Here is a 120,000-nt window from a genome sequence, read left to right as displayed (position 1 = left end):
CAATATGTCGATGGATCGGGTAATATACCGAAGGAAAGAACAATGCGCCGAAGATTCGGACGAAGCATCGGATGAACAGATGACAAGTCGGATAACGTGCTGAAGGCTTCATGATAGTAATTAGAGTTTTTGAGTCTTGGTGGAAGTCATTTAGAGTCTAATTGACTTGATTTTAAGACATAACTATGCCAACTCGATTATGAGTCCTTTGGGTTTGAACCAAGGCTAAATTGGACATGTTGAAAGGCCAATTCAATGACCTGGGGTTGGGCTGGGTAGTGGTATTGTTACAGCCCAGGTTCTCAGACTTTCAAGTGGTAGTATTGGCCAAGCAAGCGATGGTACCGCTAGAGCCTGGGTTCTCAAGCTATCATCCGGTACTACCACCTAGGTAGGTGGTGGTACCACCAAAGCCTAGGTTCCCGGGCTTTGTATGGCAATAGTATCGCCCAACGCAGGTAGTAGTACCACCGATGCCCCAAAAACCTAAGGATTTAAAATTTTAGCTTTATTTTTTAAGTCATTTGGGTTTTATAAATACCTTATTCATGTTTGCTCAGTAAAAACATGAAAACTTAAGATTTAAAGTGTGTAAACTCTCTTGAAAAGTGTTGAGTCTTTTTCTCCTTAAATTTAGAGGTCATTCTACGAGAGTTATGAGGTTTTCTTGTAAAAGAGAGGTGTGAAGGTTCTCTCTTAAGCCTATGAAAAGGAGAAAGAGTTATAGCAAGGCTAGTTGATCTTCATCCATTAAAATAAGATTAGTAGCAAAAGCCAATGGTCTTAAGGAAAGAGGAATAATGAGTGGACGTAGGTCAAGACGATTGAACTATTATAAATCTGGTTTGTATTTCTCTTTATACTATTTTTTGCCATTACTAACCGATTTAGTTGCTCACTACCCTTACTCACATTCTAAGTTAAATATATTTTCGATACATATTTTTCGATTGAAATTTTTTAAATCAAAATTTTTTTCCGAAAGCACTAATTCACCCTTGCTCTTAGTGCCTTTAAGATCCTAACACATATAAGATCTTCTATATTTTGTCTACTAGGAAACTGATTTCTAAAGTATTTCTCAAGCACGTAATCTGAAGCTACTGTTTTAATATTTATGACTTTCTCACAATTGGAAACCTCTTAAATTAGAGAAATATATAGTAAAAGTAGATCGCTCGATCCAATGATCCAAGATATTATATAAAGTAGATCGATACATAGGAATATTTAGTAGGAAAAATTGATATCATGTACCTTCACTGTTGGGCTGACAGCCCATATTCAGCCCACAGCTCACCCCCTCTTAACCTAACCCTAATTTATATTAGGGGGGTGTGGTGGCTATAAAAAGAGGCAAAAAAAGGTAACAAAAAGGTAGTTTTTGACAGCCATAAGATTCCAAAGGAAAGGAGGAGAACAAGGTAGAAAAGGAAGAGAAAGAAAGGGAAGAAGACAAAGACAACACAGAGAGACTGTTCTCAATCATCTAATAGTGCTTTCATCTCAGGTTAGATTAGATCTATAATAAATTCTTACTATAATTACTCGAGGAGAATTAGGGAAGATTTAAATATTATGCATAGTGACATGATCCTTGTATCCCAGTTATTCTCTTATGATTGTTGCTAGAATTTTGAGCAAGAGATTGAGATTTATATATTCATTATTCTTATAGTGGATTATCTCTAGTTTGCCCCATGATTTTTACCCTTCACATTGGAGAGATTTTTCACGTATATCTTGGTGTTCTATTTTATTGTGGTTCCATTTAATTTCGTTGTGTGTTATGGTATTTGTTCATATACAAAAGTTATTTCTCTTTATATCCCATCAATTGGTATCAGAGCAGGGTTGTAGTGATTTAATTTTGTATTAAAACATGGGGGCCAGTAATGTTTCTCGTATGATTAGTTTGAATGGAAACAATTGGATAATATGAAAACCAAGAAAGGAAGATCTCTTGTATTGCAAAGATTTGTATGGACCTTTGCAGGAGAATAGTGCAAAACTCATAACTATGACAGATGATGAGTGGAAGAGGTTAGATAAAAAAATAGTTAGGTTTATTCAACAATGGTTTGATAATAGTATCTTTCACTATGTTTCTACTGAAAATTTTTCATATTCTCTTTGGAAAAAGTTGAAAAGTCTCTATAAAAGAAAAATAGCTGGCAACAAAGCTTTTTTTATCAAAAAACTTGTGAACCTAAAATATAGAGAGGGTGCTTCTATTGTTGAGCATTTGAATGAAATGCAGAGTATCACTAATCAGTTATTCTCTATAAAAATGTCTCTTGATGATGAGTTGTAGGCATTGTTACTTCTCAGTTCATTACTAGAAAGTTGGGAGACACTAGTGGTTTCCCTTAGTAATTATACGCCAGATGGTATTATCACCATGAGTCAAGTAATAAGCAGTTTGTTAAATGAGGAGTTAAGAAGTTGAGAAGAAAAAATTCAGCAACATCTCAGAATGATTCACAGGCACTTATCTCAGAGAATAGAGGAAGGTCAAAGTCTAGAAGCAGTTCATGCATGGATAGGAGCAAGTCAAGATCAATAAAAAATATTGTTTACTATAACTATAGTGAGAAAGGACATTACAAGAACCAATGTAAGCAACCTAAGAAGAACAAGAAAAAGGGAAAAGAAGTGGAGTCTACAAAGTCAAAAGATAATATCACAGCTATAGTGCAGGGTGGTGATTATTTGATTTTGTCTCCTTTTGATGATATTTTTTCTTGTGTGTGTCAGGATCTTGAGTGGGTAATTGACACAGATGCTTCTTATCATGCTACACCACGGAGAGAGTTTTTTGCTACCTATAGGTCTGAAAATTTTGGTATTGTCAAGATGGGCAACTATGGCACAACAGACATCATTGGCATGGGTGATATCCATTTAAAGACTAACCTTGGCTGTAAGTTGGTGCTTAAGCATGTGAGGCATATGGTTGACTTGAGGCTGAATTTAATTTCAGTTGGAAGGCTAGATGATGAAGACTATGATAGCAAATTTTACAAAGGACAATGGAAGCTTAGTAAGGGTTCTCTTGTTATAGCTAGTGGAAAGAAATATCACACCTTATACAGGTTGTAGGATAAAGCTTGTGGTGAGCAGTTAAATGCTACAGAGAAAGACTTCAGCATGAAGTTGTGGCATAGGCGACTGGGACACATGAGCGAGAAGGGGCTACAAGCTCTTTTCAAGATAGAGGTATTGCCAAACCTCAAAGGTACACATCTGAACCCTTGTATTGATTGTTTGGTTGGTAAACAACATAGAGTTTCATTTGCTAGTTCTATTATGTCTAGAAAAACGCATACCTTAGAGCATGTTTATATAGAAGTATGTGGTCCTTTAAGGACAAAAACTCCTAGTGGATCTGTTGATGTTCCTAGTATAAGTGGTGCACTTTATTTTGTCACTTTTATAGATGACTTTTCCAGGAAAGTTTGGGCCTATGCTTTAAAAACCAAAGATCATGTGATTAATGTCTTCAAAGAGTTTCATGCTAAAGTTGAAAAGGAGATAAAAAGGCAATTAAAATACATAAGATCATATAATGGTGGTGAAAACACAGGATTATTTAATGATTATTGTAGGTCACATAGGATCCAACATGAGATGACAATTCCTGGTACACCTCAGCATAATGCAATTGCAAAGAGGATGAACTGTATCATCATGGAAAAGATCAAATGTATGCTTTCACAGGCCAAGCTACCCAAAAGGTTTTGGGATAAGGCTTTGAGGACTACAGTTGATGTGATCAACTTATCACCATGTACAGCCCTAAATGGTGATGTCGCAGAGCATGTATGGTCAGGAAAAGATGTTTCCTACAAGCATTTGAGAGTGTTTGTTTGTCGTGCATTTGCATATGTTTCAGACAATGAGAGATCCAAGTTAGATGGTAAGACTAAAAAATGTATTTTTCTTGGTTACTCATATGATTAGTTTGGTTACAGGCTTTGGGATCCAAAAAAGTAGAAGGTGTTTAGAAGTAGAGATGTAGTCTTCTTTGAGGATCAAACCATTGAGGATTTGAAGAAGAAGGCACTAGCCAAGACTTCTACAGAAGGATTAGCAAATTGTAACCTAGTTACTCCTCTAGTATATCAAGGTGATGGGGAAGATATATAGGAAGTTGGTGTAGAGCCTGATGTTGATATATCTGTATGACATATTAAGCTTGGAGAGCAACTTCCTACAAAACCTCAGTTGAGAAGATCTTCTAGATAACGTCAACCTTCCAAAAGATACTCTACAGATGAGTATGTGATGCTTACTGATGCAGGTGTACTAGAGAGTTACCAGGAAGCAGTTGAAAGTGAGCAGAAGGAGAAGTGGTTAGTTGCTATACAGGAAGAGATGAATGCTCTTTAGAAGAACCACACTTATGATTTGGTACTACTACCAAATGGAATAAAGGCCTTGAAGAACAAGTGAGTTTTTAAATTGAAGACTCAAGAATATTGTTCTCAACCAAAATATAAAGCTAGATTGGTTGTGAAAGACTTTGGTCAAAAGAAAGGTATTGACTTTGAAGAGATATTTTCTCATGTTGTTAAAATATCTTCTATTCATGTTGCCCTTGGTATTACTGATAGCCAGGACTTGGAGGTTGAGCAGTTAGATGTGAAGATAGCTTTCCTTCATGGTGATTTGGAGGAAGAAATTTATATGGAGCAACCAGAAGGCTTCAAAGTTAAAGGTAAAGAGAAGTTTGTCTGCAAGTTGAAGAAGAGCTTGTATGAGCTAAAGCAAGCTTCAAGATAGTGGTACAAAAAGTTTGATTCATTTATGATAGAAAATAGATATAAAAGAATGGCTTCAGATTATTATATATATATCAAATGGTTTGGTGAGAATTTTATTATTCTCTTACTTTATGTTGATGACATGCTTATTCTTAGAAAAGATATGTCTAAAATTGATAGGTTGAAGAAGGAATTAAGTGAGTCTTTTGCAATGAAGGACATGGGGCCAACAAAGCAAATACTGGGTATATAGATTTCTCATGACAGAAAAAATAAGAAGATTTGGTTGTCACAAGAGAAGTACATCGAGAAGGTATTGGAAATATTCAGTATGAGCAATGTAAAACCAGTTGGCTCTCCTCTTGCAGAGTCCATCAAGTGATGAGGAGAAGGAGAAGATGCAAAAGGTTCCTTATGCTTTAGTAGTTAAAAGTTTAATGTATACAATGGTATGTACGAGGCCAAACATCGCATATACAATTAGTGTTACTAGTAAATTTGTTGCAAATCCATGTAAAGAGCATTGGACAATAGTGAAGTGGATTTTTAGATATCTTAAAAGGAGCTCTAAGGTTTATTTAAGCTTTGGAGGTGGACCACCTATGTTGACAGGTTATACAGATGTAGATATGCAAGAGATATAGATATGAGAAAGTCCACATCAAGTTATGTACTTACTTTTGTAGGGGGGCTGTGTCATAACAATCCAGATTGCAAAGGTGTATTGCTCTCTCCACCATAGAAGCAGAATATATTGCTGCTATAGAGGTATGCAAAGAAATATTATGGATGAAAGAATTCTTATAAGAATTGGGGCTAAAACAGAAAAAATTATATAGTGTATTGTGATAGTCAGAGTGTCATCCATTTATGTTAAAACTCAATGTTTCATTCTAAGTCAAAGTATAAAGATGTCAGATATCACTGGATTCGAAATGTATTTGAAGAGAAGCAGTTGCAGCTTCAGAAAATTCACACAGATGACAATGGAGCAAACATGTTGACAAAGACTTTACTAAAAGAAAGACAAGAGATATACCGACAGCTGGTCGGCATGGCTTCACATTGAGGAGTCATAGGACAGCCTCCCTTATGGGCTAAAGGGGGAGGTTGTTGGGCTGATAGCCTATATTTAGCCCAAGGTGGGCTTTATCAACCCATAGCTCACCCCCTCTTAATCTAACCCTAATTTATATTAGGTGGGGTGTGGTGGCTATAAAAAGAGGTAGAAAAAGGTAACAAAAAGGTAGTTTTTGGCGAGATTCCAAAGGAAAGGCGTACAAGGCAAAAAAGGAAAAGAAAGAAAGGGAAGAAAACAAGGACAACACAGAGATATTGTTCTCAATCATCTAGTAGTGCTTTCATCTCAAGTTAGATCAGAACTATAGTAGATTCTTACTGTGATTACTTGGGGAGAATTAGGGAGGATTTAGATATTATGCACAGTGACGTGATCCTTGTATCCCAATTATTCTCTTATGATTGTTGCTAGGGTTTTGGGCAAGAGATTGAGATTTGTATATTTATTATTCTTATAGTGGATTATCTCTAGTTTGCTCCGTGATTTTTACCCTTCACATTGGAGGGGTTTTCCACGTATATTTTGGTGTTCTATTTTATTATAGTTCCATTTAATTTCGTTGTGTATTATGGCCTGCTAGTATTTATTCATATACAAAAGTTATTTCTCTTTGTATCCTAAAGAAAGGGGTGACAAAGAAGGAGATGATACAGCAGAAAGGAGGAATAAGTGATTCACGCCTCTTCGACTTTGCACCTAAAAATAAATTAATTAGTTATATATAAATTAATGATAATTAATATAAATCTTTAAGTTATGATATATATTCCCTACACTAATTGCTTCATCTATCTTTTTTTTTCTCCTAAATTGAAAGGGTCTATATAATGATGTCATTTTGTATATACCTGCAAAAATAAAGGTTATAAATATGAAACATTATATTTAAAGTTTAAGAGATAAAAAATAAAAAATATATTTGAATAGGTAGATCTCAGTTCAGCATCCTTATATTTCAATCAAACAATATGTCTAACTAAATAAATTAAAATCAAGTCTATTTAATAAATATAAACTATATGTAGGTTATTAATAAAGTATAATGATTTAAGCCTGGATAATAAAAAAACAAGTCTGGGTGTAAATCAAGCATAAACTCAAGTATAAATTATTGATTATCCTTAAATTTATCCAATTTTTTTTAAAACTATGATATTATAATCCTAACATGTTTAGTATCATTTTTTTTCTTAATTTTAGTATTATTAATGATCAAAATATAAGAATTCTACATTAAAATCTACGATCAAATGTAACCCACGTAGAACACAAGTATAAATAAGAGAATTATACTCAAAGTTATCTAAATTTCTCCAAAAATATCATAACATGATTCTAACATGTTTAGTATCATTTTTTTATTTTAAAAATATTAATTATTGAAATAGGAGATTTCTATATTGAATATATATAATCGAATGTAATATGAGTGTAATGGTTACAATCGATATCAAAGAAGTTGGAAACGATAAGACCCGAGTATTATCATCGTCGAGAAGCTAGAGTGGGTAAAAATCGAAAGCAATTGTTAAAGATGAGAGAAGTTATTTGTTAAGATTGTTTACACTAGGGTTACACTCAATTGATATAGCTTATGAGTGTAAATCTTGTGTTTTAAGTGGAAGACCAAATCTATAATCGACCACACTTGACTCACAACCAATCTGACTTGATCCGAAATAATTGATTTAAACTAAATTGAGAACCCGATAGGATCAAACCAGCCCATGGATTGGTCCAACTTCAATCGGATTGGTTGAAGGGTATGAATGGATTTTTCATATAAAATAGCATCTCAGGTAAAATTCAAATATGAGAGCGTCATCTAATAAAATCCTATGATTAAAGATTTTTTAAAGTAAATTACTCTTTTGTTTTAATCTTTTGGTTGTTATTTTCACTCTATAAATAGGGTTACATACAAAGTTCCTCCTTCTAACTTCATATTCTCAAAATCTCCTTCCAATCTTCTTGAAATTATTTTTTTTTCAAACAAAAATCTTTGAAACCTAAACTTCTTTTCTAGATTAAGTTCTCCTCTATATAACCTGTTTTTAGTTAAAGAATCTAAAAAATAATTGCCAAGTTTCTTCTCCCATTTGTTCATGTTAATTATTACATATCATCACCTTTCATCTCAAACGTCCGTCCATCGCTATCTCATATCTCGATCTTCCTCTCATACGTCACATAACTGGATGATCGAGAAAAAGGAAATGAGGTTCATGCTGGCAATTAAGAAAGGAGAATTGCATCTGTGGCATTTGGAGAGAATAACCTATCCAAAGAAGAATATGAGACGCTCTTATCAAGACACAGTAGCGGTCAATATCTTCTTATTTTTCTTCTTTGAATCAATGTGAGCTCGGACAGACTGCCGTTTGGTCTCAGCCACATCAGCTGAACCCTCTTAATTCACCTTCTAGAACATCCATACCTTCTCTAGAATGGCAACCTGATAAGAAATTTGACTTCCGCTGTACCTGTCATCCTCACCTCACGACTCAAAGTCACGACTTGGTATCCTACGAAGGACAAGTGTGCCAGCCCAGACCCGGATTGTAATCCAAGTCGTGAGTTGAGTCGGGTGTTGAAGGCGTACTGTTTGGCTTACGTGTCCTTCCTTCCTAAAGATAATTCTCGGAATTTGTAAGGCGCACGGCAGTTCGCGAGCCGCCATCAGATTCTTCCTCCGCTTTGTGGACCCAATCAAGCGTAGACTTCTTCTTTCGTTCTTTAATCTTCCGTCCACATGCGAAAGTCCACATCACCCTCCTTCTCGCGAGAGCTCACCTCGCCTCGGCTCTCTCTATCGATCCAGGGTTCAGTAGAAAACCCAGCCAAAATATTCTCCATCAATGGGTTCCACAGCAAAAGCACAGAAGCACGTATTGGTTCTCTGTACGTGTCATTGGCTGGCCAGCTGAGCCTTCCCAACGGCTACGCACACGTCCCCCACTCCCCCCCACACTCAAAGTTAACGATTGACTTCCCCGCTGCAAACTCGACGGCGACGCAGACCGCCGCCCTATAACTATTGCGACGCTCCATCTGCGTTACCGATCGATTACCTGCCTTATGCCACCACCTATGGCGACGTCTAGCCGCCGTGCGACCCCTGCCACCATCCATCGGACGGCCTCGCTTCTTCTAATAGTGCTTGCGCTACTTCTCGTCACACCTCGCCGTGTCAGCGCCCAATCCACCGCCACACCCTCCGGCGACGGCCCCTCCGGTTACTCCGTCAGAATCAAACCCGGCGTCGCCGCCCTCGTGATCGGTCTCATCTGCGGCTTCTTCTTCCTCGGCTTCTTCGCCGTATACATTCACCAATGCAGCTCGGGTAGCTCCGGTGGGACCCGACCCTCAGGGGCAGTGGAGTCGCGGGCCGCCGCCAGTCGAGCGGCGCGGCGAGGGCTCGACCCCGAGGTGCTCGCTTCGTTCCCCACCATGGCGTATGCGGAGGCAAAGGAGCACAAGAAAGGGAAGGGCGCGCTGGAATGCGCCGTCTGCCTCTCCGAGTTCGCCCACGACGACACCCTCCGGTTGCTCCCTAGATGCTGCCACGTGTTCCACGTCGACTGTATCGACGTCTGGCTAGGCACCCACGTCACCTGTCCCGTCTGCCGGGCCAACCTCGCGGAGCCGGAGCCTGCGGACGCCGCCGACGCAGCCTGCGAATCCACGCCTACGGAGGACGTCGGAGCGACGGTGGAAGGAGATCTCGAGGGGGGGCGGCTGCCGGCGGTGGGGTACCGGAGATGGCACTCAACGGGGCACAAGGGTGAGGAGGTGGACCGGTACACGCTGCGGCTCCCGGGGCACGTAAGGCAGGAAATCTTCACGGCAGCGGGGCTCCGGCGGGCGGCGAGCGTGGCGGAAGCGCGAGCCCGCGGGGAGGCGAGCGGGAGCAGGGGGTACCGAGGGGGGCGGAGCGGTCGGTGGGGGTTCCTGCTGCGGACGTTCTCGGTGAGGCGGCGGGCCGATGGGACAGCGACGGAGGGGTCGAGCAAACGGGTATACCCGTCTGCGGGAGCTCCGCTCAACCTTGCTCTCGAAATAGGAGGGGGTGGAGCAGCAAATTCCGAGCCCGCAAAGGAGGAGGAGGCGGAGGCGTCGTCGTCTGCTACCCTCGCAGCAACGGAGCGCGTTTAATGTTCATAGACCAAGCGCCAACATGGCAAGTTGTCGGCGACAGGATCCTTCCGCAAGATTTATTCTGTACATGGACCAAGTTGTTTCGTGCATCCAAAACATGCAAGATCGTTAATTAGAAGGGAGATATGGAAATTCTGTTTAGGTTTTGAGTGCTTGCAGTATCTCTGTTCTTGGATTTATCATCTATGATGAATCTTTTCTTCGCAGAAAACACATGCTTTTCTTCTATATATATAAGCATGAGATGGTAGTACGAAGGAAAACTAAGAAGAAACACTGTGGTCTTGAATCAAAAAGGCAAAGATTACAAGAACTGTAGATAGAATCTGCAGATTGAATGCAAACTTATTTAGAGATTTTAAGCTAGAATTCAGCTGACAAAAGGAAAAGGCTGAACTCATTCGTCCAATGGCAACTATGCAATGACTTATTTAGAGTATTTAAGCTAAGAATTCAGCTCACAAAAGGAAAAGGCTGAACTCGTTCTTCCAATGGCAACCATGCAATGTTCGTTGACGATGAAGAGGGTTGAGTGGCGGCAGCAAAGAAAGGAAAGGTTCGCTAAACTTTTAATCATCCATACCCATTTTTCAAATTTATAAATGGATAATCTTTATTTAATTTTAATTAATATATCATATATTATATTTTTAGGTAATTAAATTTTATTTCTATTGTTAACATGGTATGATTTGTTTTCATGTTTGTTAAAATAGTAAGATAATTTTTAGGATATAATAATATTTGTTATCTCATTTTGTTTAAATAAAAAAGGCTTTTATTTCGATGGTTTGATCTAATCGCTTCTTCCGATCTTGCTCGTCGAGATCGCAATCACAAATCTCACGGCATATGTATTCTTGATACAGCCATTAATTGCAGCGCCGTCGCTTCGGCTAAACCATCCTGGCCGTTAGATTCAACATCCAACGATTCAGATCTTTCCTTTCACGAATATTTAGACCCCTCTGCCCCCTCCTTTCAAAACCGGCTCAAGAAACCCTACCAACGGCTTCGTGAACCCTCCTGCTACGGTCTCGAGCTCGGTCATGGCGAACGCCGTCCCGATCCTCTCAGAAAACCCTGGCACCAGTAAGCGGAAACGGTCTCACGTCCATCCCCCAGAACCCCAGGAGCAAGATGGAGGAGGAGGAGGAGGAGAAGCGAGTACCGAGCTCAGAAAGAAGAAGAAGATAACAGATCAGAGAGGAGCCTGGGCGAATCTCGATCTCATCCTTTCCCTCCAGATTAAAGATATCCCTATTCAAAGGTCCCTTCTTTACACCAAGAAATTGCATATTTGTTTTCCCTTTCAGTTTCGTTGAATCCGATAAGGGTTGCGTTTTGTGCAGGAAGATCGAGATTGCTTTTGATTACGTGAGCTTGATTGGTGATGGTGATGATCAAGGCGCGGAGGTCGTTGGGATCCCCCGTCTTGTGTCCTTTCTGATTGATTGGATTCAGCTCCATTTGATCTCTTTTGAGAGTAGTAAACGAAACGCGGAATTTTGTGACTCATGTTTGGATTACAGATGTTGGGCTGTTCTCAGATTCTGCTTACAGAAGCCGTCCGTTGGCGTTTCCTCGAATCTACTGCGAGCCGTTACCCGTGTCTTGCACCATGCGTTGCTTCTGTTTGATGGTGATAGCTCATTGCTCAAGGAAGAGTCTGATAGGTTATTCAAGCATGTTTTTGAGTGCCTTTCTTTGCTTCTTTTAGCCAATTCCAGAGCTTTCTACAATGCTGGTGTTGAACTCTGGGTTTCATGTGCTGCTGAGGCTGTTAGCCTTGTTCTTAAGGTTTTCATGAATGATGAGCTTGGTTCTTCCAGTGGTGGAGTCTTGACAAGTCTTTCAAGTCTTCTTCTTGAGGACTTTGTTGGTTTTCTAAGGTTTCACCCGAATCCTAGAAATGTCTTTGGTGCTTTTGTGGATAGGTTGCTCGAGCCATTGCTTGAATTGCTAGTTTTATTGCAGTTACGAGTGAATGAAGGGAAATGCCAAGAAGCGCATAACCTGTTGAGGATTGTCAAAGAAGTTTTGTCTAATGGGGTATTTCATCCAGCACATATTAACGGGCTTTTATGCTTGAAGAGTTCAAATGCAGAGGAGGGCAGACGATTGAAGGGCATTAATGAGAGCTATCACAGACACTTTTTTCGGAGATTAGAGAAGATGATTGCAGAGAAGAAGGCAGTTTCACTTGGTGGCTTTGGGTACCTTCTTTGTTTGTTCATCAATGAAGTTAGGAGTAAAAAAAATGCTAGTTTGGCATCAAAAGTCAACAATGCTTCAGGAAGGCATACTGAGATTCCTGAAAAAGCTGAAGAAACTAGCAAACCACTATTTGGAGTATTCACACAGTTCTTAGAGCCTCTAGTGCTTGAGTGTAAAAGGTGCGCAGAGCTTGACCTCTCACAGGATAAAGAGCTCCTAGAAATCAGGTTGGTGGAGGGTCATTGCATGCTCAAGTCCGTGAATGAGACTCTTACAAGTTTTATTGATGAGAAGATATATATGCCCACAGAAGACACATCTGAAGAGTCTTATTTTAACTTTTTGAAACACATCTATGACATAATTGTTTATATTTCTGGGAAAATTTATCTATTTTGGTTGTCAGTGTTACATGTGGACAATGTAAGAATTAAAAGAATCTTGCCTCTACTTGCAAAGGAGATTTTTGTTTCAGTTGGATATTTTTTGGACATCGAGTATAAGGCTGTTGGGAATGACCTAGTGGAACTATGGTTAATGATATTCGCGTACTTGAATGTTCAGATGCCTTTGGCTGATACAAAGCCATGTTCTTTGTTAGTTTCTGGGATTTTGAAACTCAGTTGTCAAGTAATTAACATATATGGTGAGCTTCGACAGGTTAGTGGGATACCATGGTCATCATTTTCTACCATAAGTTTTGGAACTTCCAAATAAAAAAAGAACTTTCCTCTGCTATAGGAAGTATTACAAAATTATATTGTGTAGTTTATTTATCTTGCATTTATGCTCAATGGCAAAAGCAACCATGTCAATTCATTCCTACCAATTGTTTGCAAAAATGTTACTAAACTTTTGTCAGATTGCATCGATAACATGCCCTAATGTTTGGCCGAAGTGCTCAAATGTTGATTGTGTTGATGTCATGCAATTATCATCTTGATGTATAAAATAATCTGAATGTAAATTTTATCAGGGGAGTTGCTGGTAAATGAAGTTGGCCTCACTACTAGTTTATTTACATTTTGTTGCCTGACCTTGAAGTTTTTTGAAATGGATTTGAGTTTCTCTGCAGTTTCTTCTCCAGTGATCTATGAGTTGCTTGACATTTGTTTCCTTTCCAAGCAAAACCTGACGTTTGATGCATCTGGTTTTTGAGTGATTCATTGTTCTTAACTAATCCCATGGATGTATAAGGAGATGTGGAGTTATCAAATTAAAGCTTTGCCAATCAATCTCTTCTAGATAATATATTTACTTGGAGTTTGAGGCTATTTGTCATCACTTATATATACCCCCTATATTGTAGAACAATGCTATTATTTTAATTGCTTTCTTTTGGCTTAAGATTATTACCGGTTACCGGTATTTGTTTGAAGATATACTTTCTAAGTTCTAAGTGACAAGTTCTTCTCCTGATAACTCAGTCTCTTCTTTTCTTTTTCCTTTCTGCATATTTGAGTCTTTTTCATTTTTGAGGCTACTGATGTCCTGGATACTCCTTGTTATATTGTAATCCCAGGTCCATGGATTTAATGTGTTCAAAATGTAATAAGTTCATGAATAAGAAAGCAGGATGTTTGAACTGGATGGCATATGCAGTATAGCAATTAGTAACTCATTTTTTGTGCATACTGTAGGACAGTGGTGAGGAAATTCACTGTGAAGTACGAAGGGGCACATCTTTTGCATGTCAGATAATAATCTCTCGTAAATTGTCATCAAACTGGTGTAATCGGTTGTGCTTGATGACTTCCTTAATATTTTTGTTAGATAATGTAGAGGGAGGGGATCACTAACTAGTAAAGCACTGACAGCAGTATTTAAAGTTAATGTTGGTCATAAAATATAACCATTTTATGGAAAGCAACACTTTTCTTTTAGGAATAGATCCACGATAATTATCCAGCTGGTTACCTTTCTCGGCTCTTGTTATGCTACCTAATTTCATGTCTAATTTTGTGGACCACTTATTCACTCCCAAAGCAGATCTTTCAATGAGCCATTGAGAAACGAGGTAGAAGTCATTTGACTAATATTGTTCTTACATGGTTTCTTTCTTGCTAGCAATTTTTGTTTCTTGGTTATCTTTACCTGCCTTTGGTCTTATAAAATGCTTGTTGATAGTCATGTTATCATTGTAGGTTAATAGTCCCATTTTTGCACTCTGTAGAGCTGTGAGACTCTTTGCAGTTGCTAGTGATGCTGAATCAACTGGTAAATCTGTGTTCGTTGCTTCTTCACCTCTGTCTGCGGAGATATGTTTAAAATCAATGACAGCCCTATTAATGTCAGACTCATTTCGACTTGCGATTTCTAATTCTATCAAGTCAATACCAGAACGACAAGCTAATGGATGTATACTGCAGCTGAATACAGATATTACAAATTCACTAGAATGGATCAAACATGGTTCTGTACGTAATGGTATATTTTTAGGTGAAACAAGTACCTTAAATAGCTGCATGTTGCATTTAGGTATGCAAGCAGAACTTTTGGGAAAAGTTCTATCTGAGATATACACGATTGTACTGGATTCACTAACGATTACTTCAACAAACAGTGTTCTAGTAGGAAATTCTGTTGATAATTTAATGAAATCAATAAGGCCAAGCTTCAGTTGTTTGGTTCAAAATCCATTGGATGGCGTCAGTAGTTCTATTCACTATATTTCAGGGCGAAAATTGTCTAACCATGAGTTACCTGAACACCAAAATGAGTCACAGAGCATACCAATTAGCATCTCCTGGTTTTTTGTGTTCCTTTTTCGTATGTACACGTCCTGTAGAAGTTTATACCGGCAATCAATTAGCCTAATGCCACCTAATTCAGCAAAAAAGGCATCAGAAGCCATTGGGAACATATTTTATGTATGTAGTGGAATAGAATGGAGGAATAATTGGAAGTCTCTGGATGATGGTTATTTCTCCTGGATAGTTAGACCTTCCATTTCCCTCCTGGATGTTATTCAATCTCTATCTGACGTTTTTTTTTCAAACAGTTCCCCAGTTTATGCTCCTCTTGTTTATGTATTTCATGCCATGGCCATACAAAGGCTTAATGATTTGGATAGGATGCTTAAAGCATATGAATTCTTGCAAGAGGACTCACAATTAAGCCAAGTGCCACTTGAGAATCTTGATATGCAAAAATTAAGCAAGCAACTGAATCGGCTCATTGCTACGTCCAGGAAGGAGGCAGTAAAAGTAACCAAATTCTTAAGTGGTTATCTGCCATTGTTGGCTTCAGAGGGAAAATGTATATGCAGCCAGAGCTTTAAAACTGGTGAGGTAAAAAGTTTGCCTCCAGATGAAGGCACCTTGGATGAGAATTCTTTGCCTTCTCAAATTTGGAGGTTTCTCTGCCAGAATATTAATATTTGGTGCTCTCATGCTTCTAACAAGTATCTGAAAATGTTTTTATCTCATTTGCTACTGTATTCATTGCCTTGCGGAGGTCCTGTTAGGGAGCCATGCATAGGTGAAACTTTATGCAACAAAGTTGATATGCACCAAATTGCATTGGAGCTCATCAGCGACAGTGCTCTATATGAACAAGCTGTAAGTAAATGCATTTGACTATAATGTCTAGGAGAAAAGATTGTTCTTTAATTCTGGACTCTTACATATAAGAAGAGAGACAAATTCACACATTTGTGCTTGATTTTAAATGATCGAGTTGGTTTCTTTTTTTGAACTTAATAAAATAATCACTTTCTTTTCTCACTAAATTTTTTTCGCTTCCAATGGCACAGAATACCTGTCTTGTGTTAATTTGAGAGGCATCAGGAGATCTTACCCTTTTCTCTTGTGTCTAGGTTCTGTCCAAGCATTTAACATCAAAGTTATGCCAAGTTCTGAAGAAATCATTCACTTTTCTGATAAATCATGATAGCACAAGCTGTAAGGATATGTATTCATTATCAGAATGGTCGGAGATCTTGACCACATTAATTCAAGGGCCAGCAGTTGATATGGGTGGCAGACATGCTTTACCTACTTCACTGTCAGCATCTAATTTGGTCCATTCAGACATCTCTTGTACAATACCTTCTGGGAGGCAATCAGGTCTTTCGTTCCATATGCAACTCAAAGTTTGTGAAGATTTACTATATCTATTCTGTAAGATGCCCGGAGTTCATGTAACTGCTACTTCTTTTGTAGATTATGCAACATATATACTGAATCTTGAAAGGTAGATATTCTCTTAATTTTGTTTCCTTATATACGTTTTTGTATCTGCTTAGTTGTTGCATCGTGAAGGAAAAGTATGCATTGTCTCTTTTTGGATAATGTTCTTTTTATCCATGTGTTAAACATGACAAATAATTCTGAATGTTTTCTTTTAGAAAGTTGTGACTTTCCTCTCCTAGTAGTAGCAATTCTTGTCTACTTTTTGGTGTCATGTGTGAGAAGGATGACTAGACAAGACCCATTAACAGCATTAAGGAAGAATGTGGTGGCCCTTATGCTAACGACAAGACATCAGCCTTGTTAGAGTTTAAATGGTGGGAGAGGATTCATGCTGGTAAACACAAACAGTTAGATTTTTAACTTTGAATTGTCAGTTAGATAGTCTTAATGATAATTAGCATCATAATGCCTTAGAGGGATATCTGATCAATTTGTAATGAAGATTACCAGGTCATGTGCGAGCAAGACTTTGGCAAGTGATCGTACATTGTGCATGCTTGTGTTAGTCATGTCACAAGTTACTCTGTCGTGCAAATCATGTATCAAAGACATGTCTGATTTAGGATCGATATGAGAAAGTTTCTGCCCTGGTATATATGCTAACCAGCATTTATTTGCATGCTTTGATAGAACAAACCTTGATTTGATACTCACTGCAATTGTTACCACCGATACAACATAAGTAGGAGTCTGTGATTTGGATGTAGTGACACGCATGCATGATTTTGATCCTACTTTATCTAATGCAACTTTTGTATGTAATGCCATTCATAGCAAGGAATCCCAAACTGGATACCTGTATCCTACTGTCCTTGGATAGAATGGTATGTACTGTTGCCACACTGCATCAATTCATGGTAAGGCTGACAAGTTCAACACAATTAAGAATCACAAAAAACAGCCAAAAGAACTAGAAAAGTCTGATCATTCATCTTGTCATTTTGCATCAGGAAACATAAAAAACAAACAAAAATGAGGATCACAACATGCCATAGCATTTTCAAAGAGATGATCTACCCATATTCAGGTTGAGATGCTCACCTACAACTTAACAAACTTAAATTACTACAAAAACAAAAAAAAGTAAAAGAAGTTCCTTTACTGTGTCGAAGGGCTCCAGTGGGGTGCTAAACTACTGATCAGCTGACATAAAATCCATATTAGATGATCCTAGATGATAAATTGGGCTAAGGGAAGCTATCATATACTAAGTCCTGATATAAATTCACAATATCATCTGAAATGGTATTAAGATCCATCTTCCCAAATCATATACTAATTCTTATTGAGGAAAATAATTTGACATGGTTCAATTTATACTCAAGTGAGGCATGCTAAAATAGGCTAGTGCTGCAAGGAACGATAGATTAAAAGAATTATGTTAGAAACCACAGAAGAACAGAGTTTATAGCCTAATTAGTTAGTGATGATGCCTTGATAGAAATAGATGGCAGAAAAGATCCATATATCAGATAGCAAGTTTGTTTGGAATTTGCTTATTGATTATCAATAAACCCTTAATGAACTAGAATTTGGTTGATAATATTTATTTGTTAATTCGTCTACTTGGTCTTTAAAATTTTTTGTACTAATGTTTCTGTCATTGGTTTAGGTTAGTCATATCAAACTTATTGACAAGTCGTGAATCTTTGGTCAATGGCGATAACCTCTTTGAGCTTTGGAGATTGTTTATTTCATGTCGACGGGCCATGAAACATCTTGTGGTAGCATCTGTTGAAAATGCAGAAATCCCAGAGGCCTCATATTTGTTGACTGTATTTAATCATTCAACTATCTTGTGGTTATTGAAGACAGCTGATGAATTGGTTGGACTGCCACATGCATTTTTTGGAGAGAAGTATTTCAGTCAGATGAAAACTATGACATTTTCCTTGGTGGATCACACAGCCTATATATTTTTGACAGTAGGCAAACAACTGATGAGTACTGCATTACAATCTATAATAAATAATGAGAAGCTTCATATGAAGCTCCCTTTACATTATGACAAAACTAGAAAAGATGCTTATAATGTAATTGATCAGCACATTGTAACTTCAGAAAATGTTGAACCCTGGAAATATTTGGAACTTTTGGCTGAGATATTGGCAGATCAGATAAGAGATTCAACTGTTATATTGAAGGATATGGGACATGCACTCAAAGAAGAAATTGATCATAACATTTTGAGCCTCAATAAATTATCGTGTGTTATATCTTGCCTACAAGGGTTTCTATGGGGCCTGGCATCTACGTCAGATAGCATAGGTATTGACCACGTTACTGACAAACAACAATCACAATCACTGAGGTTCAACCATTCCTGTCTTTCTAGATTGAGCAATTATATTGTTCTATTTGAGAATTTTGTTTATTCGTGTATTAGTATATTTATTGTTGATGATGGACAAGACAGTGAAACCCATCCTACACATAATCTCCCATACAATAATAGTTTGTATAGAAATGTACTCATCGAAAGTGCTTCTGGATGTTCACATCACGAAAGTGCTTCTGGATGTTCACATCATCATGAGCCATTTTCTGTTGGAGAGCAAGGAGCAAGATCCAAATGCTCGGCTTGTTATAGGATTGACATCAAAGACTCGTCAGATGAGGAACACACTAAGAATTCCAGTGTAAAGAAGGAAAGATCATCAGATAGCCACAAGAAGTGGGTAATTAATGCTTTTAGAGCAGTTCAGAATGTTGATTTGTCTAATCTGCAGAATTTGAGAGGGTCTTTCTTACAAAATTTATTAGAGGGTGAAAGTCCCCATTTAGCATTCATGGTTAGACAACTATTTTTGGCTTCTGCAGCTATCCTTAAGCTAAAGTGTACGCTTTTATTTTCCAACAGTCTGAAACCACATGGCAATTTTTATTACTTGTCATCAAAGTCGATGGGTCTTCTTGTTCAAACTTCTCATATTATTCTACAGGGAATAGCAGAAATGGTTGGCAGACCAAATCCATTTACCTTTGTTTGGGTAGATGGTCCATTGAAATATCTTGAAGTTGTTGGGAATTACATCAGCTTGTCTGATCCTACCTTGACAAAAGATGTGTATGCACAGTTACTAGACATTCATTTGAGAGTAATAGGGAAATGCATTTCTCTACAAGGAAAGTCTGCAACTCTTTCATCTCATGAGACAGGATCAAATACAAAAATGCTCCAGAGAGAAACTCATGTGAGTGTTCATAAGAAGCAATCACTTGTTGGAGAATACAGCATCAATGAATTCAAAAGTCAACTTCGGTTGTCATTCAGAAAATTCATTGGAAGACCGGTGAAATTGCAGTTGAGGACAGCTGTGCAAGCAATAGAGAGGGCCCTGATTGGAACACTGCAAGGTTGCCATATGGTGTATGAAGTAAGAACTGGAAATTTTGATGGAGGGACAGTCTCCCCAAATGTGGCAGGTGGGATTGACTGCTTGGATATGGTTCTTGAATATGTTTCAGGTACTTTGCAATAGTCTCATGTTTTTTTTTTCCCTTCTTTTTCCTGAATGAGTTCCCTATGAATACAAGTGTCTGCAGTCAATGCAAAATGAATATTTAATTTTTCGAACAGATGGATTGATTTCCTAGTTAACCTAGAATGGAAATCATCATTTGGCAGTCAACAAGTATTTGCGGTTGCATTCACATGAAGTACCCTGCTTGAAAATGTATTCATATTATAATAAGTTGCTTATCGATAAACATGCTATTGAATAAAAATATTTATCATATATGAAATTATTCATAATTCATTTTTTTCCGGTATGGGCTGCAGAACAAAAGCAAGTCATAAAGGAAAATATCTCAAGTTTATTGGGTTGTTTATTCAATATAGTTTTGCACCTCCAGCAGCCAAAAATATTTTACATAGAGAAGTTACCTTATAACAAAACTGAGATTAATCCAGATTCCGGTTCAGTTGTTCTTATGTGTGTTGAGGTTCTTACAACAATTGCTGGGAAGCATTCATTTCAAATGGACACATTCCATGCTAGCCAGTGTTTGCAGATACCAATGGTACTTTTCAGGGACTTCAGTCACCTCAAAGATTCTCATGACTGTTCATTATCTACTAGTATTCCAGAGGCAGGACCCTTCCATGATGTTCATGATTGTAATGTTGATCGTCAGTTCTCTATCGATTTATACACTTCATGCTGCAAACTTTTATACACAACTCTTAAGCACCGGACACGGTACGTGCTACTTTTTTGGTGCTTCTATACTTATGAAATCTTTTGGTTGAAGCTTGATCTAAAATTTTGGAATAGTTTCCATTAAGTTGCCAATCAGGGCAAAGTAAGTACATGATGTTCACTTGGTTAGACTTGGATATGCATGCTTGAAAACTGTTTTTAATAATATTCATGTTATTTTGTGTCTTTCTGAGGAAGCGGTAATCATGGAAGATTATTTTCATACATTTATGTATTTTTGTTAAAACAAGACTTATTGATAGTTTATTTATCCAGTTTGTACTAAGTGTATTTGTTTAGTTTAATCTATACAGATTTAGTTGACATGGATTTCTTGTTCATCAAATAAATTACAAATGACACATTTGAATGGACTGCTTCTGAAACTTGTTAATCCTTGTAAGTATCAGGAACCTCAACACTTTCTGATGTATTGGATGTGGGCCATTAAACTTGATATACTGTGTCTGGGGATGACTAGAGTTTTGTGTAAATATGCAACCGAGACTATCTAAAAGTAATATTGGCTCTTAGGCAGATAAGAACTTTGATAGTACTGTCATACCTTGTAACAGTGGACAATATATAAATTAGTTACTGAAGTTTAAGCCGGATCGTGATAGTCAACATAAATTTTTGTGGGACATGTTAGAATTACTGATAATATTGGCATTTAACTTTTATATGTGTCAGGTGTAAGATTGTTGATATAAAATGATATAAACTTCTTAGAATTAAATGGTTTCGGTTGAGGTGAACATTGCAGCATGATTGTTCACATCATCCTGTATCCTCCCTTTATGGTCTTGGACTTATTGGTTGTCAGCTTGTCAATTGCCCAAGCTCCTAATTGGTGTCCAAGCTAGCTTTGTTTGGCATGTTACACTTAAGTGTTGGATTACACCTTTTCGTACTAGTGTTGATAACTAGCTTGAAAAATAAAGTCCAAAAGTGCAAAAATTTACTAAGTGTTGAATCCTTCCATAAATGAGGAGTCCTATACTTTAAAGGCTTTGTCAACTAGCATTAAAACTCTAGCCAAATTTCTAATAGCATCCATTTATTATCCAAAAGTTTCCTTCTCTTTTCAACATGCAAAGATGAAGGTTGGCAAAAATTTGTTAAATCTTCTTATTTCTTTAGGATGACCTCTTGTAGCTATTATCATGCTTCTAGAATAAATACTTCAGTCTTCAATATCCCTTTTACGTTGACACTATTAATGGATGAAATTGAGCTCTAAGCTGACACATTTTCTATTTGATGAAAGAATGTTCATGGTTTATTTATCTGACATTAAACTTGCATTGTGTAGGACTATCTCATATTCCTAAGTTAGTAATTTAATGAGACTAAGATAACTAAAAATCTCAATCCATATTGGTGTACCAACCAAGCATCGATACTGTATGTACCGAGGCATACCAATGTACCAGATATCGGTACACCGAGGTGTACCAACTGTACACCCAAAATCATCGAAAATAGCTCCAAAATACCTAAAAAATAAAAAAAAGTTAGATCAGGGTTTTTAAGTTGAAAATAAATATAAATTTAGTATAATTTTAGCAAAATAATGGAAATTAGGATAGAGTAGTGACATATCTTTTTTGGACTTTGAGGAATAGCTTTGTGATATGTTTTGGATCGTCCTTCCGTTAATATTGAATTATCTACAAAGAAATGATTTGAATTATTAGATTATTTTTTAAACAACTTGAGCTTTAAGATTCAAATGAATTAAGTAATCGATTGATAAATATACCTGGTCTTACCATAAAAAAGAACGACAGAATTCCACAAGCGATGGATTAGAATCCTCGATCCTATGTATTTGTATATCAATATGATATGTTTGTTGGACCCAATCATGAAATTGATCCCATGACATAATATGCTGATACATCATATGCTATTGGTGCATCAATGTGGTGGTGGTTATAGTTTGATCATCGTGAACCACGTGTCCAAGGTGGCTCCTGAGGCAAGGACGAATGTGGCATGTATTGATGCAGAACATAGAGAATAACAAAACTTCTACTTTGGCTACTGATCTATTGCTCCGTATCGTAAGATCGATTATCGTACTGTTGCTCGAAGAAGTATGACCAACTATCATCGTACTGCTGTTAGCCATAAGATTCCCCATAATACGATGATTGTGAACACAATGAGCTTCGCTCTGTGTTTACGTCGTGTAGGCTCTATGACATTTGCTCAAGATTATCCATTGTCTTTCCCTTCCTCTTCCCTTTTCGTGCATAAACTTGATCAGTACCTCGTCAAGCTCCATGATTTGAATCTTGGGTGGCATGTGTAAAATACTGCTCCTCGGTCCATGTGCCTCCCTCAAATTGTGTAGATGAGACCATTGACTCCCTAGTGTTGCCACTATCATCGGTCGAGGCATTGCTATCCACATCACTACCATGTCTCTAGACCAAGCAGGTTGTTGAATGCTATTGCGAAGGTGTCTCGTTACCCGACTTGATTCTTTCCAACGAGTGAAAAAAAGTTCGAGTGAAATGAGTTAAGAGCATTGTGAAAATGTGAGAATGAGAGAGAGACACGAGTAAAAAAGAGTTTGAGAGAATTGAAAAGATTGAGAGAGTGAAATGAGTTGAAAGAGGTGAGAGGAAAGGATTTAAAAACCCTTTTTCTAAGCCTCAAACGGTCAATTTGACCATTTGAAATAGGACAATCTCAACCCTTGATCGGCAACGGTCGAAATCCGACCATTACCAACATGTACTGACCATTTGAAATAGGGAAATCTCAGCCCTTGATCGATAACGGTCGAAATCCGATTGTTGTTGATCGGTATAAGTTGGTAACCGTCGGATATCGATTGTTACCGTTCGGTACAGACCCCATCATGTGATAGTATCGCCCGGTAGAGGGCGATCCACATACTAGTATCCTGTTGGACCAGTATGTACCGCCCATACCGGGCGGTACAGGTCGGCACAGCAATCCTTGGCTAAAATATTTGCATTTATTAGCAATTTACTTCCTTTTGTTTTAGACAATATTGTGCAGATGTATCCTTTGTTATACTCTTTATACAATAATTAGTGATTGCATGGGGTAGTTTATACTCTTTAGCAACATTATGCCCATGATAGTTTGATTGCTACTGCTGCAGCTTGGTGAGGATTCCATCTGGTGACTTTATAATCCGGACCAGTCATTTTGTCATCGGGGTTACAAAATACTAGTTTTCTTATTGGGCATGCTCCAAGACTAGGATGTAATTTTGATAAGATGGTTGGGCTTTGTCTTAGTAGATGACTTGTACAAATGCATACAAATACTTATGTTATTCTCTTTTCATATGAAATGTTGAACATAGTTTATTTCTGCTGTTTCACATTGGATATATGTGATTCACATATATTTCAATTTCCATATACTTTTGTTTACTTGATGAGTAAGCCTTTTTTCTTTCTCCTGTTTGCTCTGTAGCAAGGTTGAACAATGTGTTGCCGTACTTCAAGATTCAGTTATCACTTTGCTTAACTGTCTGGAGAATTTTGACACAAATTCACATAGCAGAAAAGGTTATTTTACCTGGGAAGTGCAGGAGGCGGTAAAATGTGCTAGCTTTTTGAGGAGGATCTATGAAGAGGTTTGTGAGGATTTTTTTTTTAATGAAATATTTTCATATACATCATGAAATTGATTGCTAATTTGTTTTGACTCATTGAACATTCAGTAGCAATATCCAGTAAACCAATTTTGCTACATAGCTAGCTAGATCTATTGATCTCCAGTTCTAAAACTTGATTTTCCATTTAATGTTTGGGATTCTTGATGATGAATAAAGAGGACAACAAACAGATCAGACACCAAATATAATAGTCGGAGCTGAGGATTGTATTTTGAGGTCTAAAAGCTGGTGTCACCAAGGATTACTTTTTGGCATGGACATGCAGTTGAGATGACATTTTGTTCATCTCAAATTGGTGTGTAGATTAGGACAAGCCAGTTGGTCTCTGTATATGCCATTCAAATGGAACCTGGATGAACAGATGCACCAATCAGCACGTACGGCATAGGCTATCATCCTTTGGCCGATGTAATAGTCGATGACAAAGGTCAAACTAAGTCGTGGCATCAATTTTTTATTGCAAAACTAAAATATCAACTTGATGACTTTCCTTTTAGATTTATGTTGACAAAGTGAATTGTCTGTGGAAAATATATATAGAGATGTTATACATGGAAATTTAGAATTGGTTGCTTACGGCTAAAGTGCGTTGGGGTTCTTACAAGTGAATATTTTAAGTTCTAGGTTGATCCTATCTGGGTCATGTCCCTTAGTTCCATCCTATTCTCCATTAGGTAATAACCCCCCTTTCACGGGTGTGGCTTCTGTAGGAATTTATTTTTATTTTCTTATTTTGTGGATATGCTATGTAATCAACCTATTAGAAATTGTCATACCTTAGCCACAATTCTTGGTGAAACAGCCACATTAAGCTGTGTAAACTTCCTACATACATCAACCTTTGTAGGAAGTTTCAGCGATTTAAAAAGGCGCTCGGGCGCTCGCCTAGGCGTTCGGGCGAGGCCCGAGCGCCTCGCGAATATCCCAGGCGGTGCGCTACAAACAGGCGTCGCCTGGGCGCTCGCCCGAGCCCAGGCGCTGGGCACTTCGGGCAAGCACCTGGGTTAACCAAGGCGACCGAACCAAGTTTTTAGGTCTGGTTCGATCCTGGTTCGGTCTATGATGGTTAGTTGGTTCAATCGAACCAACTAAAACTGATATAAGTGACAAACGAACCCTAACCCTCGCCGCTGTCGATCCCAATCCCGATCCCGTTGCTTGCCGCTCACAAACGCTGCCGCTGTCACCGCTCGCGCCTCTCGCGCAAACGCTACCGCTGTCGCCGCTCGTGCCTCCCGCTGCCGCTAACGCTGCTCGCAAACGCTGTTGCAGTCGTCGCTCGCGCCTCCCGCTACTCCCCGCTCCCACTCCGGCTCCCGCTGCTCGCCGCTGTCGCCGCTCGCCGCTGTCGCTTCCTCTTTTCTCAATCAACAAGCTCAGCACCCCCTTACACTTCCTTCTTCTCCTTCTGTTAACAGTATACAGTATACTGTTAATATTGTTAGGTTTATTTGAAATTATTAATTTTCAATACTGTTAATAGATTTTCTTAATTTAATAGTATATTTTAATTTAAAATTTAAAATAATTATATTTATTAATTATATTATATATTTTTATATTTTAGCGCTTCGTTTCGCTCGGGCGAGTGCCTAGCGCCTCGGGCATTTTTGGACCTTGGCGCCTAGCGCTTTTTAAATCACTGGGAAGTTTACATCATTTTTTTTTCTCTTTCTGATGGACTCCAAGGAGTGAAAAATTGGGTGGATATACTAGTTTACATGTTTCTCTTATGTATCTGAAGAGCTTTCTCGAGACACTATATTCCTTTTCTATTTATGATAAAATTTAGTAGCAAAAATTGTCGACTTAAATTACGTCTCAGCTTGAGAAGGGCATTTCTTTGATGCATACTGGTGCATTGTGTGTTCATATGATTAGGATTCCATGGTATTTAGTTTATGGGATCAAAGATCTTCATCACATGGTACCTTGGAGCTATGGCACAAATTTTATAACTTGATATTTAGACCAAGCCAAATAGTAGAAAAGCAGATTGCATAAAGGATGTTCAAATTCTACTGATAAATGGCAGGAACCACAATGACTTGCCCAATGCCATCCAAATTAGTGACAAGAGGAAAAGGGTTCAGACTGTGGTTATGATTAAACATGTATGTCAGTTTTAAAAGATCTGCGGTCAAGTACTGAAATAAAGGTGTCTTCATTTCTCAATTTCTTGTACTAAGAGAGGGTGTCTATACCCACAAGGCAATGCTTGCTTGTAGTTGGACTACATAGAGGTTGGGTTAAAGACTTTTATCATGAACAGCATGCATTTTTTGATGCCTTTGTTGTGTACATTTCCGGTAGTCCCTAGTGACTTATTGGAGCAAAGAAGTCACAACATCGGATCCTATGTGCCTTGGTGTTAGCGTTCAAAACGTATATATGTGTCCATGGCACAGGGGATTATCATTGTTCAAGTTGCTCAAATGAAGGGTTGGTTCTATGGTGATCAAGGATTTTGCAAAGGTGTATAATGTATATCACAGATCTTGAGGATACATCATGGTTGTTGACCAATGCTTATTCTTTTTTATCCAGCTTTGTAGCTCCAAAAATTATCCAAAGATGATTGGAAAAAGAAATGCTATAAGAACTGGTAATATATATGATATCTGATAAGCCATGATGTGGTCAAATTGGTTAAATTATCAAGCAATTTTCTACCAACTTCGGAAGTTATGAAGATTCAAGTGAATCGGAGAACGTGCACGGTGATTGTGGTTCTAAATAAATGGAGAGTGAATCACAACATGACAGGAGACAAACTGGATGCAGAAGTGACATGGGAAGGACATTCCATAGAAAATCAATTTTTCACTCAAGATCTGATCTTTTTACTAATGTTCTTATCCTTGTAACAATGTTAATAAGGTATGAAGATTACACTCTTTGTAAAAAGGTGATAACATTTTTATGATTTGCGCTTTGAGGAAGAATCTTGTCAACTGTCATCAAAGCGCCTACATAAACTATGCAATGTCGTAGATCTAACCTAAGAGACTTCAGTTTCCGGAAGCCTGAAGGAAGCTGTCTCAGAAAATCACATTCGTTCCTCCTATGTGCTTTGCAGATTATATAAAGCAACCACTCGCATGCCATTCTTTCCATTATTTCATATTTCTTAGTGCATGCTACAGATTATTTCCTTTTTGGTTTGTTGTATTTACAGATAAGACAGCAAAAGGATGCTCTTGGAAGGCACTCGATTTACTTCCTTTCTAGTTACATCAATGTATATTCAGGATATGGCCCCTTCCAAACAGGCATCAAAAGGTAAGTTCCTTGTTCTAGGCATGTGCCTTATACGAGTCATCACTTTAGCGAAGTAACTACTACCGCACATGATAGGTTAACCTCCATCAACAAAGATTTACTAGTTGCTTTTCGTTTGCTTTGTGTTTGCAGGGAGATCGATGAAGCATTGAGACCTGGCATATATTCCTTGATTGATATATGCACAGCAAGTGATATTCAACAGCTTCATACTGTACTTGATGGTTAGTAATTGCGAAGCGGTCCTCATCAGATTGAGCAGGTTAGATAAATGAATGTTTCCGAGCAGTAACTAATTATTTGTGTCATTTCGCTTGCAGAGAGTTCGTGCAGAAGTACTCTTTCAACTTTACTGCACGACTACCAATTGGATTTCCAGTACGAAGGGAAAGTGTGATCTGAAACCAGGTTCTTCCTGTAATGAGTTTCAAGTTGGTTCTGTTCAAAATTGAGGGAGGCTATGGGTTCATCTTCTTGTTCTTTGGGAACATCGCATGAGCATGCCTCAGTTTGTGGAAAACTCTTCCTGCAGTGGCTACTGTATCTGTACAGTTTTTTAAAGATGGATCAAAGACTGATGCTTTCAGAATTTTTCGGATGGTTCGATGCAACAAGAGGATTTAGCAGCGGTGGTAGAACCAGCTGATGACCAAGGTTGCTACTTGTTATTTATGATCAGTGAGTTGGCACGGCAGTTGAGCTACATGTGCAGCTAAGAGTGGGTATCGCGGATCCACCGTAAAGAAGAAGAGAGTGACTGCTTCTTTAGTTGTCATTAGGAAGCAAAGTCGTGTGAGGGTTTAACCAACTGCAGAGTCCAGACTTCATGCTTTTTAACAACTTAGTGTACCTGAACTCGAAGGAATTTAGCACTTGGCCGATGATGACGGGAGACGAACATTATCCAACGGCTGCAGATCATTTCACATATGTTTTAACTCTAATTATTAACCCAAAAAATAGATGGTGTTCATTTTGATCTTTATATTTCATACTAGACAGCATCGAGATCAATTTGTATGATTACGTTATGTCATTGCATCTGAAAAGCAAATGACACAATCTTAATTTATATTTGTAACACCGTTGGTGTGTTGATAGATGGCTCGATTTAATACTTGAAATATTAATGTGATTTTTATTAGCACGATCTGATGAAAATTTGAACTTATGTACTTTTTAATTTGAGACGTAGATGATCTTATGAAAATGTGAACTTACGATCTTGATAGTCCGATTCAAATACTTTGGATAGCGGCTCAAGAGGCTATCTAATATTGCATCTAAAAGCTGAAGCCGGTAGATGAAGATGTGATCTTAGTTTATATTTGTAATTAAAACAAGAAACTATAACTCGAACATCGGCCGCTCGCTAGCAACAAAGAGTCATGAAGTTCTAATTCTTCCTATAAACTTAATATGATCAATAATCCCCACATGAACAAAACAATCGGGGAGCAGTTGTCTTTTTGATCAACGATAAATCAAGGTTGAAAGGATGATGGAGATTCAATATATATATATGAATATTATGCAGCAATACATAACTGAAGATTGCAACAAAAACACCCAAGACATTTTTTTCGCAAAAATTATGGTCGAGTATTATTAACTAAAAGTTGAAATGACATTTTTTTTCCCATAATTTTTTCCCAAAAATTATGGTCCGTCGACATGACAATAAGACGACCTCATTCGATGGACAAAAGAATCCTACGATGAGCTCCTTCGAAAGAAAATTGAGGTGGTGGTTAATTAATCATGGCTGCATGGTTCCATACTTGGATCACAACCAACCTACCTAATTTAGTGCACTGAATGAAGAAGTAGAACTTGTATTTGAATGGTGCAGATGCTAATCTAAAATTGCATATGCAGTTATTCAAATCACCTCATAATTTTTCTATAAGCAGCTCTTCATGGAATTACCATCCTCATGTTAGCGTAAATCAAGATGGGTTAGACCACAAATTTGTCCCAGTAATATTAAACAAGAAAAAGTTGTCGAATATTACTGGGACAAAGACTCCCAAACCTAAAAACATGACCTTGTGCACCCTTATCTCTACAAATAAAATCAATATATGCAACATTATCTCTACAAATAAAGTAGTTTCTCCGAATCGAACAAATCTCGATACTCTAAACTAAAATGACAAGAACAATGTATGTTTATATCAAAATTGTATCTTCCAAGAGCGTAATCTAGACGATCATTGAGAAAATATGCTTTTTACCCAAAAGTATGTTTGTGGACTACTTCTAAAGTTCATCAAGGCAGAGAGAGAGGTAAATGCTATTGGTTCCAGCCTTCTAGGCAAAAAGAGCATACTTATGGCGAGGTCTCTAATAAACTTATCTAGTAAATGTTACCAAAGCAGTCAGTCACATGAAACTGTTTTAAGAAAATGATATAAAAAATAAAAAAGGATGCCTACTCGATAGCAGTAGCACTCCAAGAAGCAACATTGTAAATAACTTTGCTTCCATCCCATGCCTTTCGAAGCTGGCTCCTCTTCTTCACAGAAAATGTTTTGCATAGGGCTAACGATCCACAGAAACAGGCAACAAGCATCTTAAGCGACGGTTCATTAATGCCAAGCAGTCAACAATAATATAAAGAGAGAGGCATAATAATACAAATGACTCACCATCTTGAAGCTGATTTGGAGTAAATTCCTGCAAAAGTAAGCAGATAGCAATAAGTAAACAGACAATAATGAAGACCATTATGTTGACAAACCCAATAAAGGCAAACGGTTAAGAAAAACAAGACCAGCTAAAACTTTTCTTAAGCAAATTGAATTTCACTCACAAACAAACACCTTATTGGCCAATGCATAACGAAATGTCATATGTAAAACCTATGCAATTTCTATAAGAGATATCTCCAACACTGCAGTAAGTACAACCACAAGTATTCATAGAACAAAGCAGACTATCTTGGAGCAATTTCTTTAACCAATGCAATTATCTCTGCGTCCATGAAAAGTGTTTTCCCTAGAGACTACACACAATAAATCTCCGTAGGCGAAATCTATATTATTGGGAAAGTAAAGTGCCTTTCACATTAATATAAAGATCTCCAAACAGAAAAAAGCGCAAATAAGTAACACTTGTTATGTTTTTGGTAAGATGGCACTTGACATACTTTCATTTGCTGTAATGATAATAGGTAATCAGCCATGAAGCATGCTATTCCATCCACAATATCCTCTTGCCTAATGAGAATAAAACCATCTTGTTCTGAGTCATTCTCCCCATCGACAAGTCTGTCTTCCCACAAGTCTCTAGCAGTAACCATGTCCCAAGATGCATTATCATCTGCAACCAAGAGAAATGCATCCACCGGCATCATTCATAGATAATTTTGGTTTTTTAGGAGAATTCAGACATTTCAAACAACAAGAAGTAGTTCATAAGACGAATTTTTATTAAAGATACAAAGAGATATATATATATATAAGTTGGCTCGCCATGAATATTTTGATGAACAGATGTCTGCATACTCCAAAGTTTTTCAAGGAAGTATGACAATTCAACTCTTGACTTCAAAAGTGTACATAGCTGCAAAATAAAAGACATGGTACTAAAATTATACTCGTCAAAAAACAACAACATAAATCTATGAGATTGTACTTTGCAGTAAAAAAATGCTGAAAGAGTAGGGAAAAAATTAACATCAAGCACACTCATACAAAGAACAAAACCATTTTTATTTACATGCAACATTAGAAACAACAAGCTCGAAAAGAACAAATGTTCCTCACGTGGCAAGAATTTCTAAACAAGAGTTTGTTGAATCTCGAATTTTGATGATGAAACCAATTGATAATGTTATGATCTAATATGCATTTTGAGTGACGCGGGACTAGCTTCCATCAGGAGAGGCAAATTGATTAAAGCAGGAGGAATCGGATGTTGGGCCGGAGTCGAACATGTCAGAAGATTGGACGTCGGATCGAAGGATCGGTCGACGTGTCGGCAAAAGACTTTATGTCGTGAATTCGGGCATCGGGCCGAAGGATTGGACATTGCGTCAAGGAGATCAGAAGTTGCGGGTGTCAACATGCCGATTGGGCAATACACCGAAGGAGAGGACGATGAGCCGAAGGATCGGATGAAGCGCCGGAAGAACCAATGATATGCTGGACAACAGATGATTCATGCTTTGTAATAATTTGTCTAGATCGAGTTAGTTTAGGTCGTAATTGGATTGGTTTAGAATATAATTAAGCCAACTCAATTAAGGGCCAACTGGGCCCCAAGTGGGGCTATTTTGGGCTAAGAGAAAAGCTCATTCAGTGGCACCGTCGGCCCAGGCGGTGGCACCGCTAGTGGCTCAGTCTCCGAGACACAGTCTCCAAGATTGTATCAAGCGGTAGTACCGCCAAACTGGACGATGGTACCGCTAAACTGGGCGGTGGTACCGCCCAGACAGTCTCCCAAACTGTGTCAGGCGGTGGTACTGCCCAGTGTCAGTGCTGCAGGCGGTAGTACCGACCAGCATAGGAGGTGGTACCGCTAGTACCTCGAAAACCGGGGATGAGACACTTTTAGGCTCCAAGTTTGAATCAATTTGAGGCCTATAAATACCCCTCTCATCCCTGCTCAAATTACATAAGAACTGAGAACAAAAACAAGGGAAAATTCTGTTGTAATCTTGTGAGAGTTCTCCTCGTCTAGTCTAAGTATGATTTCTATTTAGAGAGGAGTAAGGTGGGGTAAATGTTCTCTCCTGAGCCTATCAAAAGAAGAATAGAGTTGTAAGGATAGTTGGTCTTCGCCCATTGAAGGAAGACCGTTAATAGATGTCGGTGGCCTCGACAGAAGAGTAATCGGGAGTGGACATAGGTCACGACGACCGAACCACTATAAACTCGGCTTGCATTTCTATTGTTGTCATTTATTTACTTTGCAACTGCTTTACTTCCTCATTACTTTAGTTGCACACTCTTACGAACATTTTCAAAGTTAAACATTATCGAAATGAATTTTATCGTACGAAGATTTCTGACTCAACGTAACTTTTATCGCTGTACTAATTCACCCCCCTCCCCCCTCTTAGTGCCGACTCGATCCTAATAGTTGGTATCAGAACTACGTTTTTTCTCGTTTGATTTAACACCCAAGAGAAATGGCTCTTTTCAGCTTTCAAGATGGTCACTCTATCATTCGTCCTCCTATGTTCAATGGGATGGACTACACTTATTGGAAAACTCGGATGAGAGTTTTCTTGCTTTCGTTGAATCTTGATTTATGGAATATTGTTGAAAACGGATTTCAAAAGTCTTCTCTTCCAATGAACGATCGAAATAATTTGGAGAAAAAGACTTTATCCGCCAAAGCTATGAATGCTTTATTTTATGCTTTGGATAAAACTGAATTCAATCGAGTTTCTATTTGCGAAACGGCTTATGAGATTTGGCACACACTTGAAATCACACACGAAGGTACTAGTAAAGTTAAAGATTCGAAAATTAATTTTTTGATGCATGATTTTGAATTATTTCAAATGAAGCCAAGCGAAACTAGCATTGACATGTACACCCATTTTACGGATGTCATCAATAGTTTAAAAAGTTTTGGTAAATGTTTTTCTAATTTTGAACTTGTTAACAAAATACTAAGATCACTTCCAAAAAGTTGGGATCCGAAAGTGACGGCAATACAAGAGGCTAAAGACTTAAACAAGTTTCCACTTGAACTTATCGGGTCTTTAATGACCAATAAAATGAGTTATATGATACAAAATGAATATGAGAACTACCTTCCAAAAAATAAGAAGGATTTGGCACTTAGAACTCAAGAAGACCACTCGAGCGAAAGCTCAAGTGATGATGACTTTGAACTCTTAACAATAAAGTTTAAAAAGTTCATGAAACATGAATCAAAGAATAAAAACAAACTTAAAAAGGACATAACTACTTGTTATGAACGCAAAAAACCGGGGCACTCCAAAGATGAGTATATAAAACTGAAGAAGAAGTTATCAAAGAAGAAGGAAGCACTCAAGGACGAATCAAGCAGAAGACGAGGAGCAAACCAACAAAAATGAGGTGGCCTTTCACAATGAGGTATGTAACTCACCCGAAATGTATTTACTTTACCATGAAATTACTTAGTGCTTTCATTCTTTGATGAATTAGTTTTAAAAATATATATATTTTATCATGACAATTACATGTTTTATGATAAAGGAATAAAAATATTAAAATTAAATGTAATGCTTGTACACCAAATAAGATTAATTCTATACATATTTTAAGAAGCAATAATGTGTATCTTGATGATTTCCATATTGCTTTTCGATTATAAATGATGATGCATGGCTTTTGTATTGAAAACTAAGAATGAAGAGTTAGATTCACTTAATAATTTTGATTGAAAATGTTTTATGATTAATGAAATCATGCTTGATGATTTAATTATGCATGATGATTTGAAGTAATAATGTTTTTTGTGATTTATTGATCTTGATGATTTCTATGATGAGATTTGCTCCTTCGATTTTAAACGATGATACATGTTTTGATTTGGCGTAAAAAACTTGGGCATGCTTATATGAAATCAAATCACTTAAATTGAAACAAAAATTGGAGAATACATATTTCTTGAAAATATCTTAAAGCTTTTCAATTTTTCAATAAATAATTCTTAGTTATGAATCTATTTTATGTTATCTCTTGAATTAAGAAAAGTGATTTTGATGATAAGTTTGGAGTTAACAAATTGAATTTGAATAAAAATTTTTCAACCGAATCATGAACTTTCTTTTGATTTCTCTACTTGAGCTATTTTTTATAAGAATCAAAATATTTTCTATCTTTGATGATTCCTTCTTACCATTTACTAAAGAAGAGACTTATGCAAACAAACTATGACCTTGATAATGGTTTGAAATTATGCATATTATATGTTGAAGACTTGAAACCATGTTTTGGTATCATGCATACTTAAGTAATATTGATTTGAAAATTTATTAATTTGGTATCATGCCCAAAGTGATAATGATGATGACTTTGCATTTCTTACAAGAAAATTTTATGGATTGAGATTTATTTTTTTATCTTGATTTCTCGATATTTGATACTTAAGATCTTTCTATGAATTAATATCTTATTTTTGAACTCTCATAATTCTTTTTGCTATTTACTAAAAAGAAGAATTATTTAAATGAATAATGATTTTTCTTATAAATTCTTGTAATTATAACATGAGATTTTTTATGAATCAAGATCATTTACTATGATTCTTCTTTTCGCTATTTGAGTCATCCAAAAAGAACCATAATTTTTCTCTTGATTTTTCGATATTCACAATTTGAAATTTGGTTCGTGACTCCCTTGTATTCATGAAGTGTATATCTTATTACCCAATTAATTTTTCTTGATATTTTTCATGTGATGATATGAAATTATATATGAAATACTCATGATATTATGTTGATACATAAAAATGAGAAGTTATGATCATGCATGATATGATGTAATGTAATTTGACATTTTGATACAATCATGATTGAAATATTTATGATTTAGAATGATGCATGCAATACTTATGATTTTTTGATGAAATAATGTGAAAGTCAACTATCATTTTCTGAAATGATACCTTATTTCAATATGTCATATTGAAATAAGATTGATACTTTATCTTTGTTATGATTTGGAAATTGATGTAAAGGGAAAAGAATTACAATATTATATTCTTTCCTTCTTTTTAACAATGACAAAGGGGGAGAAAATTTGCTAGCTTACACATTTCAAGGAAACAAACTTGCTAGAAAGTAAAATTACTAGCTTGCACTTCTCAAAAGAGAAGAAAGAACTTGCTATCTTGAACATCACTAAGAATTGCTAGCTTGCAATCTCAAGAGAAGCAAAAGTGCTATATTGCATATCTCAAGAAGCAAAACTTGCAAACTTGCATATCTCAAAAAAAGAAGCTAAATTTACAAACTTGTACAACTCAAAATTGTTGCTAGCTTGTATGTTGTAAAACTTGCATATCTCAAAAACTTGCTAAATGCATTTCTCCTTTTTGTCGATGACAAAAGAGGAGAAGTAATGATGATGATTTAAATCATGTGTAGTATGATGCATTTTTATATTTTGAAACATTGCATGATTTTATTGTATGAATTTAAAGGTTCTATCAATATGGCATATTGATAGGGTGGGGTTAACGTTAACTCCGTCATCAATTGATTGTCATCATAAAAAATGGGGAGATTGTTGAATCTCGGATTTTGATGATGAAACCAATTGATAATGTTATGATCTAATTTGCGTTTTGAGTGACGCAAGACTCGCTTCGATCAGGAGAGGTAGATTGATTAAAGCAGGAGAAATAGAATGTTGGGCCGGAGTTGAACATGTCAGAAGATTAGACGTCGGGCCGGAAGATCAGCCGACGTGTCAGTAGAAAGCTTCATGCCATGAATTCGAGCATCGGGTCGAAGGATCAGACATTGCGCTAAGGAAATCAGAAGTTGTGGGTGTCAACATGCCGATTGGGCAATATGCCGAAGGAGAGGACGATGCGCCGAAGGATCGGACGAAGCGCCGAAAAAACCAATGATATGTCGGACAACAGATGATTCGTGCTTTGCAATAATTTGTCTAGATCGAGTTAGTTTATGTTGTAATTAGGTTGGTTTAGAATGTAATTAAGCCAACTCAATTAGGGGCCAACTGGGCGCAAAGTGGGGCTATTTTGAGCCAAGAGAAAGGCTCATTTAGTGACCCAAAAGTTGGGTCAGGCGGTGGCACCGCTAGTGGCTCAATCTCCGAGACACAGTCTCCAAGACTGTATGAGGCAATAGTACCGCCAGACTGGGCGGTGGTATCGCTAGTCTCGACGGTAGTACCGCCCAGACATAGTCTCCTAAACTGTGTTTAGCGGTGGTACTGCCAGACTGGGTGGTGGTACCGCCCAGTGTCATGCGGTGGTATCGTCAGTCTCAACGGTGGTATCGCCCAGACATAGTCTCCCAAACTGTGTTTAGCGGTGGAACCGCCAGACTGAGTGGTGGTACCGTCCAGTGTCAGTGCTACAGGCGATAGTACCGTCCAGCACATGCGATGGTACCACCAGTACCTCAAAAACCAGAGATGAGACACTTTTAGACTCCAAGTTTAAATATATTTGGGACCTATAAATACCCCTCTCATCCCTGTTCAGATTACACAAGAACTGAGAACAAAACAAGGAAAAATTATGTTGTAATTTGTGAGAGTTCTCTTCCTCTAGTGTAAGTGTGATTTCTGTTTAGAGATGAGTGGTGGTGTAAAGGTTCTCTCCTAAGCCTATCAAAAGAAAAATAGAGTTGTAAGGGTAGTTGGTCTTCGCCCATTGAAGGAAGACCGTTAGTGGATACCGATGGCCTCGGCGGAAGAGGAATTGGGAGTGGACGTAGATCACGACGATCGAACCACTATAAACTCGATTTGCATTTCTATTACAGTCATTTACTTACTTTGCAACTGCTTTACTTCCTCATTACTTTAGCTACACACTCTTACGAACATTTTCAAAGTTAAAACATTATCGAAACGAATTTTATCGTACGAAGATTTCCGACTCAACGTAACTTTTATCGCTGCACTAATTCACCCACCCCCCCTCCCCCCCTCTTAGTGTCGACTCAATCCTAATAGAGTTGGACCAACTAAACTTAGCGAAGCTTCAAATCATGATTTCCACTTCCATTTGGCATGATACTGTGATAAAGTCAAATAGCTCATCATATGAAATCTGCAGGATAGCTTATATTTTTCTCCTCTATTAACAGAATTGGATGGTCTCCTATTGTACATCTGATCTTATTTCTTTGCATGGAGTTGCCTCTTGAATTTACAACGGTAGTAAGCTTTACATGCATTGTGAAACAGATCAGCCTTTTAGTTCTATTTATCATATTGTTCAACAGATCATTTCACACTGGAAAGTGGAAACCATTGCATTCTACGTGTTATTCCCAATTTCTGATGTCATTTATAATACCAATGACGTAATAATAACATAAGCAACAATAAATCATTTAAAGACCATAATCCTTTCAAGTCCTTATGAGTTTGTCTTTCCAAGCTGTAATGCAGTAACAATCTTATAATTCAACTACAGAAATCAATAAGCTTCTTTCAATATATCACAAATACCTATTCTTCGACATTGTCAAATATGAGAATGGATTTATCCAAGGATGCCATTTCTAGACAAAGACGATGAAAGAATAAAAAATTTGTCCTTAGAGTACCATACAAATCACATGAACCATATGGTGTGAAAAGATGAGTCAAAATACTTTGACATTTGCTGTACTAGTGAAAATTTCTCCCTTTTTTCCTCCAATTGTGCAACAGATTACTGCTGACCAACTGCAGAAACCAACTAAATTGGCATGGAGCACATGTGAAATAGAATATCACAAATAAGTGCAGTATACTACAAACTGGTATCTGCAATGCATGTATTAGCAAATGAGAATTTAAAGAGTTATCTTCTCATAGTTTATTACTTGTTTGTCCATCCGTTTATAAATGCAAGCATTGGGATGCATTTACAAGCTTATAACACCTTGTTGTCATTTATTCTTGCTGTACAAGGCATCAGGGAAGGAAACGTATGACTCTCCAATATGATGGAGTTAAGAAACTACCAAAAAAAAAGTTATCAAACTAAAAAATGGACTGACTATGTGTCACCATGTAATCATGTAAAAATGGTATCGAAATGGATATTGAGATTTTTATCAGAAATAAACTAACACAACTTTTGGAGATCATACTAGGTTTTCATTAATAGAATAATCCACCACTATAAATAAACCTAGTTTGTCATGTCATACCACCCCCATCGAAGACATGTAAAGAACACAAAGATCTAACGTATGCTATTTTTCCCTTTAAAAAAACACTTATGTTTATAGGTAATTTCGTAAGCTGCAGTGCATGTATCTACTAAGAACAACGGGAGAAGATTGTGGATTGACATTGTCTCATCTGCTTTTTAAAGTTTAACTAGGCTACACAGGCGTAATCTACTATGAGTCTCCAACTTAAATTCCCAGTAAGATCTTTCTACCATTATCACAACTCACAAGCACATACCTGACCTATAAGAACACATTGATTTTAAGCGAAAAAACTCTTAAACCACTATCGACATTAACATGTGTCTGCATGGTATATAATCAATCCTCCCCCTTACGCAGGGCCAAGACAACGATACCACATTGAAATTAATATATTCCACATGCAAAGAAGATGGATACACATTTCCCCCGTAAGTAGCTGAGGATTTGTGAAGTCACATGAGATATATCACGAGCTCTGATCAATAGGCTGCAAGACTACCCAAACTGTATCTACGTTCTGTGATGAATATATTTCCAGCACTACTACGGTCTTCCAGTTTGTTTCCTGGTAACTCGTAAACATCGATCACCGGACCCACAAAATAACCAACTGCAGCACACTAATTCTATGCACGCAAAGAACAATACACATCTGAGATCGAGTCCACAAACCGTTCTAATTAAGGAACTGATCGGAGTAACTTAATCTACACAAAATCATAAAGAAATATCTCTATCAAGGTGCAAATTCCACAACTAGAAATAAGAGGATCCGATAATAGACCCTAGCCGTACCTCATCGGCATCGGTATCCGACCGCAGCGGTGATCCCTCCTCCCCTCTCGCCGTCGCTAGTGGCGCATCCTTCGCCACATCCAGCAATTCTAGGGCTTTCCTGCAGTTCTCGAGGGCCCGCCGCCTTATGCGGACCTGCTCTTCCTCCGCGCGTGTACGGCGCGGCCTCGCCGGAGGGTTCTCCGGTACGGGAGAGATCAGTGGATGAGCCTCCTCGATCGCACGGCGGGGTGGCGTAGCCGGAGGGGAGCCACCCATCCCCGACGAACCTAGGAAAGTTTGATTCGAGAAGAATTTCATGTCCCGTTTGCGCCCGAGGATATTTATCATTATAGATAGTACGGCTCTCTTAGTCTAACGGGAATGGACCCGCGCGGGCCCCACACATATCGTCCAACGATCACGCGGGCGAGTGTCTGGAAGGAGTAATGCAATTTTTCCACCTGTCAGTTGATCGAGTGAAGCAATGGTCCGTCGATGGGTCCCAACGTCGCAGTAGGTAGGTGGGCGGGTCGAGTAGAGATGAACGTCTTGAAGGATTGGACACGTGCTTGTGTGCACGACACAGACAGACTCCTCGGTCTGTGTGGCACGCATCTTTCGTGGATGGTTCAGTCAAACAGTCACGAGTGAAGAGGATGTCTGAAGTATCTATCGTTCCAAATTTTGTAATGTTTATATATATTTCCTCCGGTGATTAATATTTTTCATATACATATTACCAAAAAAAATCAGATTAACCATGACTAGCAAATGCCAGCTAATTTAAGTTTACAAGTATCTGAATATTGATATGATTAATCTTGGTGGTCAACCCAATTTTGCATAATGTGCATTTTTTATGTCAATTCAAGTTGATACAAATAAACTAAGCCTCTGTAAGCTCCTTCAAGTCATCATTCTTTCCCACTCAAACCTTCATCATACAACATCCATACTTAATTAAATATATGACTCATTAGCTAATTTATTGAGCCTATCTAAAAGTTTAAACTCGATTTTACAAAAATATATTTATCAAAATTATAATCATAATTTCTATTAATATCTCAGCGATCATATTAGCTCCAGTTCTACATACTTGACAAACATGCAAAATCCTCGTAACCACAATATTCCCATCGTTTTATAAATTTCATGACCGAAGATAATTTCGTTTCTAGTGTCCTCATAGATAACTCTTGCAATGGGCCGTACCCACCCTATAATAGCATTTGGCGACGTCTATCCCATATATACATATATATATTTGGGAAACATTTTGTTAGTTAGTCTTCCGAAACATAAATTATTCAAATTTGAAAAAAGTAAAACGTAATAGATCAACTAGAGGTTTGGACATGAATTCAACATGCAAAATCTTCTTGAACAAAATATTCCTATTGTCTTTTTCATAAATTTCATGATCAAATGTTATTATTCACTATATTTTGTAGATGGGAATTTTACTTTGTAGATTATTAATGATTTTTGTGCTTGGAAACAATATGTTTGGGAAACATTTTTTTACTTAATATTTTCAGAAACATACACACAAAAAAAAATTAATTGTAAAAACCATATTAGACACGCATTCTACGTTTTTATTTATTTTGTTATTGTCCAGCTGGTTTACCACGATCCACGGTCCTTCTTTCGTGCTCCCTCTTCCAAAAATAATCTCCCAATATCACCCTTTTCCTATATCTATGAGAACGAATTTATTGATCTCCTAAAAATAATCTTTCATTATTATCTAATTTCTATATATATGACAACCGATTTATTATCCTCTTCCACTATATTAAGCACTCCTCCCTCTCATTTCCACTCTTGTCTCCACCTTTCCTCCTTCCCCTTCTATCAATCTTTCCTTTCCGAGTTCTCAGTTGATCTCTTGCCCAATTCATAAGATAAAAGAAAAAAAAAAAAGAGGGTTTTGTGTTGGAAAATATTACCTTCTGGGATTCGCTGCGGAGGCCGAGATGTTGCGCTGATCGCCCACATCTCCACCGTCCATCATCCCAAGCAGTGCATGATGGAATCGCGGCGCTCCATGAACCTATTGCTCCTCTGCCTCCGATCTCAAAGCACGCGTGTAGCCCTTGTGGGTGGTAACCACACCGCTGCCCGCTTCTGTACCCGCTAATCCGACCCCCGCCTCTCCCCTCCCTCCCTCCCTCCCTCCTCTCTCTCTCTCTCTCTCTCTCTCTCTCTCTCTCGCCGCTGCAACCTACTTCTCGGTGCGTCCGTCTTCCCGGAAATGTCTACGATGAAGAAGACTGGTGTAATCCAGCGCCTCGGCTTTGGAGGCGCCGTCGAATTCGGAGGCGGGCGCCTCGTGATCCGCCTGCCGGACCGCCGCCTACTCCGCCTCGTCGCCCGATCAGTGCTCCTGGCCGCCGTCATCTTGTCCTTACCCTGGCTACACGCCGACATATTCTTCCGCGGCGGCGACGTCGGCGGGATTGCCGAACGCCAGGGAGCCATCTACGGCGACGCTACCTTCCTCCCGAGTCTCCTCCACGATATGAGCCGCCGCGGCCTGCTTCGCCCCGGGGACAACGCTGTCTTCCTCAACGACCCGATCGCAGGCGATCGCAGCACCGCGGTGCCCGATGGCTCCGCTGACTTCGTCTTCTCCGCCTCCGCCGGCGATTTCGAACACATCGACCGGATCCTCAAGATCGGCGGCGTCGCTGCCGTGCGATGGAGCCGAAATCCATCGGAAACCTTTACCCCGCCGGCGAACTACCGCACGGCCTACGTCGGACGAGTCGGCTCCGTTACCGTGTTGGCGATGAGGAAGTCCTTCGCGAACGGCCGAGGGCTGAGGCTGCGGCGGCTGCTGTCGATGCCGGTGGCGAAGAAGGAAGCCCTGAGCGGGCTGGAAGGCGCCCTGCTGGAGCCACCGGAACCCGGGCGACGGGGCTGGCAGCGGAGGGCCAGGTACCTGCCGGAGCTGACGAGGGACGAGCTGGACGGGTACCCACGGCGGGTGTTCGTGGAGGTCGCAGGGGCGGGAGAGGCGGGCAGCGGAGCGGCGTGGTTCGAGCAGAACTACCCGCGAAAGGGCCGGGCCTTCGACGTCATCCGGGTGGAGGTTATGGAGAAAGAAAATAAGGATACAGACGAGGCGGAGAAGGGGGCGTCGCCGTCGCTGGCGGAGTGGCTGGAGAGGAACGTGAAGGAGGAGGAGTACGTGGTAGTGAAGGCGGAGGCATCGGCGGTGGAGGAGGCGGTGGCGGAGGGCGCGATCGGTCTCGTCGATGAACTCTTCCTGGAGTGCGACCACCAATTGTGGGAGGACGACGACGCGAAGAAGGGGGAGACGCGGGGCGGGCGGCGGGCCTATTGGGAGTGCCTTGCGCTTTACGGGAAGCTGAGGGACGCGGGCGTGGCGGTTCACCAGTGGTGGAGCTTCTAATACAAGATGAAGTGGAGAGAGGGAAAGGAGAGTGTGAGAGCGGAAGAGAAAGGAAAGAGAAGGAGAGGAGAGGAGGGGTCCGATGGTGCGGGGGATGAAATGGATCTGACGGTTTGGATTTGGGGGTTGGTGTGAGATTGGAATTTAAATAATTTGAACTCTTTTGAAGGGGAAAGAGTTATCTTCTTTTACATTGTCATGTTTTAAGCTGACTTATATGTATATATATATATATATATATATATATGCATATCATGTGAATGTATTTTCTTGTTGAATGGGATGTTACTAAATAGTATCCGTTTGTATGAATTGATCATGTCAGGATCAATGATGATGGGTATGTTCAAAATCGGTTCGAATCAAACGTTCAAGGGGTCAAATCAATTTTTTTTAAATTTAGGTTAATTAGAATAAGATAGTTTAAATTAAAATCCATTCGAATTTATCTAATCGGATCAATTCATAATCAATTAATCTAATTCGATATTATATGATAATAATTATTAAATTAAATATTTAGACCATGATTTATCTTATTGATTTATATCGATATTACGAACAACTATCGATACAATATGTATCGAGTTATATCAATAGTGTCAATATATTATGTATTGATTCATATGTACTTCTCATCCATGTGTTATAGTATGATGAATCTTGATTTGGACCCATCTGATTAATGTGTTTCGATCAATTAAATGTTTAGAATAGTAGAATTAATTAGATTAATATATTTTTAATTAAAAATCGATTTGAATTGGTAAATCAAACAAAAATAATACCTTAGAATCGTAAGTATTTATAATTCTTAAAACTAAATTATCGATAAATCGGATCGAATCTTGAACAAGTTGATGCAGGATCGATTCCAATTGGATTTAATTTTTCGATTCAACATCCAATCCCTTCGCGTCTCGTAAGCTCGGTGATAGACCACAAACCAAAAGAGAGTCACAAATCACATCCTGACACAGAACGCGTGACAATTCACATCCAAACACCACCTTTTTTTGACCCATGCAACAGAGAAGCAGACACACCGATTCTTCCCACAAACTCTGCTACTAAAACATAAAACAACAACATAACGTACTGAAAACAACGTCAGATGGGGGTTTTAATTGCACACCTCCCGTGCGAAGCCCACCCGGGCGTTGGCCGCGTCCACCACCACCCTCAAGTTCTGCTGCTGGAGGCTGGCGATGACGTTGACCACAGCGTTGACGTTGTCCGGCGCGGCGGCCATGGCGAGGCAGGCCAGCGGCGTCGCGCTGCTGTGGATCAGCGTGTTCTCCATGCGCAGCACCAGGTCGAGGCCCTCCATGCGCAGCGTCACCGCCGGCGCCGAAGCCACCTCGTCGGTGCTGAAGCAGGTGTCGAAGGCGCCCAGCGAGGTGTAGCCGCCGGAGGCGTTCACCTGGCGCCGGAACTCGTCGCGGATGGCGGCGTAGACGGGGGTCACGAACCGGGTGATCACCGTGCCCGAGTCGACCACGGTGCCGGCGCCGGTCGCCGGGTCGAACTCGAACGAGCCGGGCGGGACCGGCACCTCGAACCGTCCAACCCGGACAGCCGTCAGGTTCACGTAGTACAACGAGGGCCGGTGCGGGTTCTTCAACAGGGGGGTGAACCGGATGTTCTTGGGCTGGCCTAACGGGCCGAGCCGGAGCGATCCCGAGAAATAGTAGGACTTGTAGCTGGGGAGGCAGTAGGAGAAGACGCCCTGGTAAAGGGGGCCTGTCTGAGCCAAGAGAGACATGGGCCCTCGGCCCAACCCTAGCAGGCCCTGCTTCGGCAGGTTCGCCGAGCTGCCGTTGACGGCGGTGACGCAGCCGAAGAGGTAGTTGGGAATGACGTCGGAGGCGAGGGTGAGGGAGTCCTGCGAGAGAGTGGCGGTGAAGGCAGCGTCGCCGCCGTAGGGCTGGTAGTAGGTGCATGGGGAAGGGGCGGAGTCGGCGGCGCAGGACTGGCCCTTGAACTGGGGGCACCAGGAGGAGGAGCAGGGGAGGGGGGAGTAGGTGGAGGAGTTAGCAGGGAGGAAGAGGGCGGAGGAGGAGGGGCAGGTGGAGCAAGGGGAGCAGGAGGTCCAGGCGGCATCGGCGCTGGTGTCGAGGGCGAGAAGGAGGAGCTGCCCGGGGGAGCCGAGCTTAGCGCGGAGGACGTAGGAGGAGGACTGCAGCACCTGCTGGCCGGAGGCGACGGGGACGGAGGTGACTTTCCGGGAGAGGAAGGCGAGGCGGGTGAGGTCGTTGCGCGCGAGCGAAAGGACTGAATCGAGAGGCGTCGGGGAGTGGCGCTCCGCGTGGAAGATGCGGAGGTCGGCGGCGTTGGAGGTGGAAAAGAAGAGGAGGAAGAGGAGGAAGAGGGAGTGGGGAGTGGCCATGGCTCCAGGTGGCGTTGGGATGGGAGGGATGGTGATAAGGTGGTGGGTTTTCATGGGCGGGCGCATTTAAAGACACTAACTCACTCTCGTCTTGGATATTTGCTCTAATACTTATTATATATTATATACGTATGCATGTGTGGTATATCAAATAATACTGCTTGCATAATTGCAAAATATGGGAGTGATGGACATACATAATTGTATATAACTGTGAGGTGAAGTCTCATTCTATCCTACAAAATCAAATTTCACCATGAGTTCATCTTCTTCACAACGTGAGAAAGTTACCTATGGAACCCGTGATTGAGGGATAGATCAGCTGCTCCATAGGGGTGGGAACGGTCACTCACATGTTGAGTGGCCACACTTGTCCTCTTCCTTCTCTTCTTCGGCCTCGTTCATTCATATATATATATATATATATATATATATATATTCTTTGTTTATTATCTTCTTCACTGTGTCTCCGACCTGTCTTCGCATCACTCTCTGATCTCTTTTGTTCGCTTCGCTGCAGCTTCTCTCGTGTTCACGGGCGCATTGAGCTCACAGAACACCACCTCATGTGCTTGCTGATGGCCTGCATCTCTACAAATAAGAGAAGGAACACTGGAAAGAAATATAAGGTGAATCAAACAAGTAAAAGATACTAAAAGCATGAAACGGACCTCGTGGATCCACAGTGCACAAATAATTGAGAGAGTCTTATATTTTCTTCCAGAACCAGAACATGAAAAGAACGCTTCAAATAAATTATTGGTGGATGAAAAGAATACGATCATGGAATCCATTTGCTTTTCCCGAAAGAAAAAACGCCATGTCGGTAATACAGATGGCTACCTGATTCCATGAGAGAGGACAAGTCTTCAGTTCAACGAAGAGAACAGTCGCACGATCCACCAATAATGCCAGCAGACTGCTTTTGAATAAGCTCATTGTCCTCTTCCCACCAAAGAATCCAAATCATTGCCAATATAAGTAGAGAAGATGTAATAGAAAACATGTATTCTAAGTAGTATAAATCTTTAAACTAACATAATCATCTGTAAGTTTTTTCCCAGGACTGGGGTGGCATAATAACCATCTTGTACAACATCAACAAGGTGATGTTCTCCATTGTACATTACATTATGCAGAACCTCGTGGTTAGCATTCTCGTTCCTGTGAAGACTCTATCGATTGATATATTGAGAAGATGGTAAGGAGAGGAGGACAGATGCATACATCATGAGGACGATTCCATCTTCCTTGTTGGCTTCAGACAGGGAGTCACGGGAGCGACGGATATATCTTCTGGTCTTGTGAAAGAAAATTCCCCAGCCTGAGCTGAGCTCTATCGCCAATCTAGTGGTCAGCAGCGGTATGAAGAAAGGACAAAGAACACGGGTTGTGACTGTCGGGTTGATTCTGCTCAGGTTCGGGCGACGCCTGAATACAAGGATCGGATGTTTCTCTTTTACAGCTACCAGTGTTAATAACTCTTGCGGCTCCCCGCGGAGGAGGTGGTGGTGGTAAAAGCCAGCCTCGCTCTTTCTCCAGACGAGCCAAGCGAGAAGAATTGATATTTTCTCGAGAGCATCATTCTCTGCCGATATGCTACCGTTGGAGCCTTTTTGTTAACCCTGCAAAGAGAAGGAAGAGAATAATAAGTAATCGAAGGGAGGCCCGAGAAAGTTGCGTGTGTCACGCACCCAAAGCAGCATAGCATCTCCCTCTCGCATATTTTATGTGGCCCACGGTGGGATTTGTTTAAAGCGAAGCAGCTGTCTTGCTTTAAGCTTCGCGGAAGATTGAATGTACCGTAGGGAAAACTCAATTGGTTGGGCGTCCTGACAGCTTAATGCGAGAAAAAGCGATACACGTGGTTGTCAACTGGATAGAAAAAGATAAAATGTTATGAAACTAATTCCTCATGACGACAAGTGAATCATAACAAATATTCTCCGAATTTTTTTCCTCAAAAAATATATTGTTTTTATAATCCCTCGTGGTTATCACTGTGGGCGGTGATCCAGCTGTAGAACGGGTCCATCAACACAATGTGTTAGGTTATATTCGCTCTACTAAACACTGATTCACATTGGGCCTTTCTAATTTAAGGCTGAAGGGATCTTGCCATGTCAGGAGATGCACCCCTTCTTATATCAGAGTTCTTCACATTTCATCAAGGGTCCAACCATGAACCACCACGCCGGGTCGACCATCCTCCACCTCAGTATAGGACCGACCTCCCTAGAATAGGCCACCGACACCAAGAGCTAACACAATACGAAGAAGAGAAGATGTTCCTATGACATTATCTAGTATACTTATCAAATTTTAATTTGTATATAATCATATTTCTAAACTGCATCAAACCAATTCAGGCCGGTTTAATCCGCATATGATAACAGCTTCAACTGGATTATTGCAATGCCCATGGCTGATGCCCGTCAGCTTTCTTTTGTCTCTTATTACACATTAGAGCGTCCATTATAACTCCGGGTTGTAGTCATTGATGCGTCCCGATTCAGCGCCTCACTGGAATGCAGGTAACTTAAACAACAGAAGGTAATATTATTAGTTCGCAAAACGATATCACAGCGAGTCTTCCATATTTTCCACCTCTCTTGTGTCCGAAACGCCGAATAAGAGAAGAGGTCAAAGCTCGCTCAGCAAGTAACCAATCACTAGTACCCTTTCAAACAACTACGTATACAAAACTTCATGCGAGGAAACATGAAATGAACAGAACCTAGCGCATGATGATTGGCAAATTTCATAATCTGTAAAACAACATCTTAGCTACGTGATTAAGACATTGAAGCAGCAATATCCCCATGGCGTAAAGGCAGTGCAACCAATCATTCAGATCGCTCAAGCACAAGCGCCCAAGATGATCCAACTAAAGTAGCCAAGCCAGATGATGTTATCGAGGAAATATACTCATCAAGTAAGTATACTACCAAAAGTCCTCAATTATGAAGAAAATTTGAAATTCTAACTAGATCCTGGATCAAAAGTATTACATCCATATCAATATAAACACAGATGACTACTATGACCGTCATTTAGATGTTAGTCCCCCAGTAAGTTCTACTTGCTTTCTACAAGACTACTATCCCGAGCATGAGTTTCTTTCTACTTTGGGTCGGCCATCACATAATGATACGCAATTACCAAAACAAGTATAAATATGCCAAGAAAATTAGCAAAAAATCCCAAATCTTGATCATCGATCATCGATCATCTGCAAAATAGAAATCTTAAAAAAAAGTTATATCATTGCCCAGTTCATAAACATGATGCAAATAAAATTACAGAAAGGTATGACACGATCAGTGAGCTTTAGCCAGAATAATGCATGCTAACTTCAGCAATCTGCAATTGCGATCACACTTTGAACAAATGACCAAGGGAAACCAAAAAATTAATATGCTTAAATAAGCAACTCGAAAGAGTATTCAGAAGTTTCATTTAATGAGAATTAATTATAACATATTCTATTTGTGTGAGGTTAGTATCATCCTCGACAGTTGAAACACCTTGCAACCTTCCTTTAGGGTGACTCACTTTTATCTAAACTATTTGGTTTCTTAGTAACAACCGAAGGTGGCAGCAGCATAAGTTTTGTCTACCAATAGGTAATGACAAATGCATACCAGTCGCTGTAATAAACATTGAACGGTAACCACTGCATATATCAAGTAACCATGTAAATAGCACATGCCAGAATATATGCAACCAGTAAGGATTCCACTTGAAACAAAAGCTGCAACATAAGATAAAGTTTAGGCAATCCATCTTAATTACTTACAATATTCTACTTGGAAAAGCCAAAAGATAAAACAGCAAGCCATTGCAAGAGACGGCTCTGGAGTTGGTCATATGTAAAGAGTTTTAGCATCCACAAGTAGAAAGACCTCTCATGTACCACCCAAGAGTTCAGGTCCAATCAAAGAGAATGGTAAAAAATAACCTAACATTAAAAGAATTGGTCAAATAATGATTCTCTTTCAACCAAAAATGAGCAATTAAAAAGAATAGTGACTGTTTCAACCAAGGTCTGTCATACCGAAGCATACCGCTCGTACCGGGCGGTACGTACCGATCCGATAGGTTACCGGTACACAGACCGTCCGGTACCGCTACAGTGTTACAGTAATTTTTTACTGTAGCACTGTAGCACTGCTACAGTAATATACTATAGTACTGCTACAGTATAAGAATATAAAATTGTTCGGTACACCCTGATGTACCGTCCGGTACACCGGTACCATACCGTACCGAGCTCGGGTCGAAACGTCAGTACGGTACGATACGACGAACCTTGGTTTCAACTTTGAAGGATAAAAAATATTATGTTCCCTTCTTACCACTCGAATCCTCCACCTTCCCTCAATCCTTGCTCCCCTTACCGTCAAGGATATTTCCAAAAGCAATCATCTTTGGGGCCATTTTCTCTTGTGAGAAAAAGGATCACTACTTATTTCAAATTTTCTTTTTTGATTAAACATTTTAGTGACTAAGATTGCCCATGCTTCCCTTCAATTGAAAACACAGGAAGGACGAAGAACATCGTCCACAAATATCAGGCTTCCTTTTAAGGCCTAATCAAGTAGTTACTCTTGATAGAGCAGCATATTTAGACTTCACATCTTCCCATAGGTTGTCCATGTATAATAATAGGAACTTTTTGAATCTTAATCAAATAGCTAATATCTACTCTGTGGACATATCGGATTCAAGAATCACTTTTACATCCAAAGGACAGCAGCATATGACTTAAACAAGTCCCAGTTTTAAAAACCATGCTACAGTAAGAAATTGACTTGAAAAAAAATCATATTGCACCATCCTCCCTTCAGTGTAACAGTCAAATGAGGGATGAGAGATAGCCATCTACATAGTGGATATGATATAATTATATTGACCAAATAACTTTACACTTCCATATATAATTCCTAATCCAAGTACTAGCTCAAACATGACAACTAAATCAATTTTAAGGTCCCAAATATTGGCTTCAGTTCATAGTTGATGATGATGGTCTTCATAGCTTCAAAAACCCAATCCAAATATTCAAGGAAGTCTCTTGCTATTGTAATAAAGCAAACTTTTAAAACTGAGTTGACAGAGACAAAATGTTGAACAATGAGTCCAATGTTAACCACCTACAAGAGAAAATTTTCATCTAGCAGTGTGCAAAATTGGTTGTGGCCGATGCTACAAATATTTAGTGAATAATTTACTTAGATCAGATTACAATTAGTCTTATGAATAATGGCTATGGTATCAAGATTAAATGATCCACTCAGATCTACTTGGACAAGCAGCTGGCCTCATAGCCGAGGCCAATTTGATCATTTCACTGAGTCTAGTATGTCTAATGGTTTTTGTTATCTCGTTACTTTGGTCTCTTTCCTCTTCCTTTATTGTGGTCTACGGGTCAGATTTAGTGAGATGGTACTCTTCAGGGCAACATTAGCTAGGTTGGGCAGTGGACTGGAAACCCTTCTATAAACTTGATAGAGCTCTATGTTATGTGATGAAAAAAATTGTCTACAATCCCCTGTGTGCCAGCACCTTAAAATGAACCCAAAAGTTGTTGACTGACAAAATCTAGAAAGTGCAAAATGGGATGATTTAGACTCACCATTGCAGTAAAATATTTCAATTCAAATGTAATAAGTTGCAAACTGTTTTACAAGGAGAGTGCGAAATATCATTAGCTGCATTAGCAACCTCTTACTGGGACATCTTTCATATTTTTCTTTTTCATCTTCCCCTGGGTTCGCATTATCTACTTTTAGATGCTTCTCAATGAAAAAGCTTTGTGATGTCTAATTCTTCTAGTTACGGTAGCAGAAATCCTATTGTTGTCGGATAAAAATCAGACCAATCAACCAACCGAATTTCCATTTGGATCTGATCACAAGTTCTTCCATTCTCCGCTGAAATCTAGTAAACATCATCTTTAATAGGTTTACTGAAAACAAGTTTAATAATCAGAGTGTTTCAACTTAGATCATTGACAGGCAGGCATCAGAATTTGCCGTGAACACAAAAGAGATATTGATGAATGGCCAAGCATCAAGGCATCTCTTCCTATAAATTTTTTGGTACCTTTCTACCCTTCCACAGCACAATTTATATTCAAACTACCATTCTTTAGGTTTTTGGAAAAAGCAAGGTACAAATGAACCTAGTGCAGACTTCCCGGTGAACACAATTCAATTCATGCCCAGAAGTCTAATTGCTCCTAGAGGTAAGATGTTCCTGATGTTTAGAATGACTTCTTCTGTTCCTTCATGTCAATCACCTATTCATTCGCTTGACTTGCTAAATTTGAACAAAATACATGCAACAAGGCAAGATAAGCATAAAATAGTCTAAGAGAAGATCTTTGGCTTTGACTACTCAAAATTTATCTTCTAGTTACACCGATCAACAGGAATACGCAGCTTTAAGCAACAATGTTTACTAAAAATTTGAGTGTGTTCCCTATTCGAGGGCACAATCTTGCTATCCGTACTTATCGTCTTCTTTCACTTTCATGATGCTCTTTCACTAGCATTACTAAAAGCTCTTCATGGTTTGCGGCTTGTAGATTCCTTGGATAGGTTGACAAACATAGTAAAATGCTCACATGGATAAACAGCCGCGGAGATACCGTCACCGGATATAAATATTACACAATACGGGTACGGCAATCTGAAGTATATGTATTATCTAGAATTATCTATGTAAAACAAGAGATGAGAAGAAATGATAGTACAAAAATATCTATAAAAAATGGTTAAAATTCGCAAGGGGAAAAAACTGCAGAAAGTATCCATGAGATCCCAGAAACATATGGCGGACCTATGGAATTCACGTTAATTACAATAGACTAGAGGATGCTTGAACGAAGTATCTGGCCACTAATCATGGAGCATTTAGCAAAACTTGGTAACGAGTGCAGACAAGCGATACTTGTTTTGCCAGATCCGATCCAGCTCATCTGGACCGGGATCGGCAGGGGTGACCTGATTCCATGGGATTCGTGGCTAGATTATCAAATCACAAGCGAAATCTTAGGTACGAGAGGCAGAAACCCACGGTTTACTTGAGGCAAGCAGAGATGAAGAACAAGAGAAGGGAGAGAGCTAAGAGAATGGATAAACCAGACCAGAGATGGAACGTACATAAAAGCTTAGATCTTACGCAGATGAAAACATCATATATTCTAAACCGAAAGACTGCATCTAGAGATCAGATCAAAGAGATGGCAGAACTAAGCGATCTTGCGAAACGAAACATAATCGAAGTGAGGTTACGAAAGCAGACGATCCAACACATCAAAGACACCCTTAAGGTCTCACCTTCGCCTCCTCCCCTCGAACCCTAGAGCTCCTGTCTCGCGCCTCGACTTCCCCTGCTGGATCATGAAACACGTTGGGGTCTGTGATTTGGATCCGAAACTGCGATTTCGATTCGTAATATTTGAATAAAGGGATCCACACCATTTTTATATGACTTTTTATGCCTTTATCAATCACCCCAAGCCGCCTTGTTAGTTTCTCTTCTTTCGAAGAAAGCGAAACCGTCTAACAACTTTTTCTCTGCTGCGTACAATGACCGAACATCTCATGTTGGAGAAAAAGAATAATACTAAGTAGTGACATAAAATAAGATGAATGACCTCTTTGAATTCAAACTTTTGTCATCTCGAAGGGTAATAATATGTACCTAAGGTTAGATCTCATCTCATGCACGAGATATATATTGCACTCAAAACACGATGGATGGCAAATAACTTAATTTGGCAATCATATTTGATCTTCATATAAAAAAAAAAAAGAAAAAAAAAGTAAAACAATCCTCAAAAACACAATGTCAAGTCAGTTACATCTCGAGATCTTAGAGATGTTGACCAAAAATATCCAAGACTTACTACAAACTATTGATGAGTAATTCATCGTTATAATGATTTAGAAACATATTTTGATATCAAAGATTTCTTACACAAGATAGTCACACCATCATATCATATAAATCGTATTGCAAAGACAACTATCGGTCCTACATTCAAGTTCATCACTTTGTCATGATGGTCATGCCCTCGAGTCGGTCACATCATTTAAACCATCGAATCATCAAAATGATCCATCCTCAAGTTGGTTTTTCTTGCTTAAGTTGATATTATCTTCAAATTGTAAGAAATTTTAATGAAGCCAACTTGTGTTTCTAAATCATTGTAATAAAAACACAATAAAACTAATGCGGAAACGAAATAGCGTACCTCCAGCCATTGTCGCCAAGAATTTCTGCAGAGGTTTCTTCTTGAACTTTGGTTCTTCTCGGCTCAGAACTCTCGCTTTAGATGGTGTAGGAAAGTCTTTCGCTTCAAAGAGATGATTGAGCCAAGGGACCAAAATCCTTATGTATATATAGATGTTCTCCCATCAAGAACATTTATCATCACCAACTCATAACGTTCAAGAATTAATTCAAATTTGTAACGTTTGGACCATAATGAAGAACTTAATGATATTAAATATTTAATTTAATAATAACGGTTTCATGCATAAAGAATAAGAAACTGAAATCATTTAAACCATAATAAATGAAGAAATTCATGATAATGAATTATGAATCTTAATAAGAACAGTTACGTTATTATTAAATAAGATATTTAATAATAACCGTTACATTCTCCCACTTGGTCCATACGTTTATCTTAATAATTTGAATTAATCTTTCTCGAACAACTTTCTTAAGAAATAAATACATGAATCATAGCGATAAGTCCTCTAAGAGCGAGTATTATCATCCATGTATCACGATGTATTTAGTTTCTTAATCTTAATGTGGTAATATTACTTTATGAATAAACCTTATGTTTATTCTTGGTCCAACAACAATATATTTTCTCAAAATAATGTGCACATAAATGAGAAAATTTCACAATATATAAGAGTTTCAATATCATTACAAAGTGGAACTAAGTCCCATTTTCTTTACATGATCCTTGAATTTTAGAGGTGGCATGCCTTTAGTCAAAGGATCAGCAATCATCAATTCAGTGCTAATGTGCTCAATGACCACTTTCTTTTCTTTTACATGTTCTCTTATGGCTAAATACTTAATGTCGATGTGTTTACTTCGACTTCCACTTTTATTATTTTTAGCCATAAAGACAGCAGCTGAATTGTTACAGAAAATTTTTAATGGCCTAGAAATAGAATCCATGATTCTAAGCCCAAAAATGAAACTCTTAAGCCATACACCATTTGAAGTAGCCTCAAAGTAGGAGACAAACTCAGCTTCCATGGTAGAAGTAGCAGTCAAGGTCTGCTTAGCGCTTCTCCAAGAAATAGCTCCACCGGCCATCATAAAAATATATCCTGATGTTGATTTACGAGAATCAACACAACCGGCGAAGTCTGAATCTGAGTAACCAATCACATCCAGATTGTCTGTATGTCTATACATAAGCATGTAATCTTTGGTTCCTTGTAGATACCTCATCACTTTCTTTGCAGCTCTCCAGTGGTCCATACCTGGATTACTCTGATATCGACCTAGCATCCCCACAATAAATGCAATATCAGGTCTAGTACAGACCTGAGCATACATAAGGCTTCCTACGACAGAAGCATATGGGATGTTTTTCATTGATTCCCTTTCAAAATTGTTCTTTGGGCATTGGTTCAAATTGAACCTATCACCTTTCACAATGGGAGCAACACTTGGTGAACAATCCTTCATCCGAAATCTTTCTAAAAGTTTATCAATATAGGTTTCTTGTGATAGACCTAAAATGCCTCGAGGTTTATCTCTATAGATCTTAATGCCAATGACATAAGATGCTTCACCCATATCCTTCATGTCAAAATTTTTAGAAAGAAATTGTTTCACCTCATGCAGCAAATCCTTATAATTGGTTGCAAGCAAAATATCATATACGTATAAAACAAGGAAACATATTTTACTCCCACTAACCTTCTGGTATATGCATTGATTCATGAGATTTTCAACAAATCCGAATGAAGAAATCACTTCATGAAATTTAAAATACCATTGGTGGGAGGCTTGTTTTAAGCCGTATATAGACTTCCTAAGCTTGCAAACCAAGTGCTCACCAACACTAGAGGAGAAACCTTCAGGTTGTTTCATATAAACCTCTTCCTCTAGATCTCCATTAAGAAATGCTGTTTTCACATCCATTTGTTGCAACTCAAGGTCAAAATGAGCAACTAATGCTAAAATAATACGTAGAGAATCTTTCTTAGATACAGGAGAAAATGTCTCCGTATAATCGATTCCCTCTTTTTGAGTAAATCCCTTTGCAACAAGTCTTGCCTTGTATCTCTCAATGTTGCCTAACGAATCTTTCTTAGTTTTAAAGACCCATTTGCAACCAATGGCCTTTGCTTCATTAGGCAACTCTACAAGATCCCAGACTCCATTGCTCATCATGGAATTCATCTCTTCTTTCATAGCATCATGCCACAAATTTGACTTTTTGCAACTCATGGCTTGTGAAAATGTTTCAGGATCATTTTTGGCTCCAATATTATAGTCAGATTCTTGTAAATATACAACATAATCACTAGGAATTGCTGATCTTTTATTTCTAGTAGATCTTCTTAATGTTGTACCAATGGTTCCTTGAGGAACTTGTGGTTCAACTAGTTGTTCAGGAGCTTGTTGTAATTCCTGAACTGCTTGATCTATTAGAATATTATCAACAACTTGTGGAATTTCAATGATTGGTTGTTCAGCACTAGTTTGTACTTGAGGAGTGCTATGAACTATAACCAATCTATCATTTGATGTGGAAGGTTGAGATTCTATATGATCATGTGCGGAAACTATGTTCCTGAAATGATCGCTCCCACTAATCACATCATCCTCAAGAAATTTAGCGTTTATTGATTCCACAATCCTAGTTGTGTGAGATGGACAATAGAACCTGTAACCTTTGGACTTTTCGGCATATCCAATGAAATACCCACTAACAGTCCTCGGGTCCAGTTTCTTCTCCTGTGGATTATATATCCTGACTTCAGACGGACATCCCCAAATGCGCATATGTCGCAAACTCGGTTTCCAACCTTTCCATAGTTCAAATGGTGTCTTTTGGACAGCCTTGGTTGGAACTCGGTTTAATATATACACAGCCGTCTTTAGTGCTTCAGTCCACAAGAACTTAGGAAGATTGGAGTTGCTAAGCATACTCCGCACCATGTCCAATAATGTTCGGTTTCTTCTTTCTGCAACACCATTCTGGTCTGGAGAACCAGGCATAGTGTATTGGGCAATAATCCCATGTTCTTGAAGAAACTTAGCAAAAGGACCAGGTGCTTGTCCATTTTCAGTATATCTACCATAATATTCTCCACCCCTATCTGATCTCACAATTTTAATTTACTTACCACATTAGTTCTCAACTTTAGCCTTAAAGACTTTGAAGGCATCCAATGCTTCATTTTTATTATAAAGCAAATATATATACATATATCGTGAGTAATCATCTATAAAGGAGATGAAGTATTTCTGACCATGTATGTCCATGTCTGGACAACATATATCAGTATGAATTATTTCTAATAAGTCTGAACTCCTATTAGCACCCCTTTTGGACTTATTGGTCTGTTTTCCTTTAATACAGTCCACACAAGTCTTAAAATTAGTAAAATCAAGAGTACTAAGTACCCCATCTTTAACTAATCTTTTAATTCTCTCTATGGAGATATGTCCTAATCTCCGATGCCATAATATAGAGGAGTCCTCATTAATATTACACCTCTTAATGCCAGTGTGAACATGCATTGAACCTTGAGTATTATCATTTTGTAATAAAATACAGTAAAGACCGTCAGACAAAATACCATTCCCAACACAATCAGATTTATATAATAAACGAAATGATGTGTCTTTAAAATTAAAGGAATATCCAAATGGTACGAGTCTGGAAACAGACATTAAGTTTCGTGAGAAACTTGGTACATAAAAGGTTCTTTCCAATTTTAAAACAAAACCAGTACTTAAAGTTAAAATGCATGTTCCAATTGCTTCCACATGTGAGCCCATCTTATTTCCTGATAAGATGCTTTGCTCACTTCCCACTGGCTTCCTTAGGTTTTGCATACCCTGCAAAGAGTTTGCAATATGGATTGTTGATCCAGAGTCAATCCACCAGGTGTTAATATTAACATTGACCATATTAGATTCATAACATACATATGAGGTTGGTTTACCTTTCATTTCAAGCCATTGTTGGAATTTCGTACATTCCTTTTTCATGTGTCCCTTTCTTTTACAAAAGAAACACCTTGCTTCTTTCTTGATATCAGCTTGGGGTGGTATTTTACCTTTTCCCTGCTGATAAGCTTTTTTGATTGGCTTGATGTTTGTTAGTTTTGTTCTTCCCTCGAGTGGTTACCATCAATGCACTCTCACCCAATTCCATTACTAGCCTCTCTTCTTCTTGAACACACATGGTCATTAATTCATTAATTGACCATTTGTCCTTATGTGTATTGTATGAAATTTTAAAAGGGCTATATTGAGGTGGAAGGGTGTTCAGAATATAGTGCACCAGGAAGGATTCTGACATATTAACCTCAAGTTTCTTAAGTTGAGCCGCAATATCTCGCATTTGCATTATGTGCTCACGCACACCCTTTATGTTGGTGAGTCTAAGGGATGAAAATTTCATTATAAGGGTGCTTGCTAGTGCCTTATCCGAAGTGATGAATTGTTCATCGATAGCCTTTAGCAAGTCAACAGAACCACGTATGCCAGCAGTTATCTTAGTTTTGATAAACATCACGCTGAGCCGATTGGATCGCTCCCATCGCTCATATAACGCGATCTCAGTTAGAGTGCTGGTATCAGTGACTATAGGTGGTTCGTCTTTTCTAATAGCATAATCAATATCCATCCACCCTAAATGGAGGAGAACCATCTCCTTCCATATCTTATAGTTATCACCACTAAGTTCGGGAATATCACATCGAATATCAGAGAAATTAACAGTTTGAGAAACTACATAAAATCAAACATGCTTATGTCAAAATTTGAAGCTTAATAGACTAAATTACATGTTTTACCAATGTGAAACATGCCAAAAATATGAATCTCATGACATAAAAATTGCCTGTGGGCTAAATTCTTAATTCAAATAGATTCAAATGATCTTTATGATAAAACTATCAAATTATATTCCAATTCATAATCCCTGTGGGTAAATTATGAAAATAATCTGATATTTTATCCTGATTAATTATATTAAATATAATAAAAGATCCTGTGGGATAACAATTATTATAGGAAATATAATCAATCACAATATGATGTCTAATTACTTATGTGATCCTTATTTTAACTTTATATATAATTTTAATTAATTAAGGATGCTGTGGCTAATTCTTAATTAATTAAGATTATATGGATCACTAGACATTTTAAACATAAAAAATTTGCTCATAAACATAATTTAATATAACTAAATATGCATACATAATATGAGCATTTTACCGACTAAAAATGTTGAAAATGATATTTCCTCATGATTTTCAACAAAATATATCAACAAGTTTCCAAGAAGAAACCAAAATCAAATCATTTTCATGGCATAAAAATGAAAACTTTTTCATATCAAGGCAGAGGTCATTCGGCTCTGATACCAAATGTAAGAAATTTTAATGAAGCCAACTTGTGTTTCTAAATCATTGTAATAAAAACACAATAAAACTAATGCGGAAACGAAATAGCGTACCTCCAGCCATTGTCGCCAAGAATTTCTGCAGAGGTTTCTTCTTGAACTTTAGTTCTTCTCGGCTCAGAACTCTCGCTTTAGATGGTGTAGGAAAGTCTTTCGCTTCAAAGAGATGATTGAGCCAAGGGACCAAAATCCTTATGTATATATAGATGTTCTCCCATCAAGAACATTTATCATCACCAACTCATAACGTTCAAGAATTAATTCAAATTTATAACGTTTGGACCATAATGAAGAACTTAATGATATTAAATATTTAATTTAATAATAACGGTTTCATGCATAAAGAATAAGAAACTAAAATCATTTAAACCATAATAAATGAAGAAATTCATGATAATGAATTATGAATCTTAATAAGAACCGTTACGTTATTATTAAATAAGATATTTAATAATAACCGTTACACAAATAAGTCGTGAGTTGACCATAATCAAGTCGGTGCTGCAATAAGATAACTGTAACTTAGTAGCAGGTGAAGCTCAACTTGGTCTTAAAACCAAATAGTTTTTTGTTTTTCTTTCCTTAGAGAGGAGGAGGAACTCTGTACCACCCAACTATCGAGGCTTTGATATTAATAGTCAAATAAATCTATGATGAGTCCACGTCCACTAGTCAGTCATCTTGATCTCTTAGCCTGCACACGACCCATGTCGGGTCAATGAACACCGAGTCTTATTGGCCTACGTCAGAACCGACCACAACAAGTCAACTTGGGCTAGTCTGCGCTCAATTCATTAGACTACGTTTAACTTACAATAGACCATCTACGAGATTGGCTCCAGCTCAACCAATCCAGCAAACATATAAGCATTAAGGTGCCAAGTGTTCGGACATTATGTTTCGAGACAAACCCTTATCTCAAATCATAATGAGGGGCAAATGATATAACAATGATTTATAATTTATCAAGAATCGAATTAGCTTTAAAATGATGACATGTCAACTACGTGTAACACAACAGAATCAATGTCAATTACGTGTAACTACAATCAAGATAATTGAACCTATATTTAACCTCAAAAAGAATTTATTCTTCAACTACATAATTCAATATATGAAAGTATTAGAAAACACAATATCACGTAAGATTCAATATGTTGAATCTCAGATTTTGATGATGAAATGAATTGATTTTGTTTAGATGTTTAACTGCATTTTGAGTGATGCAGGTCTACTCGATCAAGATTAGACAGTTGACGCAGGAGGAATTAACGTTGCACCGGAGGAGATCACGTTAGGATATTGGACGGCAGAAGGCTTCGAACGTCGGGCATCGGGCCAAGAGCGAAATTGCGCTAAGGATATCGGGGTTGCGAAGGTCAACCGCCAATTGGGCAACAAGCCGTAAGAGAGGACGATGCGCTGAAGAATCAGACGAAGCGCCAACCAATGATGTGCCGAGCAACAGAATGTCAATTCGCATTGTAATAATTATCTAGATTGGAGTAGAGTTTTGGCTTGTGTGTGCAGGATTAACTACGATAACGACGAAGACATAAAGCGTAACAAAATGTCGGAGTCAAGCACGAAGGATTCGTTGCGAGTTCGAGAGTTTGACGGAAGTCCGAAGGTTCGTCGGGAATGCTACTAGAACTAGCCGAGAATGAGTAGGGAGCTTGCCGAAGGGTTTTTCGGAAGCTCGTCGGAAGGTTTGTTGGAAGTTCGCGGAGCTCGCCGAGAAAGATCGAAGCTTGCCGAAGAAGCTCATTGGAACTCGCCAAGATCAAATCATGAAGTCTAGGAGCTTGCCGGGAGTCCGCATAATGGTTTCCGAGAGTTTATCGGAAGACCGCCGGAAGTTCGCCGGAAGAAGTCTTGACTTGCGGACTTTGTAATAGCTTAGGAAATATCTTTATATTCGTAGTTAACACGTTAATTAGGGTTAGGATTAGGTGTTAATCTTATAACCCAAGTAGGGGTCAATTGGGCCCGAGTTCGGACAGGTTTGGGCCAAGTTTGGAGCCCAATCAGTGACCTGAAATAGTGTAGGCGGTGGCATCGCCCAGAACCCGAGAACCAAGCGGTGGCACTGCCGGACTGAGCGGTGGAACTGCCAGCCTCGGAAACTAAAGAAAATTCAAAATTTTGAGCCCAAATTTGAATCATCTTGGGGCCTATAAATACCCCTCAATTCTCAACAAAGAAAACAACCTTTGGAAAGTTATAAATTGAGAAAAGCTTTAGCAAAAGTCTTGTTTTCAATAGCTTAAGTGTTCACCTCCTTCTTTCTCTTTGAAAAATTTGTAAGAGAGTGAACCACTTGTAAAATGTTATAAGAGGGGTATTTGTCCTTCCCTTTCAAAGCGATTTGCTAGTGGAAGTTGGGAGCCTCATCGAAAAAGGCTTCGCAAGTGGATGTATGTCACATGACCGAACTACTATAAATCGGTTTACGTTTATATTACATCTTCTTTGTCATTTATATTACTGCAAACAATCCGAGAGTGTTTAAATCGTCGAATTCAACCCCCCCCCCCCCCCCCCTCCCCTCTCTTAGTCTAACAGCCTACAATTTAAATACTGTTTTAGGTGGACTTGGTCAACCCACAAAGCTGATGTGATGGTGTCTTACACATTCAATACGATCTCACGGGTACGAGATTGTGCACATCAAATGTGTTTGGCCAAGTCAACTATTTGTTATGCTTTCACGCATCATGGGTTTGGCCAGAGCCTATTACATATTAGTTACATATTTCTCACGAATTTACAAGATTCTTAGGGAAAAAAAAAACTCAATATAGCCTAATGTTTTGCGGTGTAAAATTTTGGGAATATTTTATTTATTAAACTTTTTTCTTTTTCATTTTGTATCTTGATTGCATGTCTTGGCAAAAAAAAAAAATAATAATAATTAAGTTTTTTTTTTTCTTTTAGAGTACTTGTATCTTTTGAAAAAGTTCCATTTTGTTTGTGTGCTCCTCCTCCATCTAAATAAGTTATTACGACAGTTAAGGGATTAGTTAGTATTGGCCTAATTCATATGATACACCTATTCATATTTATATTTAGTGCTAATATTTCATGCTTCAATATGATAAATTAGTTATTTGCTTGTTTGTATCCCTATAAGATGTCTAATTATAAGTGCACTATAATACCAAGGTGATTAGACCCAACTAAAGTATCACAACTTATTTATCATCGTAGATTTACCTAATCATATTTGTTGAAAGGAGAAAGCCTTAATGTCAAAATACAAATTCACATATCCAATAAGAGTACAAACTAGAAAATCAACATGTGCTCTAATACTTTTGGTCTACTTTATTGTATACAATCGACCAATAGTAGTCCAAGCTGAGTTAACTCAAATCCTATTATAGATGCTTTCATAAACTCCAGAAAGAAATTTATGATAATTTTATTTAATTTCTCTATATCCATTATAGGAAAGGATTTAAAATGATACTAAATCGGTCTCTCACGTGTTGAGTTTAACTTAAATCAAATGTATAAGATAATTTAAGAGCATGAGCATTTGCATGATTTCTCAATGCAATGGGTGTGGTGTGTGTGGTTATTGTTGAGTACTCAAACCCGGTGTTGATCTCTAAAATGCATATTGCCAAATTCATCAAATGGGGTTCCAAATCTGGCTACGCCAGAGTGGTTGGGTTTGAACATAAATTTCCTATTGAGATCTAACCTAAGCATGAAGTCAACACTAAAAACATGCATGACGGTGACAAGCATGCAAAAGATAAAAACATTGCTCTCTTTCATCTAATCACCCCGTCAATTATTTGATCCAACCAATTTCAAGTCTCAATAATAGCGTCTCGGACAACGACGACCGAGTATTCGGAATACTCAATATAGTATCAACTCGGAGGTCTTTACTATTAGATGAAAATACTATATGATTATTAGACTGATGTATTTTTTGAAAATCTCTTATCATCGTTGAAAAATTATGATATTTTACCTATATATATATATATATATTTTTTTTTTTTCTTTTTCTAATTATTATTTTTCTTTATATCCATCATTCTTTGCTAGCACAAAGCTAAAGTCCAAGCGAACATTTGTGAGCTGATTTCACTTTGGTGTCATATAATATATAATATACATAATTCTAACTAAGTCTGTGATGATGTTGTTAATACTATAACTCATTATTTATTCATAATATGATATTATTATTTATTAGTTTAATAATTTGATATTATTATATTTATTTCATAAAAAGGTCTATATAGTTAATTAAATCAAAATTTTTTTTTTTCATTTATTAGAAGATTTAATTTATCTTCAATTGAAAAAGGAGGACTGGTACGAAAAATAGCCTTTGGAATACTAACATTTATGATCTTTTGTCTCTTCCACGTAACATCATGTCATCTACCATATCAAGCTTGACCCTCTGTACAGTACCAAAGATTCCAAGCGATATTACCCGATCATCAAGTTTACTCGATCGCATACTGACCGGCTTTCCATCATCACCCCTTCTTTCCGAAACTATTATTGTACTACTGTTTGTCGTCACAACTTTACTTTGTATATTGGACTGGTGGCTTCACTCGTTGGCTTCTTCCTCTGCGGCCGCCAAGTAACGAGCGACCATCTTCATCTCATCATCGGCGTCATCAACGCGTAGGGGCGGCGTCGGATTGGGAGCAGCGTGTGAAGGAGGAGGAGTCGGGCGGTCCGGTCACGGCCTCGAGCGAGCGAGCGAGCGAGCGAGCGACCGATCGAGCGCGTGCGAGCATTTTGATCTCGTAGTTGGCGTCAGCATCGCAAGGAGGCGGAGTCGAATCAGGAGCAGCGTGTGAGAGGAAGGATTGGGGACGATCCCCTGTGACCGCACCGGGAATCTATGCGCGCGCCGGCGGGGGAGCGCCGGACGACGGGCGGTGGTGTGGGGGCAGGATGCCCCCCCTAGGGTTTGCCCTGGTGGCGCTTGTCCTCGGCCCGCTGCTCGCGCTGGTGGCCCGGCGGAGGTGGAGGCGGGCTGCGGCGAGGCGGGCAGAGGTCATGCGTCTCGCGCTCCTCGCGGCGGAGGAGGCCGCGCGGGCGGAGGAGGCCTTGTGGCTCGGGTGCCGGAGTCCCCTCCCAGTCGTAGGCGGTGGTGGGCCCAAGATGGCGGTGTGTGCCGTGTGCCGCAGCCCTACTACCACGAGGTGCTCCCGGTGCAAAGCCGTGAGATACTGGTATGTGGTCTTCGACTTTATGACTTCTGTAAATTGTCGGCATCTTGTAGAATTTTTTATGAATTCTACCTCCTTTGATGTTTGATTCTGGGGAATCGGGTAGAATTAGGGTTCTGATTTCGGTCTTGAGCTATATGGCCTGTGGATCTCATGTAATCTTAATGCATGAATTTGAATTTTTGACCCTATAGAAATGTAATTAGTCGCTAGAGAAATGAAGTGTTGCAACTGTTTAAATTGGAAGTAGATTGCACTGTGATTAATTGTTACTCTGATTTCTTCTGGTAATTGAGGTTAGAAGATATGGGAATTGATCGTCTTTTATGTGGATCGTTTCCTCATCGATAACACAAGAAACGTACTAGTCTAAACCCTATTTATTGTGGCGCTGATGGATAGAAATAGGAGGGGAGAAAATGATTGTTTTTAATATGTAAAAGAAGATACACTTCAACGACTTTCTTTTGCAAATTCCACACATTACTTGTGTCTTCTTCCTGGATACTCCATAAGCCAGGACATTGGACGTGTGCAAATTCATTGCTAGGAACTTGTTATCATGAAGGTGTACTTCCAGAAACTCTGCCCGCGTTGTCACGCACTTAGTTGGTTTTGCATAAGTCGTGCAGCATCCTTGTGTGTCCGTTCGCAAAGGTCAATCTCCCCGAAGCCTTTTATTGTCCTTTAGGACCTACAAAAGAGAAAACGGGTTAGAGAAAGCATCTTACTTGAGATCCACAAACAATCATTTCAGTAAATACTTTATAGTCAATGCAAATTACAAACAGACTTTATAAGTTCTGAACGATCGCACAACAAAGGGTCTAAAACGGTCCACTATAAATCAAAATCTCCACAAGTGCCCACATGACACAACTTTTGTTTGCAAGCCTAGGACGGTTACCAAAACCAAAGAAAATGGGGCTGCTAAGCCTACTGCCAGCTCTTTATATGTTGTGCAAAGCATAAACAAAACTGAAAAATACGAACATACACAAGCATTATATCGAACACCCCGTTTACAATTTTATCCCTGACATTCTTCCCCACTTATTCCTTCGACATCCTCGTTGAAGCCCTTGCTGACGTTGCAACTCCTCGCCTGAATCTTTAATATTCTGGTCCAATTGCAATACGCTTTTTAACTCCCAGCTGCTCTCCGTTGTTGTTGTTGAGTGGTCGAACTTTTAATCCGTCATGTTGCTTCAGCTCTCCAATGACTCTGACTTTAGTGTGGGGTTGGCTGAGTTGTTTTGATCACTATTGGTTCCTGCGGATCCTTCAGACGAAGAAAAAGACGAGCATCGTCTCGCAAACATTTAAAGTTTTTGGGTCATTCCTCCACAAAATTTGCCTATCGACTCTTCTTTCACTTAATTGTCACTTTCAAATAGGTTTGTATCACTTTCGCTTTTGTTTGACATTATGTTGGGAAATGAAGCGGATAATCTACTCTCAGTAGCACTAATCACCATTGGTGAGGATTTGACAATTATCGTCTTCCATTTGGTTTCTTCGAAGGGTCTTTGAACATGTGTAGAGCTCCTCTGTTGGATATATAAGAGAATTGAGATACTCGGTTTCGCCCATTCTCTTAAGAGTTGAGAAGACAAAGGTTACTTGACTTCGCCTGCCTCCTCGAGGGTTGTACTCCATGCATCGAGCTGGTTATTAGCCTTCGCCTGCTCTTTGCTCACACTTCTAAAGCACTTGAAGTGTTTGCACTCCTTGTGTTAAGTTAGCTACTGTAATTCACCTTCTCAATGCTATCGAACTTCTGGAATACAAGAAGTTTTTACCCTAACTTGGAGTAAGTCTCTAATAGTTTTGGTCGCCTCTGGGATTGTACCGTCTTCTCCATCATCTATGTCGCCTACTTCACTGAGTAACAAAAGTTCAACACCGCGTACTGCATGCTTCGTTCCTTGGTCGTGCACTATTGCATTGATTTGAAGTCCTCCACTTTCGGCTATCTTGATGAGAAGTTCGTTGACACCGGTCTTACGAAGTTCTCTGGCCTCTACCCTTCAGCATTGTCTCGGTACTTGGAGTTTGCCTCCATATTCTCCACCTTCTCGGCCCCTTTTACGATCAAGCGCTCTCCCTCCATGAGAGTAAGGGATCGATGACTTCACGAAAGTCCCGCCTCTGCGGTATTATGGTACTGCCATGCCCATGACCCTACTATCCGTCACCTCGCATCTGCATCCCTTTCTTCACGATCGGTAGATCTGCCTCTATGACACTCCTCCGAGTCCACCTTTATTCTAACCAATGCTTGGTTTTGGGTAGCTAAGCCCCTTTGGACTCGTCGTCGCTTTCTCGCCCCTTTCGATCCCCTGCTTCAACACCTCTGTGTTCTCCAAGCAGTTCTCCTTGATTGATGGAAAGATAGATTGCAACTCCCATGCATGACCTCTGTCATCATGTTGTAGGGCTCGCACCGATTATGTTCTTCTTAGCTTCCTTGGTAGCAATGTTCACTTACTCGACCTTGTCCTCCGACTTGTCGGGCTCCCTTAAGCGAGTATGAGCTCTGAAGTAGTCCAACTCTCCAGCCGCTTTGATTATACCTCTGCATGATCAAGTCCCTCCCATGGGACTCACTATTACTTGCATTCGGTATACTCCCTCGGTGGTACATAGTCCCCATATGCTAATGACCAAGGCTTTTATCTGATGCAAAATTCGATGTACGTATAGAAGACTCACCTCTACGGTACCAAGACATTTACTCCTTGAATCCATAGCCTTTCTTGTCGTTGTGTTGTTCACTAAAGTGGAGATCCCAGTAGCTCCCGATCATACCTTTGTATGATCTAGTCTCTCGCGGGATTAGATTCGTGTGTATCGCATTGCCACGAACTGTTTCACCACGATCCGCTGCACCATGTCGCCTCCTGGTGACATCTTCATTGCATTCTGATCCTTGTGGGATGAACTCGGATTGTGATCCCTTCATGTGTGGCCTTTGCCAACACATCATAGGGCCTCTTCTACCTTCGATTGTGTTCGCTCATTTGGCAATCGACATTCGTCCACCCGCTCTCGGGTCTCACACCCAGATGAAGCACATCTCTAGGATAGTCCGTCACCTAGTAGCTCCCGAAGTCCATCGACTTCGCTGAAATTGGTGCACCATTGTTTGGATCCTGGGCCTCTGCCCCTACCAGCACAATCTTCGTTATGTACCGCTTTGTTCATAACAACTTGAATGGCAGCACTGTGACATATTCTTCAAGAGTACTCGCTTTCACGTCCTCTTGCCCTGTGCCAAGGCTTTCTGAACCCAACTTCGCCTTCGCAAGTTGAGTCGCCTTAGTTCTTCCGTCAAATGCTTCTCCGAAATAAGGTGCATGTGCAAGAGTTCATGTCCTTGACTTATGTCCAAGGAAAACTTCGTGTCTCTGCTCCATGTTTCATCTTCTATGTCGACTCCTTTCATGTGACTTGGGTACTTCGCCAAGTTACACTCAAGTTGCTCCGCTCCTCGATTACATTGAGTTAATGGTGGTCCTTGCGCCCACCGTTCCATGGGTCAGCCCTCCATTGAGTCCGATCTCTATATCGGCTTCAAGTGTGCTTCCATTTTGTGTTGTCTTAGGTCGTTCCCCTACTTGATCTCGCAATGCATCCCCCAATGCATTATCTCATGCGAGATCATGTGACGACTCATCGCCACTCGCTCGGTCCGTTGAGCTTTGTGGGGTTGTTGTCTTGAGGTACTCTTCCTCAACATGTGCGGTCCGTTGCACATGATTCTCCTTCCGGAGAATCGGGACTTATCCCTCCAAGGTATTTGTCTCGTTGGAGCAACTTCTCTCTTCACATCCTTCCCTTTGAAAGTTTCAGAAACCACCATCTCCTTGGACTATTCCGTATTGCTGAACAAACTATGTATTGTTCTATCCCCATAAATGCACTTGCTAGATTGAGACTCCTCGCCGATACAGCCCTTGCTGCACCCCTCAAGGACTAGCAACATGTTGAACTTGCTGCACACTTCAACATCTTATGAATGTATCATTCTCATGTCGAAGAGAAAGTTTCAATGTTACATGGCGTCGAGTTTCGGTCGCCTTGGGATGACCACGAATATTCCATCATCCGCATACAAGCCTTTCCATGAGTACCGAATTCTTCGAGTTAGAAATTCCCCTCACCTCTGTGAGCTTTGCACAACTCTTTCGGTCGCTGAACAACCTATTTCACCTTGCATGGTCTCGTCCTTTACCAAGCGCCTCGCTTGCCTTGAGCACCATCAAGTATGGTTGCCAACGTCGAGCCGTAGCTCTAACTCAGCCATCCCAACCTTTGTGCGCTACGTATTTTTCTTAGCTTGTTTGTCCTCGTGGTGCCTCTTGCGCGAAGGGTTGTCCATTCCTCTAAATGCCAATCTCAGATGTCCGCTCCTTTGAGCGACTCCTTTTCCCTATATCTTCATGCCCGTTTCCCTCAAATGGTCGCGCGTGTTGGCTGCCCTCAACGTAGCCCTGCTAGGTCCCCCACGTTTGTATGCCAAATGTTTCTATGAGTGCTTGTCCCGCTCTGATACCATATGCCACACACTTAGCTGGTTTTGCATAAGCCGTGCAGCACCCTTGCATGTCCATCCGCAAAGGTCAGCCTCCCCGAAACCTCCTATGGTCCCTTGGACCTATAAAAGAGAAAACGGGTTAGAGAAAACGTCTCACTCGGGATCCACGAGAAATCATTTCAGTAAACACTTCATAGCCAATGCAAATTACAAATATACTTTACAAGCTCTGAACGGTCGCACAACAAAGGGTCCAAAATAGTCCACTACAGACCGAAATCCCCACAAGTGTCCACATGATATAACATTTGTTTGCAAGCCTAAGATGACCACTAAAACCAAATAAAATGGGACTGCTAAACCTACTGCCAACCCTTTATATGCTGTGCAAAGCATAAATAAAATCGAAAGACACAAACATACATAACCATTACATCGAACACCCCATTTACAATTTTGTCCGTGACAGCGTGATGATCCTTTTGCAATGGCTCGCCACATCCAGTAGTCCTTTTGTTCCTTGGATTTTTATTGATTCTCCATGTGCGGGTATCTCTCGTTGAGTTAGGTGCACAAGGCACACAATGAGGCAAACTGTGTTCCATCAGATGTGGTATGTTTGCCGATTTGTTAGGGTGACTGGTCCAAAATGTGTGCTGTGCAACTATGAATAGAGCATTTTCTTTTTTTGCATTAATATTTATCTGCCTATTACCATGATTATTATAGAAGAGGAAGTACAGAAAATATGCTGAAATAAGTTGGTAAGGAAATAAGGACTCAATTACATGTTTCCTTATTTCACAGGGAGTACTATTTAGATCATGCAGATATTGAATTTTTGTTAAACTATACGTGATCATCTGGAAAGTTTATTGTTTGGCCTTTTAAAGATATTTCTTATGGTATTTATTGTTGTACTTGTACTGTTGATGAGTATTTCATTTCCATCATTTTAAAGCATATATTCACATGGTTATAGCTGTTATGTGCTGCATCTAACTTCTGATTTAACTCATTCAGTACTCAGCATTTACCTGTTTCTGCATGGAACTTGCAGCTCAAGGACATGCCAGATAATCCATTGGAGACAAGGACACAAGAACATTTGTTGTTCTCCTTCAGTTGATGATCATTATGATGGTCAAGATGGTGTTACAAGACCGAAGGAGCTACCAGCTGAAAGATCCAAAATATGCAATGGCAGTCTGCGTACTGGAGGAACGTCACAGGAGGCTGTCATGTCATTCTCCAAGAAACTATCATCTGAATCAAGCTATTCATCTGAAGCTTTTAGTGATGATGAATTTATGGACTCATCAGGAACAGAAAGCACTTCTGATTCTTCCTCTAACTCTTCATCCTCAAGTTGCTCAATGTTCGCTGTCCCTGTTGGATCATTTGTTGACTCTTCTTCTACAGCTCACCCTACTTTACTCCACAAAACTGGAATCAGAGAACATTCTTCTTCTGATGTTTCTGCTAAGAAATTAAGTACAAAAGTTGATCAGAGAACATCCTCCTTTGCATCTGGAGATGTCGAGTGTAGTCGTGGCTCAAACCTCATTGGTTCTGAAAGTTGTTCAAATATTAAATCCTCTAAAGATGGTGGTCAATGTGAGAATGGAACTTTTGGACCCAGTGTGTCTCAAAGCAATAGGACTGTTGAATCGACAGAATTTGAAGTTTACCAAGAAATCCATCACAATCACTCAGATGTCACACCCCAGTTGCAGTCCTCCAACCTTTCTGATGAGACTATACGCTCTCAAACTAAGTCTAGAAATGAAATACTTTCTTCAAGAACTTCTATGTTGGGAGCAATTGATCGCACAAGCTCATCAGCTTCTATCACTGAATCGGAGGGTCTTGATAGTTTAAGAAGTTATGGTGTACAGCTAGTGCAGTCTAAAAGTCTGATGTCTTTGTCATCTGCTATTGCTGATCAAGTATCTCTTGTGGGGAATTCTATGTCAAATGATGCCTCTAAAAAAGTAGAGAATGCTCCTAAAGCTCCCATGAAATTGTACCAAAATGCAGGTTCCCATTCCAGTGACATAAAAACATCTGTACAAAGAGTTGTTCAGCAGCTAAAGCTTTCAAAAGTCTCAAGGCAGCATAGGTCTAGTTCTGGATATGATTTTTCCAAAAAAATTAAGGTTTGAATTATTTAGCTTCTTATTTTGATACTCCCAAGTTATACCATCACTTTTTCCTTATTGGGTATTGTTAATACATGGCTCTTCCTGCTTTTTCAGATGCTCTTTCCATATGATTACTTTGTCAAACTTTACAACTTTGACAAAGTGGTGTTACGTCCTAGTGGTTTAATAAACTGCCACAATAGGTAAAGTATTTGTTAGAATGCACCTTGATACCTGAAAATTTTCCGTTCAGTTCATAAGCTCGAAACTATGTGTCTTATGAATTTTACAATACTTGTGCGATCTTTGCATGAGATAACCTTGGCCAATATGGTTCTCTTGATTTTTCTCTGTATTTATTTTCCATACTAGTTAACAATCATATTTGTTATGTCATAAGCATGAGATTCTCATTATCAACTATTGGTCATTAATTTCATTTGCTTGCACATTATACAGGCAGTTTTTGATGAATTTCATTGTTATTACTCTTTGAGTTTGATGACCTTTTTTTTCCCTCTTACATTCTTTTTAAGCATCTGGTCAAGCTTTGTGCTTTTAGGTTTCCACTTAAATATACTTTTTTTCCCATAATATAAATATACGTAGTTTATGTTTACTGTTGGTCATATGATTTGTTGTCATTACAAACTACATAGCATTGGAACTTCTATGCTATGCCATGAGTTTTACTCTATTTTGGTGAACTAAAAATTCATTCCACCAAATTTACTGTTGAGAATAATGCTGAAACATGAATTCTTTTTGAAAACACTAATGAAAATATGAAGCCAATCAAGTTGTTGCAGATTGTTACTGCCGTCTCTGAGGAACCTTTCATTAATATGCATGTTTTTATTTTTTTTTCTGCAGCTGTTATGCAAATGCTGTGCTCCAGTGTTTGGCATTTACTCCGCCGCTGACTGCTTATCTTCTTCAAGGGCTTCATTCAAAAACATGCATGTTCCTCCACTGAACATTCCCATTCTCTTTGCTTTTGTCAATTAAAAGAATGTGTCTCTTATTTGTGTTTCAAAACTTTTCATAACAGGTCCAAAGAGAGAATGGTGTTTCACATGTGAACTAGAAAATCTCCTTATGAAGGCAAAACTAGGAGAATCCCCCTTATCACCTGCTGGCATACTTTCCCACATGCATGAAATTGGAAGTCATCTTGGTCATGGGAGAGAAGAAGATGCCCATGAGTTTTTAAGGTGATACAAGTATTATATAGTGATGTGAAATGAATTCTAATTAGACAATCTTATAAGATGCCTTTGCTAAGATAGTAGCTTCATTGCTTTTTGTAGTTGTACAATTAAAGTTAGATGAATACCTAGCCCATGTCTATGCTTGACTGAGATTTGTTGGCGCATCTGAGTTCTAGAGCAATTTTATTAGTAAAGTTTCATAACAGGTTGTGTCTAAGCAGGTCCCATTAGTTTGTTGTAGTACTTATATGGAGTTTGGTAATGTTAAATTTCAGGATCATGGAGCTGGAGAACATGTCTCTCAGTCTGATGAAAAATGCTCTTATAACTATAGTTAGATAGCATGTAATATCTATCATTCATCCATTGAAAGTACTTTTGTCTGTTTGGGGGTTGTTTATAAATCCTGCTCTTATGATAATTTTCAACAAGTGGCTAACCAGTAGTCACAACACTTGGTTTTTTTTATCAGGATATAACTGCGTAAAAGGCAGCTTCATTTAGAGAAAAAAAGAAATTGTACTAGCTGTATGGAGTGCTTGCTACTGAATACTATTTTCAAGTACAAGATCCACTATTCTGGCCATGTGAGCAGCTGAGACAATCATCACATTCTCGAATACTAACTAAACAACCTTTGATATTAGATAGTGTACATCTTTGCTTGTTCAAGTTTGTCTATTGACTTTGTTTATGAATTTATTGCCTAACACAGCATGCTTACGTGCAAGAATTGAAATATCATACCGTACCAGAGTTTCGGCCTTCTCTCGGTACGGTATGATACTTTATACCGAGCGGTATACCGTTCGGTATATATATGTATATATATATATATGTATATGTATATATAATAGTAAAAAAAATTTCGGCGACATCGCCTCCCTTTCCCCCACACGAGGCTACGTTGCCTCTATATATATATAATCTTTTATTTATATATATATATATATTTTAAAAACAATGACGACGTCGCCTCTCTCTCTCTCTCTCTCTATATATATATATATATATATAATCTTTTATTTATATATCTATTTATTTATATATTTATATATATTATATATAAATAATTTTTAAAAAATGTTCGACATTGCCTTTATATATATATATATATATATATATATTTTAAATAAAAAATACCGATGGGTAGCGAGCGGTACGTGTACCGGTTTCTTGTCGGATCAATATGTACCGCCCGTACCGGGTGGTATTATTCGAAACTGTATACCTTGCTTACGTGTGCCTTTGTTGGATGACCTCTCCTTTCCCGAGTTTTGGTCAATGATTCTAGTATCGTGTATGTAGGTATCATGAACATTGCTCATATTGACTAAAAACCTAATATGTGGAATTTGTTAGTATTTTTTTGCATGTATGGTGCTCCAAATAGCTAGATGATGGAATTCAAATGAAGATACTTTTGCATGTATGGACTTCAACAAGTTCTCTGTTTGTCACATTGAAAAGGTTTGGCATGGTAGATTATCTGATGTATCAAGAGACTTACCAAGTTACTCCAATCTAGAAAGTTTAGGATCCTCATAGGTTGTGTTTAAGGATGTAATCATTGATTGGTGCATTGTTGACTGATCAAGTCTGTAAGATTTATGTGCTGATGGTGGAAATAATTTACTATTCACTTTCAAAGGCATTTGATTTTCGTTTTTCTTTGACAGATATGCCATTGATGCAATGCAATCTGTTTGCCTCAAGGAAGCTGGGGCTCATGCAGTTGATCATTATTGGGCTGAAGAAACTACTCTTATACAACTGACCTTTGGTGGTTATCTTCAGTCAAAGGTTTTGCTTTTTGTCGTTTAATTGATTTTTTTAAAATTATTTTATTATCTTTTGGCGATAAACTATTTTGAGTCATTGTTCTGAAAATGGTTAATGCTAACTCAAAATTCTTGGAAAATTTAGATAAAATGTATGAAGTGCCACAGCAGATCTGAGAGATATGAGCGTCTGATGGATCTTACGGTAGAAATAGAAGGGCACGTTGGAACCCTTGAAGAAGCACTGCGACGATTTACAACTACTGAGATTTTGGATGGAGAGAACAAATACCATTGCCTTAGGTGAGTCTTCAGAACCATTTTCAATGGCAGCAAGATGGTATGCTTGTTAGTCATTGAAGCCCTTATTATTTTAATGATTCATGTCGAAGCATTAGATGATTCAACCTCTAGTGCACAAACAGATAGACTATGTTGAACTTTTATTGTCCCATCTTCTGGAAAAATGATGGATTGTCTGATTCATGTTTACCTGTCAATAGCAAATTTGTCAATAAACCCAAAGTACTGATATAAAAATTTTAAGGTGTTAGTTTCTTTTCCATCTTAGTCAAGGATTTGAAGTATTTTCTCCTGTACCATGTTTTTCTTCTATAATGCAGTTCCTTGATGATTCAAGGTGTCATATGGCTTTAGGGAAACATTAACATTCTGATAAATTATTTGGCACTATTTTGCCATACAATTTAGCATTCCAAAGCATTCTTGACTTTACAAAGTAAAAGAATGTGGCTATTACCATCTGCCAGAGGCATTGATATTATGAACTGCAGAAATGATGAAAATTTGATTTACTTTTACAAGACCTCATGTTCCATGAATGCGATTGCCACCTTTGGGTGGTTGGTGGCTATCTAAAAACATGAGCTTTCCATGGATAACTATGGTGCTAGTGAAGATATAATTCAGAATTAAAACCACGATGACATTTTAGATAAAAGGAACTTAAAAAGATAAAGGTTTCTGTTTAGAGAATTATGCACATAAATTGGTATTAAGTTTGGATAATGCAAATCCTCTTAGTATCTTTAATATTTAGGCAACAAATGACAACTGATGTTGGATTTTGCAGACTTATGAAACAAAATAAGAAAACCAGAGAGAAGCTAGAGAGGGATTAGAGCGCTAAAATAATCCTCAATCATCTGCAGATACTATTTATAACCCTTAATGAATTATAAATATGATAGTAAAGAGAGTGAAGCTAGAGAGGGATGCTATGCTCCCAAGAAACTTGTCAGTGCCTAAAATATCTGTAGGTGGCCATCCCTTCTCTTATTTCGTAAGGTTAGTTCGCAGGTCTGATTAACATGAGATGCTTACATGGCAAGCAGTTTCACCGCGTAAGATTGGTTATCTTTGAAGGGATGACTAATTAACCTTTTAATTGGTTATGTCTGTTTAAGTCTCAGTCTCATATCATCTGTATGCAAAAGACTAGCAAATATTTAGCCAAAAACTGACAAATGAAGAGCAGGTAAACTGCATTATAGGCTCGCACAATAATTTTGGAATAAATTTCATCAAGTTATTTATCTTATGGAAGATTTTGAACTTGCACATTTTTATATACATGAAACCAAAACCTTTGGACGGAAAAATTTAACTAGAACAAGAACTAATTATCTGATGTTATCAAAAGAAAAGTTGTAGATCTTTGAGAAAGTGTTATGGACCTTATCGGTGCATAAATCAGTATGTATTCCAAAGGCCAACAGTATTTCCATTATGAATTTCAAGATATACCAAGAGTTCTACTCTAGACCCGAATTGATTTCATGGGAGTTTCTTCTTCAAAATGAATCCTGCCTCATATCTTAACTGAAGTTTGCAGTTTTATTTTCTGCAGTCTTATTATGTAAAAACTTGAGGACATCAAGATTAAGGTCCGCCATACCGTACCGTACCGGAGTTTCGACCCGGGCTCGGTACGGTACGGTACGGGTGTACCGACCGGTATACCGAGGTGTACCGAGCGGTACACCCGATTTTACCGATTTATCCCTCCAAAATACCTGAAAATTAGAAAAAAAAAGTTAGGATAGGGTTTTCAAGTTACAAATAAATATAGTAATTGTATAAGTTTAGCAAAATCAATGTAAATTAGGTAAAAATAGTATCACATATCTTTTTCAGGCTTTGAGGTAGTCTTGTTCGAGGTTCGTATTTCAGCCCGTTATAGATTGAAATATCTACAGAAAAATCAGTTGAATTGTTAGACTATTTTGTTACAATATAAACTCTAAAATTCAAATGAAATAAATTATCACATATCTAGATATACCTGATTGTTGTTCTACCACCAAAACGAACAACGGGCTTCCACGGGTGGTGGATCGGGGTCCTCGATCCGATACATATCAATATGATACGTTTGTTGGACCCAATCATGAAATTGATCCCATGACATAGTGTATTGATACACCGTGTGCCATTGATGCATCAATGTGGTGCTGATCGTAGATTGATCGTCATGAATCATATTTGTCCGAGGCAACTCTTGAGGCATATATTGGTGCTGTTCTGTATAATGTTGTTGCTCAGAGAAGGATGACCAATTATCACCATATTGTTGTTGCCCGTATGATTCTCCATAATACGATGAGCCTCTTTCTGTGTCTATATCATGTATGCTCTGTCGTATTTGTTCATATTTATCCACTGTCTTCCCCTTCCCCTTCCGCACATAAACTTGACCGTTGGAACACTGTAGCACTGCTACAGTGCGGTAACGGTCGATTTCGACCGTTACCGAGTGGTACCGGGCGGTACCGAGTGGTGCCGGACGGTAATGGTCGAAATTTCGACCGTTACCGCCCGATTTTGCCCCGTATCGCCCGATACGGGGATTTTTGGGGCGTACCGCCCGGTAGCGGGCGGTCCGCGTACCGAAAACCCATCGGACCGGTACGTACCGCCCGGTATGGGCGGTACGCTTCGGTATGGCAGACCATGATCAAGATACTTCTTACCAACTAGATCCATATCATGTGTATTTACAGTTTTGATTTCGTATGTTATTGGTAAATATGTCTTTAGTGGAGTCCTAGTGTGTGTTTGTTGCACTAATTGATTTTTTCCCTTTTTGTCTGGTATGTATAATGTGGAAGATGTTGGTTCCCGATAGTCACAAACCCCTAGCCCTCTTGTATCTTTTACATTTTGAAGCAAAGATGATATTGACAATTTTGATAATCTCCTTGCGCTGCAGGCATCATTATTGAAAATATTTTAATGGGCAAATCACTGGGCAAAAGTGCATTGCATAGGATAGCTAACTCAACAATTTTTTCCAAAGCCATTTCATCTTTTTGTGTTTGTGTGCATCATATGCAGTGCATGTGCTCAAACCTATTTACAAATGTTCATATGCTCTTTTGCTACATATTGTCCTATCTTCTCTGCACATTTATTATTGTAGACTATTCCTATTTTGCCATGAGGTACTTGTATCTCATTTGACACCCTGGCAGATGCAAATCATATGAGCGTGCAAAAAAGAAGTTGACAATAGTAGATGCTCCTAATATCCTTACGATCGCCTTAAAACGCTTTCAGGTAACTCTTAGCTGAACAAATTTAGTCACTAATTTGTTCAATATAGAAACAATTCTTTGCTACTGCAATTGATTTTGTTTTGACATGTTTTTAACTATGCCCTGCAGTCTGGAAAATTTGGCAAACTCAACAAGGCAGTTTGTTTTCCAGAGTACCTTGATTTAGCTCCTTACATGCATGGATCCAATGACAAATCTCCAATGTACAAGCTTTATGCAGTGGTGGTTCACTTGGATGTCATGAATGCTTCTTTTTCTGGTCACTATGTGTGTTACGTCAAGAATAGACAAGGAAAATGGTACAAGACTGATGACAGCACGGTATGATTATTTTTTTGACATGTGTTTTTTTTTTTTTTTGCTGTAGGAAATCGTCCATAAACTTTTGTCGCATGTTAATTCAGTTGAGTATTAACCAAGTCACACAACTGACATTTACATTTCCAACAATTTAATACTGAAACCCATGTTAATGACAAATGCAGGTAAAACCAGTGGATCTTGAAACAGTATTATCAAAAAATGCATATATGCTTCTTTATGCTAGGTAAGTGTTAGGTGATATTGCTTCCCATATATTATTTTTAGCCATAATCGAGGCTACTAACTTGAACTCTTTTTTTTCCCCATCAGATGCTCACCACATCCCCCAAGCTTGATAAGTAGCACCTTGTCCCCAGACCAAATAGTGAGTAAGAGAAGCAGGTCAAAGGAAGTGTTTTGTTCTGGTTCTGACAGAGAGAAAGCGAGCTCGAATGCTGTAACTGCAATGTCTGATTTACCATCTGCCCACCATAGAAACCAAGCTGAACCCAACTGGACAACCGGATACCATTTCAGTTACGAACCTAATAATTTCCTCAATGGAATATTTTGTGTCCCCAAGTCGGATTCTTCGAGTGATAGTTCTTCCCTCATCAGCTGCTCAGACGAAGCTTCCTGCAGCACCGAAAGCACAAGGAACTCTACAAGCACTGATGAGTACTCGGAGTACATATTCGGCGACTTGGATCGTCAGAGTTGGAATGGCAGTTTAAGATTATCGAATGATGTGGATGGTTCCTTGAGCCCCTCTTTGTACTCGAATCATTCCTCTGAAGCTGCAAGCTATAAGGCAGATGGTGTTGTGGATGACAGGGTTTGGGGTTTGCAGGATGGAGGATCTCCCATTTTGTTTTCTGACACAACTAACCAGTGTAGGAAACTAACAGACTGCGGTAGGAGTAGAGATACCGGCTGGGTTACCCCATCTAAGCTTAAGCCTAGTGTGTTGAGGAGAAGTTGTACCACCAGCAAAAGAACAGCTGAAACCTTTTACTGACAGATGTCAGTTGTAAATTGTATATCAGAATAGGTTGTAGTAATGTATTATTATTGTACTTGTTTTGACAGAGGAAATCCATATTTTCTGTGCAAATTGTATGTAATCCTTATACAAACTGGATGTTGTAAGAACAAAAGGCTCTGTTGGGTTTTCAACTAATTTGTTAGAGAAATACTTATTCACATGATTGTAATATATAGAACAATGAGCAAAAGAGTAAGAACAAGAGATTATTATTCTTCTCCCTCCCTTGTGCTGCTGCTGCTTCCTTAGTTCAGTGGACCAGCGATTCTAACACAACACAAGTGCGATGATTGAGATATAAGCCCATCATTCGATTTAATGTGACTTTTTAACTTGTAATAAAGCTAATATAGATAGATCCCTAGTTAATATTGAAATGCATGAAAAATTCAAGACGTCATCAAGCCTGGATTAATATCTCAATACTAAGGGATAAAATAAAAGAAAGGCGAGTACACAATATTATGCCATCATCTTCCGTGTAACTTACAAACTCGTTTCACAGGAAATGGGACCATATTAATATTCCTCTCAAGAGATCCAGATCATGATTCACGCACAACGTGCACCCATGCTTAGCGTCTTCTGCGGTCCGTACTTATGCGAACTGTCTTGATAACGTATTCTAAGCCTTGCAGCACTTGCTCTAAAGAGTGTCAACTGGCCAAAAAGGTTTCACACAGCGTAAGGCTGAGCTTGAGCATCCAACAAAGCACCTTAAACATTTAGGAGCATATAGAATCCTTTGTTTATGCATACAGATCTCAAGGTATACAGCACAATCTCGAATCTAATATAGTCCATAAAAGTACAGCCACCAGTTGCCACTATAAAGTTCCAATGCACGTTACTATGAGCCTACGCCAACTTGGGAACATAGTTTATATTTGCACAGTTTCTCTTCGAGGGAGGGGAGATGAACACTCATCGAGAAAAGAGAAGGTAGAAACACGTGGCAACCGCCAACCCCAACTCAAGTTTGTCTTGCAGAAGATGGCGTCCTATAAATTCCAAAGAACAAAACTGAGACAGAATGCAGATTAATCTAAGCAGTGGGAAGACCGCAAATCATAAATTAATTTGGAACCACGTGAGATCAAACCGAAGGTTTCTGTCAGCTGTGTTGGTTCCTCAGGTCCAGGAACTGCATACTTGTCATAAAAGAAAAGAGAACTTAGCTTTGCAGTCATTAGCTGTCTTGCTTTCTGCATCAACATTACTCGAATGGCAGATGTGTGCAGCTTGATCTGGCATGGCCACTGGTGTTGATCATGCCATTCACTTGAATAGCATTACATTTTATGTTATGTCTGATTGGAATAAGCATCATCAAGTTTAAGCATTCAGCATCGATTTACGTACGTGAGAAATACCACCCAAGTCTGCTGCCATGCATGCTTACAGAGTGCATGAGAACTAATACCTGGGAAGTTTAAACAGGACCATTAATCACAAGCATTGAAGCCCTTTCTTCAAACAACCAACGAAAAGATAGAATGAAATAGCCATGATGAAGAAACAACACAATGCAGATAAAGAAAAGGCAAACCTAGAAGAAGAAGAAGAAGAAGAAGAAGAATAGAAATGACAAAACTTATGTACAGATATCGCAAACGAATCAGGTTTCGGTCACACGTTCTTGTCCACGCCCTTGTTGCCGATAGAGTGGCCAACACCGGGACTGTGACCTGGGTTCGTTGGTCGAACATCTTCCCTGCCCACCAACAGCCCTGGGCTGTTGCCCTTCTCCGCAGAGGGTGCAATGGTGCCCTCTACCTTCCCTTCACCGCTAGCGTCAATTTGCGTCAAGCATCTGTAGCACATTCTGGTCTTGGTCTTGTCATCTTCCTTCAGCGGTCTGCCCTCGGCAGTGAGAGCCACTAGAAGGATAATAAGCATAAGAACAGCAGACTTGTTAGCAGCCATGAGGGAACTCAAACCTCGCAAAGAAAGAGAGAGATGGAGATCGAGATCGAGATGGTTCCTTTGGCTCGTCCTGGTGGATATTTATAGTATCTGAAGTAGAATCTACAGCTAGACATTCTCTAACAACATGTTAGTATGCACGTACTGGTCGTCGTTTATTTGCAGTTCTTGATTCTCTTAATAACAGTTAAAAAGAATAAGCAAGCTTTCTTTCTGACTTGATAGCCTAAAGAATCAATGGAACAACAGCATACGCCAACTGCATGTAAAGCATTTAGGGGTGAAATAAATACTCTGGAAGGCCAATCTCCCACCAGGTTAGATCCATTACAAGTTGTAGAAATATGGAGTTCAACAGTCTTGCATGTTGTCCTCACTTGACCACTATTTTGACTGTAACCAGAATCCCCACAGATCCTTCCCAGTGCTGCAGGTGAGGAGCTGAAATGGAGAGATGTGCAGCCAGAGTGATCGCTGGATGTTGAGTCTCAACGAGCTCCATGTCTAAAAACTTTGATTGCAGAAGACAATAAGACGATAGAACATGAAGACAAGAGACAGCAGGTTGGCCTCGAGTTACATTGTCTCCCCAACTCACATGTTCATTACGAAGCTGAGCCACTGCACTGCGCGACGAGCTTAGACATATAAATGTTAGAACACTTGCAGATTCTAAACTTGGGGTTGATCTCTTTAGGGGATCGGCATCCTTGGAACTCTATAGGGGTTCCTCCCTCCAAGTTGCTGCTCAAAGGCTGCAGAAAAGATTCATCTATTGCTTATGAAAGAGAAGGAATACATGGCTATTTATAGGGCTTCTAAACCCTAACTCCTAATAGGACTCCTACTCAAGATTCCTATTCCCTTACAACTCCTAATTCTTCTCTAAGAAAAAACATCCTAACAGAATGTCCCTATCAATTAGGACTCTCCTAGCTAGAGTCCTAATAGAATGTCCCTCTCAATTAGGACTCTCCTAGCTAGAGTCCTAACAGACCCACCCTCTTCAAATCAGCCTTGTCCTCAAGGCTGAGATTCCATGAACGCAGGGAACCGGGTCTTCAGCTCCTCATATGGTTCCCATGTGGTGTCTTCAAGTGATAGATTATTCCAATGCACTAGTACTTTAGTAGAGGGATGTCGACGACGCATCACGATCCTGCGATCGAGGATGGCTTGTGGTTGGGCTTGAATAACTCCATCCTCAGTTGTGTTGGGCAGTTGGATCTGGGGTGACTCGTGTTCTCCCAACTTGGGCTTTAGGCATGATACGTGGAAGACAGGGTGAATTTTGGCATCCTCAAGTAATTGAAGTCTGTACACCACGGCTCCAATACGCTCTATGATCTGATAGGGCCCATAAAAACATGGGGATAGCTTCATGGAGGCTCGAGTGTTGATAGAGAAGTGCTTGTATGGTTGTAGGCGAAGATAAACCCAATCTCCTACTGAAAATTCTCTTTCACTTCGTCGTGTGTCGGCTTGTTGCTTTATTCTGGCTTGAGCGGTAGAGAGATTATCTTTTAACAGTTGTAAGAGTTTGTCCCTATCAATCAATTCTTGGTCAACCTGCTCTGCCTTGGCTGAGCCAATTACATACTTTGGAATCACAAGGGCTGGTCGACCATACAATGCTTCATAAGGGGCACATTTTGTAGATGAATGATATGTAGTATTATACCACCATTCGGCCTAGGGAAGCCATTTCGCCTACTCTTTTGGTCGGTCGCTAGCGAAACATCGGAGATACGTCTCTAAGCACTTATTTACCACCTCTGTTTGGCCGTCAGTTTGTGGATGATACGCTGTGCTCATCTTGAGTTTGGTGCCTTGTAACTGAAATAACTCGGTCCAAAATTTACTAGTGAAGATCCTGTCACGATCACTTACGATGGACCTTGGCATCCCATGTAGTTTAACAATATTTTCTATGAAAATCTGGGCAATACTAGCAGTAGTGTAGGGATTTCTCACAGCACAAAAATGAGTATATTTCGTAAGTCGATCAACCACCACGAAAATCGTGCTTTTACCTTTGGAAGATGGCAGCCCTTCAATGAAGTCCATGGAGATGTCAGTCCACACTGAGTCTGGTATGGGCAGTGGTTGTAACTTCCCTAGATTTGCCACAGTTTCACCCTTGTGCTGTTGACATACATCACATTGTGCCACATATTCAGCAATAATTTTTTTCATCCCTCTCCAGTAAAAAATTTGCTTCACTCTTTTGTAGGTTCTTAGGAATCTAGAGTGCCCTGCTGAAGGTATGGAGTGCATTTCATGCAAAATGATTGTGATGCAAGGGGAGTCAGGTATAAGCACAATGCGACCTTTGTAGCGTAGATCCCTCGAATCCCAAGTGTAGTGGGCTATTGCACTTGGATCCTCCTCCAATTTTTTTATAATGTTGCTGATCTCTGGATCCTTCTTCCATTCTTCCCTAATATCCTCGAGGAGACCGGTGGTAAAAAGGGAGATGGCTGAAACCTTAGCTTGTTCAGGTAGCCGTGAGAGTGCATCTGCAACAACGTTTTCTTTCCCCTTTTTGTAAATAATTTCATAATCAAATCCAAGAAGTTTGGTTACCCATTTTTGCTGCTCAGGGGATGATATCTTTTGCTCCAAAAAGTACTTGAGGCTTTTATGGTCAGTTTTAATTTGAAATCGTCGGCCGATCAGGTAGGGTCTCCATCTCGTTATTGCGTGTACAATGGCAAGCATCTCCTTATCATATACTGACATGTTTTGATGGGAGGGAGATAATGCCTTGCTAGTGTATGCGAGTGGTTGACCATTTTGCATGAGAATGGCTCCAATTCCGACTCCAGATGCGTCGGCCTCAATGATGAAGGGTCTATTGAAATCTGGTAGCGCAAGCACCGACGTTGTTGTCATGGTTGCTTTAAGTTTGTCGAAGGCAGCAGAGGCTTTGTCCGACCATTGGAAAGCATCTTTTTTCAATAAAGAAGTGAGTGGTGCACTGATCTTCCCATAGTCCTTAACAAATTTTCGGTAGTAGCCCGTTAGTCCAAGGAACCCCCGCAGTAATTTCACGTTTGTAGGTTTCGGCCAGCCTTGCATTGCCTCAATTTTTGTTGGGTCTACCGCCACTCCTTCTTCTGATATTATATGCCCAAGGTACTCTACTTTTTGCTGGAGAAAGCTGTACTTTGGTTGCTTTACAAAAAGAGTATTCTCCCGAAGGATTGTCAAAACAATCCGTAAATGCTGAAAGTGAGTCTCAAGAGAAGGGTTGTAAACGAGAATATCATCGAAAAATACTAGCACAAATTTATGAAGAAAGCTTCGAAAAATATCGTTCATGAGACTTTGAAAGGTTGAAGGAGCATTAGTAAGTCCAAAAGGCATTACCAAGAATTCATAATGGCCATTATGTGTGCGAAATGTAGTTTTTGGAATGTCATCGTCACATACCCGAATTTGGTGGTAATCGGATCGGAGGTCCAACTTCGTGAAGGCTCAAGCTCCTTTTAATTTATCAAGAAGTTCATCCACCACTGGTATTGGGTACTTGTCCTTGACGGTGATGCCATTTAAAGCTCGGTAGTCGATGCACATCCGCCAAGTTCCGTCCTTCTTGCGTACAAGTAGCACCGGTGAGGAATAGGAGCTGCAACTTGGCCGAATCACCCATGTTTCAAGCATCTCCTTTACGATCTTTTCAATTTCATCTTTCTGGAGGTGAGGATATCAGTACGGTCGAGTGTTCGCTGGTGGCTTGCCCGGAAGGATTGGAATTCGATGGTCATGTTGCCGAGAAGGAGGAAGACCGCGTGGTTCAGCAAATATGTCGGCAAATTCAGTAAGCAATTGGGCAAGATTTTGATCTTCAATTTCTATTTTCTTCTCTTCTTGTTGTGGCTGGAGATGCATCAAAAAGCCACTATTTACCTTGTGCAAAACTTTCTCCATTCGTTGGGTCGAAACGGTGGTAACGTTGCTTCCGCGCTTCCCGCGTAGGATGATCTGTTTGCCCTTACAGTAGAATTTCATAATTAATTTAGAAAAGTTCCAAGAGACATCACCTAGTGTAGTCAGCCATTCTATACCAAGCACTGCCTCATAGTCATCGATTGGTAGGAGGAAGAAATCGGTGATAATTTCTTGGTCTTGCAGTAATAGTTTCACCTGCGGGCATCTTTGGTCGCACTTTAGGATTCTGTCGTCGGCAACCTTTACATCGAACTTGCTGCAACCTTCAATATGTAGTGTTATCCGAGCAGCAACCTTACTATTTAGGAAGTTATTAGTGCTACCCGTGTCGATGAGAACAGTGATCGGCTGTTGTTTGAGAAGGCCTCCAACTTTCATCGTTTGCGGATTTGAGTAGCCAGTTAGTGCATGTACCGTAATGTCAGTCGGCTGTGGCTCTTCTTCCATATCTTCTTCTTCATGTTCATGGCTCTCTTCTAGATGTTCAATGACCTCTTCTTCTACTGGTTCAATCATAAGAAGTCTACCTTTTTTACAGCGATGCTCGCGGCTCCACGGCTCGTCGCAATGCCAACATAACCCCTTCGCATATCGCTTCTGAAGTTCTTCTCTTGTTAACCTTTTCGGTGCAGGGACTCGGTTGATAGTAGGGGGGGCTGAGGGCTTTAGTATTGTAGGTCATGGAGTGATCCTAGTCCTTCGGGCTTCATGGTTCAATCGCTCCTCTTGTAGTCGTGCGAAAGAGATGGCTGCCATAAGCGTGTAAGGTTGTCGCGCCTTAACTTCTCCCCGGATCTCCGGCTTTAAGCCCTCAATAAAGGTCCCCAATAACTATTTTTCAGACCAATCACGAGTTTGATTAGATAACCTTTCAAACCTGGTCTGGTACTCCTGAATGGTGGAGGTTTGTCGGATCTTTGCTAGTTGTCCGTCAATGTTCTCGTAATAAGTTGGTCCGAAGCGGATCAGTAGTCCTTCTTTGAATTGTCACCATGAAAGGACTCCATAAGTGTGTTCAAACCAGTCAAACCATTGTATGGCATCCTTTTTAAGATGTATAGCTATAATTTTCACCATGGATGCATCCTCAGTTTTATGGTACTGAAAATATCGCTCCGCGTGCGAGATCCAACCAATTGGGTCTCCTTCTTCCCATCTAGGGAAGTCCACTCTCATGCGCGAATAGTTGGGGTCGGTCATAGAGCCTCCCCTCTCTTGGAAGTCATCTCTTTGGGCATGATGTGATTGGTTAGAGCTCTCTCCTTGATGTGATTTCTTCGGGCTTGGTGGTCGGCCCAAACTGAATTCGGTAAGGAGAGTCCGAATCTTATCCTCCATTCGTGCCTCAAAGGCTTCAAATTTTGCATTGATTGCCTCCTCAGATGCCATAGTATATGACTCCAAATCTGTGATATTAAGATCTCTCTTTTGTTGACGGGTTAAAGGCATGTATAGGTTTGATAGAAATCCATGAAAGTTTGTTGCAGAATTGTGTTGTCTTGTAAGAGCAGAATTATCGTTGAAGAAACAGTGGTTTCTCAACGAAATCTCCATAAAAATTTGAGAGATTTGAGGAGGGAATTGACAGCAATATCTCAGTTTATATGACAGCAAGGATGTCTAATTTAATCAAGAAAATTTCGGCAGTAACAGCAAGAAAATTGGTGTAAGTTGCGATAGTAGAATTCTCGTCAAAATATTTCAGCAATTTACGATGAAAATTTGCAGCAATATAGGAATGATTTTTTTTTTTTTTGGATTTTCGAATAGGGATAACTAAATTGCAGCAGCAGTAAGGTAGGAAAGCAGAACCTGTTGCAATTCATGGGGAGATCAAAGGATAATCTGCGGTGGTGGAGATGACGGTGGAATTCGGTGATGATCTTTTAAGCAATTATGGGAATTGCTTTGGGAGGTTGTGGAGGGCTGATGGATGGCAATGGAAGGGCAGCGAGATGCCAAGAACGCTGCTCTGATACCAAGTGTTAGAACCCTTGCAGATTCTAAACTTGGGGTTGATCTCTTTAGGGGATCGGCCTTCTTAGAACTCTATAGGGGTTCCTCCCTCCAAGTTGCTGCTCAAAGGCTGCAGAAAAGATTCATCTATTGCTTATGAAAGAGAAGGAATACATGACTATTTATAGGGCTTCTAAACCCTAACTCCTAATAGGACTCCTACTCAAGACTTCTATTCCCTTACAACTCCTAATTCTTCTCTAAGAAAAAATCTCCTAACAGAATGTCTCTCTCAATTAGGACTCTCCTAGCTAGAGTCCTAACAAAATCTTCCTCTCAATTAGGACTCTCCTAGCTAGAGTCCTAACAATAAACTAAGGTTTAATGGACGGTTCATGTGACAGCTGAGTGCAGGCTCGGTCACGGTCTCAGCATCAGCTTTCCAACCAGGAGATTGCAAAGCTTTTCTTGCAACTCCAAATGGACAAGATTCGTGCCATATTATTCCTTCTCTCGTGAACAAAGCTTTAGCCTCCTTTGTCTAGGGAAGCTATATTCAGTGGGTATAGGGTTGTGAGTGATATCCCATTGAAGAGATTCTACGGAGATTCCCTCGACAAATGTACAGACCAGCATGGCTCGTGAAGAATCCGCAGCCCTTTCGCAAGGGTCTCGATGTAGTTTGATGGCGGCGGCAGATTCTCCATGCGCCAGGGAAGAAATGGAGGCGATCACATGCAGCTTGGTGTCCCAAAGGCGGCGTGAAGAGCTGCAGCTAATGAACATGCGTGAGGTAATGGAGAGCCACGCTTGTGTGTGTCCTTTCTGTGGTGCTTTGGGGGTTAGGTTTTCTTTGTCCATCACGCAAACTTCGATGGCTGATGGCTGTCAGAATCAACTCTTCTGCCATCGTATTTAAACTCTCATCTCTCCGATGACGACAATGTAGGGTTGATTCCGTGATATGACAGCAGAAAAGTTCGACTGACCTAAAAATATAAGAAAGCAGAAGAGAGATTGTTGCAGCTTCTGTCCTATTTAATCTAAAGCCGCCAACATACATCTATTCTCAAGGTTTAGTGATGGGAAAAAAAAATATTAGTTAGAGCTATCGATAAATATGCTTGACGTTATTTCATTTGATAAATGAGATCAGATTTGATCGTCCATCCACCGGAAGATTGGAGCTGTTGGGTTTAGCCCATATGTGAGCTTGAACAAAAATCAACAAAGGAAAGAAATAAAAGAGAGAGAGAAGATGAGGAAAAGAGATAGATTACAGCGTGCAGTGTGCGGCATGGAGAGAAAAATTAGGTTTCTGAGTTTTCTGCTTGACGATCGGTGGCCAAACGTTGTCAGTTTCGACCCAAATTTTATGTGGAGAATCCTTGCAGCAAACTCTACAATCCTAACGGTGTTGATATGCAGTTTACCCTCTCTAAGACACTTTCCTGTGATATCTACTTTATGAGACCTAGAATTCTCTTTTGAGAAGATTCATCCTATATGTTGAAGATATGCTATTCTTGAGCCAAGATCTATGATCTTGATGTTATTCTGATCCTCTAGTTATTCTAGAGAAGACCTACTGTAAACCTGTTATCATTATTATTGATAGTGGAAGTTTGAGGTGGACTATGGTCCCGTGGTTTTTTCCACATTGAGTTTTCTACGTTAAAAGATTTGGTCTCACTATGTGATTGATTTTTGCTCTATTGTTTATGCTGTGTTGGTTGATATTTTCATTTGGATATCAAGTTGGTATTTTGATGAGGAACCTATTTTAATACAAAGAGGGAAAAGAATATTCCGCTTTAACAGGTTTCTTCCCAACAAGTGGTATCAGAGCAACAGGTTTGTTTGGTGCTAGTTTTTCTTGTGTGGTTGAAATGGAGTCTGATGGTATGATTAAATTGAACTCATCAAATTATTCAAATTGGAGACGTATGATAGAAGATTTGCTTTATTGCAAAGATTTGTTTATGCCCATCAAGGTTAAAGATAAACCTTCTACTATGGACGATGAAGAATGGGAAGTTCAACATAGAAAAGCTATTGCCTATATTAGAAGATGGATGGATATAAACTTGCATGAGCATATTTCTGATGAGAGCTGATGTTGTTTGGCAAATGTTAGAAAACCTCTTTGCGAAAAAGACAGTGGGAAATAGAATTTCTCTCCTCAGAAGGCTTGTAAATTTGAAGTATAAAGATGGTGGTAACATTGTTGAGCACGTAAGCCTATTTCAGAGTCTTGCAAACAAGTTGGTTACTATGAAAATGAATATAGATGATGAGATGCAACGATTATTACTTCTCAGCTCTTTACCAGAAAGTTGGGAAACGTATGTGGTGACTATTTGTAACTCCACGCCAGAGGGGACTCTAACCATAGATATGGTTAAAGACAGTTTGCTAAATGAAGATGCCAGAAGGAAAGAACAGGGTGAATCTTCTTCTAGTGCATTTGTTATTGAAAAACAAGAAAGACGTGGAAGAAGTCATAACAGAAATCCACATGGATATAGAGGAAGATCCAAGTCTAGAAGAGATATCAAATGTTTTCACTGTAATAGGCCAGGTCACATGAAGAAAGAGTGTAGGTTTTGGAATCGAGAACAGAATGAAATGAAGAAAAATGAGAAAGTGACCGATACAGTTGCTGCTGAAGGTAATATCACTATTGTTTGTGATGAAGGTTGTGTTAGTCTTGTAGCTCAGGATAGTAACTAGGTAATTGACTCTGGTGCTTTATTTCATGTTACTTCTCATGGTGATTTCTTTAGATCTTACACTGCTGGTGATTTTGGTAATGTCAGAATGGGAAATAGTGATACATCTAAGATTGTGGGTATTGGAGATATTTGCTTGGAGACCAGTATTGGGAGTAAATTGATACTCAAAGATGTAAGGCATGTTCCAGATATTCGTCTTAACTTGATATCTACAGGCAGACTTGATGATGAGGGCTTTGCACATTATTTTGATGAAAGTAAATGGAAACTCACTAAAAGTTCTCTAATTGTGGCAAAAGGAAAGAAGATTAACTCTTTTTATGTCATGGAAGCTAAGCTACACAAACGAGAGATTAATGCAATTCAAAAAGGTGAAAGTATAGATCTTTGGTATAAGAGGCTTTGACATATTAGCGAGAAAAGACTTCAAACTCTTGCTAGAAAGCAGTTCTTACCAGAGTTACAAGGTACATCTCTTAAATCTTGTGATCATTGCTTAGCTGGAAAAATACATAGAGTTGCATTTCAGACATATCCATCGTCTAGAAGATCAGATGTTATTGATTTAGTTCATACTGATATTTGTACTATGCAAACTAGAACTCTTGGAGGTGCTCTTTATTTTGTTACTTTTATTGATGACCATTCTAGAAAAGTGTGGGCTTTTGCTTTGAAATCTAAAGACCAGGTACTAGATGCTTTCAAGGAGTTTCATGTCAGTGTTGAAAGAGAAACTGGTAGAAAACTAAAGTGTATTCTATCAGATAATGGTGGCGAGTACAAGGGTCCTTTTGAGAATTATTGTAGGTTTCATGGTATCAGGCTTGAGAAAATAGTTCCTAAAACTCCTCAATAGAACAGTGTGGTAGAAAGGATGAACAGAACCATTGAAGAAAGGATTAGGTGTATGCTTTCTCACGCTAAGTTACCGAAGTCATTTTGGGGGGAGGCTATGAGAACTACAGTTAATCTGATAAATCTTTCTCCATCAGTTCCTCAGCAAGGTGATGTTCTAGAGAGAGTATGGAGAGGAAAAGATATATCTTATAATCATTTGAGAGTCTTTGGGTGTAAAGCATTTGTTCATATTCCCAAAGATGAGAGGTCCAAGCTTGATAGTAAAGCAAAAGCATGTATCTTCTTGGGATATGGTCATGAAGAGTTTGGGTACAGATTATGGGATCCAGTGAACAAGAAGATTATTAGAAGCAGAGATGTTGTGTTTCTTGAAGACCAATTGTTTGATGTTGGTGATAATATTGACAGAAACCTCTGTTTATATTCCTTGGAGTTTGGGTCCAGTTCCTTCACCTATAGTTCATGATGATCATGGGGGAGATGAACAAAAAGATTGTGGTGAGAATACCAGTGATGATACACCTACAGTTGATGATGCTGAACCAACTGAACAGCTACCTCCACCACTAGTTGAGATTCCATTGAGAAGATCCACTAGAGAGTGACAACCCTCTACCAGATATCCTCCACATGAGTATGTTATGCTTACTGACGGGGGAGAGCCAGAAACTTACCAAGAAGCTATTCTACATTAGAATAAGAATGAGTGGGTTAAAGCCATGCAAGAAGAGATGAGATCCCTGCTTGAGAACCACACCTATGACCTGGTAAAGTTACCTAAAGAGAAGAAAGCTCTCAAGAATAAGTGGGTTTATAAATTGAAGATTGAAAATAATAGCTCACAACAGAGATACAAGGCACGACTAGTTGTGAAAGGATTCAGTCAGAAGAAAGGTATTGACTTTGAAGAAATATTTTCTCCGGTTGTAAAAATGTCCTCTATCCGAGTTGTTCTTAGTTTGGCTGCCCGCTTGAATTTAGAAGTTGAACAACTTAATGTAAAAACAACATTTCTTCATGGTGACTTAGAAGAAGAAATTTACATGGAGCAACCAGAAGGTTTCAAAGTCAAGGGAAAAGAAAATATGGTATGTAAGCTTAGGAAAAGCTTATATGGACTCAAACAGGCACCTAGATAGTGGTATAAGAAGTTTGATTCATTTATGATGTGCCAAGGGTATGATAGAACCACATCTGATCATTGTGTGTTTATGAAAAAATTTTCAGATGATGATTTTATTATTTTACTGCTATATGTTGATGATATGCTGATTGTTGGCCATGATGTTGGAAAAATTGAAAAGCTTAAAAGAGAGCTAAGTAAGTCTTTTGCCATGAAAGACTTGGGATCGGTGAAACAAATACTTGGCATGAAGATTTTTTGTGATAGGAAGAAAAGGAAGATTTGGCTATCTCAGGAGACTTACATTGAAAAGGTTCTTGAAAGATTCAACATGAGTAAAGCCAAAGCAGTTTGTTCCCCACTTGCAGGTCATTTCAAGCTTAGTTCGAAACAATATCCTACAAGTGAGAAAGAAAAAGAAGAAATGTCCAGAATGCCTTACTCATCTGCAGTAGGCAGTTTGATGTATACTATGGTTTATACTAGGCCAGATATAGCTTATGCAGTTGGAATTGTCAACCGATTTCTCTCAAATCCTAGAAAGGAACATTGGGCAGCAGTGAAATGGATATTAAGATATCTAAGAGGTACTTCCAGGTTATGTTTATGTTTTGGCAGTGATGAACCCGTGTTAGAAGGCTACACAGATGCAGACATAGCAGGTGATATTGATTCCAAGAAGTCCACTTCGGGATTCTTGATGACATTTGTAGGAGGAGCAGTCTTTTGGCAGTCTAAGTTACAGAAGTGTGTTGCTCTGTCAACCACAGAAGCAGAATACATAGTAGTTACTGAAGCATGCAAGGAAGTTTTATGGATGAAAACGTTTCTACAAGAATTGGGCTTGAAACAGGAAGGATATACTGTTTACTGTGACAGTCAGAGTGTCATTCACCTCTTTAAGAATTCAACATACCATTCTAGATCCAAGCATATTGATGTGAGATATCACTGGATTCGTGATGTGCTTGAGTTGAAAGAATTACAGTTGGAAAAGGTGCATACCAATGATAATGGTTCAGATATGTTGACAAAGTCTTTGCCTAAGGAGAAGCTTGAAGCATGTAGGTGAAGAGCGGGTTTGGTACAACCCACCATATGAGCTGGAGGGGGAGAATTGTTGGATCCAGCCCATATGTGGGCTTGGACAATTGGGCCTATTGAGCCCAAATCAGCAAATGAAAGAAATTAAAAAGAGGAGAGAGAAGGTGAGGAAAAGAGATAGATTGTAGCGTGCAGTGTGCGGCGTGTAGAGAAAAGAGAAAGAAAAATAGAGAGAGAAATATTAGGTTTCTGAGTTTTCTGCTTGACGATCAATGGCCAAACGTTGTCAGTTTCGACCCAAATTTTATGTAGAGAATCCTTGCAGTAAACTCTACAATCCTAACGGTGTTGATCTGCAGTTTACCCTCTCTAAAGTACTTTTTTGTGATATCCACTTTATGAGACCTAGAATTCTCTTTTGAGGAGATCCATCCTATATATGATGAAGATATGCTATTCTTGAGCCAAGATCTATGATCTTGATGTTATTCTGATCCTCTAGTTATTCTAGAGAAGACCTACTATAAACCTGTTATCATTATTATTGATAGTGGAAGTTTGATGTGGACTACGGTCTCGTGGTTTTTCCCACATTGGGTTTTCTACGTTAAAAGATTTGGTCTCACTATGTGATTGATTTTTGCTCTATTGTTTATGCTGTGTTAGTTGATATTTTCATTGGGATATCAAGTTGGTATTTTGATGAGGAACCTATTTTAATACACAAAGAGGGAAAATAATATTCCGCTTTAACAGGTTTCTTTCCAACAGGAGCCGATCCTTTCTCTTGAATGGCATCATCATCAATACCATTAAAAGAGGATGCATCCAACGACATCATCCTACACTTGTAAGTTAGATAATGTATCTGATGCATGTTCCGCGAATCGAAGGTCATGGCCGTGTGGACGGTATAGCTCAGTCCGACTGTCGACATCCAAGACCATCTTGAGGACGAAGGTCTTGCTTGATCGGGTCGAGGTCAGATCAATGGGGATGCGCCTCTTTCACGAACCCGTCTACCTTTGTCATCCTCGGATTCCTATACACAGGCCTAGGTCGGGATGGGGGGTGATCCTGACTTAGGCCCCTTCAAAGCTCAAGTTAGTAGTCTACCAATGTTTCATATGCCCCTTGTCAGATGTTGACGAGGGGTTTTTATCGTAGCTCCTGGGGGTCGGTCGTACGCGGCCTTTGTCGACGGTCGACCTCCTGAGCGACGAACGTACCTTCGGGTGTCCACCGCCCGGGATACGTGGGATGGTGTCATGCGGCGTCGTCCCAAGCTTCCTAGAGCAGTCCCCATTACGATGGGGCTGATCGGCACGACACCAGATGACGAAGGGAGAGGACAACCGTCATCCTAGATTTCTAGTGGTGCATCCGACATGGCACTGCGTCCTCCTCCCGAGGCCCCATACTCGGGCTAGTGTGGCGGGGATCGAGTCCTCGTGGGGTAACCCATGATATGCCCTATCACTTCTCCCCCCTAACAAGTCGTGCCTCAGGGTCCTTGTAAGGAGCTAAGGGCATGGCTAGGTTGATAAAGCGACGGTCGAGTAGCAACTACTGGCCGAGTTACGTAGCTCGGGCATTGGATGCACTGATTGGACGAGGCATCGCTCGTGCGACTATTGGCCGAGTTGTGCGGCTCGGGCAAAGACTGATCCTATTGGCCGAGCTACTTAACTCGGGCACTGGATGGACTGATTGGACGAGGCGTTACTCGTGCGACTACTGGTCGAGTTGCGTAGCTCAAGCAAAGGCTGATCCTGTTGGCCGAGCTACTCAACTCGGGCATTGGATGTATTGATTGGACGAGGCGTTACTCATGCGACTATTGGTCTAGTTATGCGGCTCGGGCAAAGACTGATCATGCTAAGATTGATCCTGTTGGCCGAGCTACTCAACTCAGGCACTGAACGGACTAATTAGATGAGGCGTTGCTCGTGCGACTACTGGCCAAGTTGCGCGGCTCGGGCAAAGGCTGATCCTGCTAGTCGAGCTACTCAACTCGGGCACTGAATGGATTGATTGGACGAGGCATTGCTCGTGCGACTACCGGCCGGTCGAGTTGTGCGGCTCGGGAAAAGACTGATCCTACTAGCTGAGCTACTCAACTCGGGCACTAGATGGACTGATTGGATGAGGCGTTGCTCGTGCAACTACTGGCCGAGTCGATACTTGGCCGAATTTGTTCGTGCTTCGTCATATTATGTGTTTTTGGCGGGAAATTTTTTGGCGGCTTACGGGTTTCTTCTTTATAAACCCTTAACTGTGAACTACGGTGGCATTGTTCAGTCGTCGTTTGTCTACTCACGCCTCGGATCACTGCTCCTTACCTTGAGGTCGGGATGTCTTCATCTTCCTTGTCTTCCTCCTCTTTGGGTTAGTTGGTTCCCGAGGTCAGTAACTCAGGTTCCGATATTTCTAGGATAGAGGTAATCAGTTCCTCATCAGGCGGCTTGCCCCCAACGGATTCGAAGGCCTTCGTGACCCTTCAAGTGATGAGGTCATGGCACGATGTCGATTCGGTGGTGACCGAGGAACTATTAGGTCCGATTCGAGATCGTTACAGTATCCCGAAGAATTATGGGCTTTATGCTCTGCGTCCTGGTCAGCATCCTAATGATCCGTTTCTCAATGGGTTCAAGCTGACCACGGATGCACTAGAGGCAGGGTTGCGGTTTTTGTTGCACCCGATTATCAAAGAATGCCTCCGTTGGTGGTGGATCTCACCATCCTAGTTGGCGCCAAACTCCTAGCATTTCTAGTGGATTTCCTTGGGGAGTGTCGTGGGGCGGGGATCGAGCCGACCCGAACTCTTTTCTTAGCCTACTTTCGCCTTTGCAAGGGGCGAGGCAGGTATTACTTGACCGCCCGAAGTAGCTTTAAGATTAGCGGGGCACCGTCCAACAACAAGGGGTGAAAAACTCGTCATCTCTTTGTGAGCTGTAGTTAGGGGTGGGGGTTTTGCGTTGGATGGACTTTCCGAGTCATTAACAATGTTCCCCCATTTCTTTCGCACGAAGTGAACGAGCGTGTGGAGCGATTAAGAGAGATCCTGTCCTCCTCTCGGGCAATCAGGGGAATGATCGAGGAGTGACTAGTCGAAGCGGGGCTAAGCCTAGCCCCTAGGGGTACGATCGGATTTGTGCCCAGAGTGCTTCTTTTATTTTTGGTGCGTCTTACTAATCAAACCTTTGTTCGTAGAAATGGTGAACCTCTAGATTCTTAAGGGGATGCCCTGCCCTTCGGTCATGGCATAGCCGACTCGGGAGCATGAAGGATCTGGCCCTAGGGTTCCTTCGAAGAAAAAGCACATCGGCACGTGGGTCGAAGTCACCGAAGGAGCCGGAGGTGGGTCGGTCGAAGAAGAAGGCCAAGGTCGGCACCCGGAAGGTGTTCGAGGGCATGGCGACTTGCGAAGTAACAGTCCGGGGGGTGTGTGAGTCGGGTGGTGGCTCCTAGGGTGAGGGTTTAGTGTGCATGTGGGAGAGGGGGGCGTGCCAAATCTACCGGCGAAGGTCCCTCAAGAACCAAAATTCAAATCCCCGAAATTTCAGGGTACGGGCGGTACCACCGCCTACACTCTGACACTGAGTGATACCACTACCTAGAAGACTGTGTCTAGGTGGTACCATCACTCAGACTGGTGGTACCACAACCTAACATAGTCTCAGAGATCGTGCCACGATAGTTTCACTTGTTTGGTCATTGTTTGGGCCTTTCTCTTGGCCCAACACAGTCCAAACTTGGCCCAACTATCCCCTAATTGGGTTGGCCCAATTATAATCCCAATTATATGCTAAATATGAATTTTAAGACATTTACTAAGTGAAACAAAGTCTGTAAGTCTAGGTTTCTTCCGGTGAGCTTCCGGCAATCTTCCGGCGAACTTCCGACAATCTCTTGGCAATGTTCCAGCGGACTCCTAGCAAGCTTCTGGACTTCACGATGATCTTCTTAGAGAGTTCCGATGAGCTTCTTTGGCAAGCTCCTATACTTCTCGGTCAATTTCAGTAGAACTTCCGATGAACATCTGGACTTCCGACGAACTCTCGAACTCCCAACGAAATCGCGTTCTTGACTCCGGAACTTTATTTTACTTTATGCCTTGCTATCGTAGTTAATCCTGCACATATAAAACAACTTCAATCTAGACAATTATTACTAAGCATGAATCATATTGTCCGACATGTCATTGGTCCATCGACGCTTCGTCCGATTCTTCGGCGCATCGTTCTCTCTTGCGGCCTATTGCCCAATCAGCCAGTTGACCTCCGCAACTCCGATATCTTTGGCGTAATTTTCGCTCTTCTTAGCCCGATGCCTGAATCCATGGCCCGAAGCCTTCTATCGATACGTCGATTGATCCTCCGGCTCGATGTCCAATCTTCTGACATGTTCCACCGGCCCAACATGATTCTTCCTGCTTTAATTATCTCTCCCTGATCGAAGCATCCTGCGTCACTCAAAACGCAGATCAAATCATAAACACTTATTAATTGGTTTCATAATCAAAATCTGAGATTTAACACATTATTCTCTAAGCAATAGTATGATACAGAGCGGTAGATCAGTAGCGAAAGTAGAAGCTCTGATATTTACCAATATATGCCTCAAGAGCTGCATCGGATAAATATGATTCATGACGATCAGCCTACGATCAACATCATATTGATGCATCAATGGTATATAGTATATCAATACACTATGTCATAGGATCAATTTCATGATTGGGTCCAACAAACATATCATATTAATATGTAGATGTATAAGATCGAGGACCTCGATACACCACCCGTGGAGCCCCGTCGTTCATTTTGGTGATAGAATCAACAATCAGATATATCTACATATGTGATTATTTAATTCATTTAAATTTTAGAGTTTATATTATAACAAAATAGTCTAACAATTCAAATAATTTTTCTATAGATATTTTAATATTTATAGAAGGATAATCTATAACGGACTGAAATATGAACCTTGCACAAGACTTCTTCAAAGCTCAAAAAAGATATGTGATACTATTTTTAACTAATTTATATTGATTTTGCTAAATTTATACTATTACTATATTTATTTCTAACTTAAAAATTCTATCCTAATTTTTTTTTTTTTTCAGATATTTTCGGAGGGTTTTACACCCTAAATTAGGTGTATCGCTCGGTACATGATACCGTACCATACCGAGCCAGCCTCGAAACATTGATACGGTACGATATTGTAGACCTTAGTGTGAAGTACTAAAATTAGCCTGATGATAATATATCTCACCCACTTATCAAATACTAAAGGTTCGATCAAACATCACCAAATATATTAGTTTGATGGTCGTGTGTTATATACTAGACTAACTTATCAAGGTTTTAGAGCTTAAAATAACATCTAATAATTTTTACATCTAAAACATTAGGTATGGTAAACCCACTTACCAATGATGGAGAACTCAAAACTTCATCCAACAAAATTTTCAGGATGTCAATTAGTATATCTGGTAAAGATATAGTAAGATTCTTAATTGAATCCTCTATTTATCTCTCTCTCACACACACACATTGCTCTAATATGGTTGGTGTTGAGCTTGATGAAGACATCAATCTCTCACTTTTCTTCTTGTTCTTCTCACTCACCTTCTCATTCTCCTTCTCCTAATATGGCCGTCGTAAAGTCTTAGGATTTCATTTACCTTTGAGTATTGAATCAAGGAGACAAAACTCAATAGTATTTAAATCCCTTGTTTGACGTAGACACTCCTTTTACTCTTATATATTGGCTTAGGATATGGTTCATTGATTTCCTCCCCTCATGGAACCCTTATTTTTTTATAACTCATTTTACTATTATATTTGTTCATTCATTCCTATAGTTTCACAACATAAGCAAAATTTATATCCTCTATAGAAATTCTAGGGAAGATTCAGAGCTGAGTTACACTGTTTTCCAACATGGTTAACTGTTTTTGGCTTCCTTCTAAAAAATAGTGTATCCCTGATGAAAAAACATTAATTTTCTTTCATAATGTAATTTAAAAATTTTTGGATTTGTAGCTTATATGTTTATTTTTCTAATGATCTCAATGTGGTATTTTTGGTTATTGATGATATTAATAGTCAAACGATACTTTTGGATTTACACGTTAAATTTAACTAGAAAATGATCATTTAAATTTTATAAAATATAAAAAATATATTATATTTTTGTATATTTGTGACCATTTTTTGTATAATGGTTTTCATGAAGTTATAATTTGTTTTGATCAAATTTAGACACAGTTATACTATTTTTAAATAGGACCCAAAAACAATGTAACCCCACCTAATTTTTGATATTTTTCAACCAAACTTTTAGAATACTTTTCAAACCAATAAACAAATCCAAATGTTAGAAGCAAAATATGTCAAAATTAGATGGTTTAAAAAATTCACCCTATTTAGTGCTGAATTAACTAACTGGAAAATAATCATTTAAATTCTGTAAAATAGAAAATTTTTTTTATCATTTTGGCTATCTGGCACCATTTCAAAGGTGCCCATCAAGTTTGGACTTAATTTTGACCAGATTTAGACTGCTTTACACTTACTATGAGAGGGGTCCAAAAATAATGTAATTGGGTCTAAATCATGGTATTTTTCAACCAAACTTTCAATACCTTTGGAATCAATTAGTAAGTCCAAATGTCACAAAACATTTCGTTTCATGGAAGAAACCAAATTTATCAAAATTAACTAATTTCAGCCTATTTATATGTTGAATTAATCAGAAAATTGTCATATAAATTCGATAAAATGGAAACCATTGTATTTGGGATCATTCGAAAAGTTTCATGAAGTCCGAGTTACACTGTTTTGAATAGAGATAAAAAGAAAATAATAATGTGACTTGATAATTTTTCAATCGAACATTAGAATACTTTTCAAACCAATTAACAAAAATAAAATGTCATAAAAACATTTCATGTAAGATTCCAAATTTTATCAAAATTGGCCGAATTTGAAAAAGAAAAAATCAACCTATACATGAACTGAATTAATCGGGAAATAAATCATTTAAATTATGTAAAATAAAAATAATTTAATTTTTCTCCATGAAGTTTAGACTTGTTTTTGACCAGGTTAAGCCTAAGCTATATTTATTTTTAAATAGGGGAAAAAAATTGCATAGCTGGATCTAAATCTTTGTATTTTGTAGCCAAACTCTTCGAAATAGCTTTCTGACCAATTAAAAGGTATAAAAATGTTGGTATAAAAATATTTCATAAAAACATCAACATTTGTCAAAATTAATTGAATTTGAAAAAATATTATATATATGTTTTTTTATTTATTTATCTAGCACCATTCAAAAGATCTTGAAGTTTGGACTTGTTATGATTACATTTATATCAAGATATACTATTTTTGAATAGGGACTAAAAATAATATAGTTGGGTCTAAATCTTAATATTTTCAACCAAACTTTCATGATACCTTTTGTAACCAATTAAGAAGTTCAAATGTCACAAAACAATTCATGGAATGATCAAAATTAGCCTTTTTTTTTTGAAAAAAAATCAACCTATTTAAATTATGAATAATTAACCACACACAGAATGATCATTTAGATTTTCTAAAATAGAAAATATTATATTTTTTTTTTTTGTCTATTTTCTTGCATCATTTGAATGGTGTCCATGAAGTTTGGATTTGTTTTTTTATCAAGTCCATACCCAATTATACTATTTTTGAATATGGGCCAAAAAATAGTAACCCGGCTCTAAATCTTAATATTTTTCAACCAAACTTTTATTTATAGTACCTTTCTCACCAATTAAGTAGTCCATATGTCACAAAACATTTCATGGGTGAATCAAAATTAGCTGAATTTATTTGAAAAAAATTAAGCCTATTTATATTCTGAATTAACAAAAAAAAAGTCATTTAAATCTCCTAAAATGAAAAATATTATATTTTTGTCTACATGGGATCATTTCAAAAGTGTTCATGAAATTTGGACCCAGTTATATAATTTTTTAATAGTCCAAAAATAATCTATCTATAACCAATTAAGAAGTCATTTTGGCACAATTATTTCATGGAAGAATCAAAATTTGAAAAAAAAAAAGGAGCCTATTTACATACTAAATTGACTATAAAATTATTGTTTAAATTCTTTAAAAAATATATAAAAAATATATTATATTTTTGTACACTTGGGACAATTTAAAAGGTGTCCATGAAGTTTAGACCCAATTATACTTACTATCTTTGAATAGGGCCCAAAACAGTCGGTATAAGCGGGTCTAAATCTTAATATTTTGTAATTGAACTTTCAAAACACCTTTCTAACTAATTAAAAAGGTTTCATGAAATTATTATTATTATTATTATTATTATTATTATTATTATTATTATTTGTAAAATTTAGCTGAATTTGGACGATTTCATGTTGTTTAAAACAAAAACAGTATAGCTCAGTTGACATTATTTTTTTTTGACATCATAATAAATTGATTGATATCATATTAATACATCATATTGACATTATTTTACAATACATCATTTTGACATCATATTACGATACATATTACGATATTAACCAACAACAATATCTTTATATACAACTCTTAAATTTACGATACGTCATGTCATTTGATGACCATATCTTCATATTAACCTGACAACATATGTACAATGTTTGGTCCTTCGTAACACCACCAACTACACATCAGTTAGAATCAGTTGCAACTTTGTACAACTAACGGTTACAGTACATATTTCACTATATACAATCTCTTAAATTGTTCGATCGTTGAAATTTCCAACTGTTGTACAATCAGTTACAACTCTGTACAACTAACAATCTATACAAAGTAACAATCATTGATATTTCAAAAAAAATATTGCTCCTGTATTGTCGAATTGAAACCACTTTATGTCCGATTACAAGAACATCAAAGGATATCCTAAAAAGCAATTGCTCGATACACTTCACAAAAAATATAGCACAATAATTTGTGGAACGCACAAATATCATTAACTAAAAAATTAATCGACGATGCTATGTGCATGATATATTCTCTTCCGACATGATAACTTGTGTGCAATTTGCTTCGAATAGGGTTAATGTTTGTATGTTCATCCCTTAGATTTGATAATTTGCATGATCCTAGGATGCAAGGAATCTAGTTGCATATTATTCATTATCTTTAGTGTCTTTGCCTGCAACATTAGAATAGTATATCGAAATAATCAAGCAAGGATGATAAAGCTAGAATGCAAATTGATTTATAGTGGTTCAATCTTCCCGACATACGTCCACTCCCGATTTTTCTTCCCTCGAGACCATCAACTTTCACTATTGATCTTCTTTCTAATGGATTAATATCAACTATCCTTGTTATAACTTTTCTCCTTTTAATAGACTTAGGAGAGAACTTCCACACTCACTCTTTTATAAGATCTTTCATCTCTTACAACTTAGAATTACTTTTAAACTCAAGAAGGAGAAAGAAACTCAAACAACACTCAAAGAGAGAGCTACAATCCTTCACCAACTCAAAATTTAATGTTCCATCAACCAAGCCTCAATGAGATATTTATAGGCCCCAAGAGGCTTCAAAAATAAAGTTAAAAAATTTAAATTCCTAAAATTTTAGGGTATGGACTACTACTACCACTAACATATGGCGATACCACCATTGTAACTTTTAACACTACAATTTCAAACTTTCAGGCGGTACTACCATGATAATTTTTGAATTATGGGTAGTACTACTATCACCTTAGGCGATACTACCGTCTATATTGGTAGTACCACCGTCGACAATGATAACAAGCACTGTTTATGCTTGTTGGCTAACTCAAGCAATACCACTAGGCTGGCGGTGTCACCATCTTAATTTAACCCAGAAAGATATCGATTAAATCTTTAACAATCTAACCACACATCCGACATAATTACGAAACTTTCAGCACATTATATATCATTCTAACATATTGTCTGATCTTTCGATACTTCGTCCGAACCTTCAGTATATCATCCTTTCCTTTGGCATATCGCTCGATGCATGTCGACTTTTTCATGTCATCCAATTTTTTGGTGCAATACCCGATCCTTCTAGCACGATATCCAAACTTATAGCATGAAGTCCAATTTCGGGCATGCACGTCGATCAATCTTTTGGCTCGACGCCCAATTTTCGACATAATACTTTTCTCAATATAATATTCGATTATCCTACTTCGACAATTTGTCCTTTGATGGTTCAAGTCTATGATCGAAGTATTTCTTACGTCGCTTATCTCAAAAGCATATTAGTTCATAAACTCATTAATTAATTTCATCATCAAAATTCAGGATTCAACAATCTCTCCTTTTTTTATGATGATAATCAAATGATGACGGAGTTTTAACCAAGCTCTTCCTGTTTATATGCTATTTTGAAATGTTTTGATAAACTTGAATTCTAATGATCATATGTAATTTTAAATGCTTATACCAAATTCAAGTTAGAAATAATTCAATCATAAATCCTATTGATTTTCACTAATCATTACAAAAGTCATATACATCATTTCAATTAAAACATCAAAAATTTTCTATTTAATATCAATAATAATAATTACATAAATCATATGTATAATTTCAGTTAAAATATCAAAATAATCATTGTACAAATCATATGCATAATTTTAATTAAAATATCAAAGAATGTTATCATCATCGTCACAAGCATGATAATAAATCTACATCTCTTTGGGCATAACCTACATAATACTAAAGCATTCATCACTTCATACATGATACCAAAATTAACATCATTTTAGATATAATATTCATGATACCAAAGCATTCATATTTTTAATCATTTTAGGCATAACCTACATGATACTAAAGTATTTTTTAACTATTTATCACTTCATGCATGATACCAAATTCAACATCATTTTGGCATGATTCCAAACATTCATCATTTCTCCCCCTTTGTCATCAACAAAAAGAAGAATCATTCAACAAGTATTTGAACTATACAAGTAAGTTTTATACCATTTTATATAAGCTAGCAAATTTGTGAAATGAGAAGTTAAGCAAAAATTGTCCAAGATAATCACTTTTGCTCTTGAAATGGGCAAACTAGCACTTCTCTTTAAATGTGCAAGTACTTTTTGGTTCTTCTTGAGATGTGCAAGCTAGTATTTTTCCTTTTCTTGAGATGCTAGCAAGTTTCTTTCTCCCTTTTGTCATAAAAAGAAGAAGAAGAAGAAAAAGAAAAAAAAGGAGGAATTCATTCATCACAAGAAAAATTAAGTTATAAGAACTGAAAGTCCATGAATTAAGCTTCTAAAAGATCAAAATGTGCAAACTAAAACTTCATGAATCAAATCCCTATTCTTGTAAATAGAAAGAATAAGGATTCGTAGGAAATAATCATCGTATAAAAGATCAAGTATACCAAAAGTTCATGAATAAAAACACTTCCTCCCGTGAGTAGAGAGAGAAAAAATTCATAGGAAAAGATTATCAAATGAATGATAAAAAATCCATGAATAAAACTTCAAGAAGGTGATAGGAAATGATCTTGATAAAAAGAAAACTCAATTTCCAAAAAAAAAAAAGAGAAATCCGAAAAATATATAAGAAGAACTCATGCATTTGGAAGATTTAACATGCCTACTTCTCTTATAATAAAATCAAATTATTTCTCATTTAAAGGTTTTATATAAAATATCAGTTAGTTGATATTTGTATCAAAAAATTCTAAAGATATATCATGTAACATGATCTCTAATAAAATGATATCTAATGTCAATATGTTTAGCTCTAGAGTGTTGAATGAGATTTTTTTGTTAAACATATTGCACTAGTGTTATCACATTTTATATGTATGTTTTTCAAATGAATTTCATAATCTTCTAATGTGTTTTTCATCCATATAACTTGTGCACAACATACACCTGCTACTATATATTCAGCTTCGGCTATAGATAATATAACCAAGTTTTGTTTCTTAGAAGATAAAGAGACAAATGTATGACATAAGAGTTGACATGTTCCTGATGTGTTTTTTCTATCTACTCTACAAGCCAACAAAATCTACATCGGCATAAGTAATTAATTCAAAGTTTTTAGATTTTAAATACCATAATCCTAGATTAGGAGTTCCTTTTAGCAGCTTTAAAGTGAGATTACTTGGGATTATATTGAAATATAGTATAAAGTCTAACACTAAACATAATGTCCGGTCTAGTTACGGTGAGATATAGTAAACTATCTATCATACCCCTATAAGTCTTTTGATCAAAATTTTTTCCATCGTGGTCCATATCTAACTTTGTGAAAGTGCTTATTGGTGTGTTAATAGCTTTGGAACTATCTATATTGAACTATTTTAATAGATCTAAAATATATTTAGTTTGACTAATAAAAATTTCATTAGTTAGTTGCTTAATTTACAATCTTAAGAAGAAAGTTAATTCATCCATTAAACTCATTTCAAACTCTGGGCTAATACTCTTGGTAAAAGACTCACATAAAGAGTCATTTGAAGAACAAAAAATGATATCATCAATATAAATTTGAACTATAAGAAAATAATTTTTAAAATATTTAATAAACAATATGGTATCAACCTTGTCTTTTAAAAAATCATTCTTAATTAGAAAGGAACTAAATCTCTCGTACTAAGCCCTTGTAACTTGTTTCAAACCATAAAGAGTCTTAGACAACTTAAAAATATAATTCAAAAAAATAACATTCTCAAATCTAGGTGGTTGTTCAACATAAACTTCTTCGGAAATAAAGCCATTAAGAAAAATACTTTTAATATCCATTTGAAATAATTTAAAATTATTACAACTAGCATGAGTAAGGAGAATTCTTATTGCTTCAAATCTAGCCATAGGAGTGAAGGTTTCTTCATAATCGATACCTTCTTCTTAGTTAAAACTTTTGCCACTAATCTAGCTTTGTTTCAAACCATGATACCAAGTTCATCTTGCTTATTTCTAAAAACTCATTTAGTACTAATTACTAAATGGTCACTAGGTTTAGGAACAAGCTTTTATACCTTATTTCTCTCAAATTGATTTAACTCCTCTTGCATTGCAATAACCTATGAATCATCTTTTAAAGCTTCATCAATGTATTTTGGTTCAATTTGAGATAAAAATGTTATATTCACATAAAAATTTTTAAAAGAAGAATGAGTTTGAACATCTTTTGATGTGTCTATGATGATTAGCTCTTTAGGATGAGCATCTACATACTTCCATTCCTTAGGTGAGAATTTCTTAAAAGTATATGCATCCAAGTTTCTAGGGAGAAGTGAATTTTCATTTAAATTCAAAGTATCAAAATAAAAATTATCATCAAAATTATTTTTTTAAAATTTAAAAATTTTATTAAAAACAACATGAATAGATTCCTTTATAACCAAAGTTCTTTTATTAAAGACACAAAAAGGAATAACCAAGAAAAATATATTCATAAGATTTTACATCAAATTTTTCTAAGGTATCTTTTTCATTTAAAATAAAATATTTATAACTAAAAATTTTAAAATATGAAATATTGTGTCTTTTGTTGTTCCATAATTCATAGAGAGTTTTGAAAAGTAATGGTCTTACGAGAACCCTATTCATTACATAGCATGCCGTGTTAATGACTTCAACCCAAAAATATTTGGTTAGGCTATGTTCGTTTAATATGGTTCTTGCCATTTCTTGTAAGCTCATATTTTTTCTTTCAACTACTCCATTTTGTTGTGGATTTCTTGGAGTAGAGAAATTATGGTTATACCCATTTGACTCACAAAAATATTAAAAATCATGGTTTTGAAACTCACCACTATGATCATCATGAATAGATGAAATCATAAAACTCTTTTCATTTTGAACATGTTTATAAAATTTTTAAAAATATTTAAAGCAATCACTTTGTGTACCAAGAAGTATGTCCAAGTATATCTACTATAATCATCAACAATTACAAAGGCATATTTACTACCTCCTAGGTTTGTTGTATCAATTAATCGAAATAAATCCATATGGATCAATTGTAGTGGTCTAAAGGTGCTTATTTGATTCTTTGATTTGAAACTACTTTTTATTTGTTTTTCTAGTTGACATGCATCACAAACTTTGTCTTTGACGAGCTTGATGCTAGGAATTCCTCTTATAAGTTTTCTAGTTGAGATTTAAGAGATTAATTTCATGCTAGCATAACCTAATCTCCTATACCAAAGTCAAGCATCATCATTTAAAGCCGAAAAGCACATTTCATCACAAAAATCATCAATATCAATCATATACACATTATTATGTTTTAAGGTATTTCAATTATACAAGCATTAGATTCAAATTTGAAAATATATCATTTATCACATAATTGACTAATGCTTAGTAGATTATATTTTAAACCATCTACTAATACTATGTTTTTAATCAAGAGGTTTGACTTATTACCATGGTTCATTTGCCAGTAATTTTACCTTTGTTGTTGTCTCTGAAGGTGACATATCCTTTGTCTTGGCTAGTGAGCTTAGAGAATTAAGTTAGATCTTTGGTCATGTGCCTTTAGCATCCACTATCAAGATACTATCTCTTACTTCTAGCTTGTGATTGTAAACATATCTATAAGAAAGGAGGTTTTTTTTTAGGTACCCATTTAACTTTGAGTCCCTCATAAATAGATCTACCTATCATTGAATGATTTATGATTTTTTTAGGAACTCAAACTAATTTATATGGATTATACCTTTTAAATGGACATTTGTAAGCAAAATGATCATATTTTTCATAAAAAATATATTTTTCTCTAGGTGAGACATGTAATATAGGTCCTTTAATGAAGATAGTTAGCTTTTATTTAATGTTACCCACAAAGCCAATTCCTTCATTTCTATGAACATGACCCTTATTAGTAAGGATTATGTTTAAATATTTGTTACATATTTTAAAATTTTCTAATGTTTCTTGTGTTAGGAATGAGTCGGCAATAGGGGGAGGGGGTGAATTAGTGTAGTGATAAAGACATCGATTTTGAAAAATTCTCATACGATTAAAATCGATCTCGGAAAGATGCTTAACTTTGAAAAGTTTGTAAGAATGTAATGAGCAAATAAAGTAAGTAAATCAGTTTACAATATGAAAATTAAAAGTAGAACAAAAATACAAACCAATTTATAGTGATTCGGTCGTCGTTACCTATATCTACTTCACTGATTCCCCTTCCGTCGAGGCTATCGACATTTACTAACGATCTTCTTTCAATGGGCAAAGATTAACTACCCTTTTACAACCCTCTTCTCCTTTTCACAGGTTTAGGAGACAGCCTTTACACCCCCCTTCACTCCTCTCTAAAACAATACTAACACTTAGAGCTTTTAGAAAAGTTCTCACAAGATTACAATAGAGTTTTTCTACTTTTTTTTCACTCAATTCTTGTGTATGTTAACCAGGGATGAGAGAAGTATTTATAGGTCACAAGTAGATTCAAAATTGGAGCCTAAAAAATCTCATCCCCGGTTTTCGGGGTATTGGCGGTACCATTGCCTATGTTAGCGGTACCGCCGCTAGTGCTTTCTGACACTAGGTGGTACCACCGCTTGGAAGACTGTGTATAGGTGATACCACCACCTAGACTGGCGGTATCGCCGCCTGACACTGACACTTGGTGGTACCACCGCCCAATCTGGCGGTACCATCGCCTGACATAGTCTCGAAGACTGTGCCATTGACGGTGCCACCTGTTGGGTCACTGTTTGGGCCTTTTACTTGGCCAAACACAGTCCATACATGAGCCCAACTGACCCCTAATGGGGTTGGCCCAATTCCAATCCCAATTATATGCTAACTATGAAATTTAAGGCATACACTAAGCTAAATAAGTCCGATGAGTCTAGGTTTCTTCCGGCGAACTTCCGACGATCTCTCGACAATGTTCCAGTGGACTTCTGGCAAGCTCCTGGACTTCACGATGATCTTTTTGTCGAGTTTCGATGAGCTTCTCTGGCAAGCTCCTGGACTTCTCGATCAATTCCGATAGAACTTTCGATGAACATGCAGACTTCCGATGAACTCTCGAACTCTCAACGAAATCTCGTTCTTGACTCCGGGACTTCATTTTGCTTTATGCCTTGCTATCATAGTTAATCCTGCACACTTAAGACCTACTTCAATCTAGACAATTATTACAAGGCTTAAATTATATGTTGTCCGGCATGTCATTGGTTCATCGACGTTTCGTCCGATTCTTCGGCGCATCGTCCTCTCTTGTAGGCTATTGCCCAATCGGCCAATTGACCTCTGTAACTCCAATTTTTTTAGCACAATTTTTGCTCTTCTTGGCCCGATGCCTGAACCCATGGCCCAAAGCCTTCCACCGATATGTCAACCGATCCTCCGGCTCGATGTCCAATCTTCTGACATGTTCCATTCCGACACAACATGATTCTTCCTACCTTAATGGTCTCTCCCTGATTGAAGCTTCCAACGTCACTAAAAATGTAAATCAAATAAACACTATCAATTGGTTTCATCATCAAAATATGAGATTCAATAATCTCTCCTTTTTTTATGATGACAAACAATTGATGACGGAGTTTAAACAAACTCCCCCTATCAATATGTCATATGTGAGATAAACCTTGAATTCAAAATGAATTCAAGTCAAGGTAATTTTAATCATTAATCCAAGCAATATGTCATCATAAAATCATGCATAATCAAAGTTTTAATATATCATTCCATGCATGATTGTCATCATAACTTCTCCCCCTTTGTCATTAACAAAAAGGTGAAGTACAACTTAGCAAGTTTTTAGATATGCAAGTTCAAATCATTACATTTATCATCATGCAAGCTAGTAAGTTTTTTGCATCTACTTGAAATAAGTAAGCTAGCATTTTTGCATTTCTAGCAATTCTTTCTCCATGCAATTTGCAAGCTAGCAGATTTAGTAAGTTTTACATAATTTTGGAATATGCAAGCTAGCAAACTTTACACATATGAAAGTTGGCAAATTTTTGCATCTTTTGAAATGTGATGTTCAAGATAGCAAGTTCTTTCTTCTCTTTTGAAAAGTGTAATTTTTGCTTCCTTTGCAACGTTCAAGCTAGCAATTCTAACAAGTTTTACATCATGCAAGCTAGCAAATTTTTTACATCATTTTAGAAAATGTAAGCTAGCAATATTTGAGATGTTCAAGAAAACAACTTTTGCTTCTTGAAATATGCAAGTTAGTAATCTTTGCTTCTCTTTTGAGATGATGAGCAAGCTAGCTTTTTTTTTCATCTTCTTGAATTGTGTAAGCAAGCAAATTTTATCTCCCCCTTTGTCATTGTCAAAAAGAAGGGAATAATACAATATTGTAATTTTTTTTCCCTTCACAATAATTTTTAAATTATGACAAAGGTAAAGTATCAATTTTATTTTAATATGTTTGTGCATCATTATAGTTTCAAATTAAAGCATACACAATTTTAAAACCTTACGTATCATCCTTGTTAGGAACAGGGTCGGCACTAAGAGGGAAGGGGGGGGGGGGGGTGTGGTTGAATTAGTGCAGCAGTAAAATCACGTCTTCAAAACTTTTCGTTTTGATAAAACCGTTTACGTTGAAAACTGATCTCGGAAATATCTTAACTTGAAACATGTTCATAAATGAATTGAAGGCAGTAAGCACTTAAAAAGGTTTGCAGTAAGGTAATAGCAAGAATAAAATGCAAACCAGAGAACACGGCAGTTTTAGAGTGGTTTGGTCAACGTGACCTACATCCACTTTTGGCTTCCTCCTCCGACAAGACCACCGGCGTCCATTAGAGGCCTTCCTTCAATAGGCGAAGGCCAATCACCTTTTATACCCTTCTTCTCCTTTTATCGGGTTTAGGAGATAAGCCTTACAAGCACTCACACTCCTCTTACAAAATTCTAACACTTCAAACTTAAGGAGGATTCTCACAAGAGATTTTTACGGCGTTTCTTTACTTTTAAACTCTTTGTGCTTGTGTGCTTTAACCAGGGATGAGAGGGGTATTTATAGGTTTCAAGTTGATTCAACCTTGTAGCCTAAAACTTTCCCATCCCGGGTTCCTCGGGCACGGGCGGTACCACCGCCTGCGCTGGGCGGTACCACCACCTAGTATCCGTCGACACTGACATTGTCCTGGGCGGTATCACCGCCCAAGTTTGGTGGTACCACTGCTTGGCACCCTGCCAGGGGTGGTACAACCGCCCAGACTGGCGGTACCACCGCTTGACACAGTCTCGAAGATTGTGCCACAACGGTGAGACTTCTTAGGGCACTATTTGGGCCTCTTATTAGGCCCAACACAGTTTTTACATGGGCCTAGCTGGCCCCTAATTGGGTTGGCCCAAAGCTAAGCCTAATTACGTGCTAACTATGAAATCCTAAGACATTTGCTAAGCAAAACAAGTCCCTATGTTTATTCTTCCGACGAACTTCCGACGATCTCTCGGCAATGTTCCGGCGGACTCCAGGCAAGCTCCCGGACTTCACGATGATCTTCTTGACGAGTTCCAATGAGCTTCTCTGGCAAGCTCTGAGACTTCTCGGCTAGTTCCGTCAGAACTTCCGACGAATGTCGGGACTTCCGACGAATGTCGGGACTTCCGACGAACTCTCAAACTCCCAATGAAGTCGCGTCCTTGACTCTAGGACTTCATTTTGCTTCATGTCTTGCTATCGTAGTTAATCCTGCATATGTAAAACACACTTCGATTTAGATAATTAATACTAAGCATTAATCATGTTGTCCGGCATGTCATTGATGTTGTCCGGCATGTCATTGGTCCCTCGATGCTTCGTTCGATTCTTTGGCCATCGTCCTCTCTTGCGGCCTATTGCCCAATCGGCCAGTTGACTCTACAACTCTGATATCCTTGGCGTAATATCCGTTCTTCTTGGCCCGATACCCGAATCCACGGCCCGAAGCCTTCTATCGATACGCAACCGTTCCTCCGACCCGACGTCCAATCTTCTGACATGTTTTCCCCCGGCACAATATGATTCTTCCTCCTTTAATTATCTCATCTTAATCGAAGCATCCTGTGTTACTCAAAATGCCGATTAAAACATAAACACTTATCGATTTATTTCATCATAAAAATTTGAGATTCAACAATCTTCCCCTTTTTGATGATGACAACCAATCAATGGCGGAGTTAATCTTAACTCCCAGAGTTTAAATAAACTCCCCCTATCAATATGACATATAACTCTTGGATTCAAAAATCCAAGCAAACATGTCATGATAAAACCATGCATGATATCAATATACTTCTCCCCCTTTGTCATCAACAAAAAGGTGAAGTATCACTATTAAGTGTTTAAACATACAAGTTCAAATCGTTGCATGAAAAAAACATAATATTAAGTTTTATCATCATGCAGTTTGTAGTTAAAATATTCAAGCTATTAAGTCGTAGATATGCAAGGTAGTACAATATACAAGCTAGCAAATTTAAAGATGTGCAAGTTAGCATATTTTTGTATCTTCTTGAGATTTCAAGCTAGCAATTCTTTGTGATGTTCAAGATAGTAATTTCTTCTCTTTTGAGAAGTGCGATTATTTTTGCTTCCTTTGCAAAAACGCAAGCTAACAAAATGTTATATTATTTTATAACATGGAAGCTAACAATTTGAGATATTCAAAAAGCAAGTTCTTTCTTCTCTTTTGAGAAGTGTAATTTTTGCTTTTTTCTTGAATTGTGCGAGCTATTATCTTTTATATCCCCCTTTGTCATTGTCAAAAAGAAAGGAAGACACTTTATATCAATTTTTAAATTATGATAAAGGTAAGTATCAATATTATTTGTGCATCATTATATTTTCAAATTAAAACATGCACAATTTCAAAAACCTTACATTTCATTTTTCATGCACGATACCGAATAAATCATAATTTGAAAATTGATACTTACCTTTATCATAATTTGAAAATTGATATAAAGTATACAATTGAGCATATCATTATGAGAATATCATACATGAGCATATCATACATATTGAGCATTCATATTTTGAAAACTCTCGATGAACTTCCGGTGAACTCTCAACGATCTTTCGGCGAGCTTTTGGTGAACTCTCGGTGAACTTCCGATGAGCTTTCGGTAAACTTTCGATGAGCTTTTATTGCATCGTCTGATCCTTCGGTATATCCCCCGATTCATCCAACCCGATGCCCGATCATTGACTCCGGCACAATATTCGATTCTTCTTTAATTGTTTTGCCTTGTTCACAGTCGTAGTTAGTCTTGCATCACTTATCTCAATACATGGATTAGATCATTAGTTCATCAATTGATTTCATCATTAAAATACGAGATTCAACAAAGGTATCATTAAACATTCAATATTCTATAAGCGGATAATTCAGTTAAGTCATTCTCTACTGAGCACCTGCACAACATCCCTAGTGTCCCCACATAAATAACCATGAGACCAATTGTCTCCATCATATAGACTGGTATATAGTACATTGGTCTGTCCGATTATCTCGATGTCTCCCTCGAGTAACCTATAACCGAAAATGTTTAGGATATATATTCAAGGGTGAATTGATCTCATTATCATGATCTATATAATTCTCATTGCACAAATTCAAGGGCATCATAATATATACATTATCTAATATAAAGTAAGAAATATAATAATAATAATAATAATAATAATAATAATAAATTATCCAGAATGTCACATGTGTCATTACTCACGTGATTAGCTTGCAGGGCACTTGTAATTAGCAGTTATTGGAATTCCATAGTATATTCTTGCATGGACTGATCCCTTCCTTGATATAAATAGTGTTACTTCCTTTATCTTTCTTTCATATATCCTATAAGGTAGAACCCTTCTCGTATGAGTTTTTTAAATCATGTCCATGATACATTCTCATCATTGTTAGTTCAAAGAAGATAATACATTCTCATCATTGTTAGTTCAAAGAAGATAAGCTTTCTTCTACGCAAGCATATGTCCAATTAACTCGAGTCATGTAAGCTTCACCCTATCCTCGTTATAGTCATGCATATCAAAGTAAATTTTGAGTCCATAAGTCTAATACCTTAGTATTGATCGAGTTAGTGTAGGAGAATATATTGATGCGAGCTTTGACATAATCTTATAGATGTCTCTCTATCGTATTTGTGTATACTGATATATCCATAAGTCTAATATCTCAGCATAGATAATTAGATCTTCGTGATTGCGATCTCTCGAATGGGGATGTCTCTCTCTTTCTTTTGTTAAGATGTGTTTTACTCAACTTAATCATCCTTTGTCTTAGGATTTATTTGGGCTCGTATCCAACGGATTATGATCTCCATCTATGCAACAGAGAAGCGACATGAGAAGTTTTCACATTGAGAGGGGAAGGGGAGTGCATTGCGGAGAGAGAACACACTAGGGATTCCAAACTTAAGGTTGCATCGTTGGACCATGTTAGCGCTGGAACTGAGACATTGGCGCAGAGGGTGAAATAAGGCGTCGAATGAAAATACGAAGCATTGAACTATAGAGGAGGGCTTCGAATGGGAGGAACACTCGTGGTGGCATTAGGGTAAACCAGAAGTCAAATTGCTTTGACAGGGAAGTGATGGATAAGTGAACCAATTCTGTGTCTAGTTTAATAATCACATGTGAATTGAACGGATTAGCATGTTCTTTTAAAGCAAAAAAACGAATGCTCTGCGAAAATAATGAAAATGGAACACTAATTGAATTTATGAAAATTAATTAATTAATTAATTTAAAAAAAACTTTTCTTTAAGAATTTATATAAAAATATAAATAAAATTTTATATTATTAAGTGTGAGAACCAAAGATTTTTGCCTCCAAACAAAGGACTCGACACAATCAAAGGCAGTCGGCCCCACCATTATCGTGAGAATTGCTCAGTGTTTCCCACAATCATAGTCAATGTTACCATTGACTAAGAGAGAGAGAAGAAACAAAACTTCAACGGTGACACGCCACCACTGAATGCTTTCGAGGGAACGATTCACTTCATCTAAACTGTAGGATTTCCCTCTTTTTCTTTTCCTCTATTTAGAAAAAAAAAATCAACTCAGAATGATAAATATTTTCTTTTAAGTAATTAAAAAAATTTTAGATGTTGGATTTTTTATAGTTTGGTGCAGATCTTGAAAGATGTTTTACTCTGCGGCTCATAACATCATGATCTTAGTCGACCAGCAACAGCAGCTAAAAATCCTAATCGATGGAATTCAAAACCCTGCTGCAATTCCAATTTCCAACTTCAAATCTTCATTTACATAATCCAGGGATCAAGTGACCTTGAACACTTGATCAGCTCATGAATTACTCATGGAAACAACAAAATATGAGTAAAACATGTAAACAAACACGGCCTAGCTAATTGAGCTTGTTAGGCAAATGGATGCCTGCAATTACATATATGCAGGCATTGCATACACAAGTATAAAAATTAAAACAAATTAGCATTGGTTTGGACAAACAGATCTGTCCATCTGCCGTGTCGGTTTAGTACTGTGCTCGATTCCATTTCCTTTTTCTTACTAAGAAGTATGCTGCGAGTGAAGAGAAACAAATTGTTAAGCACATGAAAGACACCATGAAAAATCTTAAGTTTTTTCTACCTTGATGTGGTTGTGTCATGGTAACTCCAGCTATCAAAAGGATCCAATTTAAAAACCATAATCTGAATTCAAAAAGCTTTCGTACTCGGTTCCTTTAAGAGAGATGTAAACATCATCCCAGTTCTCAACCTGCTCGTGCAGTGGTCTTGTGTGTATCTTCACATGTCGGCTAACCAGCTTTCTCTGAGGTACTCTCAGGAACTTTAGGACATCCATTAGCTTCTGAAGAAACGGATTAATGAATTGAGAGTGTTTTCTTCCAATCGCAAAAGGGTAATTTGTCCAACAAAGAGATGCAAAGTACTCACGGTGTGATTCCGAACGAGATCCTCATAGTACAAAACAATATGGGGGATGCTCTTGAAGTACCCCAGTGCATCGGTAGCAAACTTATCCGTGTGCTTAAGGGTTGGAATCAATTCAGAGGTATTGATCCTGGGCTTGTATCTTGCGAGTATGTTGGCCTGTTTGTGATTTCCATGAGAAGAAAAAGTTGGAGACTTTGCAATGCAAGCTTGTCGATGTGCTTTTTCAATCATGAAAAGAACTGACCTCACTTTCTGAATGTACATGAGCTTTATGAGTCCCATGTAATTGCCTAGCGCTGCGATCATGATCGTTTGCAAGTTGTGAGACCAAACGACAAAGTAGATTTCTCCTGAACAGGAATATCACAGAGACCCCTCTTTGACTGAAGTATTCAACTACTCTTGCATGATTCTCCATAAGACCCTGGAATAGTGCCATGGAAACAAGGGATGTTAGAATTATACTTCTGTTGGAAGATTAAGGGTGTTGCAGGAAGATGATTTTAGATAGGATTAAAGATGATCATGGATGAGACAGGATAGGTGACTGATAAGAAAATATGCAGATAAAACTAGTAGCTTAAGGCCTGACACTGACAACGAATACATAGAGAGGAATTATGTTTGTCTCCGAAGACATTTATTGTAGTCGAACCTAGATCAGGGGCAGAGAACAATTTCCATCAATCGTCCAGTTGTGTCCAAATCTCTGTATATTTTGCAATCAAGCAAATCACAACAAATATGACAACTCAAAGCATGGCTCAATCCATGACACCCAGACAAGGTGCAGAAACCCAACTTTCCATAACTTTGAGGCTTAGGAAGGAATAGATTTCTGCATACCGAAAAGGAGCTTATTTTTGTTCACAAGAAACTATGTCCTGCAGAGTCAAGAGGATTTATAGTACGGTATTTCAGATAGGAAGAAGAATTGAAGTCAACAATCTATAGTACTTCATTAATTAGCTACTTTGGATCTCCTTGCTAAATTTATGGTTTTTCAAGCCCTAGAAAGAGTAGTTAATATTCCTGATTTCATTTATATTATCTTCTAATAGAACATATCTAGTCACATTTCTGGCATTTCTCTGCCTCTGAAAGATACATCTCTTGGTTTCAAGTATTAACAAATTTTCAAGAGACATGACTATCAGATAGTTGGGCGATGAGGCTAATGTTTGCAATGAAAGTTTAACCTTAACCCATAACAAACAAATCATGCACCACCTCATTTCTAGTATGCTGGTGGCATCATCAATAATTCCAGTTTCAAACATTACCTAATATTAAATTTCACATTGATTTTTTCCACTCTAGCATGCTATAAATTGTTAGATATTTGAACGTGTAGTGGTTCATGTGGGTGGCACAGATACCTTAATTGGGAAGCAAGAATTTTAAATCACACAAAAATTTCCACAATAATAAAATTGATTACAATTAATATACAACTTATGTTCTTGAAGGCTAAACCTCTCTCTCTCTCTCTCTCTCTCTCTCTCTCTCTCTTTCTTCCCCATTTTAATTCTCTTCCCTTTCAACTATGTCCACCCATTGTGGATGCTTCTCACACACTCGCCCATGCACCTCACCTCTCACCCTCACAACCACTCCTGACACCGCACCTCTGTGCAGCACTTCACACCACAACAATGTCCCACAGCACCTTAAGTAATGTCAAATGCCTCACAATTCATGCCTTGATAATCCCACATACATATTATGTGAACAACCTACTCCAAATCAGTTAAGGAGAAGCAATCCTTACCAAAATTTAACAATTTCTTAACCTAATCAGTAGGACCAAAATAATCAATAGAAGCCACCTTCCCAACAGAATTCATCTATTTTCCAGCACCAGTTCAGTGCAAGAAGTTATGTAGCATCCTCAATTTGTTCCAGCAAAAACATCCTTATACATAGCCATCCAGACTAACAAATTCTTTTAAATGTTTCACATATTGCATTCATTGACTAATGCTCTTCTTTTTTCGAGTAAAAGGAAAATACTAAGTACAGCATGCTTGCCTCCAGTTTGCAACTTAAACTATGAGCTAACTAATGAAATCACATTAGCACCTTCAGCTCCAGGTTGTCCTGTACAAGATTAAATAATAAAATACATGTTAGCTTTGGCTTACCAATGGATTTTATCGATGAACCCTGATGACTCTTACCTCAATTGCTTTTCAGTCTAGCTGCCCGAGCAGCTTTATTACCTCAAACTAGTTACTTTGTCCAAGGTTTACGCATAGAATATGATCCACGAATTCTCTTGCCAGCATCTTGTTTGAGAAGCTTACGTATCGAGTTTCTAATTGCATATATGATTAGTTTCTATTGATCTAGCACATTAACAGAGTAAAAAACTTAATCCTGCATCAGATAAAAATATAACACCAAGAGATATTATCTTAGTGTTGAATGAAGAGCTTTACGGCTTTACCTGATTCAGCATCCACTTCAAGCCAACAGCAGCTATACATTCATTTTTTGAAGCACTGCTGTACCAGTCCAGATTGTAAATTTTGTCCAATGTTCTTATGATTGTTGATACATTACTCCTCCTTTCTTTGGGAGAGAAAATCTCGCCATTAGAACTAATGTTAATATGGCTATTCAAGAGAGTCTCAAACCACCCACTTCCAGACCTCTGCATCGACACAATAGAGAAAAACCGAACTGGTGTGCATGCACATTCATCCCTGAAGCTCATATGAATGGTTAGATAGATTGCTGCCACAAGCCAAACTAAAACAAATTACCAGAAAACAGATAGATACCTGCTATAAGTGGTGGGTACTGGATAATGCACATATGGTATTTCATAATATGGAATGTCAGGTTTGCTGCAAGGTGCTTCCATTATCTTGATCATCAATTTTCTGGGTCTGCTTTGTATCCCTATCTGCTTTAAACTTACTGAAGAAATATAGATGCCGCATATCATCATAGCAGCTAACATAAGCATCCTCAACACGACGTGCATTTTCTTTGGTGCCTTTATGGCGAGTGCATCCTGCAATAGATGTTAGAGAAGTTAAAATTTGGTGCCTGGATAAAGCCTGATCATGTATAAGAACATTCTAGCCTTTGGATATTCTTGCCAATGATGAAGTAGGTTCACGGCTGATATGATAAATGAAAATAAACAGCTTCATTTAAGAAAATAGTAGTTCCAAGTTTCAGAAGCAGAAAGGATGGTGTTAACTGATGCATGAACCTAATGGGATGCATAATGTAAAGAGGGAATAGTTTGACAGAAACCTGGAAGGTTTGACCAGTGTCAAACAAAAACAAGCAAATGATAAAAAATTTAGCGAAGACTGAGGTGTTTAATCATCAGCTCAACTAGCTTATGAAACAGATCAACTCCAATAAGATGCCTTAATCACTTGAATCACAACACAGATTGATATCACAGGGAAAGACAGGATTTTGAACCAGCAAGAAACACCTGAAAAGAAGAAAGAAGTTTCGAGGATGACCAATCAAGTAAGGTGAAAAGATGGACAAACTTCCAAGTAGCTTCTCTGCTGTTAAGATCAAGCGTGGTGCTCAGAACCCAAAACGAAAGGAACCATTTCCAGAGATTACCAAGTGTTCAATGCCCGGATCAGATGATGCAAACCAAAGAAAGAAGAGGAAAATAAAAAAGTCCCATTATCACTACCAAACAAGATCAAGATTCCGACTTTCTCGTTCCTCCAGCCACAACAATGAGAATCCACTGATACATATGAGAAGAAAAGACAAAACAAAACAAAACTCACGGAGCACTGGCAACTGAGAACAATCACCTTGTTGAAGCAGCAGCGCTCCTCCACCATTTTATTCTCTCGCCTTATTTCCACTTTTTTTGCTCGATTCCCTTATTCGAAAGGGAGAAGCTTTTTACCAACGAGGAGCTTCCATCACCCCTCTCTCGCTTTCTCTTTCCCGCTTAACAAATTGTTTCCCTTTAACAGCCAGGTTATAGATGGGGGAGAGAAACCGGAGTACAAAGCTTCTTCCCAGCCCATTGAACTGCCCTCATAAACTACCATCATTACCTCCGGAAGCCACAGAAGCGCTCCTCTTCGTTCCTATCCGCCATTTCCGTTCTTTCTCCTCGTAAATAACTAGCTTCCATCTTCGCTCTCTCTCTCTTTCTCTCCACCGATTTCTTCGAACGCGCCAAACGATACATCTGTCCACAGGGAGGTGGCAGGGCCTTCCGAGAAAAAGGCCAGAGAGAGAGAGAGAGAGAGAGAGAGAGAGAGAAAAGCAGAAATAATTAATGCAGCAGCGAGAGGATGTAATAAGCATTTATTTAATGTGATACGGAGATCTAACTTGAAGCCCAAATCCATGATTTGGTTATGTGGAAATTAGGGTTGTACTGAAGCCATCCATTGGCTATCTTTCACTTCTGCCTTCCTCGCCAAAGTGTGAGGGGCAAACATGGAACATGGTCATTCCGAGAATGTTATATTTGGATTAATATGGCTCGAAAACTTCTTATGAATTACTTAAATATTTGGATTAATTTCTCTCATTGATGGGAGGAAAGGAGGAAGATTTCTCTTATTCGTAATGCTATGACAACTTCTAATATAGTTGATGGAGCTCGAAGAATTTGATATTTAAAGCTCAGACCGATGGGTAGGGTATATACATGATTAATGTTTTAGATATGAAAAAATTATTATATTTTGATTAATATCACTTGTGGTAGGGTGTGTTTTTATTCTACACAAATAGAACATTTAGTATGCATCGACGCTTCACATGCTTTTAAGTGAAGCTTTTAATCCTAGGTGTATGCCTGTGCAAACGAGACTGTCTAGGTTGTATTGAGCGTTTCACATATATTTTGTTCCTGGCTAATGTATCGTAGACAAACAAGACACTTTAGGATACATCAAATACTTCATATACTTTTTAT

The 120,000-nt window shown here is 38.5% G+C and overlaps 8 protein-coding genes across 13 annotated transcripts; 4 read left to right on the top strand and 4 right to left on the bottom strand.

Moving 5' to 3' along the window:
• The first annotated feature begins 8,645 nt into the window (after positions 1-8,645).
• Positions 8,646-10,216, top strand: LOC103974131 (E3 ubiquitin-protein ligase ATL31-like). The gene has a single exon (XM_009388891.3). The coding sequence runs from the start codon at positions 8,926-8,928 to the stop codon at positions 10,000-10,002; it is 1,077 nt and encodes a 358-aa protein (XP_009387166.3). The 5' UTR covers positions 8,646-8,925; the 3' UTR covers positions 10,003-10,216.
• A 666-nt stretch (positions 10,217-10,882) lies between these two features.
• On the top strand, positions 10,883-28,722 carry LOC135612574 (uncharacterized). 2 transcript variants are annotated; one of them, XM_065109021.1, is made up of 10 exons: positions 10,885-11,275; positions 11,358-12,882; positions 14,367-15,782; positions 16,040-16,416; positions 18,028-19,883; positions 20,200-20,620; positions 24,086-24,248; positions 27,469-27,572; positions 27,705-27,796; positions 27,893-28,722. In XM_065109021.1, exons 1-10 carry the CDS (start codon positions 11,055-11,057, stop codon positions 27,967-27,969), a joined length of 6,252 nt encoding a protein of 2,083 aa, XP_064965093.1. In that variant the 5' UTR covers positions 10,885-11,054; the 3' UTR covers positions 27,970-28,722. The 2 variants fall into 2 exon arrangements, with proteins under 2 accessions (XP_064965094.1, XP_064965093.1); XM_065109022.1 differs by lacking the exons at positions 27,705-27,796; positions 27,893-28,722 and having other exon boundaries at positions 10,883-11,275; positions 24,090-24,248.
• Positions 19,885-39,542, bottom strand: LOC103974128 (uncharacterized). Of its 2 annotated transcripts, none has more exons than XM_065109023.1 (6): positions 39,229-39,542; positions 31,049-31,139; positions 30,724-30,896; positions 30,224-30,251; positions 30,011-30,116; positions 19,885-19,939 (listed from the first exon to the last, which is right to left on the bottom strand). In XM_065109023.1, exons 1-6 carry the CDS (start codon positions 39,526-39,528, stop codon positions 19,900-19,902), a joined length of 738 nt encoding a protein of 245 aa, XP_064965095.1. In that variant the 5' UTR covers positions 39,529-39,542; the 3' UTR covers positions 19,885-19,899. The 2 variants fall into 2 exon arrangements, with proteins under 2 accessions (XP_064965095.1, XP_009387160.3); XM_009388885.3 differs by having other exon boundaries at positions 19,925-19,955.
• Positions 39,543-41,470: 1,928 nt separating this feature from the next.
• On the top strand, positions 41,471-42,634 carry LOC135611542 (uncharacterized). The gene has a single exon (XM_065107181.1). The coding sequence runs from the start codon at positions 41,471-41,473 to the stop codon at positions 42,632-42,634; it is 1,164 nt and encodes a 387-aa protein (XP_064963253.1).
• A 992-nt stretch (positions 42,635-43,626) lies between these two features.
• LOC135612572 (aspartyl protease 25-like) lies at positions 43,627-45,079 on the bottom strand. The gene has a single exon (XM_065109014.1). The coding sequence runs from the start codon at positions 45,075-45,077 to the stop codon at positions 43,758-43,760; it is 1,320 nt and encodes a 439-aa protein (XP_064965086.1). The 5' UTR covers positions 45,078-45,079; the 3' UTR covers positions 43,627-43,757.
• Positions 45,080-45,979: 900 nt separating this feature from the next.
• On the bottom strand, positions 45,980-52,982 carry LOC135612573 (dolichyl-diphosphooligosaccharide--protein glycosyltransferase subunit 4A-like). 4 transcript variants are annotated; one of them, XM_065109020.1, is made up of 4 exons: positions 52,511-52,982; positions 52,370-52,425; positions 46,718-48,270; positions 45,980-46,648 (listed from the first exon to the last, which is right to left on the bottom strand). In XM_065109020.1, exon 3 carries the CDS (start codon positions 48,246-48,248, stop codon positions 48,147-48,149), a length of 102 nt encoding a protein of 33 aa, XP_064965092.1. In that variant the 5' UTR covers positions 48,249-48,270; positions 52,370-52,425; positions 52,511-52,982; the 3' UTR covers positions 45,980-46,648; positions 46,718-48,146. The 4 variants fall into 4 exon arrangements, with proteins under 4 accessions (XP_064965092.1, XP_064965089.1, XP_064965088.1 ...); XM_065109017.1 differs by having other exon boundaries at positions 46,718-48,255; positions 52,511-52,980; XM_065109016.1 differs by having other exon boundaries at positions 52,370-52,981.
• Positions 52,983-63,206: 10,224 nt separating this feature from the next.
• On the top strand, positions 63,207-78,758 carry LOC135612570 (ubiquitin carboxyl-terminal hydrolase 17-like). The gene is made up of 11 exons (XM_065109013.1): positions 63,207-63,941; positions 69,539-70,637; positions 70,737-70,825; positions 71,496-71,581; positions 71,674-71,836; positions 73,513-73,636; positions 73,760-73,917; positions 77,109-77,193; positions 77,301-77,513; positions 77,678-77,739; positions 77,826-78,758. Exons 1-11 carry the CDS (start codon positions 63,661-63,663, stop codon positions 78,511-78,513), a joined length of 3,048 nt encoding a protein of 1,015 aa, XP_064965085.1. The 5' UTR covers positions 63,207-63,660; the 3' UTR covers positions 78,514-78,758.
• Positions 78,759-114,381: 35,623 nt separating this feature from the next.
• On the bottom strand, positions 114,382-119,318 carry LOC135612569 (uncharacterized). The gene is made up of 7 exons (XM_065109012.1): positions 118,874-119,318; positions 117,857-118,092; positions 117,520-117,778; positions 115,315-115,494; positions 115,071-115,226; positions 114,763-114,984; positions 114,382-114,693 (listed from the first exon to the last, which is right to left on the bottom strand). Exons 1-6 carry the CDS (start codon positions 118,901-118,903, stop codon positions 114,811-114,813), a joined length of 1,035 nt encoding a protein of 344 aa, XP_064965084.1. The 5' UTR covers positions 118,904-119,318; the 3' UTR covers positions 114,382-114,693; positions 114,763-114,810.
• Between the last annotated feature and the right edge of the window lie 682 nt (positions 119,319-120,000).

This window comes from Musa acuminata, chromosome BXJ2-5 (assembly GCF_036884655.1).
Source record: "Musa acuminata AAA Group cultivar baxijiao chromosome BXJ2-5, Cavendish_Baxijiao_AAA, whole genome shotgun sequence".
In the NCBI taxonomy this organism is placed as follows: Eukaryota; Viridiplantae; Streptophyta; class Magnoliopsida; order Zingiberales; family Musaceae; genus Musa; species Musa acuminata.
The sequence above is the reverse complement of the archived record's forward strand: the minus strand, read 5'-3'. Positions and strand labels throughout refer to the sequence as shown.

Coding starts and splice junctions, on each gene's coding strand:
- LOC103974131 (XM_009388891.3), top strand. CDS start 8,926: ATGCCACCACCTATGGCGACGTCTAGCCGCCGTGCGACCCCTGCCACC.
- LOC135612574 (XM_065109021.1), top strand. CDS start 11,055: ATGGCGAACGCCGTCCCGATCCTCTCAGAAAACCCTGGCACCAGTAAG. Junction 11,276..11,357: donor AAAGATATCCCTATTCAAAG/GTCCCTTCTTTA, acceptor CGTTTTGTGCAG/GAAGATCGAGATTGCTTTTG. Junction 19,884..20,199: donor GGTTCTTGAATATGTTTCAG/GTACTTTGCAAT, acceptor TATGGGCTGCAG/AACAAAAGCAAGTCATAAAG.
- LOC103974128 (XM_065109023.1), bottom strand. CDS start 39,528: ATGAAATTCTTCTCGAATCAAACTTTCCTAGGTTCGTCGGGGATGGGT. Junction 30,897..31,048: donor TGTTCATCAAAATATTCATG/GCGAGCCAACTT, acceptor TCTTGGTTGCAG/ATGATAATGCATCTTGGGAC. Junction 19,940..30,010: donor TGGAGTGCTACTGCTATCGA/GTAGGCATCCTT, acceptor TTGTATTCATAG/GGAACTCATTCAGGAAAAAG.
- LOC135611542 (XM_065107181.1), top strand. CDS start 41,471: ATGTCTACGATGAAGAAGACTGGTGTAATCCAGCGCCTCGGCTTTGGA.
- LOC135612572 (XM_065109014.1), bottom strand. CDS start 45,077: ATGAAAACCCACCACCTTATCACCATCCCTCCCATCCCAACGCCACCT.
- LOC135612573 (XM_065109020.1), bottom strand. CDS start 48,248: ATGATCGATGATCAAGATTTGGGATTTTTTGCTAATTTTCTTGGCATA.
- LOC135612570 (XM_065109013.1), top strand. CDS start 63,661: ATGCCCCCCCTAGGGTTTGCCCTGGTGGCGCTTGTCCTCGGCCCGCTG. Junction 63,942..69,538: donor TGCAAAGCCGTGAGATACTG/GTATGTGGTCTT, acceptor TGGAACTTGCAG/CTCAAGGACATGCCAGATAA. Junction 71,837..73,512: donor GATGCCCATGAGTTTTTAAG/GTGATACAAGTA, acceptor TTTCTTTGACAG/ATATGCCATTGATGCAATGC.
- LOC135612569 (XM_065109012.1), bottom strand. CDS start 118,903: ATGGTGGAGGAGCGCTGCTGCTTCAACAAG. Junction 117,779..117,856: donor GTACCCACCACTTATAGCAG/GTATCTATCTGT, acceptor TATGAGCTTCAG/GGATGAATGTGCATGCACAC. Junction 115,495..117,519: donor TGAAGTGGATGCTGAATCAG/GTAAAGCCGTAA, acceptor GCACTATTCCAG/GGTCTTATGGAGAATCATGC.